This window comes from Equus quagga, chromosome 22 (genome assembly GCF_021613505.1).
Source record: "Equus quagga isolate Etosha38 chromosome 22, UCLA_HA_Equagga_1.0, whole genome shotgun sequence".
In the NCBI taxonomy this organism is placed as follows: Eukaryota; Metazoa; Chordata; class Mammalia; order Perissodactyla; family Equidae; genus Equus; species Equus quagga.
This window is the reverse complement of record NC_060288.1, coordinates 14,261,844-14,406,022: the sequence shown is the minus strand read 5'-3', so window position 1 is coordinate 14,406,022 and position 144,179 is coordinate 14,261,844. Positions and strand designations below refer to the sequence as shown.

Here is a 144,179-nt window from a genome sequence, read left to right as displayed (position 1 = left end):
TCTTTCGAACTTTGAAGTGTCTCTGATGATGTCATCAGGTGTTCAGGAATCTTACACAGCAACAGACATGAATCTCTCTTAAGTTTATATCCAGTTGTCCAGCTTCAGTTTGCAAGGCTTCACGAAAAAGGGCAGGTTCAGTTCTCAGTGATTCCAAACGGAAATGATGGGGAAAAAATTGAAAATGTTATTTTGGACATTTTCAGCCAGCTAGTTCAAGAGACTAGAAGAATTCAGGATCCAGTCCAGTTAATGGATATAAAGTAAAACCCTCAAAGACACTTATTAGAGCTACAACATAAGATCCATGAATGTGTACTATAGTGTTTATTGAAACATAATTTTTCTCTCTAAAATCACCCTCATTTTTACTAAAGATAGCCAAATTAAGACTAATTGGTTTAAAATAAGTTTAGTTTCAATAAACTTGGCCCAATTACTTACATAAGTACAGCAAGAATAGTCATTGATCATATAAGCTCTTTTAAATATGCTTTGCTGGAACTTATTATGAGGAATTTAGGTTGAAGTTTAAAGGCCTCTCTAGGCAAGGAAAGCCAAAGACTTGTCATCAGATTTTGCCTGCAATACCTACAGATTTGGCTGGATTTCTCTCTTTTCGAGGTCCCCCCAAATATTTCGAGGTTCCAGGCATCTGCCATACAAATGACCTTCCTTAATTACCTGTAAGATTGCTAGGAAACAAGGTACCAGGCCAATATTTCCAAGTGGCTTTATTCCACAAAGTCCAATCCTTGTTTCTCAAAAGCCGTCTGGTCATACTCAATCTATGACTGTTTCTCTCAAATATGACATTCCAGTCAAAGCTTTGGTAAGATAACCAGTGTTTCCACTTGTGTCCTGTTATAAAGAGAACAGATTCTTATTGAACTTACGCAAATAACTATATTGCCATGAAAATAACAATACTTACTAAGAGTTTCCAAATTCTGGAGGGATCAGGTAGGGCGAAAAATAAATGTTTCAAATCTGCTTACAAAGGTATAATTTATCAAATTGATATAAGTCATAGTTAGCATGAGAGAAAAAAGAGAAAAAGTTGTTAAATATGGAAAAACAGAACGTCAAAAAAATGAGCAATATCTCAAATGAAAAGTCATATAAATAAAAATCATCCTCATCAGTTCATTCAGTCCTGTGTAATCGATTCTTGATCTTAATCTTCTGTTAGCAGTTTTATGAGATCATTAGTTTCTCTGTTAAAGTTCTGTAATTTCTTACCCACTTCAGTTTTATGATCTGAAAGTTTATCAGAAACCTGTATTCTAGAGTATCAGAGTCCTTTCCATGAATTTCTCTGAAGACAAAACATATTTTGCAAAAGCAACAGAGTAAAACAATAACTGTCTATAAACAACAAGATCCCAAAATGGCAATTGACAAAGAAATGTGGTTAATTTTGTGACATACAATACTTTAAAATAATAACCAGAATTACGGCTGACAACCAGGACTGATCAGAATTTTAGGAATATTATATAATTTTAAAACATTTATATCAATAACATTTACTCACGTAATACCATCCTAGAAAGTTTATTATCACTTATTTGACAATGAATCTCATGAAAGTTAACATACCAAATAAGCCTAATTAGCTTAGTGTCTTCCTCCTTTAGGAAGAGAGGGCAAATCTCTTTGAGAAGTCTCAGGGGTCCTCTGAAAATCCTCAGAGAAATGCTCTTCCTTCTTCCAGGCCAAAAGAAAGCCCCTACTCAGGATTTGAATATTTTGGTTGGGGGGAGCTTGTCAAAAATATCAAAAGGTGTTAAAACACTTGGTCAAATAGGAAACAATGCTCACTCTAGTCAATCAAAGTGACAATAGAAACAGTCAAGGACAAACAGTAAAAATAGTCAGGGGCCGGCCTGGTGGCGCAGCAGTTAAGTGCGCATGTTCCACTTCTTGGCGGCCCTGGGTTCGCCAGTTTGAATCCTGGGTGCGGACATGCCATCACTTGGCATGCCATGCTGTGGTAGGCGTCCCACATACAAAGTGGAGGAAGATGGGCACAGATGTTAGCTCAGGGCCAGGCTTCCTCAGCAAAAAAAAAAAAAGAGGACTGGTAGTAGTTAGCTCAGGGCTAATCTTCCTCAAAAAAAAAAAACAGTCAAAAATCTTAATAGAGAGACCTCAGTCTTTCTGAACATGGGAAACTATTTTAACAGGACAGATTTTCTGTGTTTTAGGTAGACTTACTCAAAGAAAAACCTTTTATAACCTCTTGTATCAAGAGCAGACCAAAAGTTCAAGAAAATTATCCTTTTGAGAGAGAAAACCAAATTTTAATTTTGGTTTATTTACACCAACCATTTTTTTTTTTACATTAAAACTCGTTTACTTAATTGGATTTACTTTAATCTTAGCCAACTTGACCAGGCACAAAACTCCTTTCAGAGTTTCTCTTTCACAAACCTTCTATAACTTTCTTTTTGCATTCAGTATTTGTCCTATGCTTCCTTTTTTTCCTTCTAGTACTTTACAACAAATTTATCTTTCTTAACCCAACAGACAAAAATATTTCCATTCTTTATAACTTCTTTACTGAAAACATAATTTTACTTTCTTTAGATACAAAGATATTTGCCTTATTAATTTTAGTAGCTTTAATTACATATATTAATTAGAATTTTTAGCCCTTACAGACCCTAGTAAAAACTAAGCAATTATGAACTGTCTCATACATTAGCATGCTGTGGCTTGGCAAGTTTATAAATACATTTTATAATTTCTGGAAACGTGCTACTTCGTGGTATAATCTTAATAAAATATAAGACATGTTTATTAATAGAACCAAATACCTTTTAGTTTCTTTGTAACAAGAAGCAAAAAGTAGATAAACCTAGACGTGACTAATGATAATGTTTCAGTATTTTATCTTACTTGAAAAATGACCCAGATATTCAGAGTTTTTTATCATTCAATTCTACCTAACAACTCTTCAAAGTTTCAAGTTACCAGAAAGATTTTGGAAGTTATTTTAAATACACATATCATAAGACATAATTATTTTAAGAAGTTCACCCAACACTTTTGTCTTTTTCACATTTATTTAGTTCCCTCGTTCCCAATAATTATTTAGATTGCCTATAAAACTTCATGAGACATTAGACAAGATTGGCCATCATTTTAACTTATTATTTTTGCTAACCAGTTTTGTAATAGAGATAACATCAGCTTATTTGACCAATAAAAGTAGAATAAAGGCTGCATGTCTGCATCATATCCAGTGCTAACTCTGGAGGACATGTCCATTTTAAGCAAACCAACAAAGTTTAATAAACTTTCAGTTACCAAAGATTAATTTATATCATGTTAACTTCAAAGACATTTGGGTTAGTTTCTAGTATATTTAAATTTTACATAAGTGCTTCCTTTAAGCCAATTAAACAGAGTTCTAATTTTTGGCCATACCATCTGGAGGTAAAAATACCACCACATTTGACACACATACAGACACACATACACAGAGTCTCCACAGCTATCGTTTTAAAAATTACTGCCATGAATCAGGTACAAGGCTCCCTAGTTATGAATCCAAATTTTTGTTCTAAGCCTTTTTTAAGCAGTATTTGTGGAGAAGACACTCAAATGCTAGATTTTTGGTGAGGGTGCTCTTCCGGCCATTTTTTGGCCTTTCTCCCCTTTTTTTCTTCAGTCTTAGGAATTAGTGATGGCTAGATAGTCCCCAGAGGATTTTCAAGCTCTTCAAGGTAAGGGAAATGGGTGGAACTGCCTCTAAAACTGCATTTCCTGTCTTACAAGGGCTTTCCAAGGACAGCTGCTCTTGATTTCTCAGAAATTGGGTTGTAACTCAAATGCTATTGTGGGTTAATCTACCTGTTGAACTAAGTCATAAAGCCACAGAAAAACCACTCAAGTTTTCTCCGAGATGGAGTTTCTGGGGTGTAACCCATCCAAAGTTGAAAGCCTTTCCAATTAATTAAAATGCACCCAAGGGGTGAATCTCCAGGGATGCTTGGGGCATCCCCTAGAGTGGTAAAGCCGGTGTCTGACTGACAGCAGTCAGAGAAGGGTCAATACAGTTAGAAGATTTAGTCAAGTCCTATTCAGCCCAGGCACTTAGTCCCTGCACTAGCACAAGGCAAGCCAGGGAGGCAAGAGGCAAAGGCCTGAAGCTAGCTGGGAGCTGGGGTTCCCAATGCCAGGGTTGAGAGTTAAGTCCCTGGCAGAAAGTTTTTTAAGTTTGGATTTTACAGAAGGTCCAGGTTCTGCTCAGGTCCAGCCTGAACTTAACCCTGACTTAGTTGATGCAGGCTTAGTGAGCCGAAGAGTCAAAAGAAAGATTTCTTGGAAGCTCAAGGTCTGGTAGTAGTGCTCCTTTATTCAGAGAATAGCATGGAGACAGAGCCCATAGGCAGTGAAGATCTGTAAGCATGGGGACAGAACCCATGGGCAGTGAAGAGCTGCAAGCATCGGGACAGGACCCATGGGCAGTGAAGAGCTGCAAGCATCGGGACAGGACCCATGGGCAGTGAAGAGCTGCAAACATGGGTTGAGGGGAGGGCTAAGTTTATAAGGCATAGGTATGTGAGTTATTCCTTTATAAGACAAAGGAAAGATTATGAAAAAAAGTCATTAAAATGGTATCAGTGTGGGTAGGGTCTGGTTATTGGGTGGTCCTATAACTTTAGATAAGAATCAGATCGGATCAGGTAAGGATGTCCTGTGCTTACCGAGGATGATATAGATCAGTATGTAGGGCAGAACGCCTTGGGCTTTTTTCCCTGGGGCAGCCTTGATCCTCATCAGTAGTGACAACAGAAGAGTTGAAGAATGAGACAGACAAAGAAGGCAAAGAGGTGATCAGGCCTAGCCTTCCCAGCATCTTCCCAAGGGTTATCAAGATAAAGGTCACACAAACAACAGTTCCAGGGCAAGACAGATTACAGAATAAATTACGGATCTCCTGTCCCCATAGCTGACTTAGTAGGCACCTAAAATACTCGAAAAGCTCTTCAGAGGAGACCAAACAGTGTTCTAGGCTGTCAGTCAAATGACTGACCAAGGGACCACCCTGGAATCACTCCAGGTGCCCAAAAACCAGAGAAGAGTTCCCGGGGGTGGAATGAGGACTCTTCAAACCAGGCAGAGGAGAGCTCCAGGGGGTGGGGTGGGGCTTGGAGCTTTCATTAGTGTCTGTGAGACCAGGAGTGGAAGCTGAGATTCCAAATTTGATTAAGTTCTTAAGATTAGTCATTGCAAGAGCTCTCTGATGGCTGCCGCATGATGTTACAGAAAAATACCATCTTTTTCTTTTTCATGGACTCATAACCGAAAGTTGCCCAGTTTTGAAGAATGCAGCCTAGGGGGCTGCAGGTGGGAATCAAATTAGCATTACCCATTGTTTCAGAATCTAGACATGGCCGGTCAAAGTATACTTATGTTGCAGCTAGAACCAGATCTCAAAACCAAACCCAACCAAGCCAAGAGGACTTCTGTGAGTGGATGCCCTAATACTTCCTTATTATCGAGCATCCTCAAAACCAAGACCCTCACAACGAAGGCCAGACCAAGGCTTCCTTTGTCGGGAGTCGGGGAGAGTGTCCCCTGCCAAACCAAGGCTTCCTTTTGGAAGTCAGACTTAAAGGAAGAAGAAATAAGAATGTGGTCACTTGTACTGAAGTTACTCACCAAAAAGACGTTTTCCAAACCAAGAAACCGTCTCTCTACTGCGAAGTGAAAATATGCACCAAGGAGTCAACAGCGCCAAGCCAGGAGAGCATCCCGGAACAGTCCCAGGAGAAATGCTCCTGGAGGCTGCTGGGCTCATCCACAGGTCCTCCACACTGGCCAGGGGCTGACGAATCTCGGGCAAAAAGGTCCATCTAGACTTAGCTCTGGCTGGCTCTCCATTTGTTACCGAGCAAGTTCGTTTTTGCCCGCTGCGCAGAAAGACAAACACCGAGACGAGGAGATTGCAGCAGAGAGAGGGTTTAATCACAAGGCAGCCAGGTGAGGAAGCGAGAGCATGAGCCTTAAATCTGCTTTCCTGAAAATAGGGACTCAGGGATATTTATGGGATGGGGGGCAATGTGGTCTGAAATGTGGAGGTAGGTGATTGGAGATGAGGAGAGGTGAGGTAAATTGATGATCTGCACAAGTGCAGTCAGAATTCATGCCTCTTCGTAGGACCCATGTTCACAAAAGGGCAATGTTAGCATGATCTGAGGGGAAAGTTTTTAGCCTCTTGACATCAAAAGGGCGCCTATTGGACATCTCTGCAGGCCCAGTTGATGGGTTGGTGGTCTCAACTGGCCTGAAGTGGACAAGGGGTTCTAATCTCTGAAAAAAACAGCTCACACACCCGTTGCCATGGCGACCAAGGCTCCAGGAAGATGTTATCTATAGGAGCCTAATGGGAGTCAGATAGCATATTGCCTCAGCAGCACAGTTAACAATGGGTGGGTTAAACAGCTAAAAGCTATAATCAGTAATTGCGGAACGGAAAAAAACCTTTAGTTCCTAGCTACTTAATCATCAATGGCTAACTCTTTGACCCTTTTAATTGGAGCAAAGAGTAGACTTTCAGAAATTCAAAATATGATTTACAAATTTAGAAATTCAGTAGAGGACAAGAGAGTACAGAACTCACTGCTGAGAGCTGAACTGAGGCTTGAGGAGAAGAAATGAAAGAAATGGCTGAGAACACTGAACAAAACACAAAGAAACAAAAAATATGAATAAGAGATGGGAACGAACCTAGCCTGGAGTTTTATTATGTGAATAACAGGAGTTTCAAAGGGAGAAAAACCACTGGACAGAGAAAAATTAATGCTTTTATATATATATAAATGTCCCTGAGCTGAAGACAGCCTGCTTTCTAGAAAGTGTTCACCAGTTCCCAGGCAAAATTAATAAAAACAGACACATACCTGGCTGTACATCGTTGAAATTTCTGAACCCCATAAATGGAGGAAACACAACGTTTCTGACAGAGAAAACAGGTCCTCGCATGAAAAGAGAATCTAGGCTAGCAGCAAACTTGTCATTTGCAGACTTCTGAAAGAAAAGGACTGTCATCTAGGAATCTTTGGCAGCAGTGTAATATTCAAGTGTGAGGGCAAAGATTTTAAGATGTTCAAGAATTTAGAAGTTGATGACCCTTGTTCCGTTACCAAGGAAATCACCCAACGCTCCAAAAACAGGAAAAATTAATTCAAATTCAAGACCTAATGACAGGAAAAAAAATTAAGAATTTTGGGGAAAGGTGAGGGCCAGTGAGGTGGGGGAAGAGGTGAAGAAAGGCTTGAACTCTTCTTAGTGGCTGCTTTTTTTAGCAGCATGGACAAAGTAACTCTGAAATTATTTTCAGTGTATTAAAGAATTGAGCAAATGACTAAACATGTTGATATCCTTGGGAGCCAAGTTCTCATTTGGAAAAAGGAACATGCAAATATGACTCCCACTGCCAGATCTGGGACAATTTGAGAACCAAAATAATTAAGTACAGAACTGAATTACAAGCCATGGAAAACACAGGGATTAATGAGCCCATGCCAATAGATTAAATAGATGGATGAGGCACAGACAGGTACATAGACAGATACATACATAGAAGACACATGGATGGATGGATGGATAGATAGATAGATAGAAGCAGATGGCGAAATAGATAAGAAGGGAGATATCTTGTTTACAGAAAATGCCAAAAGCTGACTGGAAAGTGTACAAAGAGTGATAGAGCTGGAACATCACTATTTCGCAATCATCATAAGTAATGATTGGATCAGGCAAGAATCATCAATGGATGATAAATTTAGGGGGGAATTTTGACGAGGAGCGAGACGGTTGCATCACGTTAGGGTCTATCACTATAGACTGCTAATTGGTTGCAAGGGAGAAAAACAAAACCACAAGTATAGCATGGAGAATCAGACAACAGCCCGCGTAGGCGACCAAAATTAACATCAGCAACGGAGGGTAGGTGTACACCGTGTGAGAGAAGAGGAGGTATCCGGAGGAGACAGAACCTCGCTCGATGAGAAGGAGTGGAGAATGCATAACCTCAATCTAATCATGAGGGACTAATCAGAAAAACACAAAATAAACAATTTCCTATTTTTAAAATGTCGGGTGGTGGACCCGTACTCTTAAGAAATGTTAATGTCAGGGGCCGGCCCTGTGGCCAAGTGGTTAAGTTCGTGTGCTCTGCTTCGACGGCCCAGAGTTTCACTGGTTCGAATCCTGGGTGCGGACATTGCGCCACTCATCAAGCCATGCTAAGGCAGCATCCCACATGCCACAACTAGAAGGACCCACAACCAAAAATACACAACTATGTACCAGGGGGCTCTGGGAGAAAAGGGAAAAATAAAATCTTTTTTAAAAAAAAGAAATGTTAATGTCGGGCCAGCCCGATGGCACAGTGGTTAAGTGCACACGTTCCGCTTCGGCAGCCCTGGGTTCACCAGTTTGCATCCCGGGTGCAGACATGGCACCACTTGGCAAGCCATGCTGTGGTAGGTGTCCCACGTATAAAATGGAGGAAGATGAACACAGATGTTAGATCAGGGCCAGTCTTCCTCGGCAAAAAAAAGAGGAGGATTGGCGTCAGACGTTAGCTAGGGCTAATCTTTCTCTAAATAAATAAATAAATAAATAGAAATGTTAATGTCATAAAACACTGGGAAAAGGTGTGAAGAGTTCCAGATTAAAGGAGGCTAATGAAATACAACTAAATCCCATACTTAACCCTAGACTGGATCTCCAACTGGGGAGGCGTGGGGAGTGCTGTATAAGACATTATTAATCAACTGACAGAAGATAAATATGAACTACACATTAAAGAATCATGTCAATACAAATTTATGAAATTCATAACTATATTATGGGTATGTAAGAGAATATCACTCTTTTTAGGAAGTACACACTAAAGTGTTTAGGAATAAAGATATATATAAGGGTACCCTGAAATAGTCAAAAAATAATTACATCTCTGACTGTGTGTGTGTGTGTGGTGTGTACACAGAGAGAAAGCAAATGACAGAGTGAATTGGAGTAAAATGTTAATAATAGGTAAATCTGAGTAAAGGGCATTATGGATGTTCTTTATACTATTTTTATTTTTCTAGTTGTACGATAGTTTTCAAACAAAAGTTTAAAAAAGAATCCATAACCACAAATTCTAATTTTATTAACAGAGGGTTTCGGAATGAGCTAATTTGTAAGTGAGAAGCAGAAGCATTCCAAATGCCTCTATTTGGTGGGAGGGGAGCAGGATGGATGATGCTAAATCTTAAGAAGTGACAAGGTGATCTGAAGATATTGATAGAGACTTTTAACTTTAAATATGAGTTAAAATATAAGAGCTGTATAGTAAAAATGTGTATTGCTTGAGAAGCAGGAGGGCAGGGAGAAGAATTTTAAAAATTAACATCTTGATCTGGAAAATTTGAGAGGGAAAAAGTATGAACAACAATACATATTATGAACAGCAAATATAAAGTGAGATGGCAAGTAGGAAAGCAGACCTACGAGAAGAAATGTGAACTCCACCCAGGCTGAACTCCAGCATCAGAGGATGAGGACTCTCAGACTGGATTCAGAAACAAGATTTGGAGCTGGCCCCATGGCCGAGTGGTTAAGTTTGTGCACTCTGCTTCAGCAGCCTGACGTTCACAGGTTTGGATCCTCAGTGCGGACCCACACACTGCTCCTCAAGCCATGCTGTGGCAGCATCCCACATAGAAGAACTAGAATGACCTACAACTAGGATATACAACTAGGTACTGGGGCTTTGGGGAGAAAAAATAAAAAAGAGGAGATTGGCAACAGATGTTGGGCCAATCTTCCTCACCAAAAACCAAAAACAAAAAAAAAAGCAAAATAAAGAAACAAGATCAAGCTGTATGCTCTCTACAAGAAACATATTTAAAAGTTTTCAAAGAAAATTTGAAAATTAAGGGATAGGTAAAAATAAATATTACCAAATAAAATGAAATTCAAAAGCAGTCATTTGACATCAGCTGTAGGAGAGCCATACAGGTTACAAAAGATGAGGAATCCTTTCATCCCTCCCTACCTCTGTCTCCCCTGAGGAGGGTCTGCACTGTTTCCTTAGCAACCCAGCCAACGGGGAGGATTTGTCTCAGCATAAATAACATGAGTGATGGCTATCACAGGCCATGATTGGAAGCCATCGCTCATTAAACGTCGAACTTGGCCTAATAACACCCTATTGCTGAGAAGGACATTCTGATTTTTCTTTTTTACATAAAGAAACATAAATTATATGATTCTTTGGAGTCCATGCTAGTGATCTCAGATATCTTCATCCACGCTGAAGATCAGATAGGATGGCTTCAAATGGTGTGTTGAATCCACCAACATTATGGCTGCCAAAAGCTTCCGGGTCTTCTTCGTAAGTCACCAAAAGCACATGGAGGACCCCCAGGGACACAGTTCTGCAGAAGGCTTTGTGGACTGGCTTCTTTTCTCATGCCTGAGTTTCTGCTGCCACCTGCAGTCTGAGCCTGGGCACAGCACGTGGCCTTCAATGCTATTTTCCGCTCTTGCCGAAAGGTCCCTTGAATATTGTATATGTTGCATATTGCACAATGAAGACAAACACGAAGCCCCCACGGATACAGTGGGAATCCACACTTGGACCTGCGTCTGTAGGTCCATACATCTGCTAAGGTCAGGCAGGAAAATGACACGATTAATTCATATCAGGAACATCGCTTGCCAGGCCCTGAGACAAGCACAGAGTGTGGAATTCCAGGATCACACAATGTTCCCAGCCTGGAAATTAGGGTTAGTCAAGTCTGCCCCTCCCTCCTGAGTTAGTGAGAGCCTGCGATGCTTGTCCTCACCCCACACTGATGCTCCACGTGGAAATAATAATGGTGATGCTCACAGTAAACACCAGCATTTACTTCCTGCCGTCTCCGTGCCAGGCACCTTGTCTGTGCATTGTCTCATTCGTTCTTCACGATGATACTATGAGATAGTATTTCTCACACAAGGGAACAAACCAAGGTTCAGAGAAATCAAGCAGCTGTCCAAAAATAGAATACAACTGGTAAATGCTAGGTCCCAGGTTTAAACCCAAATCTTGTAGTTCAACCAACAATTCTTTACAGTATCACGTGCTTTATTTCCTCAAAGATGTAGGAAACTCACCCTCACAGCTGAGCCCTGGGACAGCCCCACCCCCCACAAAGGTAAAATATGTCATTTCACCGTGATATTTTGGCATATTTTATTTTCCTGATGGTATACATGCAAAAATCTCTAACTCCCCCCAAATCTAGAGCAACTAAGCACACGAAGCTGGCAAGTTCTTGAGAAGACAAACGAGTGAAACGGCCACATAGATTGACCACGTCAACCTCAGTGAGCTCTCCATCTGGTGGGAGAGACTGCCATGCCTCCTTTTTTCCTGCCTTCCGTCATTCATTCAGGCCAACACGTTCCTGGAGCTTTGTCAGCCACACAACCAAACCACAATACGACACAGGAGCGGCACGAGCAGCGCTGTGAGGCGCGTCCGTGCTCAGTGTGGTCTGTCACCATCGAACACCACTCATCTAGGTCAGCCACTGCTTCCCTTCCTCAGATCCCCTCTTCACCAACACTGCCCGACATCTGCCTCAAACCATAAAGCAGATGTCTGATGACGACGCCAACCTTTCTCTTTATTACTATTTGTTTCAAAGTTTACTTTCTTAATTTTTTCCATTTCAATGATAGACCCTCAAGTGTGTTGATGTGATCACACCGGACATCACTGAGGGGATTTCCAGGCCAGTCTTGCATCTTCTTTGCTTGGGTAACCCTGTTGTCTCCCTGCCCCACGTTCCTCAGCAGAGTCCCCACTTATCAGGGTGACACATATTACAAATACTCCATTTTGTACTCCCTGTTTATGCTCCCTGTTTATATTCATGTAAGGACATATAAATATACACATTTTGGGGGAGAAAAACCAAGAAAAAACGTCTTTATGTGTGTACCTATAACATTTTCAAGGCTATTGTTTGGTTGTTCTCTCTCAGCCGTTCAGGATCTGTAGACTGTCAGCTGGAAGGATCCAGAACTCACTTGCTTCAACTCCTGCCTCATGGCGAGTGACTGAAGCCCCTACATCCACTTGTTCTCCTCTTAAAGGTCTTCCAGGTCAAAGACTTTTAGTAAGGAGCCCGGGCAGGTGAAAAAAGATCTCTGTGTTTTGTCTGCTAGGGCAGATACAAAGATGCTTTCTTATAGCTAAATAGTATCTCCCAGCTTCTATTTAACCCATTTTACAGAGCAAATATTTACTGGATCCTCTGTTCTTAAAATCCTTAGAGTTATTTGAGAAAACAAAATCTACCCAAAGGAAAAAGTGAAGGACAACTCCAGAGGAATTCCAGTGACGGTAAGAGCACAAACTCTGAAGTGTCACCAAGAAATTGCAGCTCCACTCCTGCAGGCTGTGTGGCATTGGGCCAGCCAGTTGGCCCCTTGAGCCTCTGTGTCTATGTCATAGACTTTCTGTTGTAAGATTTGAGATCATATAAGCAAAGCACTTAGCAAAAGCCAAGACTCTGGCATAAATGACAGATTTTAGAAAAACACTGCTGACCCAGTTTTCTACCCCAGAAGAGGTGATTCCTTTGGCTTGACAGAGAGAAGCAGAAAGGAAGCAAACATTAAAATGCAGAGTCATCCAGAGAACGATGCTGTAAGCCCACGTCCCATATCCCATGTCCCTCGTCCCCACGTTGGATGTGGGGCATGGATGACAAAGCTCCAGACAGCCTGAGGATCTGGAAGCAGGAGTAGCCTACATCTTATTTCCTGGGTGGCTCCTGGGAAACAGCAAGACCAGAGATCCCCTCTCCAAAAGTGAGGGGATGCTGCAGGGGACAGTTAGAAATGGCAGCATGGAGCCACTGTGAGGGACCTGAGACGGCCCCCTCAGGTTCTCCAGATTCGGAGCGGGTTGGGAGGGCCTCATGACAGGCGCCGATGTGGGCAGAGGCCACGAGCCCCAGAGGGGCCCCAAGGTGGGCAAAGGTAGAGGTGGTGTTATCTGTAGACCTTTCAGTGGAAACCAGATGAACCGTGGACATCTCCCGGGTGTTCACGGAAGTTCAGAGGCCAGGGAGAACAGGGATTCAGCAGAAGATGCCAGTGTGGACACGCAAAGATGAGGCATCAGATGCCCCCACCCAGTGTCTTGACTCTAAACCCTCTTGGAACTTAGACGCAACCTTGCGGAGGAAAGAGGGAGATGAGAATCCCTGAATTGACAGCTAAAAACGTGGATTGGCTAAGATTACATTCCTATTATCAGTGAACTGCGGTCCCCAAACACAAATCCAGGTATAAAAAATAATTTATAAAGCTAATGTTATATGCTTGTGTTGGAGACCTAAGAAATTTGTTTCACAAATAAAGCACTTAGCCGACTGACTGGTGGTCATAAATGCTCCCTAAATGTTTCGCCACGATCGTTAATAGCACAGCCTTAAATAACAATACAGTGGGGCAGGATGAGAAAGGACCAAATGACAAAGGCTCAGAAGCGTGGCAGTCAAGGAGATGCACAGCCCAGGCCCCCTGTCATAGGAAGTGGGGTGAGTGACAGTGCCTGAGCTCCTCTCTGGGACTGCTCCCCACCAACGCCAGCAGGACTGGGACCCTTCTAACTGCCCTTCGATCGTGAACTCGGCTCCAGCCGGGCCAAAGTGCCCTGTCGCTGTTCCGCTGTCTGTACCCCTCCTCCCCGCCCTCCTCCTCTCCCCACTGGAGACAGGGCAGCATCCCCTCGCCCACGCCTGCTCTCTCCCCTTCATCCTCCACGGCACTACCCCCAGGAAATCTCTTGCACATCAAATCCTATCTTGTTGTCTATTTCTCAGAGGACCCCAATTATTACAAGAGGCCTGATCCCACAGTCATCGTGGGCCAAAAAGGACGGAGATGGCTTTAGTGAAGAAGTCAGACCGGGAAACCAACAGGACGTGGAGGTGGTTGGGCTACGAGCCGGAGAATGGGCCCTGCAGACCCGCGAGAGCTCCGGAGCAGAGCAGGCGTGGGCCTGGGCTCTGGATTGTTCGCTCAAGTGGGGATAAGACTGCAGGGCAGGTTAAAGAGGCCAGGCCTTTGGGAGCAGCCACGGGGAGCCTGTCGAAGGGCTTTTGTCAGGGGATGAAGGACCTGACGGCTGCTTAGGAAGTTCGCTCTTTCAGCTTTATCTTTCATTGTGGAATGCAAGACCGTGTCTTCTGGCAGAGGAATTCTAAGCTTTAGCAAATATGTGAGCAAAGGACTCTCTGCACCGTGGAATCTAAGGCTGATCCTAGACACACGAGAGACTTGGTGTAATTGCTGCACAGTACGCAACTTAAAAAATAATCTATATTGTAAAGAGGATGTAAGGTTTAATTGGGTAGATTAATCAAATTATGCTACCACTCTGAGCCTTAGATTGAGGACTGAATGAAGTAAAACAAAACTGGAAACGAGGACACGAGACCAGGTGGACCCTAAAACCCACTGCAGCTCTACCAGCCTGTGCTTTGAAGAGTTATTGAACCACGTGTGGTGGCATCATTTCAAACTTTCATTTCAATAGCCAGGAGATGCTCGGCTAGTTTTATTTGCCAATGCTTGACATGGTATAACCGAAAAAGATTTCCAAACAAATTTTTCTTTCTTGTGACATGAGACTTTCAATTTCATCAGTTATAAATAATTGCTGTTGACAGTTTATACTGACAAGTGTTTGAGTGGTTGTCAGGAAGATGTTCATTTTAATGATTTTTTTTTCTTACTTGTATATCATGACTCAATTGTAAATAGCTCAGAGTATAAATATTAAGTGAGCGGTAACTCTTAGCTCCCTGATATACGGCCCCGGAATCAGCAGCTTCACCTTTGAGGCTAACATGTACTGGAAGTCACAGGATGCTGAGGGCATGAAGGACAGCAATGGAGACAGGACTGGATTGCCATCTCAGTAAGTCATCAAGATACCTGAGGAACTGCCATGAGTTTCTTCAGAGATGATAATAAAGCGGCTTCCAATGGGTAGACTGAGATGCCAGATCACAAAACAGAAGGAGTAAGTGAAAGACTACATATTGAACCACGAAACTCACCCCATTCAGCCCCTTCCGCTGCCCATCTCCACACATCTAGGAAATGGAAGACGTGGATCCTTCTCTGGGGGTATTAACATTGAGAGGTTGCCCCAGAAAGCAGTCAGATTCCTTCCCAATCTTGCTACAGTAAAGCCCGCCAGACACCAGCCCCATAGGACACACAACTTACAATCAGCTCAGAAACATGCCTCACTCATGAATGACAAGACACAACTTGCTACATATTTGAGGAGAAGATCCCAAGTAAAAGTAAAGTAAAAGAGACCAAAATGAACAAATAGAAACCAGAAATTCAGGGGAAACAGAGATAATGCAGGGGGCAGAAGAACATTTCATAGAAAGGATGAATATGCTCGAGAAATAAGCAAATGTCGTTATCTATGAAACAAGAACGGTCGAGGTCTTTTAAAAGAACAAAGAAAGGAAGAGTTTTGGAAATTAAAAATCGGACAGCCAATATTTCTTAAAAATCAGTAAAAGTGTTGAAAATAATATTGAAAAAAAAATTCCCAAATGGTTTTTTTAAAAAGACAACAGGAGGCAAAAAAGTAAGTAAATTAGGAGAAGATTGCAGGAGATACAACAGCAAAATAAGCAGAGCTCCAAAAGGAAAGAATGGAGAAAAGAGTGCAAAACAATTATCAAAGACAGAGGAAAACTCCCCCAAACTCAAGACACAGTTCTCCAGATTCTGGACCCGTTGAGTGCCAATGACAATGAAGAAGGACTCACAACATGACATGTCCCCATACACTTCAGAACTAGAGACAAAAAGAAAAATCTAGACATTTCTAGAAGAACCAGAACACAGACAATAAAAAACAGGCATCCAAATGGTATCAGCCTTCTGAACAGCAGTTCTGGTGGCAAGAAGACAATGGAACAATGCCTTTAAAATTCTGAACAAAAGCGATTTTTTTCAACCCAGAAATCAAGACGCAGCCCAAAACTATGCATCAGGTGTGAGGCCAGAGTAAAGACATATTCTCTGTTGCCTCAGGCAAGCGTCATAACCTCTGTGTTCTCACCCATCAAAACAATGGAGAAGTAGCATCCGCTTTGCCCTTCTCACGGGGTCCTTGTTAAGGTGAAATCAAACATAACTTCCATCCACAGAGCACTAATTCCCTGGTAAATCATACACTCCGGGGCAGCGTCTAGTCATCTTTCAAGCCTCTGCATTACCCAACCCAGTGACTTACACATAGTAGATGTCAAGGAATAGTTTTGTTTCTGTTTTTGTTTTTGTTTTTGGTGAGGAAGACTGGCCTTGAGCTAACATCTGCTGCCAATCTTCCTCTTTTTGCTTGAGGAAGATTGTCACTGAGCTAACATCTGCGCTGGTTTTCCTCTATTCTGTATGTGGGATGCCACCACAGCATGGCTTGATGGATCGAGCATACATCTGCACCCGGGATCCGAACCTGTGAACCTCAGGCTGCAGAAGTGGAGCATGCAAACTTAACCACTGACATCAGGCTGGCCCCAAGGAGTAGTTTTTGAATGAATAAATAAGATTTGTAGAAGACTTTCTAAATACTGAAATGTGGGGCATTTTATATATAATAATGAAAATTTAGAAACCATGTATATAACACATTAGAGAAAAATAAAGTATGGCATAGCCACGAAATAGAATTTTGTGTGTTCCTTAGACTGAGTGGTGGTGGTTGTTGCTTTCACCTGGGAGAGTGTTCATGATATAATGTTGCAGTGTTTTAAGAGTTATAGTGACATCCTATGCACACTCACACCCATACACCTGCTATATTTCCCAGTTTAATTAACCAAAATGAGAGACATTATAACAGAAATGAGACTTGGGGAAGTTTGTCCCAGCGCCCGACTCCCCTACAGTGCTAAAGGGGTCGTTAGAATTCAGAAAACAGCTAAGTCCTAGCAATGTCACTACCCTCTATACTCAGGTTGGCGTCATCAATCCAGAAAAATATACACTGATAATCTATGTACTTCTGTTTGAAGAAATTCTTACGAACATCCATCTTTCCTTGTTCTTGAACCTCAGTCACCACCCACAAGACCACATCCTCTTCCAGGTGCAAGGCAGAGGCTGTCCCCAGGGGGCCCTGAGTGATACCTCTGCTGGTTGCTCTCCACTGTCCCAGAAAACCCGTCTGCCATCCACTCCTGCTCTGATTTCATCTGTTGTTTCTTGGGTGGTTCTCAGCTGTGTTAGTTTGAGACCTACGATCCCAAATCCATATGTCTATCATCTCAAATATTCAAAAATATGGACAAATAGACTAGAAGAAAATATAATAAAATATTCGTAGCAGCTGCCTTTGAGTGGTGGGATAACATGTACATTTTTATCGTTGTTTCTGCTCCCTTTCTTTTGTGTTGATTTCACCCAAGTGCTTTTCCAGCACCTGTGGAAGGCTCTGCGGTCAGCAGGCAGGAGGCAGAGCAGACACAGCCCTGAGCACCAAGGCTGGCTCACTCTGCCAGCCACCGTCAGGAACCTTGGCCTTTGTTAATACATTTATTGTCGAAAAAGAAAACTAGTTTTTAAATGCCCTATGCACAGATGTCAAGTATTTCACCAAATATCATGAACATAATTGTTTCTATAAAATTTGGGTCATTGACTTAGGACTCTAAGCCCCTATGATAATTGTAACATTGTTATTAAGTTCCAGTAAAATCCAATGTGCCCCACATCTTCTCAGCTTATGGTGAGGCGTCGTGACAAGAACTGGCGTTTCAGAACAACCCCGTCTACCACCAAGCACTGCCCTTTTCAGTCCGTGTTTGATACCAAAAGGAATTTAGTGATTGAAGAAACAAGGATGCGGTCTTCCAAATGCAGGGGAAAGAAGCGATGTGAAGGAGAATCAAAATTCAACAAACTACTTAAAAGCAAACTTTAATATGTATTCCAATTTTCTACTTTGGGGGGAATCTGAAGACCACATGTATGATTTGGGGAACAAAAACATCCAACTATCACTTTTTTGTGCATGAGTCTGAAATCTCCCACCCCGATTTCTCCTTTAAATTCCAATCACACACTTCCAGCACCCTATAGAATTCTCTAGAACCAATCAGCATCAGTCAAATAACTGTTGGGGAGGAAGACATATCCTCTTCCCACTGGGTCCTTCTGGCTGCGCTATGAATTAAATTGACATGAGACAGAATAACAGGAGAAAATCAAACAAAGCTTTACCACCTGTATACATGGGAGATGCTCAGGAAAACTGAGCAACTCGCCAAAATGGCGGGGGTTCTCATCTTAAATACCATCTTCAGCTGAAGACAAAGGAGGATGTTGGGGGGGGTGGTTTGGGACTTCAAAGGGGAGGAGGACAATTTACATGGAGATGGAAATGTAAACAGACCAACTACAGACAATGGGACCTGGGAGACGCATTTTACATTACTAATGTAAAATTACTAATTACAGTCATCTTACGGTATTAGCTCCTTCCTGGAACAGACCCTTCTATTTTAAATTCTTTTAGGCAGTTGGAGGGGAGGTCAAAGTTTCTTTCAGAGTTCTTTTAAAAATAATCAAGCCAAAGAGACACATTTTGAGGTGGCCAATTCTGATCCCCCACATAGCCACATAGAACACTAGCTTGTCCAGCGAGTTAGGGGCATCTTCTGTAGCTAATTCCTCTGATTGGGCAGTTGGAGAGATTCTGCCCCTCCAAATCAGCTGATCCTGCATGTGTTACTGAGGTAATTCTAGGAGGATGGGCAACTGGTTATGGATACGTGAGAAATGTTTCAACAGAAAACTACGTCTGTCACGTTAGAGTGAGAAAGCTGTGAGCTCCATCAAGCATATGTTCGTTTGTTGGAGTAAATCAACAGAAGCATCATGAGAAAAATTCCCGTAGTATTGACAAAATGGTCTTCCAGTCCCCACCAATCTACAATAAAATTATTAATGATATTCTTGGGATAGGAACCATGGATGCTTTTTCAACCCTTTGTAAGATGTGAATAAAAAGAATAAAAGTAGCTATTAGAAAGTTTTACCATTTTTTTTAATGATTCATAACATGCAAAGAATAATAAAGTTCTTACGCAAATATCTTCTATTCCACTCTCTCTGCCTATCCAAGCTCCTCCTATAGAGAAATTCTGGAGCCACCCTGATCATTCAAAGAGTGACCCTCAAACTTTTTTACTTATAGAATAGAATTTGGTATAAACTACATTCTCCTTGCACATAGTTAAGTTGATATCTATTTTTTTTCATCACATTTAAGTAGCTGCAAAAGACGTCATTTCTGACGTATTTGTAAATGTTGACATTTAGAAATAAAACTACTATTGGTCTTTTCATCTGTTCAATGGAATCCAAATACCATAGAGATTTAATAGCCACCATCATCCATTTTAAAGATACATGCCTGAGCTCTTTTTTTACAGTAATAGATTTTACATTCTTTCTTTTCCTCCTTAAACCCATTTCATTTCTGCCAGAATTTTATCCTTTGGCAACATATCTTTTTAAGCTCCAAAGTCTTTTTTCAACCATGCTTCACATTTCTTGGCCACAAAAATATATGTCTCTAAACAGAAATTTCAATTTTTTTGTCTCTTATGATCATAGAACTCGTGTTAAAAAAATTTTTAGGATTGATTACCTTTACAACTAGTAGTACATAATTTTAATCAAAGTAGCATAAATATCTTTCAAATTGTGATAAATATTAAGTGAAATTGCATTGGAAGAGCATCATTTAGTTAAATGAATGTAGCTGTTTCATAGCCAAGTTCATATATTCATAGATTAAAATGAGTTCTAAGAGACAAGTTTCAACATCCAGTCTCTTCCTATTTTTCCTTATTAAAGATTTAAGTGACAGGAAACATTATTCACATAAATAAATGAAAATGAAAGGTACATTGTTACTGCAATATTATTCAAGTCTTCGAATTCCTTTGGAACGATGTGTGAGAACTACGCAGCCATCTTTCATGAGTTATTTCCAATCTTCTATCAGCTGACGCATCAATTAGCTTCTCTTTCATTTTGCACCTGATTTGCAAGAACCTTTGTTACCTAGACTTTGAAGTCCCACTGGACATCAATATATAAACCTGTTCTTTTCTTGGTCACCCCAGAGGTTTTCATGCTCCAGGACAATGAACAGCCTTGGTGGGGAGGGGGCGGTGGGAGGAAGAAAGGGTAGGTGGGGAAAAGCAGCCCCCTTGTGCCTCCACACGTCCACTGCAGAAGGATTTTAGAAAAAAGTACAAACAGAAGCTACAGATCCGTAAACGAATGCCCTGAAACCATCTTGCAAGAGACTCTTGTAAAGCTTCTGTATAACCTCAGGGCTGTACGTCCCCCAGTTTAACAACCGCTGAAGCGAAACTCCAGGACTACAGGTCCTTCCTAAGAGCACGGCCTGCGGAGAGAAGCGCTATTTAGTCAAGATGCCAAGGGACTGGAAACAATCCGCCTCTCCAGGTCAATGTTTCTCTAAAGGAGGTTCCTGGACCACCTGCATCAAATAAGATCTGGGTGTTTATTTAATACGTTTAATATGCAGATTCCTAGACTCTGCTCCAGACCAACCGAACTGGAATCGTTAGCGAGAGGGACCTAGGAAGCTGTTAATTTCACAAGCAACCTATGTGTTTCTTAAGCACCCTCAAGTTTGAGAAATACTCTCTCGGCCATCTAGTTTCTATTTTTTGCATCTAGCTGGAGCATCAGAAGGATACATACTTAGCTACATCTTTTGGTCACAGCTGCCTGTACTGAATTTCACCTTACGTTCTAAGATTTTATAAAAGTCGTTATAAGAAACAGATAAATGCATGGCACTATTGTATCGGTTCATTAAAATGTCATGTTGCATATTGATATTTATATCACTCAGTCTCCCCTCTTGTAAGACCTGCTAAGGAAGTTGTTTTAGAAGGCAATGCTTAGAAATAGAGTTTTTCCCTTGCTGGTCTGATATGAAACCCTGTTAGACATTGCAACAAAAATTGTGCTGATCCTATTTTCCCTTTTGCCCTAACTTCCAGAAGCTCACAAGCTAATTTATTAACAGTGACTATGGTGAACCTTAAAATTAAAAGAGGGATATTCTCGTTTTTATTGATCCTGACTTTTTACTTCATTTTTTAAAATTTCATGATCTATGTTTTTGTGATATGCTATATTCAAATCTAAATCTTTGATGAGACTCCACAAATAACTTAGGCCAGAAGGTTGGGTCACACCCTTTTCATATTTTATTCCATTTATCATTTTTCCCATTTATTAAAATAATATAGGTTAATTAAATAAAATTTTAGAAAGTTTGAAAAAGTATAAAGAAGAATCAATCTTCTTTTCCTCTTTTTCTATACATATGAAATTTCTTTACAAAATTGGAATCATATTATACATTGTGAATCCAATTTTTTATTACTTAACATGATTATATCTATCAAAAGCATTCAACCATGTCATTAAATATTCTTAATAACATAATTCTGTTTATCACTTCTTTTGGTTATATCCAAAATTTGTATATCTCCTCTGGACGTTTCTAGTTATTTTCTGCTATACCAATACTGTGATAAGCATATTATACACACATTTTAGGCTCCTCTGAGATTGTTTTTGGATAAACTCCTAGAAGTAAAATTACTAGATCAAGGGCTGGGAACATTTAAGGCTTTCATGAGTTTTTACCAAGTCACTTTCTAGAAATTATCTCCGAATCTTTTTTAATTCTCCAGTTCCCCAAATTGCACAGCAATAAAACCCATCAATTTTCCTTCTGCAAATCCCTTTTTTCCATTTCTGCTGCCCTAGTTCAAGTCCTGTGGTCTCTCACCGGGGCTGTCAGGGAACTTCCCAGCCACGAGTCCGGCTGCCTCCTCCCTCACCTCCTCCTCTGCTCTGTCTTCTCCTCCTCCCTCACCTCCTCCTCTGCTCTGTCTCCTCCTCCTCCTTCTTCTTTTTAATTGGGATGATTTTTCTTCTCAGTATTTTTATTTTCCCTCTGCTCACATTACCTTTTTTTCCTCTTTTATGAGCATAGTTCTTCATTCCATGAGACAGAACTTTCCAGAGCTGACTAGTGTAGCGAGCAGCAACATTCTTTATCTCTTGTTAAAAATGTCCGTGATCAGGGGCCAGCCCCATGGCCTAGAGGTTAAGTTCAGTGAGCTCTGCTTCAGGGCCCTGGGTCTGGTTCTGAGGTGTGGACCGACACCACTCGTTGGCAGCAGTGCTGCGGCAGTGACCCACATACGAAATAGAGGAAGATTGGCACAGATGTTAGCTCAGGGTGAATCTTCCTTGGGAAAAAAAAAAAAAAGCTGCATTCTTATGATTATTAGGTGAGGCGCTTGAATGGTCCTAGGTCTTTGGCAGAAAATAAGCCACATTTGGGACATGTGCCCAACAAAACTCAGACATGTAAGTTCTTTGATCATGGATCTGCCTCTCTCATTTCTTTGCTTAAAAATGTTGAAAGGTTAATATTTCACTACCAAATAAATGAAGTCCACATTTCCTGCCATGGTAATCAAGACCCTCAAGATCTGTCCCAAGCCTCGTGTCTAGTGCCGTCACTCATTACCTCCGCCTCCTGAACATGCTATACTCTAGCCAAAATGCACCACTAATCCTGCTGAAAATTCTCCCAGTCTACGACTTCATTTCATGCATCTTTCCCTTTCTTTTCCCTCTGTCCAAATTCTGCATAAACTTCAAGATCAACTTCGATGCTCCTCCGAGAAGCCCTCCCCTATCCTTCTGCTAGGAATCAATTGTTCTTCTCATCAGCACCCACAGAATCCCGCTGTGCCTAAGGCCTCCGGATGTATTGCCCTGCCTCTGCCACAACCCTGGCGAGCCCTCAAGCACAGTGACTGGGCGGATGCCGCCATCTTCTTTGTACTCACACGTCCCAGCCAAGTGACTAGCACATACCTGTGCTCAATAGATATCTGTTGTGTGAATGACTTAATACTGAACACGAGATACAAAAATGAAGAAGATGGGAAGCATGGTTGAGGACCATCCTCCGCCAATATAGGGTTAGCACTCAATTACATGCACTAAAGAGATGTGTGATGTGGATTAGCATAACCGGAAGGCACCCTCCAAATCATTTCTAGCTGACAACATATGTTTCCTATTATCTTAAAACTGCATAGTGAGACAGCGTCTGTGGTGGAGAGGGCAGGATTACGGGGTGGAGGATGGGGTTATGCCTTACATTTTTCGGAACTATGGGACATCAAGATGGAGTGCGTGAAGACCCCGTAAGCCTCTTAGGGAACAGGGACAAGACCTTTGGCGTGTTGCCAGGATGTTGGACACTCTGATTGACATGTGTGAGCCAAGCCTGGAGATACTCCCCACCACTCTGGAGTCGAGGTGATGGTCTCAGCGGAGGACCAAAAACCTGCTAATTTGTTTGTAACCTGCTAATTTGATTGTAAACTAAAAGAGTCAAATTACCCATTAGAAGCCTGATTAGCAGCTGAAAATGCTAGTGAGTAAAGAATGCTCCTCATCTCAGGGAGAAGAGCCCGGAAGCCTGAGTCCAAAACGGCAGCAGGGAATACAGCAATTGCTAGTTGTAACCACCAGGTGGCGCAGCAGAACTCAAAACGCAGCCGTACAGGGCAAACCCACACCTTGGCAGTTTCCCCAAAGACGGTTGGGAATGCCAGAAATTTGACTGGAGGAGGGCTCAGAGGCAGACGCCATTGAGAACTTAACTGCACCTTTCTCCCAATTTTACACTAAGAGGTACTTGCAGAAAATGTATTATCTAATAAAAATGGCTCTTGAGAGCCAATTGCTAAATTTTCAGGAATCAAAATAACCTTTTTTAATTACTGTTAGATTATATAAATTTACTGTTAACTAAATTATATTTTTAAATAAATACTTAAAACTCATTATTATCTAATTCTTTTATTACATGTTACTATATTCTGTGCTTTTAGGTCGTATACATCTATCGTATCTATATGACACACTATGTAACGGGGTGCTGCTGCAAGTTCAATGGCATTAACGTGGTAATTTGCAGGCGGCCACTTGGAAATTGACCATGGAAACCGGCAGTGCTACAAATCAGCTTTTTAGAGGGTTGGCTGTTAAATATTTACCAGATACAAATGGGTGAGGAAACAGGGAGACCACCCATAAATTACGCTAGGAGGCAGAGGGAAAGGAGTTTGGCATTACAATTTGCCTCTAAAAATAATTCAGACACAGCCAAATGCATAGCTAAAAACTTGTACTCTGTAGTCAGGATTGAGCCTTTGACTCTATACTCGACCATTTATTAGCTGTGGACCTTGGCGATCGACTCTCGGTTCCTGTCTATTTATCCCAAAAGGATATAACAGTACCTACTTCATAAGGTTATTGTAAGGATTAAATGAGTTAATGTATATAAGTCACCTTGAATAACTGATAATAATAATCATTGACTATTATTATTGCTAAAAGGCGATGGAATTATTAATACCCATGACAGAAGTAATGATGATGCAAACAGCAGAGAGATGCTTCAATTCTAAGATCCGGAAGTCATTTACCCATCTTGTTATATTTTTACAGTTAATTTCACATCATGAGTTAAATTTGTTTTCTGGAAAGAGACTAAACAATGTCAAATTTCAATACAGAATAATGGTTACTACCATAAATTCCATTTTTAATATTTGGGAAGTAAGTTTAAAATTCCCAGGATTTTGTTTTAAAGGCTTTTATTCTGATTTCTTAGATCTTTTGTAAACAGAAAATCGGTTGGGTTTTCCCAAAGAGCGTGTCGTTTAACACAAGAGTCTATCTTGCATTGTCTGAGTCAAAGAGAGAGGTCGATCAGAAATTGGGTTAATAGAAACTCCACATCACATTCCTTTAATGAGGGGTTAAGAATTTTTCTCCATATTTGAATGGTGGCAGCCTTTGAGAAGAAATCCAGGAAATGATCTCTCATGGTGACAGAAGGGGTTGAGAAGAATCCAGAGTAACAAGACATGTGATTCTTGCTCTGAAACCACAAATCAAAGACTCAGCTTTGTGATGTGAAGAGCTTAACCAGTTGGGTCTCGATTTTGAGGGAATCAAAATCTAGGGTGTCCACTGTCACAAGGTTGTGAAAGTCCTTTCTGGAAGTTTTGGAGAATGTTGGGGTACAGCCTACCCTCTGAGACCTTGATGTGTTAACACTTTCCTGCCTGAAGTGAGAGGAAAACTCAGTGATCCATTAAAGTTACTTGCAGCTGGCAGGAACTGGAAAACTGTGAAATAAATTGGTCAGAGACTGTCAAACCCATTGCATAATCCAAACTTTAAAACCCGGGCTGCAGAGATTTCTACCCACACCAGCCATTCACACCTTTTAGATCCAATTTTCAATTAGCTAAGCAGACTAGTATTTATCAGCTCTGTATTATTTATGCCCAACACCCTGAGAAGTGCTGTTGTAAAATTTATTTTAAAATCTATAACTAGAGGGAAAGGAATATTTTTCCAAGGCACCTGAAGATTAAGAGGGCATGTTCTATAAATCTGTAGTAAATAATAGTTTGCTTTAAAAAAAACTAATGACACTTTAACAATACAGACACACTGGAAGTTCATGACCCTGGAACTCTTATGCTGCCAGAAAGTGACAGGGTATTTCTGCACTGAAGAGCAGGCACATTGCCATTTTTAGAATTCCTTCTGTCATATGGTATACTCATCGCCTCAGGGGACAAACATGTGACACTCTAAGTCATTGGAGACCACAGCTGTCTTACTGTCATGATTCCATTCAGAACTATTTTGGCACTGCCACAGCTGCTGGGAGAGCCCAGATGGGTGTAACCACGCATGAGGAGGGTAGTGACATGAACAAGACAACTGACACTCACGAGGTGCATCATGACAGATCAAGGGCCACCGCTCCACTAGTGCTTCTTAAAGAATTAAACGCATATTATCAAAACAAATACATGCTCGTGGCTAGACAGCTGTAAAATATAAAAGCATAAAGATTAATTATTGATGTAATAGTTTCGTTAATATGTAATTCCACTATTGAGATGTAAACACTATTAACAATTTTGCGAAATTTCCTTTAGATGTGTTTCTGTGTGTGTGTACGTGTAAGGACGTGGGGGAACTTTCTTTTCTCACTCTCTCTACCATTTATTTTGAAATAGTTTCAGATTTACAAAAGTTGCAAAAATAGCATAAGGAATTCTAATATGCTCTTCACCCAGATTCCCCAAATATACATTTTATCACATCTGCTCCCTCTCTTGCTCTCCCTCGTATGTGTATATATTTTTTCCTGAGTCATCTGACGGTAAACTGCAAACTGATCCCCCTGGCCTCTCCATACTTCTGCGTCTTCTCTAAAAACAAGACCAGTCTTACACATACCCACGAGAGACCTAACAAAATCAGAAAATTAACAAGGATACTATTGTATTACTTAATCTACAGAAGTTATTTAATTTCACCAACTGTCTCCCCACTCCTCATTTAGCAAAAGAAGTAAAACATCAGGTCCCGGATCTGATCCCACGTCGCTTCCGGCGTTTAGGCGCTTTGAGATCCTTGCATCTGGGCATTTCATAAGGCTTTCTTGTCTGACTTTTTGAAGAGCACAGGCCAGTTATCTTGTAGGAGAGTTGTGAGTCTGTTAATGTTTCTTCAAGGCTGGATGCGTGTTACGCATCTCGGGCAGGAATGCCACGGAAGGGAGGCAGGCAGGGTTTTCTCAGGGCATCGTATCAGGGGCACAGGCCCTGTTTTAGACACATTACTGGTGACGTCAACTTTGATCAGTCCGTTAAGGTGTTGTCTGCCAACGTGCCCCACATAAATGATACAATCTTACTCTTTGTAACTAAAAACTATCTTGTGGGGAGATAACTTGAATATCATGTAAATGTCCTATTAGTCTTCCAATTTTTACCATCCTTGATGATTCTTGCCTGAATTGATGATTATTATGATGGTTACCAAATAGTGATTTTCTGATTCTATCGTTCCTCACTTATTAGTTGGCATTCTACTGTAAGGAAGTGCTTCCCTCCTCCCCATTTATTTATTTATTCGCTTATTTATTTCACTATAGATACTCACGGATTCTCATTTTAGTCTGAGTTATAATCTGTTGCTATCTTTGTTTATTTTGATGCTCAAATTGTCCCAGATGTGGTCAGTGGGAGCCCCTACAATCTGATTCCAATGTCTTTTTGGCATGTCCCCCAGCATCCTTTGAGCATGCCGTTACTTATTTGCATAGTAAGATGATCCAGCCCTGGAATCAGCCAGTTCTCCAAGGAACTCCAGTTCTTCTTAGTGGAAAATGATGCTTGAAAACCAGATCTGGGTGTTGATATATTCATTACTACCGGGATGTCATTGCTTTAGATGCTGTCAGCAAACAGAGCCAGGAAAATACGTTTGTGTCCTGAGATTCATATTGATTTCTATATCTATATATTTAAAAACCATGTGTTTAGGGGCCAGCCCTGTGTCTGAGTGGTTAAAGTTCACGCACTCAGCTTTGGCGGCCTGGGTTGGGGTTTGGATCCCAAGTTCAGACCTCCTCCACTCATCGGCCATGCTGTGGAGGCATCCCACATACAAAATGGAGGAAGATTGGCACAGATGTCAGCTCAGGGCTAATCTTTGGTATGTACAAACATAAGATTATTCTAATGTGCATTTCATTAATAATGCAGTTCAATATTTTCATATGTGTACTTGCTACTTGTATTTTTTTGTGAATTTTCCAAGTTGTTTGACCATTTTGTTAATTTTAATTAGTTTTTAAGGTTTTCTTATCGTATACTATCTCTTCATTTGTTGAGGTTGCAAACATGCTTTAAATTTGGCTTTTACTTTCTTATTTTGTCTGTGGTATTTTCAGATGGACAGAACTTTTATAAGATGCATATAATCAAATGTGATGATTTCCTTCATGGCTTTTGTCAAAAATCCACCCTTATTCTGATATTAAGTAAATATTCACTTTATTTTCCTGGTGTTTTTGTTTAATTCCAGTTTTTACACTTAATCTCCTTATTCCCCTCTGGAATTTATTTAGATGTACACTAAGAAAAAAAAAATTAACAATTTTTTCCCCACAGTTAGAAAAACACATTTTCCATGACCATTTTGGTGGTATTTCTAAAGAGTTAATAGCCGTTAAAAAAACATAGATTTCTATTTATATTGTCCTGATTTTCCTATCTGTAAACTGGGTATGATAATTTCCACCTCATCACTGCATCGCGCAGAAAACCTTAGGTCATATCCTGCTGGACCAGTCGGTTCTTACATGCTAGATAAGCATTTCGAAAAAGAGGACTATGGACCTCTCATGCCCTGAATTAAGGCACCAAGAAGGGCCTAAATTAATTACATCTGTAACTCATCTGGAGCCCAAATGAAGCACTTTCGGGGAAACAGTCTCACTAACAGTATTCTCAGTGTTATTCCTAAGCATCTTTTTTTTTTTTTTTTTTCTAATCCCTGGATGGAGCATTCATCAGACACAGGGGAGGATAAACCAGATCAGCTGTAAGACAAGGACAGCAAACGAAGGAAGGAAGTGGGTGGTAAAATTCACCAGATTAGAAGAGAAATCTACAAATAACTTCAGCTGCATGAATTTGACTCCACATTTTTCCTTCTATGTGCTATTCCCATATTTATTTCTTAAACACACACATTTGTTCAAGAAAAAAAAATGATGTTGTGATGAACCGACTGTTGCCTTTACAGAAGTATTAAATTTTACAGATTCAACTCCTAACATCTAATCAGTAAAACTTCAGGTTTATAGAAAATATAAATTAGAGAATAAGTATGCTACCGCAAAATTATCTACTTTATGGATCCTTTTAAGGACTCAGCTACCCTGCTACATTTAAACTCTGACCCAGTTGACAAAATACAATGTTTGTAGGGACAGAAAATGAAGCTCATGCCATTTCTGTTTGGCTTTTAGTCTATTTATAACTGAACTTCTACCCAGGGAACACTGTAATCATCTCTTTGACCTTCATCCAGAAAGTATTTTATAAATGGTCTTACTAGTTTAATAATATAGGAACCCTTTGTAACATTTTATGATTACAAGCTTGGATAAACCATGGGGTGCATTATACACTTATAAAACAGTCACCAAACAGGGTCACCGCATCCAACTCTGCCCAACACGGTCAGCTTTATTAGCATTTCCGGCCTTGTGGCTCTGGGTCCTGTTCTCCCTCTGATGCCTGCATACACGAGCAGCTGGAAGCGTCTCTGCAGGGCCTCACTGTGCTGACATTATTACTGAAGCCTCCTTGTTGAAGGGCTCGTATTTTGGCGGTCTGTCTCACCAGTGGCGAGGTTACGCTCCTCGTATGTCTAGTGGTGTGCCTTAGACCATTCAGGCTGTGATAACAAAATACCATAGACTGGGGGGCTTATAAACAACAGAAATTTATTTCCCATAGTTGTGGAGGCTTCAAGGTCCAAGATCAGAGTGCTGGTAGATTCCATGTCTGGTGAGGGCCCGCTCCCTAGTTCACAGAGGGCCATCTTCTCAATGTGTCTTCACGTGGCAGAAGGGGCAAGGGAGCTCTCTGGGGTTTTTTCATAAGAGCACTAATCCCATTCATGAGGGCTTCACCCTCGTGCCCTCATAACCACCCTATGGCTTCACCTACTAATAGATTTCAATTTATGAATTTCGGGAGAACACAAACACTCAGCCTAGAGCATGGGTTCAAAACAGTTTTCAGGCTTTGGGAAACTTTGAGGCCAATTCTTAGCCTTCTATATAGTGGGGCTCTGTCCTTTTTGGAGGGAGTAGAACTCCTGATTTCTTTGGATCGTAGAGAGACGTTTGGGAGGAGGTAGGAGAGAAATAAAATTGGTGGAATTCTGTCCCAGAGAGTAGCAGGGAAAGAGTTAGTGGCTGTTGCCAGATCCTGAAAGAGGAGGTCTGGTGGCCTAGAGGTCTACCTAGCAAGGCTTCAATGATTCTATGGACTGACTGCAAATCCTGTGTTGAGGGCCTTTCCTCCCACCACCCCTCATCCCCACTCTCATGGCTTTCTGCAGGAATATACCATCTGATGGAGATGCTCAACTCACTGCTCCCATAACATCCTCTGTACCTCCCTCAAACGTTTACACGGCAGTGGTCCTCCAAGGGCAAGCCCCGGGCCAGCGGCACCAGCCCTGCCTGGGATACCCGGACTGACTGAATCAGAAAGTCTGTGGGTGGGGGTCCAGCAAGCTATGGTTTAAGAAGCCCCCCAGGTGCCTCTGATGCATGCTGAATTTTAAAACCAGAGCTGTACTGTGATTGTTAACTCATCCGCATTCTCAGCAGGACAGAAAGTTTCTTTAGGCCAGAGACAAATGTGTTTATCAACTCCTTTAAAGTATAGACGATCAGAAATCTCTGTTGAATGAAGGAATAAAGCAAATGAACTCCTGCACACTCCTAACTAGTTCATAAATGCTCAGCAAATACTTTCGACGTCATCAGACTTGAGGTAGATCCCTAATGAAGCAGAGCCAGCGAATCACTGAGAAAAAACCCTCCCCCGCCCCTGGAAATAAAAGGATCTCTCTCTGTGAAAACAAACATTTCTCCAGAATCCATTTAGTACCCATTTACGTAAACGTTTTTTGTTTTTTGCTGATGAAAAATGAAATGCAGTTTCATTGCAAAACAATTGGAAAATGCAAAGGATGTATAAAACAGAAAAGAAAAATTTATCTCTTACTCCATCACCTTCTGAATCTCTTCTATGACTTTTATACATGCGCCTCTATTATGATGTTAAAAATAAAAATAACTTTTTTCCCTATAAACATAACACATACTCACTCAGAAAGATTGGAAAATACAGAACAGCATCACAGGAAAATAACACCAATAATTTCACCATTCGGAGATGTTAATACCCCGGAGGATGTCCCTCCAGATTCTGTGTGTGTCTTTGTATGTATTTTAAAATGTCCTATTTAAGTTCTACAACCTCCTCATCTGTGAGTCCATCCCCAGATCCAGCGTTGCATGTGTGATTTCTTCCTGTGTTGTGTAACTTACAAAGCACGCTTGCAGTTATCCCACAAGACGAACTTCCAGGAAAAGCTCCTGCACGGAACATGGCCCAAAGTCCCAAGGCTTGAAGACTATTCCCTGATTTTCCTTACCACCAACTTGACTTATTTCAGGATGAGATAATTTAGGAGACAAAAATGCTGGAATCTTCCTAAAGTTGGGGCTTTCAAAGAGTGAAAAGTCTGGTCCAAAAAAGTGTGAAATCTCCCGGTCTTCCTCTAGGATGGAGCTTTGCTGGGGCCACTCGGCTTTCTTCTATCCCTTGGGTGATGCTTCGGATTCCAGAGCCCAGCAGTTGTCCATGAACGCCCATCTTGCTGGGTTTCTTCATATTGTCTTCAAAATAATCATTCGGAAATAGATAGAATATCGCCCCCATCCACCCATCTCAGAATTTTCCATTAAGCCTGTCTATATGGGCTGTGACATTTGCAATCATCACTAACAAAAGTGAATTCTGTGGCTTTGATTTCCTCATTTTCAGAGTGTCTTCAGGGAGAAAGGAATGGTGGTGATGGACAGGGAGACGGGAAATCTCAGAAAAGGGAGGGGTGATCATCTAAGGAACACTCATCAGGTTTTTGTAATGATTTTGTAATTTCAAGGTAAAGCTTACTGCGGGTAATTTGGAAAGCAGAGTAAAATGTAAAGGAGGAAGGAAAAAATGATCCATTTTCCCAAATCTAAAGCAATCTCTGTTGGCATTATGTCTTCGGCTTTTTGTCTGCATTTATCTAGATGCGTGTTGAAAAAATATCGTATATAAAATTTGCAACCTCATTTTTTCACTTAAAATTGTAGCAGAAACTTTTATACGTTATAAAACATTCTTCAGAAGCATCATTTTATGACATTTCCCATCATATACTTTACTGAATCATTTTCCCCTTGTTGCTTTAAATAGAAACATCTTTGTACATATACCTTTGACCATATCTCTATGATGTTTGGATACAGTTCTGACAGTGGGATTAAATTTGGACACATTGACACCTTTTGATGCTAATCCTAATGTCTTTCCAGAGTGGTCCAGCTCCCACTGTCATGGCCTCAGCATGTGAGCATAAAAGAGGCAAACTTGAAAAGCACATTGTTTGGGAACGTGCTTAGCTCTGGGTGGCACAAGATGCCAAAAATAAGGGCATTTACTGACATTATGCCTCTTAGCATCTTCCTTTTACAATCCTAATAATACAACACAAGTCCATTTTGGATTCCATCTGGAGAATCTGGACTCAGAAATGCTTCACATTATAGTCTAGTCAGTCCACATTTCAAAGACATGGGTACCAAGAACAGTGTTCTAGAGGCACCCCGGGGTGTCAACATTTCTGGTCAAGCCAGATTCACTGTATTCCTTTAGCTGTGTGAAATGTCCTCCTCGTTTTTACGAGGAATCACCAGTGCACAGAAAATGTATCACTCATCCTACCTCTCCACGTAAGAGCTTGAGCATTTAGTTCTTTTCACTTGAGTTTAAAAATAACACTGTGATAAAATCCGTGAAGGCTGGTGATCACATGAATCGGTCATTAACTGTCTCTTAGATTCTGTAGCTAAGGAAACAGCAGTTCTGGAGGTCATTCCCCTAACACCATGTATGAGTAAGAGGAAAAATGTCACAGCTCCAGCCAAATCCCATTACCTTAGGCTGTGGTGTGACTGATGCAGGGTTAGTCACAAAGATAACAAGGTCAGAACACGTGTGTGGATCAGTGCAAGTAGAAAAATGACCCTAATGTTGGAGGGTCCGCTCCAATAATTTTGTAGCTGTGCGACAACAGTGCGATGAACTGGTGTAGATTCAGCTCAAACTGTGGAAGGGACCTTCAGCAATCATTGTATACAGATGAGCAGTCTAAGGCCTAGCAAAGTCCAGTGACATGCCCAAGATCCCATGGCTAGTTAGTGGCTATCTGGGTCTTCAACCAGGTCTTCTGATTGCAACCAAGTATTCTAGTACTGCATTAGCTTCATCTCTGGCTCGTGTCCCTGGAGTCTTGGCAAGGTTAATGGGGCTTGGCAGAACTTGTTGAGAGAGAAGCCTGAACACAAGAGAAGATATCCCTTATCATGCTTTATGTTGCTGCCACCTGCATATAGGTAGTGGAATTCTCTGATGCAGCCCAGACACTGTCATCCACTTGTCTTCATCTGTGTCTCTCAGGAGGAAATAAAATTCACTTAAGAATTCATTTCCCCAGCCCCTTATTTATAATAAGCCCCTTATGCATGAAGGAATAGCTCCAAATCCAGATTCTTTTCTGATGAGATACAAACCAATCTGCAGTGAAACATGTAACCTGGGAGCTGTAATTTCCTGACCCCAACATCATTAAACCTCAGCAATGCCATCACATTAGCTTGTTTTCATGTCATTGTATAAACACAGTTTTGCCGGTTCAGAGCACTTGGAAGTATTTCATTATGCCTTCCTCCTAGCTGGGCAATACTGACCACATGCCAAGGCTCAAAAAATAACTCGCTTGTCTGTGTGCTAGTGATGATTCAGATTTGTAGGAAGGCAGCTGGACCAAAGTCTTTGGGTATGCGTCATCATTTTAACTTTAGTCCAGGAGATGGGGTGACAATGAGCGGCTTGTGACCATGTGCTTGGATGTGGAAGCTGGGAATAAGGGAAGAGGGACATGGTCCTCCTCACTCTCTCCCTTCCTAGCTCCCCCTAGGTTGGACTGAGTTCTGTTTAACCAATATGCATTGAAGGGATCCCATCTGGAAGGTTTGGTGATAGGCCCAACGGAAAGGAGGAATTGGGCCCATTTCCCAATCCCAAGGAGTTTAAGTTCCTGAAGATGAACAGGCACAGAAATAACTTTAACTCTGAGGCAAAATGGCAGAAGTGCCATGTTGGCCGCAGAAGTGCTAAGTGGTACAAGAAAGAGGAAAATTAATTTTGCCTGGGAGATTCTGGAAGGCTACGAGGAAGGGGTGGCGTTTGAGCTGGGCCTGGAAGGAGGGTAGTGTTTAGCAAGTGAAGAGAATTTTAGGAAGAGGAACCATTCTGAACAGTGTGAGCCAAGGGCACACGGCCAGGGGTGTGCAAGCACAGGGCACGGGGATGGGGGCAGTAATACAGCATGAGTAGTGAACGTTACGGTCTCTGACCACAAGATAATCAGCTCTCGGCAGAGACCTGGTCTGCCTTATCTAGTGCTGAAATCTCCAGTGCCCCAGACAGCACTCAGCACAGAATGAGTCCTGAGTAATTGAGAGAAGGCCTTCTGAGGAAGGCCTGTTGCTTCAGCTGGGTATTTTTGGTGCAATGCAGGGATCCATTCATGTTACGTCTAGCAAGGGGTGGGCCTCTGGGGAGGTGGGTCATTTAAAAAATATATTCGGACTGGAACAATTATCTCCAGACCTACCCACAGAACAATGATCTCCAGACCCACTCGCAGAACCCACTCTCCAGACCCACTCATGCCACTCCCAGTTATCTCCAGACTCACATGTTTCTGCATTGTTCAGCTCTCCTCTCTTTCACCCAGCTTCCGTTGCTTCATCCAGGTCTCTGCTCCACTTACCTTTGCTCTGGAAGTGGCCATGATGGCCACTCTGACTGCTCTCTCCTCATCACAACATTCCCCTTGCTCCTACTGTTGGTTGACTCGGTCTTTCTCATTTCTAGTCCTAGGAGCAGGAAACTTGTTGGCCTGGACAATTTTTGCAACCAGGCCACCACATGCCCACACCTACTTCAACCAGCGATGTTGGACTGGTGGAGGGGCAGCAGGAGCTATGGGCAAAGGTGTTTCCCTTAGAGTCAGGTGTGGTTGCACTGATCGTCCCAAGTCACCTGTGGAGGGAATAGAGTTAACCTACATTTACACCAATTGACCAAGGAATTTGAACTGAACTCAGTAGGCACAAGGTTGTGGAAGGTTTCTACTATGTCATAGGTTGCTGGCTTTATGTCCTTCATGTCATCAGACTCCACCATGCCACTAGCCAGCAGCCTGACAACTCATTGCCCCAAAATATTTACCTTTAATTCAGTTTTGTGTCTTCACTTGAAAGACTCATCACTCCATTCTCGTTTTGGCTCACTCACTCTCTTCGTACTCTGAGGCTTTCTCACTGAAGCCTGTACCCTCAGTTTTCGCAATGGCAGATCACCCTCTACAATATGAGTGGGGCTCATCTAATCAATTGAAGGCCTGAATAGAACAAAAGGATCACCCTCCTTCAAGTAAGAGAGAATTCTCCTGCCCGATGGCCTTCAAACTGGGACACAGGATTTCCAGATTTTGGACTCGCCAGCCTCCATAATCATGTGAGCCAGTTTCTTATAATACAGATCTTCCTCCATTTACAATGGGGTTATGCCCCATAAACCCATTGTAAGTTGAAAATATGGTTAAGTTGAAAATGTGTTCAATACGGAATAGCATAGCTTAGCCTACCTTAAAAGTGCTCAGAGCACTTACATTAGCCTACACTTGGGCAAAATCATGTAACACAAAGCCTATTTATAATAAAGTGTTGAATATCTCATGTAATATATTGAACACTGTACTGAAAATGAAAAACAGAATGGTTGTGTGGGTACAGAATGGTTCTAAGTGCAATAGTTGTTTACCCTCACAACTGTGGGGCTGACTGGGAGCCGTGGTTTTCTGCCACAGGCCAACATCACGAGAGACTATTATACCGTCTATCACTAGCCCAGGGAAGGATCAAAACTCAAAGTATGAAGTGTGGTTTCTACTAAATGTGAGTCACTTTTGCACCATGGTAAGCTCAAGAAATTGTAAGTGGAACCATCGTAAGTCGGGGCCCATCTGTAAATCTCTAATATATGCCATTGGCTCTGTTTCTCTGGAGAACCCTGACTAATACACTCCCCTAAAAGAAACTGGACCCATAGCAGTCGTCCTCTATCCCTCCTCCCTCCAGCCCTAAGCAACCACTATAAATTTGCCTGTTATGGATATTTCATATAAATGGAATCATACAATATGTGGTCTTCTGTGACTGCTTCTTTTTACCCAGCATTACGTTTTTAAGGTTCCTCCAAGTGATCGCATATAACGGTACTTCATTTCTTTTTATTGCCAGATTATATTCCATTGTATGGATATACCACAATTTAGTTATCCACTCATCAGGAGATGCACATTTGTGTTGTTTCCACTTCTTGGCTATTATGAATCGGGCTGCCATGAACATTTGTAGATAAATTTTTGGATGCACATGTGCTTTTATTTCTCTTGGGTGTAAACTTGGAGTGGACGAGTAGAATTGCCCAGTCGCAAGTAACTCTGTGTTTGCCATTTTGAAGAACTGCCAAACTGTTCTCCAAAGTATCTGTGCCATTTTACCAACAATGTATGAGAGTTCCAATTTCTCCAAATCCTTGTCAACACTTGTTATTGTCTATATATTTTTATAATAGCCATCACAGCGGGTGCAAAGTGGTATCTCGCTGACGTTTTGACTTACATTTCCCTCATAGCTAATGATGTTGAGTATCTTTCCATGTGCTTATTGGCCATTGATGTATGTTCTTTGAAGAAACGTCTATTCAAATCTGCTGCCCATTTTTTATTGGGTTCTTTATCTTTTTCTTTTCTTTACATATACTGGATATAAGTCCCTTATCACATATATGACTTGGAAATATTTTCTCCCATTTAGTGGGTTGTCTTTTCACTTTATTGATGACACTTTTTGCAGACTAGTGCTCTCCTACTTTTTGGAAGAATTAGTTCTTCTTTAATGTTCGGTATACTTCACAAGTGAAGCTACCTGGTCCTAGTCTTTGTGGGAAGTTTTTAAATTTACCAGTTCAGTCCCTTTTCTTGGTATACATCTATTCAGATTTTTATTTCTTCTTGAGTCAGTTTTGGTAACTTGTGTCTAAAGGAATTGGTCCATTTTCTCTAGGCTATTTAAGTTATTGGCATACAATTGTTCATAGTGTTCTCTTACAATCTTTTTTATTTCTGTGAGGTCAGTAGTGATGTCTTCTCTTTCATTCATGGTTTTAATAATTCTTTTTTTTTTTTTTTTGATAAGTTCTGCTAAAGGTTTTTGAATTTTGTTGGCCTTTTCAGAGACGTCAACTTTTGGTTTGGTTGATTTTATGTTTTTTCTGCTCTTTGTTTCGTCTGTTTCTGCTCTTTATCATTTCCTTCATTCTGCTTGTTTTGGGTTAAGTTTGCTTCTCTTTTTCTAGCTTGATAAGGTGATTAGTTTACTGATTTGAGACCCTTCTTCTTTTTAATATCAGCATTTACAGCTCTAAATTCTCTACGTGCACTGCCTTAGCTACATCCCATATGTTTTGGTGTGTTGTGTTTTCATCCTCATTTATCTCAAAGTATTTTCTAATTTTCCTTGTGTTTTCTTTTTTGACCCATTGGTTATTTAGTTCTTTGTTGTTCATCCTTATATCCTGGTTCATGTCCCCGATTTCCTTTCCTTCCTGATGAATTGACCCTTTTTTGTAATGAAATGTCCCTCTAGCCTTAGTAACATGTTTTGTTTTAGCATCTATTTTGTCTGATATTAGCCACTACAGCTCTCTTATGGTTGTTTTTGCCTGGAATATCTTTGTCCAACCTATTACTTTCCACCTATTTGTATCTTTAAATTAAAATCTGCCTCCTGTAGAAAGCATAATTTTGCTGTTGTTATTAATTAAACTTTTTATTTTGAGATAATTGTAGATTCACATGTAATTGTTAGGAATAAAACATAGAGGGGCTGGCCTGGTGGTGCAGAGGTTAAGTCCACACGTTCCACTTTGGCAGCCCGGGGTTCACCAGTTTGGATCCCAGGTGTAGACATGGCGCCGCTTGGTAAGCCATGCTGTGGTAGGCGTCCCACATGTAAAAAAGTGGAGGAAGGTGGGCATAGATGTTAACTCAGGGCCAGTCTTCCTCAGCAAAAAGAGGAAGATTGGCAGCAGATGTTAGCTCAGGGCTAATCTTCCTCAAAAAGAAAGAAAGAAAGAAAGAAAGAAACATAGAGATGCTGTGTAACTTTTACCTAGTTTCCTCCAAAGGTAGCATTTCGCAATGCTATACTACAATATCACAACCAGAATATTGAGACCTTGGTACAATCAAGAGATTGAAGATTTCCATCACCAGGAGGATACCTAATGTTGCCACACTCACTTCCCTTCTGTTCCCATCCCACCTAACTCCCTGGCAGCCATTAACTGTTCTTCATTTCTATACTTTATTGATTTCAATAATGTTATATAAATGGCAGCATACAGCATGTAACCTTTTGGAATTGGCTTTTTTTCACTCAGCATCGTTATCTGGAGATATTCAGATTGTTGCATGTATTTCTAGCTCATTCCTTTTTATTGCTGAGTGGTAGTGCATGGTGTGGATGCACTTCAGTTTATTTAATCATCCACCAATGGAAGGACATCTGAATTGTTTCCAGTCTTTTACAATTATGAATAAAGTTGCTATAAACATTTGCATACAGGTTTTTAAAAACCTAAGTTTTCATGCTCTGGGATAAATGCCCCAGAATGCAATTGTGGCTAACATGGTAGTTTCATCTTTAAGTTTCGAAGAAACTGGCAAACTGTTTTCCAGAGTGGCTGTACGTTCCCATCAACAATGTACAAGTGATCCAGTTTGTTCATATCTTTTATTTTTATTTTTTAATTTTTACTTATTCATTTGTTTATTTTGAGGAAGATTAGCCCTGAGCTAAGATCTTCTGCCAATCCTCCTCTTTTTGCTGAGGAAGACTGGCCCTGAGCTAACATCCGTGCCCATCTTCCTCTACTTTATATGTGGGACGCCTACCACAGCATGGCTTGCCAAGCGGTGCCGTGTCTGCACCGGGCATCGGAACTGGCGAACCCCAGGCCACTGAAGTGGAACGTGCAAACTTCACTGCTGCGCCACTGGGCCGGCCCCATTCGTAACTTTTAGAAAGCATAATTTTCAGCCAATCAGACAATTTCTGTCTTCTGATTGAGTTGTTTAGTCCATGTACATTTAATGTTAAATTCTGGTATGGTTGGATTTACATCTGCCACATTGATTTTCTTCTCTATATGTTGCATGCCTTTTTTCTTCCTCTATTTCTCCTGTACTGCCTACTTTTGCAATAAGTGGATATTTTCTAGTGTAACATTTTAATTCCTTTAACAATTTCTTAAATATATTTTTGAATTATTTTCTTAAGGGGTGCTCTAAGTCTTACAATATACATCTTAACTTACCAGAATCTGCTTCAGACTTAGACTAGCTTAGTTGCAATGAAATAGAGAAACTTTACTCCTATGTAACTCCATTCCCTCCACCCTTTTTTTGTGCTATTATTGTTATACATATCACATCTACATATGTTACAAAAACAATGCATCGTTATAACTACAGCTTTATATGTCTTTTAAAGAAGCTGAGCAAAGAAAGAAGTGGAAGTATATTCTATAACATTTATTATAATAACTTTCTTATTTACCCTTTTGGCTCATTTCATTTCTTCTGTTGGATTTCAGCTACCATCTGGTGTCATTTCACTACTCCAATGTAGCTTGGATCCACTGCCTCCTTTGTGCTTTGGTTGTCAAGTACGTTACATTTCTATATGTTATAGGACCAACAAAACAATTATATACATATTGCTTTGTGCCATTGTTTTAAATCAGTCAAGAGAAGAAAGGAGAAGACATATGCAATTATACAGTTTTTATCATTACCTACATAATCTCCTTTACTGGGGCTCTTTGAGGCTCAGATCTTTTTCTGCTATTTTTATCTTTTAGCCTAGCCACCTAGGGCTAGCCCCTGGGTCCGCATACCTCACTCATTGGTCAAAGTTGTGCTTAACTCCCTTTGTCAGTTCGATCTTTACCCTTTCCTGTTGGATGTGTGTTTAGCTTGTAGGTCGTTATTGCACTTCAGGGAATTCACATCTTTGGGTTCCACATCCAGCCAAGGACTAGCAGCTTGGAGTTCGCTCTCTGACCACTCCTGAGAGGACCCAGCCCTGGACATGCACAGTCTTCCAGGAATGAGTGTGATTTTAGTTACAAGCCTGGCCTGGCTTCCCAGGAGCAGCCCCTGGGTTGGAGTAGCCTATTGGGTTGGAGTAGCTTAACTCAGAAGTTGTGTTTAGGCCCTTGTGCCAGTGAGGCTCTGCCTTGCGATGATGGGTCTGTGTGTGGCTTGGAGATGCTTTGATTACTTTGTCTGGCTTCCATTACTCCTGAGTGGATGCAGCCTAGAGCACCCCCAGAATTGACTGTGATCCCAAGAGGGCTCCTCTTGGCTCTTTCCCTGGTTCTGTAAAACTTCTGGCTGCTCTGCTGTTTTACTTGCATCCTGAGCTACCATCCTCCTTTATTACTCTCCATCAAGATCTCCACTGTCTTCGAGAACAGCCTTAGGCATGCAGTTCTCCGGGCTCTGTTCCAAATATAGTCAGTCTCCTCAGGCAGAGCTGGGGTGATCTTTTCCCTTATGGCTTGCCTTTCCTCTGGGCAAACCCCCATGCCTGTGCACTGGAACTGAGGGTGGGGACCCTCGTTTTCTGAGAATGACATCCCTGCTCTACAAGTAGGCACTGAGAGAGGAAGAAGAGGTAGCCCCTGGTCTTCTTGGCTTTCCTCTCTTGTGGTGGCATCTCCACTCTATTGTGGCAGGGGCGATTGAGCCCCCAGTATTCTTGGCCTGTCCTGCCTGCCGTGAAGCTTCAGCCTGCAACTGGAAGGATGCCCTACTCCTCTCAGCCACTCCTGCCTGGAATAGAGCTTCTGTTAGCAGCCTGTCTCTCTCATGGTGCAACTGTAGCCCCAGACAGGAGTTGAGGAGAGAGAGAATCTCCATCTTCCTGGCCATGTCTGCCCAGAAAAGAGGACCTAGGATGGCATTTCTGGAACATGGAGCTATGAAGAAAGAGCGGGTGGGGACGTCATGGCTCAAATGTCATAGACTCTGGCTGATCTTATATTTAATAGTATATTTTCTTGAATGAATATTTCTCCATTTGCTGTAGGTCCTTAGGACAATTTCCAGAAATTTCAAATGATTGACTGTGTTTTTGGGTTTTTTAAAAACCATTTTCCCAGTTTAGTTCCCCTGGGGAGAATTCCCACCGAGCTCCTTAGTCTGTCACTCCGTAAGTTCTGCTCATCTGCCATCTTGGCATGCTTTTTGGAGTAGGAGAGAAAATGAGTGAATGCATTGCTAGTGTGCCGGGCATTACATCTACCCTTGACATTCACTGGGCATGTGGCCTGTACCCAACTTAATTTCATGCCATGATTTCTCAAGTACTGAGTGACTATAAAATAAATCCAAGCAATTCGTTCTCTTCTACTCGTGCCGAATCGGTTAGTGGGTTTTCATTTTTATTTTTGATGAGTGAAAACATGAGTTCACTTTTTCAGTCTGGCTTCAGGAAAATATTCAGGAAAAAAAGTGTGCCAGCTAGAAGGGTCTTCTAAAAAGACATTAAAGATTTCACAAGTCAAATCAACTTTCCCATTCACATTTCAGAGTTGAATTTATACGAAAAGTCTTTGGCTGCATGAAAGCAACGTTTAAGAAGCAGTAGAACTTATTTTAAATTTCAAATTTAAGAAATACTAATTTTCTAATAATATAACAATTCTTCTTTAATCTTTCACTGTTTTTCTGGCAGAAATTTTAAAACTGGGGGAAGTATCTTTTAAAGCTTTTGGGCTCTTTAAGACTCACGGGAAAACTGCCTGGTCTCTCTGTGGGTTGCATTAGACTGTGTCCCTCCCTCCTTTACAGTGCACAGTCACATGCCATTTTCATAATTTCTGCCATATACTCACCATTTTTGTCCTCTTTGTACCACCTGCACTTACTTAATATTTTTCTTCCTAATGTATTTTTAGATATTTCTTTCTAAATGCATTCATTTATCACTAATGTAGATAACCAACTAGTAAATATGATGAAAATGAAAATTGTTAAAAATTCTAGCTAGATAATGTTACAGACTCAGAGCTTGAGGCCTGCTTTCTTGGTAAAAAAAAAGAGAACTATGCAAGGAAAGAGAATAAGATTAGCCATGTTTGATTGGTGCTTACTAGTGCTAGGCACGGTCAGAAGCACTTGACACGTGGTATCTCATTTCATATTCGAAACAACTGTAGGAGGTAGATTGTTTCCTCCATTGTACACGTGAGGAAACTGAGGCACAAGGAGGCTAGATGGCAGAGGCAGGATTCAAACCGAGGCAGTCTGGGGGGGGGGCTCTTACCATCATGCCATCCTGCCTGCCAGTAACATAACGTGCCTCCAAAGAGAAGGGGCTCTCATCATTTGATGCTATGCCTGCCTCGCCCCGGGTTGCACTGGCGGAGCACGTCCCATGCTTCGGCAACACTGGTGTCAGAGGATGTCCACAGATGACTCCTGGGACAGCTTCCTTCCACACTCAGATACACGTGTGGAAATGCACATTCTCCTTCCATCTTGGACATTCACAACTGATATCGACACCTAAAAGGTTCGAACTGACTTATCTCCAAACCTTTCACAGAGGAACATGGTGAGCATCTCAGGAGACACGAATGTTTCAGGGGGCAGTTTGGGAAATCCTGAGTTAGTCTCAGTATTTAGAATGAAATTCATGTCATACAAAAATATTTCTTGCATATAAAGATGAAGAAAGTACTTCTTACTGAAGCTTAAATATTCAAATAGGGTTTCTGTTATCAGGTGAATTTTCTCCTGCCATCAGACTCAGATAACTTCAAAGGGTCACCTGTTTTATAAAACTTCTTCCGGTAACTCCCATCCCTTCCCTACATGGTGTCATAGCACCAGGTCCTACTAGGTGTCGTTACCAGTACCACTGGGTGACATAAGCAGTCACGTAAGCACGTAAGTAAGCATGTAAACAGTCACAGGGCAAGGAAACCCTGGGCGTTTGAATTTAGCACTCAAGCAGCCACCACTTGTCAGGCATTGTGTATTCAAAGCAAAACTTGGAATCTACTTCAAAAAGCTCACAATTAAGCAGGAGAAATAGCCTTGGGAGGGAATGATCTATGTGATAAATTATGCACTTCTAATTGTCCCCACTGACACCCGCTTATCTGTGACCTGCTCAGCAAGTTTGAAGAACTTGATTCTTGGTAAAGGAAAACCAGGCCCAAAGCAATGATGTCTGTTCCTTCTGCTCTCTTCCACAGGAGGGAGAGCAGTGGCCCTCTGCTTCCCCGGGCACAGGCGGAAGAGCAAGCCTGTCCACATGGGGCACACCTCGTTCGGCTATTCTTTTGAAAACTCTAGCAGAGCTGGCCGAAGTACGTTTGGGTTCAGGGCACCCAATGGCTTCACCCACCTTCTCAGGAGTCTTACAATGAGGCAGGCCTGGTTGAGGGGGCCTCTTCCTCTCTGCGCCCCCAAAGCCCCAGTGCCTCAGGGCCCGCTCTTCTGCTCTAGGTCCTTTCCTAAAGGCTTGTTGCTCTTAGACAAAGCAGCTACATTCTTTTCCTTCTCAACTGTCGCCTCTGACCCAGCACCTGAGGTCAGCTCTTTCAGCCCGAGAATACGGACCCCGGGGAATATTTACAAGGTGGTGGCCAGGACTTCTGCCAAGAGCCCTGGAAAGAAAGTTCAGAGCAACGGAACTTGCAAACCTCTCTTCAATTCACAGGCTTTGATTTAGGGGTATAGGAGAGCACTGGCAAAAGGATCTGATTTAAGAGAGAGAGCCGATATTCAAGGGTTGAACCCACAGCCTGAAAACAGAGGCAGAGTTTTAAACAGGCACTCTTCAGTTTTCATCTTGGGGACTCAATCCCCAACCACAGCTGCCACCATCCACCTCCCATAGCTCAACAGTGACTTAAGAACTAAAAATAAGTAGTTATTCTTTAACTGATAAAACTAAAAAAAAAAAAAACCCAGAAATAACTAAACTCTGGAAATACAATTGCTTAACCATTCCTTTGTATTTTTATTGAACTTTTTTGATTTTTTTTTTTAAATTTCTGCCCAGTTACGACAATTAAATGGGAAACCACAATTACAATTCACAAACTGTGGCATGAAAAAGAACACACACCCCATCAGGAATTACACCCAACCCTTTCCTTTTTATTCATTCAAAAGAGTCCAAAGCACAAGTGTCAAATATGAGCACTGTCATTTTTTTTCTTGGAAGGAGGAAAAACATTTATTCTGGCAGCACTTTCACAATTCCAGGAAGTGGTTCTGATACCACAAGTTGCAGGAATAGAAACCATAACAAACTTGGAGGGCGTCTGTTTGCGAGGCAGGGGACCACTTGGTTGGAAAAGACCCCGTTGTGCTTAGTGAACTGCCTGTCAGCCTCCGCTGGCTGAGTCTTCCCAGGTGTCGAGAGAGAAGAGTGAGTTTCCTGCATAGACGGCGAAAATTCTCGTAGAGCAGAGTGTTTTCCGGATCTCCAACCCTCCCCCCGACCCTGAAGCAAGTTCTCAAGCTTTTCTGGAGCTTCTTTCAGTCACATGATCCTCTATCGTCATGACCTTTTTGCTAAAACACATGTGACACCAAGATTTCTTCTTACACTGCTTCTCTAGGGTTCAGATGACAGCACAAGACGTCACTTGTCAAAAAAGAGCAGATATTAAGAACATGGGCATTTATGTTCATAGTAACAGCAAATACTTTGCAGGGTATGTCACCCAAAGGACCATTTTTTTTTTTTTTTTCATTTCATATGGTCCTCTGGGGAGTTAGCCCGAAGTCACACACTTCAGAGTCTTTTTTCAAAAGACGGGTCAAAGTCGGTTAATTTGACAGTTTAGGAACTGTCTCATGCCAATTAAAAAATTTTTATGCCCAACAATTCAATGGTCCATAAAGCAATTAAATGTTATCATTCGGTTTACACTTACACACACACACACGCACGCACACGAGAACTGTGACAAAAGGACTAACCAGATTAATCTTGAGAATGGGCTCAAAAAGAAAATGAAATCTCAAATCTGAGGCGTCATATTCAAGTAGTAAAAAACACAGAAATGGTCTGATCTCATTCGATTTTGTGATCATAAGAAATCATACTGGTTTAACTAGAAAAACCGATTTGTGAGTTTTTACAATGCGGCTGCTTGCTTGTTTGTTATTTCTCTTAAAAATAAGCTGAGACTTTGTATACTGTGGCATTCTAAGAGTCAATACTTTATAAAAGAAGTAACAGAATACTACTAGCTGACTCCCTTTTCTTGTCTTACTAACCTGGCGAGAAACAGTTTTACACATTTTCAATCAACACATGAAGGAGGCAGACGTAAAGGGTCTTTTACATTCTTCAGAGAATGCATTACCGTTGCAGCAGACGCTGTTTGGCCCCAATTAAAAGTTGAAGAGACAGCAATTTGTTTGGTTTGCTTTTTAAATTTTACTTTGTGGAGATTTTTAAACACGGCTTTTACTAGCTCTGGGCAGTCAACAGTCCAATCAGAGGCTCTGTATTTATAAATAACCAATGTGGGATTATGCTCTCCAATTAGGCAGCTCACTATCTTAAGGTCTGACAGCCAGATGTGGAGGGCTTTCAAAGTGCTCTGCGAAATTTCACAGACTGTTCTAGAAAAAAAAGGACTTAGGAGCAGAGCTCTTGGCATGCTTTAGCACTGACTCCTGATTAGCTTAAGCTATTGAAAGACTTGCTGACCCATTTACCCCGCTTACTAGAGAATCCTAAGACCAGGCCTCCATCAGCACATCACCTGTGACAACCCACGGTCAACACCAAACCTGCAGGAAAGGACACTGCCCGGCACTAGTGACATGTGGGGTAAAGAAAAGGAATAATCCCATTATCCTGCCCAATGGTGTGCCCTTATAAATAAAGGGACCTTTATTTAAAAGCAGGGGAGGGAAATGCACGTTTGCCTGAAATGCATGTTTAAGGTTCTTGCAGATTATTGACAACCTCTGTGAACCAACGTTTACTCCACGGGCAGACAGATATCTTTTTTTTTTAATCTGAGAAGGATTAAAGAACAAAGAATGAACAAAAAGGTCTTATGCTAAAATAAGAAATCAGCCCCATCTTGGCACAGTTCTCATGCAGAATATTGCACCCAGTGTTAACTAACGCTAGAAGCTTCAAACTGTATAAATTTAAATGTATTTGCATATTATAAAAATAAAGATAAAACATATACATATTTTACACTAGTTATGGAACAGCAATGAATGGTCAGTCGATCCCTCTTTCACATTTAACATAACTGAAATCTGAGTGCTCTAAATACTGCCACCTGCACTGGAACTATGGCTTATATGTGCACGGAAAACAAAATCCCTGAGAAGCCATTCGACTTTTTTTTTTTCTTTTCTTCAAGTAGCGCTCTCCTTGGAGGATCACAGTTCTGAGGTTCAGGTTGTAAAACATTTGCTCCATATCCTCCCACCCTTCCCTCAGCTCTTCCCCCCCACCCCTCGTCCGCAGCCCAGGTGTGCTCCTCCTTTGTGAGCATCCTCAACACTTAGGCACCCAAGTTCACGAACACTCTTGGGAGTGTGGAGGGTTGGCCAGGTCCGAAAGATGGTCCAGGTGGGTTCTGATGCTCTCTTTTCTCCACGGAAATTCCACAGCCATACAAGTCACTGGTTTCTGTGCTTTTCGCCAACGTTCTTCCTACATGGGTAGATGAGAAGAAAGCACAGAAATGACCAAAGGTAATAGAGAATGATATTCTCAATGAGAAGAACAGGAAGCGATAATATAAATCTATTTTTTTGCATAGATTTTCATTGCTATTTCTAGAAATCCTTATAAAAATGTAAATGTCAGGCAATTAATGTTCCTACAAAGGAAAGTGTCTTTTTACTAGAAAGCTAGGCAAACATTTCTGTTTGTGAGTTAAATTCAGCTCAGACAGAAACAGGGGATTGCACTAATTAGCTATAACCACTCATTCCATAGTAATTTCACAGCTTAACTAGATTTCTAATTAAGAACCCCAAACTCTAAACACAGCACCACTTCCTTTCAGGAAACACACCTGGACACACACAGACACACGCTAAGTAACCCTCTAGGAGGAGGAATATTGTACAGATGAGAAAGTGAGAATGGATGTCTATCTGGACTAAAAGGCATGATTTTACTTAAAGTCTTATAAGCAAGGCTGTCAAACTGAAAACTGGAGTCAGACGAACAAAAAATGAAGATAGAGGAAAAAAAATGTCAAATGTCTCCACCCCTTATTTCAGCTTTCCAATAATGACATGCAACATGCTGTTTTTAGAAGTGTTTTAGCAACAGTTCAAAAACATACAAAGACAAAAAAGAGTGGTGATGTTCCCCCCCCACCTCTGCCACCTCTCATCTTCTCATCTCTCTTAATGCTGCCTCATTTTACAGAAACTGATAATTTAGTATCTACCTAAGACATCTCTCCAGCCCAGGTAAGCATTGGTTGAGCATAACTTTAATAACAACAGCACCAAAAAAATGCACCTTCCATTGATTAAGCACTGACTACCCACCAGGCATTGCACCATTCACCATACTGCATTATTTTATTAATCTTCAACTCATAACACTCCTACCAGGAAAGCTGCATCTTACTCTGCATTTTACCAAGAAAGAAACTAAGGTTCCAAAAGGTTAAATAACTTCCCCGAGGGGACACACCAGAGAGTGGCAGAGCCAGCCTTTTACAAGGGTTATTTGACTCCACAGCGCGCTTGACAGCTAAGAGCGGGGCTGAACTATTTGAATCTTGAAGACGTTTCACATTTCTCTGGCACTCAGCCAGGGGGACTTTTCGAAGGCCCATTAATATAGGAAACTTCCCGGTAGAGAAAGTTTTGAAAACTGCCTCAAATTCCAGTACTAACATAATAAATCTAATTGTAAAGAGGAGGGCCGTGTGAAAACGCACATCTCCGAAAGCAGTTAATTCTGGGGGTGCGAGTTTTGGGTTCGCGTGGGAGATGTGCTATGTAAATGTTTTTCTCACTGAATTTACAAACCTTCGGAAATGCAGACAGTGGTGTCTGGCTGGCTGCTCCCCTCAGCCACATGTAAGACTGAGAAACACAAGAATACCTAATCAAGGGCACCTGGAGGGAATATTCCACTCTTTAAGGGAGAAAAAGGAAAACTGGTTTGAACATTTTTCCACACTGATACCACTTTTCACATTTGGGCTCCCAGGGAAAGAAAAGGTCCGCCACATTGCCAGCCTTCGCCACCTCTCACTGCTTGTCCATCTCAATAAATGCATCCTCATCTGTCAAGATCCATCTCAAATGCCACTTCCTGGAGCTTTTCCCGATTCTTCCTGATGGAGTTCCTTCTTCTCTGTGCCTACAGAACTTCGTTGATCCACCGATCGTAGCAGGTATCACATTTTAATTATAATCAGACACTCACAAGGTTGTCTGGTCAGGTCTTTGATCCCCATTCTCTCCAAGGTGACTGTTAGATTCTTGAGGACAGGGTCTATCTTAGTCATTTATGCATTCTCAGCACCTGGCACAATGCCTAGTAAAAGGCAAATACTCAGCAAAGATCTGCTGAATGGATGACGAATAAGATGTGATGAAAAAGTCACAGGTCAAAAATAGCCAAGCTGCTAAGAGCTCACTGCTCTAATGGAGGTGTCTAAGAAGTACAAAGGAGATGTGAAGGAAAGAGTGACTGATTACAGTTAGAAAGGCTGAGGGTGGCTTCTTGGAGGAGCTGACACATGCCCTTGGCCTTAGGGATGACAGGCCTTTATCAAGTAGGAGAGAAGGAGTGGCAGCTAGCCATGGCCTGAGAGCCAGACAGGGGCATGGTGTGGCTGACCTCTCCCACAGGAAGGGAGTGTCACGCATGTCAGCAGGGTGACTGGGGTCTGCTTATGAGTCACGGCCAGGATTTTGAACTTGAACCTATAATCACCAGGAAGCCATTCAAGGTTCTTAAATAGGGAGAGAAGTGACAGGGCTGACACTGAAAGATAATATTTGTTTGAAGGACAAAAAGACGAGAGAGTAGGAGGCCAGCTGAGACTCAATCATGGGAATCTTGGCTGAGACAAGTGGACAGGTGGACCTAGAGGAAAGCACAGGCCAAAGAGAAAGTTGTATGGCCAAATTCACTGACGTCAAGACGCACTGATAAGACGGGGTGACAGGTCTCAGGGGAGACTGCACATGGGGAACAGGGAGAGGGAAGCAGGAAGCTGAGACTCCTAGCTTGACAGATGGGTGCAAAGCTATGCCATGACCTGAGACAGGAAGCAGAGACTGAGGAAGAGCTTTGGGGGGCGGGACGGGGGGCTATGAAACCGCCAACAGGACATTGTAAACAGAGGTCTAGAATGAAGGGAGAGGTCAGCTTGGGGGCTCAGACCCAGAATCCTCTCAGGTTCCTGAACCTGCTCTCCCTGGGATGCACCAAAATTCTTCAAGGGATTTAGAAGCTCAGGTTGAAAATGAAGCCAGACCATGTTGTATTAACCATGCCTTTTATCTTCTGGGTTCTGATGCTTTGATATCTAGAGCCTTGCTGACCCTGGAGACTGCCCCTCCCAGCGCCAGCCAGTTCCCAGAGACAGTAAACAACTCAAATGTGAGTGTGCTTCTCAGATACAAACCAACTAACCCAGAGCCCACACCCAACCACCTCTTTTATTGGGCTGTCACTCTCTGGGCCACCATCCATCTGTCCTATCACTCCAGGGCCAGGTACCAGACAACCAGGGATACGCCCTATGCCCCACAGCCCGCTGAAATGATTCCAAAGGGGCGGTCCTTGGCCTGCTCACTCTGCCTTGCCTGTACCTTCCCGCAGACGCCACACTACAGGCTCTTGCCCACAGTGCTTCCCTTTCTCTCTCTGCCTCAGGACTGATCCCAGTGCTTCGCTATGTAGCCCCTCATGGCACAGCATGCCCCCTCCTCTGGGGAACTGTGAGTAATAAACCATCTTTTCAATGGTAATTGTTTCCTGATCTGTTGGTCTTCCTGGACCTCCAATTTTCCATTATTACGCTGTATTGTAAAACGAGCGTGCAAGCAAGAACGTGCTGTGAAAACAACACTGAACTCAGGAGCCTGATGTGGATTTCAGGCCCAGCTGTGGCACTCAGTAGCTGTCATGGTGGGAGCATACCTTGGTCTGGGACTCAGCACTCCCTGCCCTACGTGACTTACAGGGTTGTTAGGAGGAGCAAATGAGTCAGGGGGTTTCGTTCTGAGAAGTTTATCCAGGCATTGCAGGCATCTGTGACTAGAATATGGAAGAAATGATACCACTCACCGCCTCTTTATCCCAGGAAGATGAGGTTAGGGCATCAACATGACTGAGTAACTGCAGGTGGCCCTATAAACAGATCTTTGTGAATTCTACCTTGACTCCTTCATGGCAGTGGAGGGGAAGGTAAGCCAACGTTCTTACCTACCCATCCAGCACGCACATTTACCTTCCTTGGGTTGTTGTTACCTGCTGTCAAGTCGGCTCCCACTCCTGGTGACCCTAAGAATGAGTGATGTCCACAAGGTCCTGTCCTCAACAGACCTACTCAGCTCCTGTAAACTCAGGCCTGTGGCTTCCTTTATGGAGTCCATCTATCTCATATTTGGTCTTCCTCTTTTCCTGCTGCCTTCCACTTTTCCCAGCATTACTGTCTTTTTGAAAGACTCTTGCCTTCTCATGATGGGCCCAAAGTAGGACAGCCTCATTTTTATCATTTTTGCCTCCAGCAATAGTTCAGGCTTAATTTGCTCTAGGACCCACTTGTTCAACTTTCTGGCAGTCCAGGGTGTCCGTAAAGCTCTCCTCCAACATCTTATTTCAAATGAATTAATTTTTTTCCTGTAAGTCTTCTCCACTGTCCACTGTTCGCACCCGTCCATAGTAATTGGGAATAGGAGGGTGTGGACAATCTTGACCTTGGTCTCTAATGACACTTCCTGGCACTTGATGATGTTTACCAACTCTTTCATTGCTGCCCTTCCAAGTCCCTGTCTTCTCTTGATTTCTTGGCTGCAGTCTCCATTTAAATTGATGACCGAATCAAGGGAAACGAACTCTTTAACAATTGCAATGTCTTCACTGTTTACGTTAAAGTTGTGTAGTTCTTCTGTAGTCACGATTTTTGTCTTCGTGATGTTCAAATGCAGTCCTGCTGTGGCACAGTCTTCTTTCATTTTTGTCAGAAGTCATTTCAAGTCACTGCTGCTCTCTGCCAGCAAGATGGTGTCATCTGCATAGCTTAGACGGTTGTTATTTCCTCCACCAATTTTTCACTCCTCCTTCATGTGAGTCTAGCCCAGTTTTCGTAGGATATGTTCTGCGTGCCTTGGGTAGGCACCTCAATTAATAAGCTAAACACTGCTAGGTAAGTCAGGGGGTAGATTTTACTCTAATATCTATATTTGCATTTGGGATTTTTAAATTATTACTTTTATATGCCATCTACAGTGTACATCACTAATATTCCTAGCAGAAATGACAGTGACTAAATTTACTGAGCACTGTTCACTCAGTGTATGGAATGATGCTAAATGCTTCCCCTGCAATTGTCTAAAAGCTCACAGAGATAAGTGCTTCTGTAATCTGCATCTGACAGATGTCTACAGTCACAGCGCTAACAAATCGTCAAGATTCAACCCAGGAAGCCCAGAGCCCATGGAAATGCCTTGAGAAAATAAATACAAACAGTGCTTTCAAAAAGCTATTTTGCTGTGTTAATCAACTTGAGCTTTTCCTGATGTTATAATCTTGCATAATATTAGAGTGAATTTTTTTAAATGACTTCTTTTTTTCCCACAAGGATCTGAATTACTGATAGATGCAATACTATATAGTAAATTAGGCAAAAGAATCAAGTGGTTTCTATATTTCTAACTCCCAAACGCATCTTGATTCTGGGTAAGTAAAAGATTTGCAATCTTACTATGTCCTGCTCTCTAGAATCTCTTCATCCCAAACCCCAGCCGCCCTTTTTCCCTAAAGTCTCCAAGTCCTTAGGAAGCCCTCATATGTTTAAGAAACCCTCTCTGCTTCCCAGAGACTTACCCTTAAGAATTGGTGCTCCTAAAGTCACAGATTGGGTACAGTAAAAATGATGGCATAAGGGAAAGAAGCACTATCTTTTCCACTTAATTTTCCAAGAAAGTATGGAGATACCTAAGCAGAGAGGGAATAAATTCCAGTATCAATGTGGTTGATGGGAGACGAAGGCATCAGAGCAACACTCTTCCTCCCAGCCCGGAAAAGCTGCAAGGCAACGAGCTGCCTCACTCTTTGCAAAGAACAAAACAAATCAACGCAAATCAATGTGACACACCCCACAGGCAGCCTCCACACTCAGCCTCCTTCTCTTCTGAAATACCACACCATCCCCACCCTCCATGTTTTAAAATTCTGCGGTCAGTGAAAAATTCTCCATTGTGATAAAGCCAAATTCATCTCGCTCCGTTGATTTTTTAAAAAATTGCATCAAGTCCATACTAACTAACCTGAGTGCAGATAAACACATTTTGCCTGTTTATTTGGTGATTTAAGAGCCACAGTCGTCATCCTAGGCTTTTATAAAAGGCTATTTCAATTGGTCTTAAATATTCTTATGTCATAACAATGTAACTGCCAAAATTCCTATGCAAAGTAATCAATATACTTTTGAGAAAACTTAGAAACAGTAAGTAACTGGAATTTTACTGGGATCTTGCTTGAATGAAAATGCTACAGTATAAATGCAATAATCCCAGTTTAAAAGGTAGTTTTGAAATGCAGTGTCTCAGCCTTGCCTTTTATTAGAGGTAGTATTTTCTGGAAAAGGGGAAAGCTTAGCCCAACAATTTTCAAACCTGCCCATTTTTTCTAATCCTGTAACACATGACCTGCCAAAATCAGAATTAACTTCCTTTTTCAGTTCCACCACTCCACATATGATGGAAGGCAGACAGACATGGCACCACTCAAGAGAGATGGCAACTGTCAGGAAATAAAAATGATATCTTTCCATTTCCTGTCTGTTCAGGGGTCAGTCCATTAAGAAACCACATGGAAGAATGTGGGTTGCATTCCAGTATGCCTCAGGGTAAAACATTTTCATAAGCTAACCTGTTGAATTCTGTCTTTTAAATGAAAATCAGTAGATAAATTGGGTTATCTAGCAGTTAATCAAAGTATATACTTTAACTGGGGGAGGTGGGCTGGTCTAAATCTCTTTGGAAATGAGAAAGAAAAACATTCTACAAGATACCTAAAAATGAAATGCAAACAGCAGCCTGTCATTGCCCAGAGAAGTTCACACTTCCCTTCTGAATTGGAATATTAAGTGTCTCAACCTGCAGAGCAACAAGACAGAGACAGAAATCCACAAACAAAATTTTAAAAAATAAATCTAAGAAATTATCCTTCTACTTTCTCCTTACTTTTAACACTGAAAACAAATACATATATATATATTTTTTTGAGGAAGATTAGCCCTGAGCTAGCATCTGCCGCCAATCCTTCTCTTTTTGCTGAGGAAGCCTGGCCCTGAGCTAACATCTGTGCCTATCTTCCTCCATTTTATATGTGGGAAGCCTGCCACAGCACTGCTTGATAAGTGGTGCGTAGGTCCGCACCGAAGATCCGAACCAGCCAAAGCAGAGCGTGTGAACTTAACTGCTACGCCACCCGGCTGGCCCCTGAAAGTACATTTTTGCCCTTTATCACTCCTCATGTCCAAGCCTCAGCATCCCTTTAATGTCTAGGGGTCGGTTAGGCTGTCATTCAGAAGTTCTGAAGGATAAATATGAGAGGTGATGGATGTGTTAATTAATTAGCTGTGGGACTCTTTTAACAATGTATACATACATCAAATCACCACGACGTACATTTTAAATATCTTACAATTTTATTTGTTAATTATATCTCAATAAAGCTGAAAAAAAAGGTCAGTGGGTGCCAAGGGTAAAGGGGGTAGGAGGGATAAATAGGAGGAGCACAGAGGATTTTTAGGGAAGGGAAAATACTGTGTATGATACTGTAATGGTGGATACATGTCATTATACGTTTGTCCAAACCCACAGAATGTACAACACCAAGAGTGGACCCTGAGGTAAACTATAGACCTTGGGTGATTATGATGAGTCAGTGTAGATTTATCAACTGTAATGAATGCACCATTCTGGTGAGGGATGTTGATAGTGGGAGAGGCTGTGCGTGTGTGGGGGCAGGAGATATATGAGATCTCTCTGTACCTTCTGCTTTGTTGTCAACCTAAAACTGCTCTAAAAAATAAAGTTTATGTTTTAAAAAACGCCTACCTTGGGGCTGGCCCGGTGGCATAGCAGTTAAGTTCACGCGCTATGATTTGGTGGCCCAGGGTTCACTGGTTTGGATCCCGGGTGCGGACATGGCACTGCTTATCAAGCCATGCTGTGGCAGCATCCCACATATAAAGTAGAGGAAGATGGGCACGGATGTTAGCTCAGGGCCAGTCTTCCTCAGCAAAAAGAGGATTGTCTGCAGATATTAGCTCAGGGTTAATCTTCATATAAAAAAAAAAAAAGTCATCTACCTATACTAAAAAGAAAGTTCTGAGGAAGACGGATCCCCTCCGAGCAGCTCCACTTCCTCTCTACTGTCCAGTAAACAGGGGGCTGGCAGTACGGGGTGCAAGTCATGCCCCTTTACACTGAACTGGGCCTGGGACAACATGTGTCTATAAGAATTTCTTTAAAATTCACAAACCTGTTTAATAGCAACACACCAGGCAGCCAAACCATTCCTGAAAGGGACACTACAAATCTTCATTTACTAGATGCAAGTCATGGCAAACGGGCGTGAAGTTTCTCTTTGGACTGATGAACATGTTCTAAACCAGATTGTGGTGATGGTTGCACAACTCTGTAAACGTATCAATAACCAGTGAATGGCAGCTTTATGGGATGAACGTATACCTCAATAAAGCTTTTAAAAATGTATCAGATCAATCCGTATCCTTAAGGAGGTCAGAATTTTTCAGAGCAACCCAGCAAATTGTTACCACATAAATTTTCATCTCATCTCAAAAGCAGATTTCCTTGATAATCAGCCCAGGATAGCCCAAGTGCGGAAATGACTCCTATTTCTACCTGATAATTGGCAAAGGGGACAAGAAGCCACTCAGCTCCTGAGTTTCTGCCTGGGGGGTGAGGTGCAGGAGGAGAGCATTTTATCCAGTGCATCTAACCTCCTCCCAATGGGAACCACCAACCACCAAGACAAGTTATGAGAGTAAATCACATTTTTTTAAAAAAATCGCTACCTACTCTTCATTCTCTGTCTTTTTCCACAGGGGAATAAAACACCTAGGAAAGGTGTAAAATGAGAAATGGAAAAGCTTAGAATTCATAAGGAAGATCCAATCCAATGAGCAGTCATTGATGGTGTTTCTTTAGAAAGCTCATTGGAGCACCGTTATTTTATACATGGTCAAAGGCAGGCAGTTACGTGACAAGTCTCTGCTTTGACCTATAAAGGAGAAGACTAAACTAGTCACAGAAGAGCCTGGAATGTCTTTTTAAAAACCACCGTAAGATCTAGATCAGTGACCTGGAAGTGGGATGATTATGGCTGGTTGCTTGGGATGGCTCTGTTGATGCCTGTTGCCCCAGTATAATTATTAACAGCCCTCCTGTCCCTCTCAATCCTTTCTTGATTTGAACAATACATTACATGTTCAGCCATGAGGGTGAATTGAGGGTGGAATGGACTGTGCGGATTCACACAGCATAGATCAGTTTTGCCTTGCTGCTGCCAATTGGTTATTGACCAGAGAGAGGCCCTATGGTGAAAAATAAGGCCCACTGGCTGGGGAGCCCACCCTTGGAACCATGGAGGAAACTGAGATAAGGAAGTCCAGCCTACACACATTAGATTCACCTGGGTGGCTCTTTTTTGTTGTTTTTTAAAGACTTGTGCCTGGCCCGTCCCTTTGGCAATTCTGGTATACCTGGCCTGATTATGAAAACCGGGTTCTTACCATCCACCTGTGTTTTATGGGATGATAGAGAAGAAAAGATCACTCTGCGGTGACATGCTTAAGGTAACTTAGCCAGTGAAATAGCCCCAGTCTCCCAATTTCTAGTGCCTTCTGGGACCCCAAGTGTAAATGTCATGTTCAGATCCAAACTGCGTTGACCTAATGACCACCTCCTGTGACAGCTTTCCTCTTTGATGCCCCAAATCTCCCACTTCTTCATGGATATGAGCTGTGTGTGCTTGGCAGCGGAGGGTTGCATTAAACCAGATGGCGCCAACAGGGGTTTTGAATCCAAGTGGATTTTATACAAATGGCCTCAAGAGAGATATTTCTTCCTTTGCCTCCATACTACAAATTGGTAATTTCCAAGAAAAGTCTTGCCAGAAATATGAAACATTCCTATCTAGAGAATATTCCTCTATTTAGAGTTGAGACACATACTCTACATTTGCCATCCATTTTATGAGAGTTTTTTTTTTTTTTTTTTTTTTTTTTTTACCCATTTGAAAATAAAACGATTTACATAGCTAGGTCAAAAGCAGTTAACCCTAAAGGTATTCCCTCCAGCATCTAGATGTCTGAGTCTATGTGGCTCTGATTATCCAAGACTTTCAAGCTGCTTGTTCATTTAGGTCTAACAAACTGTGAGAGAGAGGGGCTGACAGCACTGTTTCAGGTTGGCATCAATTTCCTTCTGTGGCGACACAACAAGAAGCCCACGGGAAAACACCGATAAAGCTGGCTCCGGGCCACTGGTTTCTTGTGCAAATGGATACAATAATTCCTACCTCTCCCTTGCCTATTAAATGCCTCGTGGTTATGGCAAAACAATAGGTTAATGTCTCTCCTGGCTCAGGAAAATCTATGCCAATGCAAGGTGTATTGAACAAGGGTTCCGTCCGTTCCATATCCTGCTGTTTCTTTAATATCCCTTATCTTTGCCCTACGTGTATCTGAAAGAAAAGGACCAATGTACACGGATTCAAAGAACACTAACATTTCTGTTGTTTGATACAGGATAGGGATGCTCTGGTTAATATGAAGTCACTGTGATCCTAAGAAGCACTTGAAGATTTCACACTGTCTTAGGGTCCTACTGTGATGAAGTCTACCACGGACACTGGCTAAAATAGCATTCTGAATATAACAGCGTCAGATGAGAGTTTCCACTGGGTCTGCGCTGATATTTCCCAGCCAAGAGAGATTAGAGACGTTCTGTCTAATGAGTACCCGGTTTGGAGAAAAGGGTCAGCCCCTTCTACTGCAGTTGCTAACGGATGAGATGCCACTGCAGCCCCTCGCTCTGCAGAGAGCACACCAAAGGAGGCAAAGCTGACCCCTCAGGGCCATGAGCTCCCAGCACACATAGCTCTCTGGAAGGCAGCCTAACAGCAAGTCCCTCAAATGCAAACTTTCCAACCAGCCTATAAAAAGCTTACATACGGAAAAAAAAAAAAATTCTATGTGGCCAACTAGGAAGAAAAATGAAAGTTTCCTGCAGGAATACCTTGCCATCTAACTCATGTTGCTGATACCTCCCAGATAACAAGATCTGTTCCAAGGAGACCTGCGGCCGCCACTTTTCAAGATTTGAGCTAACAAAGTATCCATCTCAGTTTAAGAGTGGACTGTTTGGTTCTTAATACCACAAAAAAATAAACAGGATGAGTTTTACCTATAATACTAAGCTAATATTCTATCCAAAAGTTAGTTCGCATGTGTACCTTTGTCTTAAGTCCATTCTGGGGAAGGTGGGTGCAAACTGCACAGCTGCTGATTATCAAGGACTGATAGAGAATCTGGGCCCCGTGGCAAAAAATCATCAATTACAGATTCTCCATAGGATTTTCCTTTTTAACGGGCCCTCACTGCTCTTTGAAGTGAGCGCCTACTTAATTCTGCAATGACAGAATTAAGACTACCCATCAAAAAACTGCTCTTTGTGGTTGCATACACCTGGCAAATACAGTAAAAACCAATGAATTAGACACTTTGAGTGAACTGTGTGGTATGTGAATGATACCTCCAGAAAGCTGTTAAAAAGTCTTCTGACTTTTATCAGCAAAAGCAAGAAAAAAAGAAAATGACAAATAAAAAAAAGTTTCTAGTTGGCTGCATAAGCCATGGTGTCGATGTCACCGAGATCACCAGGTCTACCCTGGGGTGCTTTTCAAGGTTTGTTGAGAGGTACCTTAACTTGGCTTTTGGTTATCACACCCACCGAGGCAGGATCAGGAGGGGGGGTCTAAGGGCAGTTCAGAACTCACTTGGAACAGGGGCTGATCACAGTTGGTGTGGGTGGGTAGACCAAGGCAACATTCACTCGCTCGCTGCCGTTCTTGGGGCAAATGATCTCTGCCACTCCTTCTGGTCTGGGCTGACTCAGCAACTCCCCTGCAGGAGGAGAGAGAAAAATGCATTAATGAGATCTGCCTTAAGAATGGGACCACTTCACGGAGAAATACAGCGTTCAGGGATGGGGGAGGCGGGGAGAAGGGCAGGTATGAGGAAGCGAAGGGTCTACAGACAATGGAGTCAGGGAACAAATGTGCCAGGAGAACAGCAGAATTGGCTCAGGGCCCCTAGCCCTGCCTAATTTCCCATCTGCATCACCATGGAGAGCGTCCTCACGGTTATGGCAGGAAGGCCATCGTTCCAGACAAAGACAGCATCTGCCACTATTTTCCTCACCTTCCTTTTCACAGACTGACTCCAGAGACATTTATCTAGACGGCGCGGCAAATTGAGCCAGTATCCCCAGAGACTGGCGGAGCAAGGGCTGCCGAGGGGGTGTTCCTAATGAGGATTCGGGGCAGATGGGATTCGGGCGGACGGCAGCGGCCTTTCAACAAAGCCCTGGGTAAACGATCTGGAAATGCAGCCGATTGGAGGGGTTATCAAGGTGAACAGCCCAGCTTCATACCAGCAAGAGGACTTCCTGGGCAGGTAGGTGTGTGGATTTGAAAGAACCAACACAATGCTCTCTTATGAGTAATGGGGTCTAGTAAAAACAGCTAATTAACTTAATGGATTACCACGATACCCAAAGGAAATCTGTGTACTCTGCACGCCCTGGATAGAATTTCTTTCCAACCAGATCTTATATCTCTAAGAGCAATGATGACTTCTGTACCTCGGTTTCCGCCCCATCATTGACTTAGCCAGCGCCACCCTGCCCTCTCTCTGTTCTCATGGCCAGCACAAGTTCCTTATGTCAGAACACATCTTTCCTAGAGGAGCCATCTAAAAATAGTATTTTTAAACAATGTACTAAGCATTGAAACATTCCTACTTTTAGGAAAGACATTTATTTCCTGGTTTAAACATTTTCCTATAGCTTTGCACAATCTGATCTAAATGTAATGAGTTCCTTAACGAAACCACTGTAATCACCGAATTACCACGAAAGTTAATTTAGCATCATTAGCTTGTATCGTGAACACATGGGTATCAGAACTACATGCCAACACCAGCTAGGAAAAGACCTCAAAATATAGAAACGCAAGTTAAAAATGTAAACATTAAATGCTATCAAAGTAATAAAACAAGCAAAGGAATAGCATGTTAGAGCTGGACTTCATGAACCTTTTAAATCATCCAGTCCAAAACCACCTTATAAGTCAGAAGCTCTCTGAGTTTAGCAGATTTGCTCCAAGTCCCACAGAGAGCTGGCATCTTTAAACCAACCAAGCCACCATGTACCACAGGGCTGGAACTGCAACAAGAGAGTGTTCTGAACCCCGTAGGCCTGTTAACACCCCTGATCCTGGACAGCAACCCCCTGCTTCCTCATCTGATATTTTCAGTTTCTACTTTCTGTCCTAAGATTACCCCCCAGGCTTGAACGTCTACTGGGCTTCTCTGGTTTCCTCTGAGAACTTTCTCCTGCTTGGAATTTCACACAGGCCTCGGCTCCCCCTTGGCTTTCGGCCAGGACAATTGCAGAGTCAACACCCATCCCAGGCACCCATCCCTGGCATCAGCCTGGCACAGCTGGCTTCCTTGATGGGTATGTTATAGGTTTTGGTGAGCAGACCAGTTTGCCAGAGAATTTGAAATAATCTGCAGTAGAGTATTAAGCACTGATTATCAATTTCTATGAAACCAACAGCTTTACGGTCCCCCTCCCAGTATCCTACAGGACCATGTGACTGGTTTTGTTTAGGTCCTGTCTCTAGCAACACTGCCAGCCATGGAAACAGAGCACAAAGGCTGAAGGCACGGAGAACTTTCACGCATACGAAAACTTTGCTTGATGCTATAGTATTGAGCGACAAGCACAACAGTTCACAATCTCCGGGACACCACGCACTCCAGCAAGCTACTGCGTGGTGCCAGTATTCCCAGGATTTAAGAAACGTGCCCAGGTGCTGGACTAAGAAAAACAGCTTTTTCCTCAAAAAGACTTTCTTATTACAAATCCGAAGAGTGGTTCAAAACGTGCTATCTACCAAAATAGAAACTAGTGACTTCAAACTTATTTAGCACAAACTTGATCTTCAAACTTAAGTAGTCACTCGTTAAGCATCTAATCAGGGACACTTTGGAGCGTGTGAGGAGCTGTAGGAGATGCAGTGGATACAGGAGTCTAAGGCAAGGCCTCTGACGTGGGGCATCTGCGCATCCGAGAGAAAGGCTAGTGCACACGCGGAACCACAGTCCTGTGACGGCGCCCAGGAAACTCATGAGATGCTAGGGAAGTAATGAGAAGGACAGGCTAACGCTGATTTGCAGGATTGGCAAAGACCTCCATGAGTAGGGAGCACTGACTCAAAAGACCCAGTCACGTTCATTATCAGAATGGAGAACAGTGCATGTGCGCTACCCTATCATCGCACTGTCCTATGTGTCAGACTGAAAAACAAACACAGATTAACCCTAGAAGAAAAAATGACCACAGTAGCAGCTAACATTTATTGAGTAGTCAGTATGTGCATATACTAGAAACATGTTATCTCACTTAGTCCTCACGCCAACCCCACTATGAAGTAGGTACAGTTACAATCCCCATTATATAACAGAGGAAAGTGAGGCTCAGAAGGGTTATGTAATTCATCAACGGTCACGAGGAGGAAGTGGCAGAGCCAGAATCTGGACTCAGGGCTATCTGACTCTGCTCTTAACCGCCGTGTAACAGTGTCCTGTGGCAGGGACCGTGTGATGATTAAATTAGACAATGTATGAAAAGTGCTAAACGTCCTATCTGGCATCTAGTAAGTTCTTGACACTATTACTGTAGTGATAAGACTTTTTTTTAAAGTTTACTTTTCCAGATATATGAAGAATTGATATGAATATATGATCAGTACCTGGCCTCTCTATGGTAAAGCAGCACACAAGGATAGACCATGAATCATCTACATGCAAACACCACCTCTCCAGAAATCTGAAAACTTCAAATGAAAACAATTGAGATTTATCACACATCTGTCATCACTAGCAAAAGCAAATAAAAAGATAAATCGCAAAGTTGGTGGGAGCTGTAAAAAAAAAAAAAGAAAAAATTACATTTACAGAAAATATGTCAGTAATAGAGTAAGAAGAAATATACACGTAACCGGGTGTATTTCCATTTTTAGGAACTTGCTTCAAGGAAGTTGGCCTTTCTTTCTGACAAAAACTATATAATGATTGCTCATAGCAACACCATTTATAGAACAGTGGAAACTTGGTACCCTCTGAAATGTCCAACAATGGGGAAATGATTAAAAACTACAGCACATTCATAAGACGGCATTCTCTGTAGTCTTAAATATTATGCAACTGCCATTTCTACATAGAAATGTAAACTTGAAAGCACATTCTAACTAGAAACATAAACTGATAAAGAACACAAGTGACTTTAGAGTGAAACCGATCATTCGAGATTAAATAGTCCTGAGGTTATTTGTTTATTTTTATATTTGAGTCAATAATAATAATAAAAAAAGACTAAAGTATGTTTCACACCAAAGGGAGATGCCAGCTTTAAATGCTGGTGCTTTTCCCTTTTGCTGGAGAATTTTCATTCCATGAGCAGTTTACACTGCAACCAGTCTTTCTGAAGATGCAGAAATCGGCGTGATGAGCAGAACGCTGCATTTACTGAAGCCGTATTAGCCCACAGCACCGGCTCCTCGTGCCCATTAAACTTATGAAAATCTGCTCCTCATTACTCTGGCTCGGGATTTCTGGCATTAAAATGCTGGCAAATTCTTATCTACTCTTTTTCCCCCGTGGAAGGACAGATCACCAAGTTTATTACGATTTTTTCAAAACCACAGAAGATAAGTGAAATGAGCTCATCTTCTTCGACTGGCCACCAGAATTCTCAAATACTGGGCACATTATATAAAATATTAAAAATTTATCAGCCTGATGACCCAAACCACAATATTAAAAGCCCCAAATATTTCCTTTCAGTGCAAATAAAACCCACTTCCTGAGCTGGGATAAAGATCTAAGGTATGAATATCTCTCAAAACAGCAAAAGTGGTTTAGAAATTAAAACAATTTTAAAATAAACAATTATATACGTTCTATTAAGTAAGGAATTACCTAGATGTCTTTAAGACCTCTCTTAGCTCTAATATTCTAAAATTCATACCCCCTCCCCATTCGCCAAAGTCCACTGGTGTCTTTTCATTAAGAGTGGCTCTGGATGTAGCTGCAATGAGACGCACAAATGCATGCTTCCCACATCTTCTCAGAGCAAAGAAAACATCATCTGAAACCAATGAGCGAGAAGGTTCCCCACTTTGCAAGCCCCCTCAAGCTATCAGAGGCATCAAAGATTGGAGAACTCCATGGTCACTCTCACATGGAAGACGAAAAAGCCAGAGAGAGATAAAATGAGATCCTGTCTTAAATAAAACTCAGACAGTATATACACAGTGGAAGTAAACACTGAACGTTAAAATGTTCAATTTAAGATCACGCCACTGCGTGTACTTGGAGTGTGAAAAAAGGCAGCAGAAGAGTTCTCTCAACTCTGTTGGTTCCAACATAACCCACCATTTGCAGATTGCATGGCTTCTTCCCGTTTCAGGGGAGGGACCCCACGCCTGCACAGCATCCCACCACTGTGCCGCCCTCAGGACCATGGCTGGCGGCTCCTGCCCAGCCGCTGCTCAGAGGAAATAAAGTGAATAGACTAGATTGTACTTTTTGGTAGTCCTGATGATAAAACAAAAAAAAATCCATTTTGTGATGTGACGTTGGTCTCGGCCCTTTGATTATGAATTATAACTGTTTTCAGAAGAGAAAAGGCATGCAGGAAGTCATGCACCAAGTCTGGGCGAAGAGCAGAAACAGAGCTGGGTCTTCTGTCTCCAACCCAGGACTGTGCCCGTCTCTGGCGTCATCTTTCTCACAGAAGTGAAAATTAAGCATAACTATGGAAATATGTCCTTCCCAACCTATGAAAGTTGTCTTAAAGTGCCATTTTATAATAGCCAGTGGGAATAAACATAAAATTTTAAAATTAAATTTAAAAACCAAAGGATGTAGGTCATAAAATGTCTTTTAAAGGTATTTCCTATCATATTTAAACTAAAGGTGAAGTTTAAACGTAAATTTGAAATGAAAATGATTAAGGGTAATGCAGTTTTGGGAACTGATTTTGGAAATGTTACCATAACGTTTAAGTAAACAGAAGACGTCAATAACTGGGGGCCAGGAATTACTTTGCTGGTACAAGACATCCTGGTATAAATTAGATGAGAAATGAAAGAGGAAACTCCTAGGTCCTGGGCCTGGCCCTGCCACTGAGTTCACTCAGTCATTCAACGGATGCAACCCAATCCCCAGCTGCAGACTCAGGGAGGACGCAGGGAATAAAGCATTTAACCATCCCTGAGTTCATGGAGCTTATAGTTTAGAAGGAAGACTAATAAGCAACAACTACATAACTAATAAAAACTTGTTAGCCAGATAATTAAAACAGGCTGATGTGATGGAGAGCGACTGGGTGGCTGCTTACACGGGGTTGTCCAGGACACCTCGCTGAGGAGGTGACATTTAAGCCAAAATCTGAAGGATAAGAAGTGAGCCATAGGAAGAACATTCCAGGCAGAGGGAACCACTAATGCAAAGTCCTGAAGAGTCTGGCTGCCCAGAGAAGAGCCCAGCATGTCTGGATCATGGGGTTAAGGGGAAACGGGGCGAGAGGAGGAAGCGAGGCAGTGAGGGCCAGATGGCGAGGACTTGGCAGGCCAGGGAGAACATGTGGTTTTCATTGTAAGTGGCAAGGAGCCACATGCAACGCTTTAAACAGAGTAATGACATCGGATCTGGCTGCTGCGTCGGGTGGCAAGACGAAGACCATCAGGAGGCTCATGCAGGAAACCCCGCAAGAGACAGTGGAGGACTGGTCTGGGGCGGTGCTGGTGGAGACGCAGAGACTGGGGTATGTTTTGCAGACAGGCGACAGGACTTGCCAATGCACTGGATGTGGAGGTAAGAGGCAGAGAAGAACCAAGGATCATTCCAAACCTTTGGTTTGAGAAACTGGTGGATGTGGTACTACTTGCAAGACTAAGAGAGAAGGAAGTTTATGCAAAGGGGAGAAATTCACAGTTCCGTTCTGGCCAAGCTGGATTTGACTGTTAAACATGGTGATAGATATTAAGTGAGCAATGACATATACAATTCTGGCTTTGCTGGAAAGATTAAGGCTGGAGGGAGAGATTTGGGAGTAATCAGTAAACATAAAAGCGGATGATGTCACCCAGGAAAGTGAGTAGATAAAGAAGAGACAGGAACAGAGACAAAGCCCCAGGGTGCTCCAAATTCAGAGGGCGAAGAGAAGAGGAAAGGCCAGCCAGGAGGTGCGAGAAGGGAGAAGAACAAGAACTGGGCTTCACAAAGCCAGACAAACTCCCTCAAGAAAAGGGAGGGGTAGGGGCTGGCCAGGTGGCGGCAGCAGTTAAGTGCGCACGTTCCGCTTCAGCAGCCCAGGGTTCGCCGGTTCAGATCCCGGGTGCGGACACGGCACCACTTGGCAAGCCATGCTGTGGCAGGTGTCCCACATAGAAAGTAGAGGAAGATGGGCAGGGATGTTAGCTCAGGGCCAGCCTTCCTCAGCAAAAAGAGGAGAATTGGCAGCAGGTGTTAGCTCAGGGCTAATCTTCCTCAAAAGAAAAAAAAGAAAAGGGAGGGATAGCTGTGCCAAATTCTGTTGAGTGGACGACCAAAATAACACCAAAATAACAAGAGAAGGGGCCACCGGGTTTGGAGGTCACGGGAGGCGTCGATAAAAGCAGCCTTAGCAGAAGGGTGGGGATGGATGTGTGACTGAAGAGGCCTGAATAAAGGGTGGGAGGTGAAGAAGTGGAGAGCAAAGCCAGAGACGACTTTTCAAAAAGTTGTGTTGGGGCCAGCCTGGTGGTGCAGCGGTTAAGTTCACATGTTCCACTTTGGCAGCCCGGGGTTCGACCGTTCAGATCCTGGGTGCTGACCTGTGTACTGCTTGTCAAGCCATGCTGTGGTAGGCGTCCCACATATAAAGTAGAGAAGATGGGCATGGATTTTAGCTCAGGGCCAGTCTTCCTCAGCAAAAAGAGGAGGATTGGTGGCAGATGTCACCTTAGGGCTAATCTTCCTCAAAAAAAAAAAAAGGAGAAGTTGTGTCTTGTCACTTGTACTCTACCTATGAGCTGGTTATACCACATCTGAGAAAAACAATGAGGGAAGTGGACTTGATCATCTGAGTTTTCTCCAGCTCTAAGGCTCCATGTCTCAACCACCAAAATGAATGAGTGGGTAGAAGGAGGAGTGAGCAAGAGAATGAATGGGAGAATGAATGAAAGAGCACAAGGCTCAGAAGACAAAGGACAGAAATGCGTCCTGGACAAATCCCCTGAAGGGCAATGCAATGAACTGTTTTGTTTGTTTGTTTGTTTTGGTGAGGAAGATTGGCCCTGAGCTAACATCTGTTGTGAATCTTCCTCTTTTTGCTTGAGGAGGATTGTCGCTGAGCTAATATCTGTGCCAATCTTCCTCTATTTTTGTGGGATGCCGCCACAGTGTCACTGGATGAGCAGGGCTAGGTCCATGCCCAGGATCCGAACCTGCAAACCCTGGGCCACAGAAGGAGAGTGCAGGAACCTAACCACTGCACCACTGGGCCGGCCCCATGAACTGCTATTTTGAAAAGATAATCGGGAGTGTCCAAGTCCCCTCCACATTGGGTTAAATGATAAGAAAGCCATTTGCGTGGCAGACATCGCCATTAAAAGAAAATAACAATGGTGAAATAACATTTGCTTTCTATTTAAAATAGATTTTTATCAAAAATATAAAAACAGTCTAAAACACTTGAATCGCACAAATCAGTTTAATGGATATGAAACTGCTAGTCATAGAGAAACAATAACAGTCGGGCTCTGGAGTCAGACAGCTTTAGTTCCAGTCCTGGCTAAGATTTACAGATCAGTCAGGGTCTAGGCAGGAGACAGAGCCATAGACTAAGGTTGAATATAAATAATAATTAACTTTTTACAGGGAATTTACCACTAAGAGGAAAGAGAAGTCTAAAGAACACCCTAAGGCTGAAGGACATTATCTACGGAAGAACCCCTTGGACGTGGGGGGAGCCTCCCCAAGGCTGAGATCAGACCTCGTTGGATAGGGTATGTTGCAGCCCCCTGGATGGTGGAGAGGCTTGCTAGGCTGCCCCGGGCCACACCAGTCCGTGGTCAGCTGGCCAAAGCTACCAGGGAACTGTCCTCTGGGGGCCAACAAAATTCCCCGGGAAGCAGTTGGAGGCATGGGGAGCATGCTGTTGAACTTACTAGGAAGCTGGATGGGGTACCCGCGGATGCAGTAGGAAGCTCCCTGCTGGGCCTATGGAGGTCAGCTGCGGTGCCCACAGGTCTCATCCAGCGCTTGGCCACATATACTCCTAGGGAGTTCTGGGATTCAGAGAGCGGTCCCCGAACTTCAGGGATGCTGCTATCGTCCTGTAAGCAGAGTTGGCTTTGGGCTCAACTAGTTTCTCTCCGAAACGAGTCAAACGGATGGGGCCACTTAATAATTGGCCACATCCTAAGGTGTGAACTCCAAAGGCGGCTGAGAAACTTACACCATCAGAAATCGCACACCTTTTCCAGAATTGTGTCTTCATTCTCACCAGAGAGCCCTGCAGTTGTTCAAGATGTAGGAATCCACTGGGTTCTAGGCAGTTTAAAAAGGTAAAGACATCTTCGTCTCCAGCCATTTGTTGAATTCCCAAGTCCAGTTTTGATTCCGAATGCTGGGACTTCTTTTTTAAAAGAACACTGAGAAATGTCCTTCTGTGCCTTGAAGCTTTGGGGACTGTGTGTAAAGTCTTATCAGTGAGAGAGGACAATCTACAAGCCAAACAGAAGCAGGCCAACTGGCGTACTTAGAGATGTCCTTGAACGAGGGGCGCAGCTCAGGACCTACTGTCAGAGAGTTTTCCTGGCCTGGTCATCAGGCTGCACTCAACAGATCACATGTCAACACTTCAACTTCTTCCCAACATCCTCCATGGTGGGGACAGTTACAGGCAGAAGAAAAAAAAAGGTCGCACTGTGGATCCTTCTGTGACTCACACAACGATCCTAACCTGTGAGGTGCTCCGACTCTCCTGACGATTAATGCAACGGATGCCAGGCCGGCCCCACACCGGACACATGCGACTGACACCTTAGATTTTTTCTTTTATGGCAGGTGCTCCATCTGGAGCAAACAAGCTGGGCTTTTCCTCGTTTAGCCCAATTCTTGACAGAAGATGATTGTCCTAATGGTAATGTTTGCTTATAATTAAATAAAGCTTCTGTTTGTTGGTTCGAGGGACAGAAGGGGGTGACTGAGTATCTTAGGTACGCTATGGCAAGAAGAGCTCATTTGGCCCAGGGGACCCCTCCCTGATGGCTAATCACTCAGGTCTCTTCCACATCAAAAATGTCATGACCTCAGCTTCCCTCCAAAGCACTGGGCAAAAGTTCAACCAAAGGAAGAAAAAAAAACGCTAACAATTCCTTTTCAAATCTCCACTTGAGTTTTGTCACTTTCCTCGAATTACAAGCTAATACTTCCCTTTAAACGTCTTTTCTTTTTTGTTTTTTTATTCACACACATCCAATCCTCTGTGCCATTCTTTCCGACCCCTTCCCTCATGCTTGGCTACTGAAATTCCCTTGCCTACAGCCTCCTGTCTCCAGCACCTGCTGTGACCCACAGCCCCATCCCCTCCCCTCGGGGCTGCTGTTCTTCAGAGACTCTTCCACCTGCTGAAAAGCCTCAGGGCCTCGGAATCTCCAGAGTCCAGAGGCATTTCCTTCCCGAGTGTTCATCACAGCACTGGGACGAGATGCCAGGTAGAAACTTCAGGAAGATTCCACTTTGAAGTGTAAGGCCCCAATAGACACAAAATAAATATTCCTGGGGGCCGGAATAAACATCCCGGGACAGCAGGTGAACCTGGCTCATGTGATATTTATTAAAAGGGAGGCGAAATTACTCCAGGGAGGTTGCAGGAAGCTGAGGCGCCTACTGGGAAGGGCTTTGCTTTGGGTTCTAAAAGAGCAAACAATAGCAAAATAAAAGATTGTTCTACATCAAAGTTCTTTACACTTGCTGTCCTCAGCATCTTCATCAGTCCCAGATGAGCCCAGGTAATATTCATGTTGCGATAACACAAGAACAAGCGATCCAGTCTTTAGATTCTGTATGAGATTTCTCTAGAATGTCTAAAAGTGAACGACCCTTTATCCTAGAAACATAGAACCACGAGGACCACTTGAAGCTTAAATATGGTGGTTTTATGAGAAGAAAGCATTCATATTGATGGCAAGCACACTTTAAAAACTCACTACCCAGGAGAAGTGGGGTGGATGGGTCCAAAAATGTGTAGACAAATTCATGCAAGTAAACCAATGATGGGACACACTGAGAAGGCAACGCTTCCAAGGTTGAGGTGACAGAGGACAGCCCCAAGACCTTCTACAACACTGTTCTCTTAGCAACGACAAAAGAAGTGAACGAATCAATCATTCACATTCAGCCCTCCATCTCTCTGCAGTTAATTGATCGGCTGCTCGCTCAGCCTAAGCTGCTCCATAATGGCCTTCTGTATAAGCACGTCCTTCAGAAAATGCACGTGAGGACTTACACCACCCTCTCCTCACTGACACCGTCTGACCCAAGTCACAGGGCCAGCCCGCCCAGTCTCTTCCCGCCATTCACTCCTTCCAGCTCGCCTCTCCTCAGACACGTGCGCCTGCCACTTGGCTCCATTTTCACGGCTAAGGGTTTATATAAATACAAATCGACCCAAGAAAGGAAAAATATTTCCCTTTTTCCTGCTCTGGATCCAGTTCCAGCAGACTTGGCAGAGGATTAGACATGCTTCACAGATCAAAGTGTGCTGGGGGAGGAGGCCAGGGGAGCAGAGCCACGGGCCTTCCCTCCCTCCCAGAGCAAGTCAGGATTATAAAAAGCCCACACGGCCGGCCGCCAGCCGGACTGAAGTGCTTTCAAAAGGTTCCTCTTTATTTGGATAGCCTGTCACCTACTTCTTACTGGAAACGGTTCCAGGTTCAGAGAAGTTGAGGCAGACAGCATAAAAGCATTCCGACTAGAACTGTCTCCCTCCCACATTCGTTTTCCTTTCAACTGAAAATGGGAGGGACTTTTATGACCTGAACAGAAATTTGAAACACTGGCCCAGCAGCCTTGTCAAAATCTACCTGGTTGTGAAGTACAGAGGGAGCCCTTTGAAGTCCTTAAGAATGATCAGAAACCAGATATTTGCTTCTCCTCTCCTAACAAGGAAGATGACAAGGATTTCTGCAAATTCGTTCTTCTCTGAGCAAGGGAGAAAGGCAGAGGAGTGAATGTGGGTTGGGACGGGGTGGGGGGAACCGAGGAGCCCCTGCAGGGGCCTGGGAGACAGAGAAATCCCACAGACTTAGAGTCAGACCCACGGAGCCTTCCGGCTGGAAGGAACCTTGAGCCAGTTCCACTTCCTTATTTTGCACACGAATAATATCTCCCACATGCATAAACAAACACTACAGGGGAACTCTTTCCAGCTCGGATCCTCTCCCAACATGAGCTTTCCTTTATCTACTTCCCCTCCCCAAGTTCCATTTCCAGAAGGTCCAGCCTGGACTTGAGGCCACTCTAAACAAACAAAAAGCACCTATGATGACCTGAAAAACCTTAAATTGCACGAACCATCGAAACCAAGCACTCCATAGCCATGCCAACGTCTTAAAAAGTTGTAACTGAGGACAAGAAGGAATTCTCTATATTTCATTGCCCCTCCTCCTGCAGGCAGATGCAGCTGGCTTCCAAAATGGAGCCCCAATGCAGACAAAGAAAAGACCGTAATCAGAACAGCATTAAAGCCAGTATAGGATCGCCAAAGAGGACTGGCATTGTCAGAGGAGAGGGCAGCGCCATGGAGAAGCCACTTCTAGGGGCAGCTCGGTCTACAGGGAAAGCCCCACTCAACTGGGCCACTTGCCTTGCCATGGCCTCAGTTTACCTCCAGTCCTGAGCTCTTGCTTGAATATCAGACCAAGATCCAACTACCATTACTACTTGGATACTGATTGTCCAAAATCAAACTCTTGATTCCCACTAGTCCCACCTCCTGAAAGTTACTCCTTTCCCAGGCTCCCCTGTATGCATAAATTTCCACTCTGTTCTTCTAGTTACTTTGGACAAAAAACAGAGTGATTTTTCCCTTGCTTTTTCTCGCACGCTGCACACTGAATGCATCAGCACCTTCTTTTCCTCTACTTTCAAACCCATCCAGCATCTGACCGCTTCACCAGCTCCCCAGTCCAGCCACCATGAACCTGGACGTCCGCGGTGGTACCTAGCTGGTCTCCTTGCCCTTCCAGTCTGTCTCCCCCGGAAGCCAGATGGATTGTTTTAGAATGCAGATCAGATCATGTTACTCCTCTGCTCAGCAACCTCCATGGCCTCCTTTGTCACTCAGAACAAAACCCTAAGTCCTCACAAGGGTCTAGGGGCCCTATGTGATCTGTTCCCATCGACCTCCTACCCCTCAGCACTCCCTCATTCTGCTCGAGCCTCACTGGCCTCCTTGCAGAGCACACTCCTACTCCAGGACCCTGTCCTAACCACTCAGCCTCCCAGCCCCACCACCGTCCCCCATACACATTTCACTCAGGTCTCTGCTCAGCCATCACCGCCTCAAACAAAACTTCCCTGACCACCTTGTACAACACGGCATCCTCACCTCCCGGTCATTCCACATCCCCCTGCCCGCTCTACTGCTCTTCATACTTATGTCTGTCTGACATATATGGGTTCATGGTGTGTCGCCTCTACTAGAACGTCAGCTCCACAAACATGGGGATTTCCCCTATTCACTGTTGGATCCCAAGCATCCAGCACAATGCCTGGCACACAGCACGCCCTAGATATATGGTGAATAACTGAATCAATGAACTGATGAATCCGTAAATTAAGGGCATATACGAGGCAGCCGTTTAAGTTTCCTCAAGTCTGGGGTTCCAAATCTTACACTGGTGTGGAGCAGGCAGGCCATTAGGGCCGAAGTCTACACTCTCTTCTTCCAAAGGGGACACATGTCCAGCTAGGGTAGGTTTCCAAACTTCCCTGCACAGCGCTGCCTCCTCCACACCCCAGGCCAGGCACAAAAGCCAGAAGTGCTCCAGGAAGCCACCTGCTTTTCTGTCTTACTTGATTTTTGCATCTTTTACAAACTAGAGAGAAAGTACACCAAAGTCAAGATCCATTTGGGGAGGTTCTAAAGCCAACATCTTGAAATGTTTTCGAAACTTTGAGGATTACGTGACTCCAAGACTCCTTAGGGAAACCCCTAAGTGTAGCTAAAAATGCTATTTTCTGAACTGTAGCTGAAAACGGCTTATTTTGAGAGTGGTGGAGGTGGGGGAAGTGGAGGTACCATAAATTCTTCAGTGCTGGGTGTGGGGTAGGAGGAGAGCACAGCTGAAACAAGAGCTTAGCCCCTGTCCTTCTTTTCCCGTCTCAGATAGTCGGCTCCCACTCACGAGCTGATCAGCACCCCGCTCGGCTGCCCAGGGAGCCCTCTGCAGTTCTCTCTCCTTTCCAGTCCTCAGTCCTGCAAACTCTCGTCACCCTGGTCTCCTTAATTCAGAGCGTCTGCTGGGCTCTGCCTCAGTTTCCCCTCTCTGCACCACAGCCTGGACTCTCACGGCACTAAGCTGGGGCAATTATGGGGCTCACCTCATTCATTTCCTATAGCCCAGGATCATTGTTGCCTGATGCACAGGGTCTTGAAAAAATCATTATTTTGTATATTTTCCTTGTCTTTTTTTTTTCAGGTGCAAGAGGAAATACAGTGTCTGGTACTCTATTTTAGCTGAAAGTGGAAGTATGGATAAAAATTTTGAAGTACCTTTGATACTGTGAATAAAATAGTTTCTTTCTAAACGGTAAGCCCTTCATCAAAGTTAAAAATTTATGCTTTTCCAAAGACACTGAATGAAAAGACAAGACACAAACTGGGAGGAAATATTTGCAAGGCATATATCTGATAAAGGACTTGTATCCAGAATATATAAAGAACTCCCAAAATTCAATAAGAAGAAAATAAACAACCCAATTTAAAAAATGGGCAAAAGTCTGGACAGACATTTCAGCAAAGAAGGTAAATAAGCACACGAAAAGATGCTCAATGTCATCAGGCATTAGGGAAATGCAAACAAAATCAAAATGAGACATCACTTCACACCTGTTAGGCTGTCTAAATGAAAAAGGTTGACCACACCAAGTGTTAGTGAGGATGTGGAGGAACTGGAACTCTCATACACCACTGGTGGCATTTCCTGAGAAGTTGAAACATACATCTACCATGTGATCCAGCTATTTAGTCCTAGAAATTTACCCCCCCAAAAAGAAAGCGTAAATCCATGCAAAGACTTATGAATGTTCACAGCAGCTTTGTGTGACGTAGCCAAAAACTAGAAGCAACCCACATGTCCACTAAAAGGTGAGCAGGTAACAAATTGTGGTATATCCATACAATGGAATACTACTCAGCAATAAAAGAGGAATGAACCATGGGTATATACAACATAGATGAATCTGAAAATAACCATGCTGAGTAAATGAAGTCAGACCAAAAAAGAGTACATACTGTATGATTCCATTGTATGATTCCAATGAAAATGCAGAATAATTTATAGTGACAGAAAGCAGATCAGTGGCTGCCTGGGGTGGGAGGTGGGGGACAGGAAGGGACAGGTATGAATAAGAAGAAACTCCTGAGGGAGATGGATTTGTTCATTATCTTGACTGTGGTGATGGTTTTATGGGTATTACATAAGTTACAACTTATTAAATTGTACACTTTTAAATTGCACATTTTACTGTATGCCAATTATACCTCAACTGTATCTCAATTATATATCAATTAAAAACAAAACCCTATAGTTAATCAAAAACCTGAACTAAGAAACACCCATTGGTGTTACAACATCACCACCCTCCCCAAGAAAATGAAATGCTTGACAGATCTCGGGAAGAACAAATTTCATTTACCACATCCCATGAGTTTCAAGCTAAAAAATCAGGGAATCTCATTGAGCAAATCCATAGAAAGCGGAAATGCCGTAGAAGCATCTATCTTTTTGCTGAGATTCCTTTTCCAGCTTATATTTATGATTATTTCATTTGTGCCTCACTGTGATATCTGTAAAAGGAAAAGTATATTCTATTAGAAATGAAACTCAAGCTGAAGCTATACTCAATCATGTAGAAAGTTCTCATAGTAATAGTGGTGGATACTATCTAATACCTAATAATAATTGGTAGGTGACACTACCTACCAATGGCTATTAAATTAGTAGGTCAAAGTAGTCAAAGACAACTGATGGTTATAAACTTTCTTTTTTTTTTTCTTTTTTAAACTTTTTGCTTTTGTTTCAAATTTTTTTTCCTTTTTTTTTTTCCCTCCCCAAAGCCCCCTAGTACATAGTTGTATATTCTTCGTTGTGGGTCCTTCTAGTTATGGCATGTGGGATGCTGCCTCAGCATGGCTTGATGAGCAGTGCCGTGTCCGCACCCAGGATTCGAACCAACGAAACACTGGGCCGCCTGCAGCAGAGCGCATGAACTTAACCACTGGGCCACGGGGCCAGCCCCGGTTATAAACTTTCAAGGAGTAGCAATGATATGGAAACACACCAAGGACTGCTGCTGAAGGACCAGACACGCAAGAACTGACACGTATGGTAACACACGTCAAGAGAAACACACTCCCACCGACTTCTCATCAACTAGAGATGTGTACCCTGGCTTCATTCCCCTCTTCCTCTTCCACCACAGAGAATTACTCTCTGCCTATCTCAAGGTTAAGAATATTATAACTTAGAAGTGAGACATAAGTTTTAGTTCACCCAACATTATCCCACCAGACCTCCAGGAGAAGACAAGGCTAAAGGTAAGAAGAGATGAGGACACACTCCTTTCAGTCTTGAAGCACAGAGTTATTTGGTGGCCAAATCACAGAATTAGCTCCAAAGAATGCCATTTTCTCTCCACCTAGACTGGAAACAACACCAATTTTGATAAAATGAACAGAAAAGGGAATAGCTACCATCATAATCTCTATCAGTTATGAGGAAATTTACCCTGGTTTTTATGGGAGGAAAAATCTCCTTATTTCTTGAGCTGAGAAATTACACCAAATTATATCCAAGCTTTTTAACTGAAGCCCATTTGCATCAGAGGTCATTAGTCAAATAAGGCCATTTGAAACAAAAATTAGAGGCAGCTGACAACCTATAAACATTTGACTCAAAAATAATAAATGGCCCCATCAGTCTTAGCAACGATGCTCTTAACAATTCCGCCTAAGCAAGGCCTCTATAGCCCTGTATCCTTGGTCCCAGCCCCCAGCCCTGCTGCAGCCACACTCCTGAACCCTGTTCCCAGCTCACAGATGTGGGCACTCTTGCCTCTCCTATCTTCTTCCCCGCAGTGGCTCCAGCCTTCATCCAGCCATACACCCTTATCTATGCATTCCACTATGGGCTGAGAGCACCCAGACATGATGGCCACCAGTACTCTTTTCAGAACACTGTAGGTTATGTGGGCTTTGTGGTTTGGCCTGGAAGCCAAATCAGCATTCAGAGCATCATTGCTTCAGGCCTGTGTCTTCTTTAGAATTAGTAGAAAAAAAAAAAATTTGGAACACAGCCCTTTGTGGGTTAAGGACAATCCATATAATCCAACAGCAAACCTTCTCTTTACATCCCACAAACATATTATAAGAGACTTTGGAGGCACAAGCAATGTCACACTCATAGGCCAATGCTAGGTGACATCAGTCTCCTGTAACTCATTGCTCAATGCATCCCCAGATTTGCCACAATGCAAGAGCTACAGAGACTTCTAATTTTCTGAAAGAGAGAGAAGGATCAAACTTTCTGACCAAGTCTGAAAGCTGGCCCTGCCACTTATCCACTATGTGACCTTAGGGAAGTTACATAGCCTCTCTGAGCCTCTTTTTTTTCTCATCTGTGAACTGTGGATAATAAATGCCAAATATATACCTCTGAGGAGTGCTGCAAGAATTAAATGTTGGGGCCAGCCCCATGGCCAAGTGGTTAAGTTCGTGTGCTTCACTCTGGCAGCCCAGGGTTTCGCGAGTTTGGATCCTGGGTGCAGACACAGCACCGCTCATCAGGCCACGCAGAGGGGGTGTCCCAAACAGCGCAACCAGAGGCACTCACAACTAAAATATACAACTATGTACTGGGGGGCTTTAGGAAAGAGAGAAAAAAAAAAGGAAGATTGGCAACAGTTGTTAGCTCAGGTGCCAATCTTTAAAAAAAGAATTAAATGATGATATTTGCAATTGATCTATGCCTACAGCTGGCCCACAAGAGCAGCCCAATGAATGTTTATTTCTTACTCACATGCTTATTAATCTGAAACCTAAGGTTTCAACAAAAATAACTTCTGGAAAGAGAAGTGCCTATGAGAAGAGCGATCAAAAAGGCATGGACTTTGCTATGGCCTCCTCAACAAGCCGCATCGCCACTGCTGTGCTCTATTCCACCTCCCCGCCAGCACCTGCTCTGTAAAGGAGAGCTGGCTCTTGCATCCATTTCTGAAGGAGGAGTAAATTTGTTCCTGCACTTTGGAGAGAAATTTGGCAACGCCACTCCAAGATATTTATTCTATGGAAAAACCTACAAATGTCAAAGGCAAGTATTTACTTCACTATTGTTTCTAAGGTCAAAGACCGAAAACAACTCCAATCCCCATTGCTAGAAGCCAGCTTACACAATGGAATATCATACGGCCAACAGAAAAAGAACCAGGCAGCTCTATGTGGATCAACATGTCCAGTAGATATTTTTAACTTAAAAGAAAAAAGACACAAAGCAGTGTTTATATTATGCTATGGTTTTTTTCCAGGGGAACTCTCTCCTCCCCTATTTATACATTCAAACGTATATTTGTAAAACATAGAGCAATGCTGCCAGGACACCCAGGAATCCCCTCCAGGAGACGAAATGGATGGCGGACAGGAGAGAAGATCTTCTCTTACCCATAGAGCCTTTTGTACCATTTACATACACAACGTATTAAACACAAAACTTAAAATAACCTACCCCAGTGTCAATTTAATTTTTCTTCCTTTTCTCTCCCTAGAAAAATCTCTTGCGTTTTTAATCTTACTTTAATTTTTTAAATTCTAAAAATAACACGTGCTGGTTTTAAATAAGTTACTATGAATATAAAATGCATGAAGAAGAAGGTATAGTCATTTTCCCCCCTCCCCCAAGTCCTCCTGGGTTGGACTGCTGTGTGCGCTTTCCGACCTGTCCCCTTGCTCAGATGCACTGACAAAGCATACATACACACCAGGGGGGTTTTGGGGCTGATTTCTTTTCTACCAGGCAGGACCATCCCATAAGCATAAGTGCAATGTTCTTTTCTTTCATCTGACAGCATATTATCTCACAGTTACGTTAGAGGGAGAGATGTATTTGTTCCCACTTTCTTTTTTATTTTTTAAATGTATGTTTTTGTTTTTGTTTTGGTGAGGAAGATTGGCCCTGACCTAATATCTGTTTCCAATCTTCCTCTTTTTTTTTTTCTCTCTTTTCTTCTCCCCAAAGCCCCAGTATACAGTTGTATCTCCTAGTTATTAGTCCTTCTAGTTCTTCTATGTGGGATGCCGCCACAGCCTGGCTTGATGAGCAGTGTGTAGGTTCGCCCCCAGGATCCAAACTGGGGAACCCTGAGCCACCAAGTCAGAGCAAGTGAACTTAACCACTTGGTCACAGGGCCAGCCCCTATTCTCAGTTTCTTTATTCATCTAATCTCAATGTCTTTCTCTTCCCTGCCCCTGCCCCGCCCACCGTCATGCAATTTTACATAAATGGACTCAGAGCACATATTCACTTTTTAAATGGGATCCTTCTGTTTGTTTGGTTTTGCTGCCTGCCCCCCACCCCACTTCCTAAACAATCTCAGTCCCCCCGGAGGGTGGGTCCAGTGCCCACATCCCTACCCTGCGTTCCTCCCTGAGCCGTCCTGCTGGGGCTGCTGCTCTCAGGGCATCTCCGAGTCAAGTGCCCTGGGGCCAACTGCAGGCAGCTGGCCAGTCAGTGAATCAATCGTGGGCCCTGGCCAAGTGTGAAGTGTGATTCCAGACTCAAGCCGAGGTGCCATTTGCATCATGGGATTAAATGATCTAAAAGGAGAAGCCACTCGAAGCTTTTCACAAACCCAAATCACGTACCTGATTAAGAAAAAATAGCATAAGTGCCAGGAAAAAGCTGTTCAGCAAGTAAAGGTCTCTAGCTGGGGCATCCTTCCCCACCCCTCTTCCTTTAAAAGCCAACATACAGGAGGAGAGCACTGAGTCCCAAGGGCATGTGGGTCTCAGTTACACAGACATCCCCGCTGGCTGCCCACAGGGTCCCAGGCCACTCCCCGCCTGGCCTTGGGTGTGACAGGGAGCAGCTGCCAGATGGAGCTGGAATGAACTGCGGTGGATTAGCGGCTTGTACAAAGCTTACGGATGCCTCCGAGGCCCGTGGCAGGAGGTCACAGAACGGGGAGGAGGGAGTGGAAATGGAAGGGCACTTGCCACTGAGCCTTCCTCCAGCCTGCACTGCTTGGTTCCCAGACTTCATCACGGCCGATTGCACGGAAGGCGAGGAAGATTTACAACCTCTGTTCACAAGGAGGCGAGGGCAGAAACGATCACCTCCCTCCCAGAGACGCCTACAATTCTATGTCCACGCAAAGTCTTTACGGACGCCGGGGGTTATGGAAACACGAGTCAGTCACCACTGATTAGTCCAAATTTGATTTATGCCAGAGCTCCACATTTTCTCTCAAAGGGATGGAGGGGCCTTTAGAAATCCCAAAAACCGGCTAGCCGTGTTTAAACCTTACCTTGGTGCTTCCACAAGGACTTGACCTAGATCAAAGAAATCCTCCTCAGGCCCCAAGCGGAGCTGTTAGTAGATACCTCGCGCGAGGTTTTCATAAAATCCTACTGAGATCAAGCCCAGACTGACAGCCCAGGTGCCTTAATATGCTCTCATCTTTTTCCAAACACGTGCAGAAGAGAGATGGGTCTACTCAGCAGTAGAGCATTTTGGCATATTAGGAATGCAGTGATCACCTTCAGAAAAGCTCAGAATGAGAAGGAAGATGGTGAGGATGGCCTTCGGAGGCTGGCTCCTAGCTGGACCAACTCCTTGCCGTGGGTCCCTGGGCAAATGGCTTTAAGGGCGCTAAGCCTGAGTTCCCGCATCCCTATGAGGATACTGCCTACCCCACAGGGTTGTTGTGAGCCCTGAATGAGACGACACACACAAGTTTGGCTAACCCAGACCTCCTGAGGCCCCCAGGACCCTGGCCTCAGGACTAGATCAGGGCCGGTCACCTGGCCACGGGCACCCAATTCCAAAGTGTGGCTGCAACACGCATGCAGCCTGGTGAGAAAACTGCAGTAGGCGGATCAGAGGGCTCCCTGGGGAAGTGGAAATTGGGATGAGGGACAGAATTAGTCTGTGGGGGTGACCGAAGCAGAGAGAGGCTGGGGCGGTCATGTGGATCACGCACGAGCTGCAGAGCAAGCTGGTCTGAGGGGACAGAGAAAAATGGAGCAAGTCCTTAGGGAGAGACAGAGATGGCACTGAGAGGTGACCACACCTGAAGCGGAGGAAGACAAGACGTAAGGGGGACCAAAATGGCACTGAAGTGGGGACATGGGACCAGGAGGCAGGGGATGGGGGACCAAGTCAGGGGAACGGAGATGGAAGGCAGGTGGACTGACAAATAGAATGACAGACAGGACAGGAGGTACCAACAGACTTGGCGGGGAGGTGGGGGGGGAGGGAGGAGAGGTGACATCAGACAGGGGACCTGGAACAGGGGACACAGAGAGAGACCGGGACCGAGCGACAGAGAGACACAGACTGTCCCAAGTTCCAATCCACATGCAGAAGGCCTGGCCTTGTTTCCTTTCCTCAGATTCTGGGGATCGCTCTACTCTTGCCACAATCCTGCTTTTCCCCCTTAATTTAGCTCAGGAGCTTTAACTAGGACATAATAACTAATAAACCACTTTTATTGAGAGTATCCATTTTTTTTCATTAAGTCAAAGTTATTATTTGCAACTTATTATGCAGCTCTAATAAGTTATTATAAAAGTACCTTTTAAAACTTTGGCTTTAAAATTAACGGTATATTTCTCTGTATCTAGAAAAATGTTCCACAAGGGCTCCAGTGAGCATTCCTGCCAGAAGGACAAGGGCAAGGAGCTAGACAGAGGCCTGGGTTCAGACCCTGGCGCTGCACTGACCCTGTGTAAGTGCCCCCCAAACCCTGACTCCTCTGGGCCCCAAGCCCTCAGCTGCAAAAGGAAGAAGCCGACCTGGTTTATCTCCAGGGTCTGTTCAGCTTAAAACAGACTGTTCCGGCTTAAAATACTGTGGAAATGTATTTTCTACTGAATTCTCTAGGCTTCTCAAGTTAAACTGCTCGCAAATTTAGCATGAAGTGGAACAATCTCTTAAATAGGCCAACAAACGTGTCCTGGGCTCTCCCCAGCCACCCTCCCACTGCTTCCCCTATTCCCCATCCTCGTGTCGTGATACAAGGTACCGAACCCCACTGGCACCAAGGAGAGTTACCTGCGAGCTGAGTCCCACACTTAGCCCAGAGAACAGTCGAGGCGGAAAAAAGACAAGATACGGCCAATGAAGCCCTCCACTTAGAGACACGTGTCTCCCTGTGCTTCGAAGAACTCAGCCGCATGGAGCACAACGTGCCTGTTACTCTGTTCTCTATCATGGCAAATTTCCCTAAAGTGAAAAAACAATGGTAGGGGCCGGCCTGGTGGGGCAGCAGTTAAGTGCACACGTCCCACTTCACAGCCCGGGGTTTGCAGGTTCGGATCCCAGGTGGGGACATGGCACTGCTTGGCAAGCCAGGCTATGGTAGGCATCCTACATATAAAGTAGAGGAAGATGGGCACGGATGTTAGCTCAGGGCCAGTCTTCCTCAGCAAAAAAAGAAAAACAAAAAAAAGAGGAGCATTGGCGGCAGATGTTAGCTCAGGGCTAATCTTCCTCAAAAAAACCAAAAAAAAAAAAAAACAATGGTAAATCATACAAAAAGAGGTGAGAGTTACTTTTCCATATAAATAAAAGTGCCTTCCAGGAGCTCACAGCTACATGCCCTTTAGCCAGACCTAAATATTTCCATCTCTGTGGCTCTCGGCTCTGCCACCAGTCTGTCCGCAAGGTGGACATGTGGACCAGCAAGGCAGCCCCACCCCACCCATGCTCAGTGCTTCCGTGAGAAGAAACTGGTAAACCTCACAAATGAGGCCTCCCTCTTAGGGGCTCAGCAGGGAGCAGAAAGCCCCGAGGCCAACCTCTGACCTTCAGTCAAGTGAACACCTGCTGGAAAAGCAGGCCTGGGTCCCTACCCCCACCCCCCAGCACACAGGGGTCCCTGCAGTCCTTAACCACTGCAGCACAGAAAATGGGCCCTGGTTGGCCCCAGAAAAGATGGAGTGTCCCTTAAAATGGAACATGGCAGGTCATTTCAGAGTCCTCTGACCCTGGCCAAGGCCCGGCTCAGAGACAGTGCAGGGCTGGAGAAGGTGTGCAGACCCCAGGGGCTGGGGCTGAGCGCCTGGAGGGCAAAGGCAGTTTCTCTCTCTCTCTCTCTCACAAGCACGTGTGCACCCCTCCCCTCCTCCATCAGAAGTGGAATATAATTCTTGCCAAATACATATAATAAGGTAAAACTCTTATAAGAGGATGCTGCTCTCAACTCTCCCCAGGTGCACAGGGGCAAACCATCTCCAAAAGGCAAAATCCTTTGTGGTGAAGATGGATTTAGCAGTCAGAGGCCAGGCGAGCAAGGGAGAGCATCCATAGGTCCTGAAGTTCAAAGAAAGAAAAGGGATGAGAGAAGAGGTGAGCAAGCTGGAGTCAGGGCTCCAAGGAACGTGGGAATGAGGCGGGCGCGGAGTGAGGTGCTGGCCACACAGTAACAGACATTCGCTTCTTCCTGCCAGAGATCCAGATCTCCCCCACAAACGTTTACAGGGTCAGAGGACCGCACTAGTTTGCTAGGGTTGGCGTAACGAAGTCCCACAGACTGGGCAGCTTAAAGAACGGAAACTGATTTCCTCACACACTGGAGGCTAGACCTCTGAGATCAAGTGTGAACAGGATAGTTTCTTCAGAGGCCTCTGCTTGGCTTGTGGACGGCCGTCTGCTCCCCGTGTCGTCACGTGGTCCTCCCTCTGTGCACGTCAGTGTCCAAACCTCCTCTTCTTATAAGGACGCCAGTCATATTGCATTAGGGCCCACCCTAACGACCTCAGTTAAGCATCTCTTTAAAGACCCTCTCTCCAAATACAGTCACATTCTGAGGTACTAGGGGTCAGGACCTCAACATACGAATTTTGGGGAGACACAGTTCAGCCTATAACAAAGACTTAACTAAGAGTCTCTCCAAAATGCAAGCTTTCGTTTGTGACTGAGGGAGCTGACTCAATCCTCCTCTTTGGTTCCTGGAGACTGCGCAATTAACCAGAGGAGGCTCAGACCTAGAGGGAGTCCAAGATATTAGCTAATCTAACCTCTCATCTCACAGCTGAGGCTGCAGCCACAGGCTCTGAATAACTGGCTGGACAGCGGTACCCAAGGGGTTCCAATAATGGATGGATGTCAACTTCTCTCCTTTAAAGTTAGCACATATTCACTGTTAAAAAAAAATCTCAGCAGGAAAGAATAATATAAAGTGAAAAATAAATGTCCCTCTTCCTCCTGACTGCCAGTCCATTCCAGAGTGGGATACTGTTATCCATTCCTCCGGCATCTTCCAGAAATACTGTATGAAACACAAATGTATGTATGTATGTGTATATGTGTGTGTGTGTGTGGCACAGACATCTAGTCTTCTACTCAATATTCCCCCTCCTTTTGGTCCATACTCACAGAACCCTGGATCGTGTGTGAGGGAAGAATGTGTACCAAACTAAAATCCCTTCCTTCACTGATGCTGTTGAAGGTCTAGTGAGCCAAGGGACAGTTCTCGCCAATGAAATGTAAACAGAAGTCTGCTGGGGATTTCCGGAAATGTTTTGCCTTTCATGACACAGGAGCCATCCCATCTTCCTACTTTTCTCCTAATATCCTTCTCTACCTGGAAATGCAGACGTGAGGTCCGGTAGAGTGCAGCCATCTTGCAGCAACAAAGGAAAACATATGAGGACAGGGGTGCACAGAATAAGGAATGCAGAGCAGAATGATGGAGCGTGCCCAAGGCACAGATGGCACAGACAGGACCCAGGAGCAATCCTGCCCTGCCCACCTGTGCAGACTTCTCATCACATAAGGTAAATACATCTGTTCAGGCTTTTTGTTATTTGTAGCCAATACCTTCCTGACTGATACACTGTATCTTTTTTATAAAACACAGATATCATCAGACTATACATACTGATTTGTTTTTTCATTTAATATCTTGAATCTCTCACAATCAAGAATTGTGACATTTTTAATCACTGCATAGTGTTCCACTGCATGTCTAGTAATGAATATACAGTTTGCTTTCATTTTTTCCTATTACAAACACTGCTACAACAAATATCGGTGTAGCAGATTTTTGTGCACTTGCTGGAAAATATTTATAGGGTCAGTGGCAGAATTACTCAGTCTAAGGATAGGTACCTTCTAAATTTGGATAATGTACAAATATTCTTCAAAAACACTCATCAACTACATATGTGTGCCTACTTCCTCAAACTTTCACTAATAATGGGTACTATCAAACTTCATCATGGTCAATATATAGGTAAAAAAATGGTATCTTGTTGTTTTAATTTGAATTTTTAAATGGAGTGAAGTTTAATATGTTTTAATATGCTTATTTCTATCAATGAATATTGGTTCAACTACCCAGCTGTCCTTTTTCTTACTGACTTTTAAGAATTCTTTCTATATGAAAGGAATTAGCCCTCTGATACACACACCACAAATATTTTTCCCAGTACATTATTTGTCATTTGACTTCATTTATGGAATTTTTGCCAAACAGAACATCTTAATTTTCACATGAAATTTTCCTTCTTGGAAAGTTAGTCTTTCCCTTTATAACTTCTAACTTTTGTGACGTGCTTAAGGAAAAAAAAAAGTCTTCTATCTCCACTCCAAGATATATTTAAAATTTACTCATGTTTCTTCTAATAATCTTTACAATTTCATTATTAAGTTTAAATCGTTGAGCCATCTGTAATTTACTTCTATCTATTTTATTTAAAGAATGAAGAGGGATTTCAGCTGTCTTTTTTTCCAACAGGTATCCAGTTGTCCTAAACACCATTTAGCGACGAGTTTATTTCCCCCACTGACTCGTAATGCCACCTTTTCACATCTGCAGGCCGAGTGTGAAGCAGCCCGCAGCTGACAGGACCCTGACTCAGGTCCTAGCCTCATGGACGTCTCAGTCAACGATGTGGATGAAAATAAACAAGAGAGCTGATAAATCATTTGGTTGGCTTACAACCAAGAGAATGAATTAAGAGGATGAAACCAGAGATTTAAAAAAAAAAAATCTCAAAAGGCTGGAGCAACAGGAAATGGGTAACAAGATGTCTAATAGGAAAGCAGTTACGACATAGAGGCAGATGCAGTGAAATCAAAGCATCGAATACAGAATGGGAAACGAGACAGAAGCACAGGCATGTCAAATCGTCTTTGGAATTTCATGAGCGGCTTTGATTTAAGGCTGTCAAAAAGCTGAAGTGACCTTAGACTGCCTTCAAAGAAGCAAGCCCATATCTTACGCTAGACCACTTCAACAGACAGGAGAGACGAGCCCACGGCCCTGTGGCTCAGGTATCCCACAGTCCCTGGAACATTTACTTCTGTTCTGGACACTGTCCTTTCAGGAGAATATTGACTACATCATTTCCGTGAGGAAGAGAGCAAAAAGATAAAGGCATTTAAAACAATGTCACATGGAGAAGGAACGACTTGAGACGTCCATTGTTCACTGCCCCAGTAGACAGTGAAACTCTGGGAGGGGCGAGGCCCAGGCCGCCTTTAGCTGTGTATCTCCCAAACCCGGCACAGTCTCTGGAAGTAACTGGCCCCTAATAAGCAGCGGTTGAACAAAAGTGAAGAATGTGGGGGAAAGAACTTGTTTTTAGCTTTCTGACGCAGGTCCCTTACGGCCCCAGGGGAAAGCTCTAGCTGCTCACCCCTAGTTCAGTCCTTCATCATCTCTCCTTCAGACTGTCAGCAAGGACAGCGCTACCTGCTCCATCTCACCGCCCTCCCGTCCACCTTCCATTGTGCAGCCAGCAGTTATCTTCCTAAAATGCAAATCTCCTTGCCCCAACCTCCCAGATTCAAGTCAACTCCTTGGACACTGCCCGGGCCCTTTGTGATCTGGCCTCTGCCCACTTCTCTAGCCCCTGCCCCTTTAACATAAGCTTCATCATCAAACTTCTCAGTGTCCCGAGCACATGCCATCTCTCCACGGCCTCTGCAAAGCTCCCCTCTCTGTCTGAGACGGCCCCGCCTCTGTCCCTCTCCCAGAACCCCTCCTCTGCCCCCATGTCCAGCAGACTCCAATTCACCCTGTGCAACTGGCTGCCCCTCAGCCCGGAGACCTTGCCCAACACCCTGATCCTGAGAGAACCAACTACCCCTCCTCCATGCTGCCTCAGCGCCCTGTGCGTCATCTTCACGGAGTTATCACACTGCACTACAGCCCACTCGTGGGCATTTCCAGTTCTATATCAGATGTGAGTTCTTTGAAAAATAAGACTGTGTCTTATCTATTTCTCTATTCTCAGTGCCTGGCACACTGGCAGAACCGCTGGATGACTGCGAGTTCAACTAGAGGGGACAGGAAAATATATTCCAGGTCAACATCAGAAAGAAACTTGAACAGAACTATACAAAAATGGAACAGGTTGTCTCTAACGGCGTTGTCCTCAGAGGTGTCCAGAGGCCAGGTGGGAAGGCCAGAGAGGATTCTCAGTGTCCAGCTTGACCAGTGCTCCTCAATCTCTAATGCACAGACCTGGGCACACCTGATTCAGGAGGTTTGGAGTGCGGCCTGAGGTTCTCATTTCTAACAAGTTCCAAGGTGATGCCAAAGCTGGGGTCCAAGGACCACACTTTGAAGATCAGGCAGCTAGATGACCCCAGGGTCCCTCCAACCCTGAGATTTATCCGTGGACACTGATACAAGAGGTGGCCCCACAGCCTTTGCCCTGTGGAACCATTAACTAAGAGTTAATACTTGGGGTTCTTTGATGAGAAATGCCAAGCTGAAAGGCCCAAGGAAGGAAGGACTGGAAAAGCTCCTAAAATAAACTGAAAAGTCCGGCTCCGCAACAAGATTTTCCTGAAGCACTTCCACTAAAAGGGCACTAAGTTATTATTAGGTGTCAGCCACCGTTTGCAGTAAGCTATTTGGTTTTCAGTATGGTTTTTGTTTGACTATTTTAAAACCCGAATCATAGCATAGTGTACAAGTAAAAGAGGAAATCGTCTGGGATCCATCTAAAATTATAGGTTATTAGAGTTAAACGGGATATTGGTGGGGACTATTCTGAGTCCTCTAGACCAATCTTCCCATTTCGCAGGCAAGAAAACTGAGGCCCAAGGTCATCAAAGCTGGCACTGAAGCCAGGTCACCTGGCCTATAGTCTCAGTATACTCTCCTCACCTTTAAGTCAGCTTAACGTGCAAGTCTAAAGAGAGATACACTTACTTCAGTTTTCAGAAGTAACTCGAATAAAGCATTTAAGAAAACAGTTGATAAAAGAAATCAAACTTAAAAATACATCCTCTCCATAACACTGCTTGATTTCAAAACTTATAAAGCTACAATAATCAAGGTAATGTGAATAGACATATAGATCAATGGGACAGAGCAGAGTTCAGAAACAAACACATCCATGGTCAATTGATTTTTGACAAGAGTCGAGTTAACTCAAAAGGGAAAAGGTAATTTTTTTCAACAGATGGTGCTGAAACAACTGGATATCTGTATGGAAAAAAACAAACCTCAACCCTTATCTCATGGCATACACCAAAAAAACTTGAAATGAATCCTAGACCTAAATGTAAAAGTCAAAATTATAAAACTACAAAAGAAAATTTAGGTGAAAATCTTACTACTATTGAGATAGCCAATAAATAAATAAATAAATAAATAGCACTAACTAGAAAAAATAAATAAATAGAACTGATACACTGAAATTTTAAACTATTGCTCTTCAAAAGTCACTGTTTTAAGAAAATGAAAAGGCAAGCCATCAATTGGGGCAAAATCTTTATAATACATACATATCTGGCAAAAGATTTGTATCCAGAATATATAAAAAGTCTTACAACTCAATAATAAGAAGGAAAGCAACCCAATTAAAAAATGGGCAAAAGATTTGAACAGACAGTCTACACACACAAAAACATATATAGGAATGGTAAATAAGCACACACACAAAGATGCTCCTCATTAGTTATCAGGCAAATGCAAACCGAAACTATACTAAGAGAATACAACACAGCCAGTAGAAGGGCTAAAATTTAAAGAAATGACAAGGCCAAGTATTAGAACAACAAGAATTTTCGTACATTATTGGTAGGAATGTAATGGCATGACCGCTTTGGAAAAGTCTGGCAGTTCTATAAAGTTAGACATGTACTTATCATATAACCCAATAATTCTAATCTTAGAGAAACGACAATACATGCCTACACAGAGACTTACACGTGAATGCTTACAGTGGCTGTATTCACAATAGCTAAAAAGTGGCAATGATCCAAATGTCCCCCATGAAGGGACTGAATATAGCGTGTTATTCCATAAAATGGAATAGTACTCAGCAATAAAAAGGAACAAACTACTAACACAGGTAACAACACGAATAAATCTCAAAAGCATTGTGCTGAGTAAAAGAAGCTAGACCTGTGGTCCCCAAACTGTGCACAAAGTCACCCCAGGGTACCACAGTGACCTCACAGGCATACTCCAGGATGTCTTAAATTTTTGATGGAAACATAGCAACAACTACAGGACACCAGGCCAAGTACTTCTACTGAGTTCTCAGGACCGAATGGAACTGTTAGGTATTTCTTTTGACTTATGGCCCCAGAAAAAAAAATTACTGATTCTCTAAAGGTGTTATAAGCTGAGAAAGTTTGGTAACCTCTGAGCCAGACTCAAGGGGTACATACTATATGATTTCATTTATGTGAATTCCAGAACAGGCAAACCTAATCTACAGTGACAGAAAGCAGATCAATGGTTGTTTGGGAAGGTGAGGATTGAGGCACCTTTTGGGAAGATGGAAAAGTTCCATATCTTGATGGGGATGGTGGTTGCATGTCAAAACTCATGGAATTTATCATACACTTAAAATAGGTACATTTTGACTGTATGTAAATTAGACCTCAATAAAGTTTATTTTAAAATAAACTACCCCTAAAATTTTAAAACATACATTTAAAAATATATCTTCTTGGGGCCGGCCCTATGGCTTGTGGTTGAGTTTAGTGAGCTACACTTTGGCGGCCCAGGTTCAGTTCCTGGGCGTGGACATACACCACTTATTGGTGGCCACACTGTGGTGGCAACTCATATACAAAACAGAAGATGACTGGCACAGATGTTAGCTCAGGGAAAATCTTCCTCAACAAAAAGAGGAAGATTGGCAACAGGTGTTAGCTCAGGGCCAATCTTCCTCAGCAAAAAGAAAAATATACATATATATATACATATATCTTCTCTCATGGGCCGTGAGCACCTTTCCAAGATGGCAAGCACCTCATAGCAGGAACTGTGCAACAGCCATCCCAGTAGCTGCCCTCATAGGGCCTTGTAAAGCCACACTGCTCACACTTGGGAAACATTTGCCCATTAATTCTCCAATTTTCCTCACAATGAAGATGTTTCCACAAGGAAATGAAAGCTAAAACTGAATTTCAACCATAATTATCTTTTTATGAGAACAAATTTTTATTTCAGGAATTTAATTTTTGCATTTATAAATATTTATAAAGCTTTTATCTCTTACTCCCTCATGATTCTAATCACTGAATAAGGTTTCAAATTAAAATTTTAAAAGATCATTTAGCCCTCTAAGAATATTTGAGACCCGAATAATACCATGTAGAAGAGGCAACATTCAGAGCCAGCTCTCAGTAACCACGTGTGGAGAGTAAACTTTTCATGGCCCCCTGCAATTATTTAGAACAGCGATCAGTAAAATAGGGCCCACTGCCTGCTCTTGTAAATAAAGTTTTATTGAAATACGACAGCCACGGCCAATCCTTACACAGTATCCACAGCTACTTTCCAGGCTGGCAGGTTGCTTTCCAACTCTACCACAATGGCAGAGTTGGGTAGTTGCCAGAGAAACTCTATGATCTGCAAAGGTAAAAATATTTACTATCTAGCCCTTTACAGAAAAAGTTTGCTTCAGAAAAATGAAGGATTTCTTTTTAAACATAACTAAACAATTACATGCAAGCTGTGATTCAGGAGGACATTTTATCATTTCAAATGCAAATTTCAGGCTACTCTGTTGTTTCCAACAAAATATGTAGCTTGAGTAGTGCCAGGGTCTGGATTGTGTCCTACTCAAAAAATCTACTTCTGTGGGTTGTTTCAAGTTGTAATTACCAGTGGCTCTAAACTTCTTCAACAAAGTACCCAGTTTTCCATTTTAAACACTTCCTAGATGGATGGATCCATATACACATGAATTCAAGGTCTTTATGCACAGTACTAATTCAGTAGAGAACAAATGAAGTGGAGATGACTTCTTTGGTCTCCCTTCTTCTTACACGGGTCTGGAAAATCTGATTCCTTTCCATCTCTGAATCTTATTACTTTTCTGTAAGTGAACCAACCTTTCTTCTTTTCTCTTTTTTCTCCACAGTAATAGTCATCTTGTTGTTTATTTAAACTAGCTCTTTGCATATGTATGAGTCTCATCCTCTTCTTCTAATGTAGAAACTAAAGCATAGTTCCACACAAAAAATTTTTAGGTATTTTTGTACAAGTTGAACTGGGTTAGAGAGAGCAATGAGAGAACAGTGGCTTTCCGGTTTGGCAAAATATAACTAAGCTCTGTGTCTACAAATACTCATTTAGCATTTTGAAATAGGAACTGTGATCAATTTGTAATCAGCAACTAGATGTTCTTATTACTGCAGTTCTTAAATGATGGTACAAATGCTCTGCTACGTTGAGCAAGCTCTTTATATATTCTTGAAACAGATGACCAAATAAGATATCCTGCCAGGCTTTCATGACAAAAGATTTTAAAAAGGAATGAAGCAAAAGACTTGATTTTCTCTAAAGAAGACATACAAATGGCTATTAACCTCATAGAATGACGCTCAACAGCACTAATCATGAAGGAAATGCAAATCAAAATCACAATAGGATACCACTTCTTACCCATTAGGGTAGCTATTATCAAAAAAACCCCCCCAGAAAACAAGGGTTGGCAAAGATGTGGAGAAATTGGAACCCTTGTGCCCTGCTGGTGGGAATGCAAAATGTTGCAGCCGCTGTGGGAAACAGTATGGCAGCTCCTTAAAAAATTAAAAATAGAATTACTGTATAACCCAGCAATTTCACCTCTGTCTATATTCTAAAAAGGATGAAAAGCAGGGTCTCAAATAATTATTTCTACATCCATGTTCATAGCAGCATTAATCCCAATAGCTAAAATGTGGAAGAAACTCAAGTGTCCATTGACAGATGAATGGATAAGCAAAATGTGGTATATACATACAAAGAATATTACTCAGCTCTAAAAAGGAAGGAAATTCTGACATATGCTACAACATGGATGAACCTTGAGGATATTATTGCGAAGTGAAATAAGGCAGAAAAATACTGTATGATTCCACTAACAGGAAGTAACCAGAGTAGTCAAATTCATAGGGACAGAAAGTAGAATGGCGGTTGCCAGGACGTGGGGTGGGGAGAATGAGTTATTGTTTACTGGTACAGAGTTTCAGTTTTGCAAGATAAGAGTTCTAGAAATGAATGGTGGTGATGGTTGCACAACAATATGAATGTACTTAATACCACTGAAATGTACGCTTAAAAATGGTTAAAACGATAAACATTATGTATATTTTATGACAATTTTAAAAATGAAAAAAAAGTAACACAGCAAAGGATTCACATCCAGAATACACGCAGAACTCTTAGAATTCAATAATAAGAACACAAATGACCTAATAGAAAATGTACAAAAGGTCTGAATGGACATTGTACAAAAAAGATGTGAATAGCCAATAAACACACGAAAAGATGCTCAACGTCACTAGTCACCAAGAAACTGCAAATTATAATCATACATGCACCGGCGCCAACCCTGTGGCCGAGGGGTTAAGTTCACTCACTCCACTTTGGTGGCCTGGGGTCACGGGACCTACACATCGCTCATCAAGCCATGCTGTGGCGGCATCCCACACGAAAGAACCAGAATGACCTACAACTAGGATATACAACTATGTACTGGGGCTTTGGAGAGGGGAAAAAAAGAGGAAGATTGGCAACACATGTTAGCTCAGGGCCACTCTTCCTCCAAAATCAAAACCCAAAAAAACCGTACATCTACCAAAATGGCTAAAAATAAAAAGATAATACTCCAATGTAGCTGGAACTCTCATACATTGCTAGTGTGAATATAAAACTGTGCAACCACTTTGGAAAACAGCTTGATAGTTTCTTATAATCAGTTAAACATATTCTTTCTATAGAACCCAGCAATTCCACTCCCGGACATTTACCTGAGAGAAATAAAAACATATGTCCAACACACAAAGCTTTGCACATGACTGTTCATAACAACTTTATTTACAATATAAACTGAAAACAACCTAAATGTCTATCAGCAGGTGAATGGATAAGCAAAATATAGTACAGTCATATAATAGAAGGTACTCAGCAATAAAAAGGACCACCTACCACATGCAATAACATGGATGAATCTCAAAGAGGTCACACTGAGGGAACAGGCCAGACAAGAGACGATCCTTCATGATTCCATTTATATGAAACTCCAGAAAATGCAAATGTAATGTATGGGGACAAAAGGCACAGCAGTGGTTGCAGAGACTGGCATGAGAAGGACTGACTGAGAAGGAAGGGGCAGAAAGGAACTTTGGGGAGTCTCGACTGTAGTGGTGATTAGACACATGTATGAATTCGTCACAACTCATCGAACAGTACATTTAAAACAGTATGCTTTATTTTATGTAAATTGTGTACATCAATAATTTTCTTTTAATTATCCTGCTGGGCTTTCAAATCAAAAAATTTAAAAAGCAAAGCAGGAAGCCTGTCCCTTTCCCCCTCCACACCCTACCCTTTCTAACAAATCTCACACTAAAATCCCACTTAGCATCTCCAGCTTTCTCTTTCCCCTTCCGGAGCACCAGTCATTTTCATATTTAGAGGACGTGCTCTCTCTGGTCTAACACAAGGCAAATTAAGCAAATGAATGTATTATATTATATAGACACAGGGTTGTCTGATGCTTAACTCTATGCACGTGAAAGAGACTTTAACTCAATTGTCAGTCGCTACTTTACAAAGACAAAGGCTATTAAGAAATGAGAATAATATCGACAAACTAGAGCACTAAACTTTATGAGATCAATAAGTCCATTTCCTACAGGAACTATCTATCCTGGGTACTAATTACTGTTACAATTTCTCGTTTTGAGAAAATCAAACCCGGGGAAAAGACAGAATAAAAAGTAATAAGGATTTTAAGATTGCAAGATTTGATGCAAAAATTAACTGTGAATGGGAAAATAAATAAAGCTGTTTCTTCTCAAGTCTCGTTTAGTAATTTAAAGATAACATTTTTGCTTCAATTGCGAAGAAAATGTGATATCTATGCAGAAGCCCTGTCAAGCTGTAAAGTGCTGTACTCTTGAAAGCTGTCATTATCAATGAGCCACACTGTCCCTTTAACATGGAGTATTAGTCAGGATTCTCCAGAGAAACAGAACTAACAGGAGAGAGAGCGAGAGAGAGCGATTATATACGTAAAATATATTATTTACATATATATAAAATGAGATTTACTATAAGGAATTGACTCACACAATTATGGAAGCTGAGAATTCCCATGATCTGCCATCTACCAGATGGAGCCCCAGGACAGCTGGTGGTGTGGTCCACAGGCCTGAGAGCCAAGAGCCAAGGGTATAGATTCCAGTCCAAGACTGAAGGCCTGGGGATCAGGAGCACAGGAGGCAGAAGCTCAAGGTCCCAGCTGAGCAGTAGAGAGAGTAAATTCCCCCTTCGTCTGCTTTTTGTTCTATTCAGACCCTCAAGGGACTGGATGATGCCCATCCACATTGGGGAGGGCCACCTGCTTCAGTCCATTCACCAATTCAAAGGCTAATCTCTTCCAGAAACACCCTCACAGACACACCCAGAAATAATGCTTCATCTGCTCTCTGGGCATCCCTTGGCCCAGTCAAGCTGACACATAAAATTAACCATCACACATGGCATCGGAGAGAGAACACTGACCCAGAAATCAGATATCCTAGTTCTGGTCCCAACTCTACAGATTATGAGCTAAGTGACCCTGGGCAAATAACCACTTGTCCTGAGCCTCCGTCTTCTTGTAGGCCAGCAATCCACACCCTCCTCATCTCAGAAGTGTACTGTGTCTGGATGTCTGGATGCACTCTAGTGTACGATTAGTTCTAGCAGACAGGCAAAAGAACATATATACTTGTTCAGGGTAACTCAGTGTGTTTAAAGGATTATTAACCACCACAACATATATCCAAACCCCAACTGTCCCAACTCTCCCGTGAACAGAGACCCCAGGGATGTAACAAGGTGGTTCAGGCGCCCCTGCCTTGCCCTGTCCAAACCTCCAGGACTCAGCAGCTGTGACACTGCCAGTCACAACACCACCAAACACGTCACACTACTCATGAGAGCAAAGTGTCCTCCCAAGGTTTTAAGGCACAATCCTTTTTAATGGACGATCATTTCTTAAACATTCCTTTAGGGACAATTCCATTAGCTAGATGCTCCCTTAGACTCCCTGACCCCCAAGGCCCTCTCACTGCTCTTCAAAGATACTGTACTTCTGTCCGCTCAGAAGTCCGATTGAGTGGCAGGCCTTGCCTTGTGTTATAAGCATACTCCTAACAAAGATGGTGTTTTCAAGGTAACACTTTTAAAAGTCCTAAAGGAAATTGTTGTTCTATTATAAATCCTTTTGTAAAACGATCCACTTCTTTTTTCTTTTTTGAGGAAGATTAGCCCTGAGCCAATCCTCCTCTTTTTGCTGAGGAAGATTGGCCCTGAGCTAACATCCATGCCCATCTTGCTCTACTTTATACGTGGGACGCCTACCACAGCATGGCTTTTGTCAAGTGGTGCCATGTCCGCACCCAGGATCTGAACTGATGAACCCCAGGCCACCGAGAAGTGGAATGTGTGAACTTAACCCCTGGGCCACCAGCGGGCCCCAATCCACTTCTTATACAAAAGTGTATTTTCCTACTGGGTTTTAATTAAGCAAGGCATAAAAACTTCAGTAAAAAATAATCAGGGCCTGATCCTACAGCAAAAGAATGAAGTGAAGGGCAAAGCAATCTGAGAGGCTGCATGTAAATAGGCTTTTCCTTTTGAATGAGCTGATCTAAGTAATCAGTAAACCTGCCTGACGTAGGTTTTAAAGGGAAGCCTTGGAAGAAGATGACCCACCCCTCCATACTTTTTGAGAGGCTATCATTTTAGAGACCTAATTTTTGATGTTAACACTTCCTCAGACCACAATAAATCATTCAACTTCAAAATGACTTGGGAGACACATGTAAATCCTACTAGAAGTCCATCTCTTAGAGCCTTGCTACCAAGTGTGGTCTGGACCAGCAGCGCCAGCAGCACCTGGGAGCTTGTGAGGAATGCAGAAGCTCAGGGCTGGCCCTAGACCTCCTGGATGAGCATCACGCATTTGAACAAGATGCGCAGGTGGTTGTGTGCACGTTCAAGTTGAGAAGCACTGCTTTAATCCTGGTTACTACGTGCACTGTCTCAAAGAAATCCCAGGATGCTGCCTTGTATTTCTTCCCAACTGTGATTCAGGACATACGGATACTCATATTCCATATTCTCTCTCAATTTCTCTCTTGTGTTTTGGCAATTTTGATTTGCAAATTAGCATGATTTGAACCAATATGAGAACAAGAAAGTAGGCATCTGTTTCGCATGTAAGAATGTGAGGGGGTGGCCCTTTGTGTGAGAGAAAGACAAACAAAAAGAAAGGTGGATAGGTACAGGATGGACAAGCAAGGCAGGGGAGAGGAGGAGACAGAAAGGACTGTAGAGGTGGGGTCACTCTCCCTTGTACCTCACCTTGTGCGCCCTCCCCATAAACACTAGTAAATTCATCCATATATTACAGGCTGTAAATCAAAGACTAGCATTTCTCTTAAATTTAGCTCTTAGACTAAGGTCAGTGATGATAAACCAAAAATGGAAAAAGTTGGAAACTGAAGAATTCTCTGGCATATCATTATCTGGGGCAGGATTACCTGCCTAAACAGGACAAAATATAAATAGAAGAAATCTATTTTATAAATGATTATAGGATCAATTTAATATGATTACAAATCTGCTCTTCTCGGGGACTCTAACTGTATGGATGTCATGCTGAAAGACATGGAGATACAGACTCTCATCATCTGGAAAAGCCTGATAGGTGGAGAGGAAAAGAACTCCGGACTGCAGTGTCAGCCCTTCCCCTGACTGGCAAGGAAACCCTGGGCAGAGTCAGTCAGTCTCACCTCTGTCATTCAAACAAATAAGAGAAATCAGACTAGAGAGTTTGCAAAGGTTCCTCCACTCCAGCTGAGGAAAATGATATGACTTTAAGTTCCAATATTGTCCCAATATTACTACTTCTTTTAAAAATGGGGAAAATAGGGGGCTGGTCCAGTGGCATAGTGGTTAAGTTTGCATGCTCCACTTTGGTGGCCCAGGCTTCACAGGTTTGGATCCCAGGTGTGGACCTACATACCGCTTATCAAGCCATGCTGTCATGGTGTCCCACATAGAAAATAGAGGAAGATGGGCACGGACGTTAGCTCAGGGCCAATCTTCCTCACCAACAATAAGGGTGGGTGGAAGGAATAACACACAAATGTTCTCACCAGATGCAGGATTCAAATGCGTTACTTGTTCAGTTTAGGAAACAGGACAGCCGTCTTCAAAATATGATTCCATTTATACTTAACCAGGTTTCTTTACAAAAATACACATAAAATATGCATGGGCACATACATAACTCCTGTCTTTGTTTAAAATTAGCATGACTCTTGCACCAGCTTCTTATCTGAAAAGATCTAAAACTATACAATTAAGATGCTATAATTCTGCAGAGGCATGCTGGCTCCCATTCACTTTCTCTGTCATAAACCAGGAGGCTGGTGCAAGGTCAGAGCTTGGCTTCAGATGCCTCCTTCTCAGATAATCCCACGCACTACCCATTGCTCCCATTGCCCTGACTCTCCTTATACTTACTCAAAGCTAAAATTACATATTTGCATACTGGATTACTGACCACCAGCACCCCACAGACATACCCAACTTAATTTTCAACCCCTGGACAGCAGGGGTGTTGCCTGTCACTGCTGCATCCCCAGCCCCTCAAACGGTGCCTGAAACATCAGGGTGTTCCATAAACACTGCTACATACGTAAATTTAAGTTCTAATACCGGTCACTTGGGTTTTTGCTTTATTTTTAAAAGACGGCCCAAATACTATTAGCATAACAAAGAACTCTTGGGTAAGTTATGAACAACAAAAGATGAAGATGGAAGAAAAAAAGAACTCATTTAGAATAAGAGGAGGACCATGAGGACATTCAAAACAGACTAAGCTATAACCTCCCTCGGTATTTTGAATGCAGATATGTTCCCTTCCCCTTAGATTTAAACTGGCCTGCTTTCATCCATATGCAAAGAAAATAAAGTGGATTTTTTTTTTTTTTTTTTTTTTTTACATTCTGCTTCAGTTGCCATTTTCTCTCAGCTGAACAAATAATGGAGTTTTCCAGGTTAATTCATATAAAAGTCAGAAACAATTCTATAAAAAAAGGAAAAAGCTACTTTCACAGTGAATCCCAATATTAGCAAGATTATAGTTGATCTGTCTGTGACGCACCAGAAAATCCATATTCCTTTTTAGTAATATTAGCCCCATCACACAGCATGTCAGGTAGCAAAGTCCAACCTGGGTGCACACCCAGTTACAGCCAGACGCTGGAACAAAGGGTCGTAAACGGCATCTGTGAGGCTGTCTGGAAAAGGCTGTCAATTAGAAGGCTACAGTTTAATTAAACTGCCTTTTATCAGGCCCTCCTGCTGGGGCCCATATCATGCTCCTGGGGATGCTTTTTCCTAACCAGCCTTTTCTGGTCTTTATCCTGAATTTTCCTTTCCTTGACTTAATGATTCCATATCTTAAGCTTAGTGTTGTCCTGAGATTTATTAATAAAAGCATACTTATCCCTATGGAAAAGCATGGGGAAGATGGAATGAGACAATAACAGCTTTTAATAACTACCATAATAAAAATCTAAACAGTTCCCATACTCAGCCTTTGATTTTCCTCCCAAAATCTCCTCCTCTCCCTGTCTTTTCCAGCTCAATAAACGGCAAGCCCATCATTCTGGATGCTCAGGCCAAAAACCTTTAGGTCACTCTATTTATTTCTCTCTCTTATAACCCAGAGCTAGTCCATGAACCCTCTAGCTTTATCTTCCCAACAGACCTAGAATATGACCACTTCTCACCAGCTCCACTGCTCGTACGCTCGTCCATGGTACCATCATTTCTTGCCTAGACTACTGCACAAGTACTACCTCACCACCCTGCTTTCTTCGTTCCCTATTCACTACATACCCTCCGGAGTCTTTTAAAAGTATTTAATTTAGGGCTGGTCCGGTGGTGCAGTGGTTAAGTTCCCACGTTCTGCTTTGGTGGCCAGGGGTTCCTGGGTGCGGACCTAGCAGGCTTGTCAAGCCATGCTGTGGCAGGTATCCCACATATAAAGTAGAGGAAGATAGGCACGGATGTTAACTCAGGGCCAGTCTTCCTCAGCAAAAAGAGGAGGATTGGCGGCAGATGTTAGCTCAGGGCTACGCTTCCTCAAAAAAAAAAAAATTAATTTAAAATTTTCTGAGCTCAAAAATCTCATTGGCTTTCCAATTCTCATAGAGTTAGTGAGATTACAAGTGATAATTTTCTTCTTTCATGTATTGACAATAAACATATTTTACTGTCCCTAGAAGCGACAACTACAAGGTTTTTGGTTTTTGTTTCCAATAAACTCGTTAGAAACATCTTGAGAGATGAAGATTCTCAGAAGTAGATAGAATTTACTTCAATTGTAGGAAAAAAAGATGAAATAGAATAGGAATTGATTACTGATAAGACAGCTGGTGGTTATATGCTAAGAAATAAGAATAACCTATATTTAAAATTTTCATGTATTAACTACCTGAATGAGGACACTTCATTGCATATGTATAAACCAATTTTGCAGTAAATTCCCTGCACATTCCAGACCTTCAGAAAATGCGTGCTGACTAAAATTCTGCCTTATCATAAATGGTGAAAGGACTATTTTCATCCCCAACCACTGCAAACAGCAGGCATCTACACTCAAACTGCCTTTGATGGCACAGCCCACTTAGTATAACCAATATTCGGCGTGTAGCTGAATAACCTCAACTTCCTGCCACATTTGTGCTTAAAATATCTGCAGACACTGAGACGGATGTATACTTGGCATGGCAAAAACAGGTAAGATATAAAGCAGTCTACAAACATCCCCTCCAATTTGGGGATATTTCCTCCCATCCTATAACAAAAGGTGAGAAAAAACAAAGCACAACCTAGACCCCAATATAACAGGATTGCTGGGAAATTCATCCGGGCAGGGGCCACTGTTTTCTGTATCGATGGGAAGGGCTGCACTAGCCAATCCCTCTGCTTTCATCCCTGTTAGCTGGGCCCAGAGGGTGTCCCACCTGACCCCAAGAGGCTTGAAATGGCTACTTGTGCCCTTCTGTAGTCTTATCTTTAATCATTTCCAGCACATTTATCATAACAGCACTCCTCCTATTCTTCAAAGAAAGGATTACGACCCCAATTTACACACGGCGGAACACGTGTTAGTCATTTTGAAGGAAGGACTCTATGCTCCATGTTATAAAGAACCAGCCGGGCTTCAAAATGAAGAAAAGGCATCTAATTTCATTTCCTTCTCCATCTCAAGCAAAGGACTAAAAGGAAAAACCATTCAGATAAAGGGACACAAATATAAGAGCAAACGGAATTCCTGGGGAGTCAAGCCTCCTCCTCACGAACCCTGAAACTGAAATATTAAAACGCTTCATGAGATGAAGACAAGCCCTCTGACTAATAACAGAGCTGGATAATTATTTTTAAACAATGAGTAAAATATTCAACAGAGAACTGAGAAAGCTTTTTGTCCTTACATTAGGACTTTTTTTTAAAAAAAGCAAACAAAATGAAAAATGCAGGCTACTGTAGTGAGCTACAGCCCACAGGCTTCTTGACGCAGAACTAAATGTCCACAGAACCACTTTTAGCAAACACAGTGCAATGTGGGCTCCACACGCAGAAGTGGTTTGGAAAAAAGATGTTCAATCAAACAATCTTTTTTTTTTCTTTTTTTCTCTAAAAGTGACAGGGAGATTTACTTCTGATTTCAAGCCACTGTTATACTTACTTTTCTCTTAAATTGCTACCTGGCTGAATTTATCATTTCCCCCAGATAGCATGGTAAAGATACACAGCTGAAAGTATGGTATAGCACTCTGAAACAACTCTGAAAATCAACGGTTCGCTGATTTTTATTCCTTCATCTACCGGCATATGGATGTGAGTATGTGGGTATATATACACACAGATGTATACACATATTCTACGTCAGTAATATTCATTATTAGAATGATACAGTAATATAATACATAGTAATACATATTACTATACAGTAATATATAGTATACATATTACTATATAGTAATATTTTAGATATCTATGTCTGTTACTATACAGTAATATTTTATATATCTATGTCTGTAAGGAGAATGTGGGGTTATTACAGAAATATTTACCCAGCCGCATATTCATACCTTCACGGTTCTCTCTGAATTCAGTCCAAGTCTGGCACCAACAGAGCCTCCAGTGGGCTGAAAATGCATCTGTGTCTCCTAGACACGATGTGAGCAGCCTAAGTGGCGCTTTATTGTGGTCAAGGGAAGCATGCTTTTGTATAAATCTACGATTTCTTTCTCTAAACGACAGACAGGTAGGAGTAGATCAGCTTTACTATCCAGCAAGGGCAGAAGTTATCTGCTTTCCTCTTCTCGCAAAGAAAACCAAACCCTGGGGGAAAGTTTTAGCCAAAGCCCTGATTGCCTGATGCGACCCGGAGAAAATTCCATTTTGAGAAAGTGTACTTTCCTTAAATACTCTGAGACAGAAAGCACCAGGTTTCTGAAGAAGCCACTAGACTTTCTCAGGATGGTAGAAACTTTTAGAAAAGCAAAAGAAATTAAATTACTTAAACCTAACAGTTTGAAATCCATACCTGGAGCAACACTGATAACTAACACTAAGTCTATTCTGTTGCAGATAATTTTATATGATTCGTCTATTCTTGACCAGTTTTGAGGCTACCAGAACTAAAAATCAGATTGTAAACTTTTAGATCCAGTGGCAACTGCCAGCTATTCGACTAGTTAGCACTTATAAACTATTAATGCTCAACTATACCCCTGGGTAAATATTAATAGTCACTTAAATTCTCTTTGCTTACATGAAACACAAATAGCTTAACATGAATGCAACAACAGATACTAATAATTTCTTACTCTGTAAAATGTTAATAGCAAGAGTAGCTCTTGCTGATACTCAGCCTGAAAATACTTCCCATATTAGAGAGGTAGACAGTGACGCTGATATTTTGCTAATAGTGTATTTCCAAATGACAGCAGAATTTTTTAACTGGAAGAGACTTTAGAAATCACTTAATCCAGGCCCTCATTTTAAAGATTAGGAGACAGGGGGCCGGCCCGGTGGCGCAGCGGTTAAGTTCGCACGTTCTGCTTCTCAGCGGCCCGGGGTTCGCCGGTTCGGATCCTGGTGCGGACAACGCACCACTTGGCAAAAGCCACGCTGTGGAAGGCGTCCCACGTATAAAACAGAGGAAGATGGGCATGGATGTTAGCTCAGGGCTGGTCTTCCTCAGCAAAAAGAGGAGGATTGGCAGTAGTTAGCTCAGGGCTAATCTTCCTCAAAAAAAAACAAGATTAGGAGACAGGACCAGAGAGTTGAGATGCCCAAAGTCACAGAGTTTCTTAGTAGAAATATCAGAAGACCCTGAATACCCAGACTACCACCCTACACACCAACCCAGCTAACCCTCCACCACTCATGTAATCCCAACAGAACTCTCCTCTTTCCTCGTCTGTCTCCAAACTAGCCACTCTCTCCTCCAGCGGGGGCCATCTACACCCCAAAAGCCCCATCAATGGTTTTACAACCCCTGGAACTAATCACCTACAGCCCATCAGCTTTTCCTTAGAGAAAACCTCTTCTACTTCATAAGCCAGAAGGCTGACCCAAGGTTATGTATGTAAGTTTCCCCCAAGGGCTTAGGAGAAAATTCCAGAGCCAGGTGAATTACAGAAAATTAAAAGTACGAAGTTTGCTTTCCCTTTTTATGACACTTTGGTTGTTTTCAGGAAGACCAACTCTACCAACGAGAATCGACGCTTTTCATTTGTGCTAAGATTTCGTCTTGGGTGTCTGATTCATAGGAACTAGATTTTGTTGTCTGATCCCAAATATTGCTATTTAGTATTCTTCCGGTGCTTGATATTTGCAAAGTTTCTGTCATTTAAATAAGTACCACACTGGCGAGTGAGGAGGGCACTGGGCCTCCTGCGGACGTGATGAATGGTCCGTAAACAACAGCTGCACAAATGCATGAATAAGTGTGGGAGAACACTCTTAAAGTGAGGTATAGACACCACAGAGCAGCCTCCGCACACTCTCTGTACAGACATGCTATCTCAACAAGATGACTAACTCGCTTGGCAGTTTAACCAAATTTGTCGTATCATGTCGCGCTATAAAATGGAGTTTCAATGAGTTGTTCAATAACCAGGGAACAGAACATTTCAAGTACTTTTCTACTATTGCAAAACAGAATTGGAAACGAGACTCTATTATTTAATATTACACCCCTTCCTCTTGCCTTATTTTTCTCTTTCCATTCACTAAGTAACACATTAACCAAAGAATGCCCTCAGAATAAAAACAAATACAGGAAATTAATCTCAGCAAAACACTAGCAGTAATGTTAAACCAAGGTAAATGGAAAATAGGAAGTTTCGATGCTTCCCATAAAAAGAGGTTTTCTGGAACATGAGACTTCAAGAACAATCATCATGGCCTCCATTCTCAGTAGGTCCTCAGGGAGAGAGAGAAAATCATTTCTCTGGGCGCAGCTGAAGTGTAAGTGTAAATTCCGGGTCCCCAGGCACATCCCTGCCGAGGACTGAATGCTCCTCAGAAACACCTCCACAGAGCCCGGTTTCAGAGGTGCAGGGAGTCGGGTGGGACACCAGCTTCCTCCACGGAGAGCTGGCTCCAGCACCAGGCCAGCCACCCCCACACCAGTCTGCCTTCCTCAGGGAGCTGAGGTTTCGGCAGCACCTGGCATGTTACACGTGTCCTTAGCACGACCACTGAAACCTACCAGACAAGGTCTTACAGCTATCGCCTGCTGGTTTCAAAACCAATGAGAGCGTTTTATTTCTTTGCTAATTCTGTGTTCTCAGGACACCATCGCCCTTCATTAAGGCTGAGGTTTCAACTTCTGTGGCCATTTGGCACCGATGCTTTTAATAACCGTCCGGTGATTGGGTTCTCAAGTCTAGAGAAAAAGCATGCTATTTTTGCTTTTCCTAATAGGGTACAGCCAGCAGAGCACAGCCCGCCCCGGAGAGCTCTAATTTGGCTGACATCAGAACAAAGTCTGTTCAACTGTTTCTTTATATTAGGCTATCATTGTTTTTAGCCCTAATGAGTCAACTTTACATTCTGGGAGAAGGACATGAGTCCTCACTTCCAAATACTTCAGGTCAGAACTGTTTACATTTCCACAAAAATATTTATGCCCAGACCTATTTCAGAATCTTACTTTGTGGATGGGAAGATGGCCTAAAAAAACCGGTAGAATCCAAAGGAGGCGGGAGGTCCTGATTCTATTCTGAGCAGCAGCAACTGCCTGCCCCAGCCGGTGTCTCTGCCCTGGAGTCCCCCGGCTTCAGCCCTGCCTGCTCCACTCTCTCCCACCAGAAAAACGCGGATTTACCATCCACTCACGCTCATGTAGTTATACTGTGTATATACACCCCCCCACACGTACACACCCACGCACTCCACAAAAAACCAAAGACATAATACCGCACGTCGTCAGAGCTTGCTCTGACGCTCTCTCCCTCTAGCTCAACATATGACAGCTCCCTGCCCTGCCCGCCCCGGCCCAGCTGTCAGGAAGGAAGGGGAGCACAGGAGAGCTGTACTGAGAGGAAGAGAAAGGGTGGGAAGCGAGAAGGGGGCCAGTACCTGACAACCACAGTTCCATAATCGCAGACAACTAGTTTATTAGGTAAAATGCACCATCTCCCAAGAAGGCTGCTTATTAACACAGAATGCTTGGATTCAGAGTACCTGGCTCAGAGAAGGCAAGAAGCACTAGCAAACCCATTAATTCCCATCCTCGCTACACGTTCCTATTGTAAAGGCTATCTTGCTGTGGGTGAGACAGTCCGTCTTAACTAATACAGTGGGTGAGAAAGGGCACTTACTCCTGCTTGCAGTTCCCATCCTACATTTCACAGAAGAGCCCAAGTCCACTGAATGCCTCGATTTGCCTTAGTTGGGGTCACATTATAGAATTATATCTATTTTGGTTCAAAAAAATATGTTTCTAAGTAATGGACATATAGGGTTGGCAGATTTAGCAAATAAAAATACAAGATTACCAATTAAATCTGAATATTGCATGGGATGTGTTTATACTAAAAAATTGTTGCTTACCTAAAATTCAAATTTAGCAATATATGTATACATGGGACATACTTAAAATAAAACTTAGTTGTTGTTCATCTGAAATTCAAATGTAACTGAGCATCCTGTATTTTACCTGGCAACCCTAACACTGTACCAGGACCTGGGAGAACAAAGATGAGTAAGACATGGCCTCTGACCCCAGGAGCTCCCTGGTGAGACCCAGACCTGAACAGGAACAGTACGGGTTACAGAAGAGGACTAGAGATCCTTATCAAGTGCTTTCAGAAACACAGGCAAAGGAGCCCTTATATCCTAATTTAGCACACCAACATCCCTATGCTTCATAATGAAGATAAACATTATAGATTTTTTAATTCCAGAATTCTCTATATTCTACAGAGTCAAAACCCTGATTCGTGAACTTGCTAAGTGTTCTAAATGTTCTTCCTTGACAGGACATCATCCATCATTCTCTCTTCAGGAGCAACATCCACAGCTTAAGAGGTAAACCCCAAGCTAGGCTGAAGTTCCCGAAACTTCCAGGAGTTGCCTTAACCGGGACCTATGATGGTAACCTCACGAGAGCCCACGTGAAAGCAGGGAGCACGTGGCTTATGTGCAGGGGATGCTCAGTCGGGGTCATCTGGATAAGAAAAGTGAACTTTACTAACGTCACACACCTTCACCTGTAAACCAAACACCTGAACGATTGCGGAGAACACTCAGTACACTTTCTGCCGTTTCTGCATCGGAAGCAAGTTACTGTCAAGATAATCTGGGGGGAGTCGGAGAAGGCCGACCACAAAACAGATTCAAAGAGACAAAATAGAAAACACGCCGAATCGTTTACAACGTCAAATAATCTTCGTCACTTGCGATCTGAGAGCTGGCACAGTCTGAGAGTTCGCCTCGTCAGACACTTCGAGTGCAGCCTTTACCAATTCTGCTGAGATGAGGGACTCCCCTCACACTGCTCATGGGCCAGCTCTGAAAGTAAGATTTTGGGCCCATATTTGGAAAACTAACCCTCCTTTTATATCTCGAGCTCTTTTTTGCATCAGCGGCCAAGGGAGCTGGGCAGGGCACCCAGAGACTGGCCAGGTGGGGTCAGGCAAGGACAGTGCCAGACAGAGCTGCCCAGGCTCACATTATTCTTTTCGTGGTGCTAGGGCAGGCGTGATCTGCACAGCCTGGCACAGAAGTCACCTGAACCTTCTCATGAAGAGCTGCCTCATTTCCCCTTGATTTCGAGATCACAGGAGAGAAAGCAAAAGGGAGGCAGGGAGAAAAGGAAGCTAAGAAATGGGTGGTGTGTAACTATTTCCTGCTGGAATTGCCTCAGACCACAGGAAAGAGGGCATGATGATTAGGTGGGAAATCTAGAACATAATTTATATCAAAGACAATAATTCAAAGACTTAAAATTGCATAATTAGCTTAATATTATTTTACTTACAAGGTCTCATATTTCAGTATTAAAAATGCTAACGCTTTAAAAAATAAAATTGGCCTTTTATTCCTAGCCTATTATTCTTTGCATCCCCGGCACTGAGCATTGTCACGGCACTTAGCACACACCCCACTATGTTTGATAAACTGATGAGTTAACGGATGAGGTTTCAACCCTCTGGGCCAGATTCCCTATGACAGCCACTTGTTCGTTTATTACCGCGCACGGGAAACTGTCAGCCACAGGGTTTTGTTTATACATTTTCCTAACAGCCAACATGATTCTCCAAGTGATAAAGAGAAATAAGTCAACTCAAGTTCTCATCTTTCAGGGCCCAACATTAAAACTTACTCAAAACAGCCACTTTTACAAGTCAGGAAAGTAAAAACACTATTTCATAATATGTCAAAAAAAAAAGTCAACCTGTTTATAATTTTGTTTTGGAAGCAGTGCAGAATGAAACATTTTGGAAAGCACTGCCAAATTCTAAAAAAAAATCTCATAAAGCCAAAACCAAATTCAGCTCATTAAACAAAGTGGGGGGAAAAAACTGTATCGATTCAAGGCAATAAAAGTTTAAACAGAAAGTTCATGAAAGATTAATAAATTCCAGATGTGGCCCCGCTTTTTAACTATTAAGCAGTCAATCCAACTTCCATTGGTTAACCAACACAGGACAGGTTTGCTTCTAATTTATACTCCTTTCACATCCCTGACTCCTTAAGAAGGTATCTTCCAAGCCAAAATATGCTAACTTTTTCTGCCTTGAAATAAACGTGTGAACTTTCTGGGCTTAGGTACTTTCTTCTTCCTCTTATCCAGCCACAAATGGTCTAGTTAACTCCACCGCATTGAATAATATATGAGTAATTACAAATTAAAACATATATATGTTTATATAGTATATACATCAAGTACTATATATATATAAGTAGTATGTATATAAAATTAAAAACAAGTAAGATAATGGCCAAGTGAAATGAATTAAAATAATGAAATTAATTCTAAGAAGAATTTTAATCAAAAATGAATTCAAAATTAATCAGTCTTCTGTTTTGTGAATTCAACAGATGTAAGTGACTTTTAACTGGTAATCTAACCAAAAACGACTTTCACAAACTAATTTTAAAAGTACCTAAAGCCTAAAGCAAGTTTTCCTCTACAGTTAGGCAAGTTCGGTCTGCTGATCTGCCCCACTTGTTGATACATACACACTGCTGTCAATAATCCACAAACACCAACTTTTGATAAAACATTTTCTAAACACATTGAGAAAAATCAAGATGATTCAAATATCTGAGCTGCACCTAAAAAAATGCTATAAGACAATGACCAATGTTTACCGACCTGGCTCATTTCCCTGCCTCCAAGCCTGCCAGCCCTTGACCCAAACCAAGCAACAGCCATCCGTCTAGTATCTGAACTCAGACTGGCAGAGGGTGAAGGGATGGTTCAGGAACCAGGAAAGGAATTGTTCAGAAGTGCCTACTATGTGCCAGGCATTGTTATGCAATTTTACACACATTATCTTATTTAATCCTTACAACAGCTCTATGAAGTAGAGTTAGGTTTTTTACAGCAAAGGAAACAGATGTCCCCATGTCATCTAAATATAAATATTATCAAAGTATTCTTTTTCACACACTCTTTTTATTACTTTTTGGTTTATAAGAAAATTCTATTAAACGGCCCATCCAATTTTGGAGGCTAAGATGGGTTGGATATTGAGTTATTTATTTTACGAGGGCCTAGAGCTATAGTCTATGCTACATAAAATAATTATGTGATACTATGATTACAACTAGACTTAAAATGCTTGTGCCTTTCAGGGTGACGGATATGTTCATTTTCTTGGTGGTGGTGATGGTCTCACAGGTATACACATACATCAAAAGTGATCAAACTATACAACTGAAATGTGCAGTTTATTGTATGTCAATTGTACTTCAATAAAACTGTACAAAAAACTATGTTCGTGGATCAGATCTAAATAGAAATTTAAAAAGTGAAATATCCATAGTTGATAGAGCATTCTGAATCAAATGAGCTATACAGTGATTGCAAACAAGATTTCTCTATCGGCATTGCTCAATGTATAGTGTATATAACACCAGCTCTAGGGGATGTTACAAGTGTTACACACACACACACACACACAACAATGGAGGGGTGTTAGTGGAGACCCACTAGTCAAGCTATGCTGCAGAAATCCTCCTGACTATATAGTCCTTCTGTATCACTGCCCTAGGGTACAAAGTACAAGTTGAGCGGCTTAAACAGCCGAAATGTATTGTCTCACATTCGGGAAGCTGAAGTCCAAAATCAATGTGTCGGCAGCTGAAAGCTGCGAGGGAAAATCTATCTCAGGCCCCTCTCCTTGGCTTGTGGATGGCCATGTTCTCCCTGTGTGCTTGTCTGTCTCCAAATTCCCCCATTTTATGAGGACACCAGCCGTACTGGATCAGGACCCATCTAATGAATTCATTTGAACTTGATTACCTCTATAAAGACTGTCTCCAAGTACGGTCACCTTCTGAGGTACTAGAACTTAGGGCTCCAACATATAAATTTGAGGGGGACACAGTTCAACCTGTAACTGTGTCCAATAGTGCTAACCTGGCAAGAGATTCCTGAGAAGTCCGGTTTACAGATTTACCCTCCCTGTGGAAGTCGGAATCTGACAGAGTCTTACCCACCTGAGTGTCCTTCTTTAATGTTCTAATTTATACTCTGGTTTGGTAAGGTATCCTTATTCCATTATGTAAACAGACTATCAAAAAATTTTTCCTTCATCTGATATCTACATATGGATGCCTTTTTACTATGGTTTCTGTTAATGATCTACCCATTCTATGTCAGGCACAATATTCATCATCCTCACATGCCTTTAGAGCAGGTATTTTTCATATTTAGAGGGTGGGAGGGGTCAGGGTACCCTCCCAAGGTCACACAGCTAGCAAGGAGCAGAATGTGGGGATTTAAACCCAAGTCTGACCCCAGAGTCCCCACCCCTCCTCTCTAGCACACCGGGTTCTAAACAGGGGCCGGCTGCACCATCCTTGTACTTTCACTGAGGTTGAATTCACCCAGCGAGGAGAGAAGCAGCTTTGAAAGGGGAAAAAGAAATCAAGAGTTCTATTTTGGACATGAGATGCCATTAGATATTCAAGTGGAGATATAAAATAGGAAGCTGAATATGTTAGTCTGAAATGCAAGAGACAGTTGGAGCTGGAAGAATAAACTTTTCATTCATCCGCATATGTGTGGTATACTAAGACCAAGGATTGGACGGCATCGCTTCATGATGCAGAACAGATACCAGCAAACTGGCCACAGGCCACTGCCTGTTTTTTTTATGAACTGTGAACTAAGAATGGTTTTTACATTTTGAAACAGTTAATTAAAATATTAGAGTCCATCAGTAGTTTTACTGGAGCACAGCCACACTCACTCACTTGTATAACGTCAATGGCTGCCTTTGTGCTACATCAGAGTTGAACGGCTGCGGCAGACTGTATGGCCCACAAAGCCTGAAAGATTTAGTATCAGACCCTTTACAGGAAGTTTGCCAATCCTGCCTAGAGAGAGGAGAGAAGCCTGAGGATGGACCCATTCCTGGTGGTGACACTGAGACACCGGGATGAGGAAACACATACAGCGAAGGCGACTGAGCAGAGCATCCGGCGAGGTAAGACGACAACTGGGCATAGGATGTCCCCAAGGCAGCGAAGAAACCGGAAGCCAGGGGAAAGCAGTGTTTCCAGAAGGAAGGAGGGAACAACAGTAGGGTCATGTAGGGGGAGGACTGAGAACTGACCACTGACCACATGGGCATCACTGAAGACCAAGCATAAGCAGCTCTGGAGAAATGGGACAGAGTCTGACTGAAAGAGGTTCAAAGAAGGAACAGAAAGCAAGGAAGTAAATATGGAGGCTAAACAAGGTTTTCAAGAACCTTTACTATTACTGGGGTGGAGACAGCAGCCAGAGTGGACCACAAGGTAAAACACACGCTTTGGTTGTTCACTTTAAGAAAGGAGATCTTACCGTCTGATGAGATGCTGACAGGAATGATCAAGCAGGGGAAAAATGATGAAGCAGGAGAGAGGGGGAGCAGTCACCGTAAGAACGAAGGGCTTCAGAGAGCACAAGGGTGGATGGTGCCTGTGAGTCACTGGCCAGGAGCAGAGGTGGTCATCTGTCGTAACAGGGAAGGGGAGGGAGGGATATGGGTATGGATACAGGTCTGCCGGGACAGGCAGTGGTGGGAAGATGAGAAAGTTCTCTTCCTACTCCTTTTTTCTCAGTAAAATAAGAAATAAAGACATTAGCTGACAGGGGACATGGGAAGGTTGCTGAGCATGAAAGGAGAGGACAAGGCAGGAATCTGTCACCCCAGAGAGTGAGAAAGTAAACTGACAAGGGTGGTGTGCCAGGATCGTCTCACAGCTCTCTGGGAGCACTGAGAGATGTGATGTCATACATCTAAGGAGAAACCATTCAGCGGGGTCGTGGTAGTTTCTCTCCAGCTACGTTCAGACACTTGAACACCAAGATGCTTATGCAGCAAGGAAACTGGACTAAGGGAATTGAGGGTGTACATATGCAAAGAGTGGCCATTCAATAATGGACCATGGAACCTAAGTTGGGTGAGGATGTGAGGACATGAGCAGGGGTTGAAAGACAGTATAAAAGTGATAAGGTCAACAAACCCTGGAGGTCCCAGTGGGATCAAAGAATTTTTAAGTGGATTATATAAACAATTACCCAAATATGTACTACGAATTTAGGTCTTCAAATATCACATTTTTTAAAACCCTAAAGCAGAGTCTTGCCTAGAATTCTAGCTGGTATCTGATGGGATTACAAAAATGTAATAGCTTAAGCAGCAGTCGCCCCTCACCACCTATCAATCATTCATTTCCTCCTGTCAAGGGAGAGAACTTGATGAAGGTCATTATCATTCCACTCATGTCTTCTCTGTGCAGCCATGAGGGATAAGACATCTGAGGATAGCACAAGGGGAAGAGGGAAGCAGGCTTTCGGGGGAAGCAGGCTTTGGGGGCACTCATGAGAGAGAAAAAGAAGCGGGAAGAGAAAGGGAGTGAGAGGAGGTTGAGAGAAAGAAGGAAGAGAGGTGATAGCGACAGTAAGGATGAAAATCACTTTAACAAAGGGTAAAGAAAGTAATGAGTTCTCCACATGATGGTCATCAGCAGGAGGAAACATCCAGATGTCATATACTGAGCAGTCATTAGCACCGAGACTCCAAATTTATCAAACACCAGGTGTCCTTTCTTCCAATACAGAAAGGAATTGTCATTTTAAAAAATCATTTGTATTAGGACAGTATCTTAGTGTCCTAGGGCTGCCCTAGAAAATACCACAAACTGGTGGCTTAAACCACAGAAATGTACTGTCCCACAGCTCTGGAGGCTGGAAGTCTGAGATCAAGGTGCCAGCAGGGTGGTACCACTCAGAGTTGAGAAAGAGAATGTTCCACGCCTCCCCTCTCACTTCTGGTGGTTTGCTGGGAGTCTTTAGCATTCCTCAGCTTCTGCTGCACCACCCTGATCTCTGCCTTCATCTTCACGTGGCTCTCCCTGTGAGCACGTCTGAGTCCACATTTCCCCTTTTTATAAAGACATCTAGTCATATCAGATTAGGGCTCACTCTACAGATCTCATTTAACAGAGGTAAGGAACAGAGCTAAGTACTCTGTAATGACCCTATCTCCAAGGAAGGTCACATTCTGAGGTACAGAGACTAAGACTCCAAGATTTCTTTTTGTGACAGGAGCACAATTCAAGCCACAACAGACAGGAAGGCTTGTCTCCGTTTTCTCTCTTAAATTAGAATGCACGTAACGGAGGCCGGCCAGTAGCACAGCGGTTAAGTTTGCATGTTCCGCTTCGGCGGCCCGGGGTTTGCCAGCTTCGATCCTGGGTGTGGACACGGCACCACTTGGCAAGCCATGCTGTCACAGGCATCCCACATATAGAGGAAGATGGGCACAGATGTTAGCTCAGGGCCAGTCTTCCTCAGCAAAAAGAGGAGGACTGGCAGCAGATGCTAGCTCAGGGCTAATCTTCCTCAAAAAAAAAAAAAAAAAAAGAATGCAAGTAACCTAGGGGCAGATACCATTTTTCAAAGAACTCTGATTGCCTCAAAATCAGAGGATTTTACAGAAAAAGTGCATATTTTACAATCTTGGTTGGAGTTGATGTTAAAGGTGGTACAAAACAGTTTTGTTAAATTTCCTATCAATGTATGATTTCATCAGAAAGAACCTCAAAGCCGAGGAAGTGGTTTTGAAATTAGATTTTCTGGAGTTTAGTTTTTCCAATGTGCAGGATTATGCATTTCCTGAGAAAGAGGTGAAGGCAGAAGAAAAAAATTACATAGTGCCCTCCCATACACTTCTGCCACAACATAGAAAAGGAATTCCTAACATATATATTTTTTTTATCATAAGCTAAAGATTTTCCTTAGTTTGGGGTGACATGATATATAAATTAAGCATAATCTACATCCCAAGACCCTTTTCAAGAATAAGTCTTTGCGATGGAAGGAGGAAGTGATTATAAAAGGGCAGCAGGGGGAGTTTTTGGGGGGTAATAGAATTTTTCTGTGCCCTGATTGTGGTAGCAATTATAGGAATTTACATATGAGTTAAAATTCATAGAACTGTACACTCAAAACAGTCAATTTTACTATATGATAATTTAAAAAAGAATATTAGAACTTAGCATTTATTTTTTAACAGTTTTAAGTGACATCTGGTATTAATCCCATTTTTCAGGTAAGGAAAGTGGTGGCTTGAAATTAAATAACTTGCCCAGGATCTAACACCTTAGGTGGAGGATTTAGGATTTGAAACCACATCTGGCTGGCTCCAAAGCCAGTATTCTCTTCTACTGGCCCACAATGCCACCAAGAGAACTACGAAAGTACTTAACCTGGCTATGCCTGCTCCCGCTCAGAGCTGCAAATCCTTGATCAAGAACAAAGGCTATTGTCAGAGGGAACACACACAGACCTAGGATTCCAAAGAGAGAGCACAGAACAAAACATGGAAACCCATCCCACGCACATAACATCATTTCTTGGGTACACTTGCTTCTGTGGCAGATGTCCAAAGACAACAGCCTATGTGCTGTGTGTCAACAGTCTCAGCTCTGATTGCTAGGATAAGCTCTATTCCACATGCAAAGAATAATCACCTGCCGACTCAGGCCTCTGTACTTAACTACTAGAAAAAGAGAGGGAGAAAATATGCCAGTCAGGAAACGGAAAGCATGCATTCTGTTCTTTTCCATTTTGCTTGGATGGGTCTCCACTTAGAAACATAAGAAAACAGGGCATCAAGTTGACCAGCCTGGGCACACTGTTGTATTGAATTCTCTAGAATAGGTCTTTAGAAGTTTCCAGGCATTCTTCATTTGATGCTGAGTGTGGCCCCTGTCGGCGTCTCAGCAAACAAGGAAGTTTAATCTTAGGATGAAATGACAGCACTTTCCCAACATCTTCTGCACTCCAAATAAGGCCATGAAGACACCCAGAAGCAAGCCTCCTTAAGTACCGATCATCTCACTTATGACTAATGGCCCAATGCATTCAGCAAATACCTAAGGGAAGAGTCAGTGCGAGGTCATCCACTAAGTAAGGGCAAACTATACAGGCTCTTCTTGAAAAAGGTTAAGAGAGGCTTGCTCTTGACAGACTGTTCTGATTTTCAGGCAAACTGCCGGTCTTGTTTTCTTCAGTCTCACATGCATACGTGTCTGTGTATACAAGTCCACTTCTTTCTTCAGCAAGAAAACCCAAATACGTTCTTATAACTACTGCAATGGAGACAAGAACAACTGAGAGTCAAGTTTCACAGTGCCGATTATTATGACAAAGTCTGTACATGTCTTTTAATTTCATCACCTAAATTCCTTCCGGCAGGGACAACTCATCTTCATATCCATCCACCGGAATTCTAACTAGAATGCCCTGAATGCAGTAGAGATATAGGAAGCATCTACTGAACTGAATTAAAGTGAAATGAGGGAAAATGAAATACCTAATTTAGAACAAAAGATTTAGGCTTTTTGTCTTACAAAACTGTTGAAACCTAACCACTGCCACATAATCTTGAGCTGGAACCACTGCCAAAAGTCTTTCCAATGAACTAGAAAGCAAACAAAATTTTTTCTATTAGTTGAACCATATGAAATTGCCAATTTTGTAGGTCAAAATTTACTGGATATCAACAATTTGACACAGTTCATTCTAATAGAAAATAACCAATCATACAAACTAAGCTGGAAAATCTAGATTTATCTTCATCGTACGTTTCACTTACAAAATACTCATATACAAAGGATAGCTCACAAGGCATAAACTACGTTAATGTAAAAAAACGTGTTTCAGGATACATAAGGAAATCACTTTAATCAGAACTTATTTTTAAATTAGCTTTAATAACATGTAATTTACATATAATAAAACTCACTAATTTTAAGTGTAGAATTTGATGTGTTTTGACAAATGTATCCAGTCTTGTCACCTCCACCACTATCACGCCCCTAATTTGCTTTCTGTCGCTATAGCAGTTTCGCCTTTTCTAGAATTTCTCATAAATGGATTCACACAAGACGTACTCTTTTCTGTCTGGCTTCCTTCACTTAAGCACAAGGCTTTTGAGATTCATCTACACTGTTTCATCAGTAATTCATTTCTTTTTATTGCTAACTAAAACCACAAGTGTTGATCCATTCACCAGGTAGGTTGTTTCCAGAATTTGGCCATTATGAATAAAGCTGTTATGAACATTTGTGTATACATCTTTTTCATGTGTGTGTGTGAGGAAGATTGGCCCTGAGCTAATATCTGTGCCAATCTTCCTCTATTTTGTATGTGGGATGCTGCCACAGCATGGCTTGACAAATGGTGCATAGGTCTGTGCTCAAGACCTGAACCCACAACCCCTAGGCGCATGAACTTAACCACTATGCCACCAGGCCAGCCCCTATACTTCTTTTTTTATACATAGATTTTCATTTCCCTTGGGCCAACACCAAGGAGTGAAGTTCCTGAGTTGTATGGTAAATGTATGTTTAACTTTATAAGAAACTATCAAACTGTTTCCAAAAGTGGTTATCTCATTCTACATTCCCAGCAGCAATGCAGGAGAGCCTCAGCTGTTACAAATCCGCACCAACACTTGGGATGGTCAGTCTTTGTAATCTTAGCCATTCTAGGGGCTATGGAGCATATCCCTTAGTGGTTTTAATTTGCATTTCTTTAGCGACTAAGGACACTGCTATCTTTTCACAGGCTTATTTGTCATTCATATATCCTATGTGGGGAAGTGTCTATTCAAATCTTTTGCCCAGTTTTTAATTGGGTTTTACTATTATTATTGAGTTATAAAAGTTCTGTTTTGTTTTTTTATCAGAAATATATTTTGAAAATATGTCTCCTGAACTATGGATTGCCTCTTCATTTTCTTAAGAGGTCTTTCGAAGAACAAAAGTTTTCTGGGTTTTTTTTTGAGGAAGATTAGCCCTGAGCTAACATCCACTGCCAATCCTCCTCTATTTTGCTGAGGAAGACTGGCCCTGAGCTAACATCCCATCTTCCTCTACTTTATATGTAGGACGCCTACCACAGCATGGCTTGCCAAGTAGTGCCATCTCCGCACCCGGGATCTGAACCAGCGAACCCCGGGCCACCGAATCAGAATGTGTACACTTATCCCCTGTGCCACTGGGCTGGCCCAGAACAAAAGTTTCTAATGTTAAGTCCTATATGTCAAAATTTTTCTTATATAGTTTCTATGCTAAAAAAAAAAATCCTTACTTATCCAAAGGTTACAATGAGTTTCTCCTATGCTTTCTTTGTAAGATTTTATAGTTTTAGCTCCTACATTTAGATCTGTGATTCATTTCAAGTTAATTTGTGTGTACAGTACGAGGTATGGGTTGAGGTTTGTTTTTATGAATATAGAGATCTAATTGTTTCAGCACCATTGGTTGAAAAAGATTTCCTTCTCTCATTGAATTACTTTTCTACCTTTGTCAAAAATCAATTAAACATATACATATGGGTCTACTCTGTTCCACTGATCTATTTGTCTGTCCTTATACAAATACCACACTATCTTAATTACTGTAGCTTCAAAAGAAGCCTTGAAATGAGGCAAATTCTTCAACTCAGAACAACTATTTTTAAGTAATTTAATAACTGGTGACTGATTCCCCACGGAACAATTCACTTCCAATGGATACATCAGAAGACCACCAACTGATGCTACTGCTCACTCTATCCCCCACCGTTTTGTTGTTGTTGTTTTGGGTCTTTGTGGTGAGGAAGATTGGCCCTGAGCTAACATCTATGCCAATCTTCCTCCATTTTGTATGTGGGACACCACCACAGCATGGCTTGATGAGCAGCATGTAGGTCTGTGCCCGGGATCCCAACCCACAATCCCTGGGCTGCCGAAGTGGAGCGCAGGAACTTAAACACTACACCACTGGGCTGGCCTCATATCAGCCCCCTCCCTTTAAAATTAAGAGTGGCTGCTTCCACACATACCAGTGGGGCTCCAAAGCCCCTCATCTACTTCTTGCTTAGATAGGGCATAAAGAATTCATTCCCAGTTGACCTCACCAAGGATAGCCTGTCACTTTATTGTTACCACTACTGCTCTTTTCTTGTTCCACCAGCCATGACCCCCTGGACTCTTGGTCTCTACTCCTTAGATTTTTCCAGACCACATTACCAAAAAGTTCCCAACCTCAGTTTTGGTTACTGGATTCCAACACCTTTGGCCTGCCTCAGAGACTGATATTCCTGGGGTGCTGGTCCTAAATACACACTGTGACCTGGTTCACTCTGAGCTTGGACTTTCCCCCTCAACAGCCATAACCACGGATGAAGAAATGAATGAACAAAGATAGTTCCACTTCACCCCCAACCAGACCTGCTACTAATGGCCCAGAGGGCTGTTCATGGCACTGCTCCAGGGCCACTGCTCACACTGCCAGCAATGGAATTGTGCAACAAAATGGCGCTGCCCCCACTCTTCCACCTCTTCTCCCCATCCCCCACTCACACGTCTTCATATGAAAAATTACCAAGCAAAAATAAATTTAATGTTCCTTGAACCAAATTCATATTCTAAATACTCTCAAGTTGACCTTGATGTGTTTCAGATAGGTCAAAATTCAGAACAGTACAAAAACTGGTTTGGTGAAATCACTTTTCAAATTCCTTTTTCCTAAATTACTCAAACATATATTTACATCATCTATTGAACCATAATAAGTCTGAAATTAGCTATCCCTTTCCTGTAATTTGTACCAGCTATCTACCAGATGATTTTGAAATTTATTTTATCACATAACATGAATTTTCCCACTTGCATCCCAGGAAAAAGCCCTAGGACTTGGCGTCATTTGGCAGTCATTTTACCTTTCAACTCACCTAAAGGCTCTAGGTTCTATTGAAAAAAAGAAAGAAAGAAGGAAAGAGAAAGAAGGAGGGATGGAGGGAGAGAAGGAGGAAAGGAAGGAGAAAGAAAACAGGGACTAAGATAAGATGTTATAAGGTTCTACAACACAGCAGCGAAATTTTCTCATCAAAAAGATTACCTGAGATTTCTTTTGGTTTTACGAATGAATCGCATATTAGCTATTAAAAAGGATATCTAGTTTCTGAATAAATCAACTAGGCATCCACCTAGATTAGAAAAAAAGAGTTTCACGCTCAAAATGAGAAGCTTAATGCCACAACTAGAAGGATCCACAACTAAAAATATACAACTATGTACTGGGGGGATTTGGGGAGAAAAAGCAGAAAAAAAAAGAGACGCTTAGAAACTGCTTCCTCATAAAAACCTAGCTCCATTTAGTTTAAGAAACAGAACTCAAAGGGCAAAAATTGGAAACCCCTGGATACAACGATGAAAAATGGGTAGAGAGATGAATGGGGTAGAAGGTGGAGACGGAGGAGCTAGGAGTCCATCTAACTCAGATGCACCACTAATCCAACCAGGGACACCGTCCAGGAAAGCCCTACAGAAGGGGACTCACGCTGAAAAGCAGCAAAGGACACGTGATATTCATTACTCTCTGGACAACTTCTCTTCACTGTAGAAAGGGACTGTTGAGGACAATTTTACATCACTCAACCGTCAAATCTTAGGCTGTCAAAGGTGAGCAGTCTACAACTTCTCTAAAATTCCTAGCAATTATTATAAAAATCGGGTTACCAATATTAAACCAGACAGCCCCTTAGACCAACTAGTTTTTGTTCTCAAATCCGACGTTCAGTATCTCAGACAAATTTAATTTTCACAGTCCAGAAAGGCCAGAAGCCCGGTTTAGATAAAACAATTGGTGTCCTATTATTTCCCTGGGGAAGACAGAACAATTAGGACAAGGATTACTCCTACAACAGAAGAGATGTCCTCCACACCCCTCCTCGCACACGTGGCACAGAAAAGCACCAAATGGTGCCGACCTCAAAGGAGGTGATGACGAAGATGCTAAAATGCTGGGTCCCCTGGGACTTGGCTGGGCAGTTTGGGGAAAGCTTTACTGTGGGCTGACATGGCTTTGTTATTCTCTTTCTCGATGCAGGAAGAAGACAGAAAAAGAGCCAGGGAAGCTGGGAGGCTCCTCTTTACCCATTTGAGTAGCAGCCCCTCGACGGGCACCTTATCTGCAGCAAGCGCTCTCCCTAACTGATCACGGTTTTTCCAGAAGATAAATTCAGGTATTTAAATAGGGACTTAGAAGAGGGAGCTATGGTTACCTAGTAAAGATTAGAGCTGGTAAAAAGGGTCAGTGATACTAAATGGCCACTGATTCTCTTCTCTTTCTCCAATCTCCGCCATATTCTCTGGGTGACTGCTTCCTTTATTTTCTGCGTGAGATAGAAGAGCATGAATATGATGGAAAATGTTCATATTACTACTGGATCTCTCTGGTCTTGCGAGCTACCCTAATAAGCAATCACCTTGTGGAATCCTAAAATAAAATCATGATATGAATTCATGAGTCAAGGAAGCGCAGTTTACTTGTATAATTAGCCTTGTATAATTGAGAAGAGGGAAATGCATATCAGATACAAGACAATTTTAAAAGTAGAATCCCATCATTTGCAAATAACTAACTATAAACTTAGAAGGTGACACTGGGCCAAAAAAAAAAAAAGAAAGGAAGAGAAAGAGAGAGAGAGAGATGGCTTGATATGATCTACTCTCAGCATTCCGGTAGTGCAACGACACAATATATTCACAGTATTTCCTGTACTACTAAGATGCATTAGTGTAATAGAGGAGGGGAAACAAACCAGGCCTTCAGACTAAAGGAAAGAAGATAATAAAGCAGATGGATTGAGCTCCTCAAGTTTGTGCTGGCAGAGAACGCAATTAAATATGGGCTATGGTTTAATCAAAATTACAGTGGTTAACAGTGTAGAGAGACCCACTAAATTCTTCACCATATCAACTTTCTGTCACATTTTTATGGCACAGGCTAAAAGTATCATCTCACACGATTAAAAGTATGCTTTTAACTGTTCCCAAGAAAGCAAAAAAATAAATGTTTCTAAAATAGCGTAAAAATAAAAGGAGATTCGTATGTGCCTCCTTATATGTGTCACATGGAAAATGTTTTTAAACAATCAATGTTTCTACTCTATGATCATTAATTCAACCCCAGGATTTTAAAGGCAATGCAAAGCGTCATTACATGATAACGAGCTAATGGTAATTCAAAAATTGTGAATTACGATACTTTTTTAGTTAACAGGTTAAAGGCCCACAGATTTGATGATTTCTCTTGAATTAAAAAAACCACCATTTTAACTCTGTCCTTTAGGCAGGACGCCCTTCCCACCTCTACCAAGTGGAATTCAAATTCCTCCATTACCCACCCAGGTGGAAGGAGCATCTTTCTCCTCTGAACTCTCATGGCACTTTGTCTAGAATCATCGTACAATGTCCTGCAGGTGTCACCAGCCCGACCTCCCCTTCTGGACCAAGGCCCCTGAGGACAGGCTCCAAGGGCTATTCCTGCTGGCTCTCCCATGGCGTCTGTACCTTGCCAGAAGGCCTCAGTAAAGTCCTGCTGTCTGAATACAGGATTAAGGGAACAAATATCCTGACAAACATCTACCTATGTGTTAACTCTGGATGTTATCCCATTTCTCTATATTGCATGAGTCAGGGTCATGTCTTTTAGTTAACATAGACAAACAAAGGTAAATGATTTTTCTGCAAATTTTTTTTCAATCTAGTATGAGCTAAAAACCATAATGAACCACTGAGAAGGATGGCCCCAACGTTCTTCAACTGACTATTAATCGGAAGGAACTCTGACTACCACATGCGAACGGGTCCTCGGGAGATGCGTACTTCAGAGGGGGCCAGGAAGCCCGGAGCTCGCCTCGATCTGGAGCTTTCTCAACTATTTAGATGTTTCCTTGGCTCAGGCCACAGACGATCACCTCAGTTCCTGGAAGATGAGACAGCTCCCCAACCCATGATAAAATACATGGGTAAGCCCTTTCTAATTAACTCCAGATGAGCCAGACATGACACCTGCGTCTGGGAGGCTCCGCCTTCAGGAAGTTGATGGCCGCTTCCACTCCAGGAAGCAGTGATGAATGACTAAAATAAGCACTGTTCCCATTGGCTTCCACTTAGAGTCATCATGACTTCACGTGTGAAATTTAAACAGTACCTTTGATCTCTTACTCAGATCCTAAAGGAATCTTTGCTAGGGGTGGGGGGGAAGGACAGAAAAAGCACAAACTAATTCTCTGCTGCGTTTCCTGTTTTTAAGCCTCTCTAATTGCATCTAGAGTCTAGAGAAAATTAGTGGGAGAAAAGATCATAGGCACGTTCTTAATAGTTTATTCCAATTTATTTTATTATTATTATTAGGTTAAAAGGTAGGTAAGGCCTAACCCGCTCTTACACAGAGCATTTAATGAGGGTGCAGTGAGGAGCGGGGGGGTGGGGCAAGAAGAGAACTGCTTTAGAGGTGCAGTGAACCCAGAGGAGGTGCCCGCGCCATGCTCTGTCCCTAGCCCGCCCCGCAGCTGTCAACACCCCAGGGGCTTCTCCTCCCACTGTCCCTAAATCCCATCCTACTGTGGACCAATTTGATAATGAACAAACAAAGCACAGCGTTTGCAACTAACAGAGCAGGACAGCAAAAAACGAGCATCCCGCACAGAACAGATCTCTTTAATGCATTTGCTCTGACCTCCTCTTTGACAGCACCACCAGTGAAAATCAGCTAGAACAAAAGATGATTCGTTATGCACGGCCATAAAGAAGAGCAGGGCGTGCTGCATGCATAATTCATGATGCAAAGCAAGCCCCCACCCGCATCATTTACCCTTTCAATATTTTAAAGTGGTGAAAGCTTACTGGATATTTATAAAGTCTCTTATTTCTACGCAACCCTTCCAAATTTAAGAACGAATGGGGAACTTTATTCTGCTGCAAATGACATTACTTACAAATGTAAGACTATAAATCTTCTAGAATTCACTTGGTACCCATCATAGGAGGGCGCCTACACGACTCTAGTAAACCAATTAAATCAGCAGCCAATATATATCAGTTCTGTGGAAATTAATCTTCACAAATCATTTCTGTTTTAAAAATAAATGCCCCAGTTTTCTTCCCAGTGTGGCTGAAAGTCATCCCATCCCTTACGCCCAAATCAAAGAGACATACCTTCTGCCTCATACAGGAGGAAACTGAAGCCCAGAGAGGTTACTGGGCATGCTGAAGATGTCACAGCCATCTCCTCTGCTCCCCTACTTCACTTCAATGGCCTGGGGGTTTGCAGAAAGTCCTTGACCATTGCCTCCTGCTCCCAACCTTCCAACCCCGCCCACCTGGCTCCAGAAAGGCCCCTCCTCAGGCCTCTCCTGGCCTCTCGAGATCTTTTCATTCTTTTCATCGTGGCATTTATTACACAGCAGGACAATTGTAGGTTTACTGCTTGCTCCACTTCCCCGCAGTTTCCTGAGATCAGGGCCTTGTTCAAGCCCGACTCCCCATGACTGCCTAACGCCTCGTCACTGCAGATTCCCAGTCAGTGTTTATGGTCCAGCACTCCAGAGTTTCACACACACTATCCTGTTTTCCATTCAAACAACCCTCATTTTTGACAGGTGGAAAGTCATCCATTTCCTGAGAGGCAGTAAAGGGTGGTGACAAAGAGCATCAGTTCTGGAGGAGGGGAGCCTGGGGGCCTACCACCTACCGTGTGCACCTGGCCATGTCACTCAGCCCTCCTGTCTTAGTGTTCCTTACCTGTAAACAAAGATCACGGGGCCCACGCGGTGGCTTAGTGATTAAGTTTGCACGCTCCACTTTGGCGGCCCCGGGTTCAAGAGTTTGGATCCTGGGCTCGGACCTACATGCCACTCATCAAGCCATTCTGTGGCAGCATCCCACATACAAAATAGAGGAAGACTGGCACAGATGTTAGCTCAGGGCTGATCTTCCTCACCAAAAAAAAAAAAAAAAAAAAGATCATGAGCTAACATTTATTGAGCACTTACTATATGGTAACAACTACTCTGGACCCTTGGCATCTATTAATTCATTTAATCCTCACAACAGCTAAGGAGGCTGTGACAGCAGGAGCAAATGCTTAGGACCTGTTTGTGAGAATTATTTCTCCTCATCTACAGATGAAGAAACTGAGGCTCGGGTTGGCTTCTCAGAGGTCCAGGCTTCTCTACTCGATAATCCACTGGCTTTGAAAAATAAAAGATGTCCGGCCTCTTTCTCTGATGCTGGTTTAACACAAAACAAGAAAGCTGCATGGCAGTATTCATTTCCAGCTATAGCTAAAGGACACTTGTCCTATGCCACCCTCCACAGGAAACTGTGTAGTCTCCCTGAGGTGAAGATCTGTCCCACTACAGAAAGGAGCTAAGTCAGAGGAGGAGGAAGACGAAGAGGAAAATTATTCATACTTTAAGTCCCAGCACACACTCAGATTCCAAGCATTATACAATTATCGCGTAACGCGTGCACGTGCATCCTTAGAAGGCAAGAGAGCGTGCGTTTGTGTATGGATGTGAACAAAGTCACCGACACACCACCAGATTCTTCAAAAGCAAATATATGTCTACAAGCAAAGGACCAGGATTCTTTTCCAACAAAGAACACTGACCACCATTCTCATTCCCGACTCTCCCTCCTGGTTTACACCGCGTTCTCATTTCAGTGGAAATCCTCTCACGAAGGAACGTGTCTCGAATCACAAATGGCACAATAAATCAGAAGATTTATGAACTGTAAAAAGGCATGACATGCGCATTCCAACCTTCGTGTGGAACACCTGGGGCCGGGAGCGCAGCAGTTGATCCGTTCCTGGAAACAGTCACCTGTTTTTTGGCTCAGCAAGAGAGAATTTTTAAGAGCCCTGGTAATCAACAAGATACAATCATCCTTGCTATTTGGGTAAGCTTTCGATACTGCACTATGTCAAGCAGGCAAGTTCAGATGCATCAACAGTTTTCGAGAAGTGCCTGAGAGGCTAAACAGACCTGGAAAGTTCTGTCTAGGTGCATCAAGACCTGGCCCAACAGCCTCAAAGGCAAATTCCTGAAATGACCAAACAGAAAACAAGTGAATTTTCCTTCTCCCTACACCAAGGAGAGAAGATGGAAATAATGTAGCAACCAGGAAGAATGCACATTACATGGTAACCAGAGGGCTTACATGTGCGTTTTTCTAGGAGAGAGGGAAAAGGCATACTAGTCACAGAGGCTTAATAAAAGAAAGAAATCAAAAGAACACCTGCCCAATCTAGATGGGGAAACAACCAGGGCCGTGCCACTCAGGAGCCATCTGGGGGTGAGCGGTGACAGCCAAGTGGACAGATGCATCCTACAGGGACTTTGCATCCCATTTTTTGTTACTGTACCCCACACACAAAACAGCCCAGCTCTCAGCAGACCAGTGAGCTGTTCTTGGCATCACAGTGTTCTTCTGGAAAATTCACATCTCTCTTTAGTGCTTCCCCATGCGATTCATGAGCAACAAGACCGCTGAATGAAAGGCACCACAGCTATGCCATGCTGATGTATGGCGAAGGGAAGTCAAGAGCACCCCAGAGAATATATATTTTTAATAACATGTTCAGAAAATGTGGCATGCTCTTTTCTTCCATAGTGTCTGCACTGATTAGGACATTAAATATGAGATGGAGGATTTTAAAGACCAAATACTTCAACGAGCCCTGTGAAAAATCCCTTTCTTCAAGAACCTGACTGGTGATTTTGTATCTTTAAACACAAAAGCAACTCTAACAGGATTTAATTGTTTACTGTTTACAGGTCAAACACATTTTGGAGTCCTAGGTTAGACCCATTCTTTATTCATTACACACACACAAGAGCAAATAGTGTAAATAATCTCTTAAATTTTAACCCCCTGCTGGTACCAGGATGAAAAGTATAATGGTGTGGAACTCTGGGGCTGGTTATAGGACAGAAATGAAAACTGCCGCACTGGCAAAGTGGATTTTCTTTTAGATGACAGTTGAGGCAGACAGGCAGAAGCAATGTTTTCAGTCAATGAGATACAGTTCATTATCAATTATTTTTCATTAATATCTCACATGGACACAGCATTATTCTTTCTGCCACTGTCTTATTTTGATCAGTGGTATATTTATTTGTAGACATGTAAGATTTGTAATTATTGCCGTCTAAATATTGTATCACAGTAGAATGGATGAATTAAGCTGTGAAATGCATAATTACGCTGAAAACAATGGTATTCCAATAGACATCACAAAAGTCAATTAAAAAGATTATCCATCTTTTAAATCACAAAGTTAAGCTCTTATAATTCCCAAGCTCCTTTTTAAATCCCATCATTTTGACTCAGAGATTTGCTTCTTTCTAACTGCATCTCAACAGTGTTCTGAGCACAGAAAGGGATAACCAACCCTGAAGGAAATAAAATTCATTATTTCTCAAAATTCTGGAAGGTGGAAAACTTAGCTTAAAGTCTATAAAACAATCTGGAAAGGATCAAAAGCCTGTCAGTAGAGAGCTAACTAAACAGAACATCCACGGGTAGAATATTATGCTGTGTGTGTATAAGTTTGTAGGTTTGCAACTGCTCATATAGAAGCATCTCCCAAAACATATTTTAAGTGACCAAAAGCAAGGTACAGAACAATGAATATAGCCTGATCTCTTTCAGTTCAAATATATGCAAACACATGTTTTCTTTTCCTTGAAAGAAATCACATGAAATATTTTACAGAGAAGAAAGAGACCTGGGGAGGGGGCTATGAGAGAGGAGCTTTTGCTTTTCAACAGACCATCCACATACAGATATTACTTTTTTATTGTCAGTAGAGGTTATACGGGTAGAAAAATTATGGTTCACTATGTGATTCTTTCTGTTACTTCTCTGCACCTAGAAAATAATGATATTTCGTTTAACCATAAAGTAAGCCATCAATACATCGCATCGAATGAAATTTAAAACTTCAAAACAACATAAGCTTTTAAACATCAAAAAGGCAAACAAGGGGCCAGCCCAGTGGCACAGTGGTTAAGCGCGCACGTTCTGCTTCAGAGGCCTGGGGATCGCCAGTTTGGATCCTGGATGCGGACACGGCACTGCTTGGCAAGCCATGCTGTGGTAGGCATCCCACATATAAAGTAGAGGAAGATGGGCACGGACGTTAGCTCAGGGCCAGTCTTCCTCAGCAAAAAGAGGAGGATTGGCAGTAGATGTTAGCTCAGGGCTAACCTTCCTCAAGAAAAAGGCAAACAAGCTAGAAAATAAACGACCTAAGTATGATAGACAAAAGGTTATCTTTAGTATATAAAGTGTTAATATAAACTGAGCCCTGTGATTATAAGAAATCACTGTGATTAAAAAAAAAAAGCCATTAATGGGCTGGCCCTGTGGCTGAGTGGTTAAAGTTCCATGCACTCTGCTTCAGCAGCCTAGGTTTGCAGGTTCAGATCCCAGGCACAGACCTACTCCACACTGTGGAGGCATCACACATACGAAATAGAGGAAAACTGGCACAGATGTTAGCTCAGGGCAAATCTTCCTCAAGCGAAAAAAAAAAGACAAAAGAAAAAAAGAGGAAGATTGGCAACAGATGTTAGCTCAGGGCAAATCCTCGTCACCAAAAAAAAAAAAAAAAAAATTAAATGATGCCAAAAGACATGATCAGATAATTCACAAAAGAAGCAACATAATTAGGCAACATTCATAGAGGAAAACATTCACGTTCACTAATTAAAATTTTGAAACATCAGTGAGATATTGTTTTGCATTAATTGTCAGTGCATTTTTAAGATGATACCCCATGCTGAGGAAGTAGTGAAACCAATGCTGCATCCTCTGCAGGTGGGAGCATGACCTGTGTCCCCCTCAGGAACAGCAACATAAACATGTATTGGCTCTTAGATATTCTTTGCCTTTGACTCAGTGATTCCACTTTGGAAAATATTGCCCAAATAAGAAAGAGCTTTTATAAAGAAATACAGTCATCACAGAATTACTCATAACAACAAAAACTTGAAACAACTTAAGTGTCTAATGGTTAAACAAACAAAGGTAAAAATCCCCTTGATGTCCTCTTATGCAAGCATTTATAATTACTGTGTACATACTAATACCATGAAATCATATTCATGACACTTAGGTTAAAAAAAACAATATTTAAATTATTTATACAATATGATTATGACTATATATTTGAATAAACCTAAGCTTAAGGGGGAAAAATTGAAAAGACAGAGAGAGAAATGTATTATTGTGTTAGATATCAGCTATGAGTGGTTTTTTCTTTTTTCCTTTACCTTCCAAAATTTCTATATGTTTTAATAAGGGGGAAAAAGCATTTTTAAAAGAGCATAAGATGTTTATGAATAGAGATCACACTAGATTACTCTCCTTCTATGAAAAAAGAAGAGTTTTATCCATAAGCTTATCAGACTTCCAAATATTTGTTTAGACTTACGCTTTCTGGAATAACTGGTAACAGCAGCAGCAGCTGACATTGGGTTTTTGCCATGTGTCAGGCATTGTTCTAGCATTTTACATGTACTTACTCCACCCTCAGGACCACCCTCTGAGATAGAAACTATTATGACGCCCAAAGTCACACAGCTAACAAGTGGTGGAAAAGGGATTCGAACCCACGGGTCCACCGCAAGAGGCCTGGCATCTAACCACTACGTTAACGCTTCCATTGCAAAATGCCGCGAAAAAGTCTAAGTGTTTCAGGTCAAAATATATAGTAAATAGAAACAAACTATAAAGTAAAATTTTAAAATATCGTGCACCTCCTTGGATTCCAGTCAAAATGTAACCAAGTAGATTTTGATGAATTGAGAGGCAAGCGAAGACAAACTCGAGTGATGATATGACGAAAGATGCAAGGAAATGCTGTCAAAGTGGGGTAGGTGTCCAAACAAATGAAAAGCATACAATGTGGCATCCTATTAGTGCAAAATTAATAAAAATCAGTATTTTCAATCAGTCTGTGATGTCACAAAAAAAGCACAAAGTAAGGAGAGTGAAACAGTGCACAACAAAATGCTAATTGTGTTGCAGCCAAGTTTGCCTTTATTGCCAGATGTGTTATGGTAAGATTTAGGGGAAGGAAAATCGATGTTCTCGGGTACATTCCTGGGGCTTACAGAGGCATGCGGCCATCTGGCTGTTAGAATAACCAACACTCCTTTTCTGTCAGTTCTCAGACATGGAGAAAGTGACCAGCGGCACGCTTAGACAGGGATCTACGGGACAGGCGTCTGTCAGCCCAACAAGGACTTGATTACGGGTCTCAGAAAACCATCTGAAACTTCCCTTCCGTTCTACGAGTCATAAATCTCCTCCACAGTCTCAACAGAGCCCTGCCAGGTGGAAAAGCAACAGACTAGGACAATGCTTCCAAAACTCCAGTTTACGGGCCAGCAGCGGTCACCAGCAAACTTGTACCAGTCCATAAATGTAACAAACACAGAAGCCTCTTCCTTACTACGTTGCTAAATGCTTTTGTGCACCCACGCCCACCCCAGGCACGGCATGCTGAACTCTCTGTGTCCTCGTCCTTTTTAAATGCCATTCTAATTTGAAATACTCTTCCCCACTTCTCCATGCCGTTAACTGGAAATCGCCCTTTACCACTCAGCTGCAGGGTAGCCCTTACAGGCACCCCTCTCTGAGACCCCCACCTCTCCCTGCACCCGACAGTGACCTCCGCTGCTCTCCGTGCGGGCGGGTCCCATGCATTTTCAGAGCCCATATGCCAGCACTGACCACAGTGCCCAGCACTTAGTGACATGGGATGGACACTCGGAAAGAGGGAGGAAGAAGTGAGTTTGTGCGTGTTGGAAAGCAGTGGGCTACTTCACCTTGAGAGGCAGGGCAGGACAGTGGGGAGAGCAGAGGGTCAGGCTGAAATCCCAGAGCGCTCTAACCCTGGGGAATTCGCTAAACTGTCTGAACCTCAGTTTCTCCCCCTGACAATGAGGACAATGACAATACCCACCCCTAGGGTTGCTGGGAGTATTAAATGAGATCTCCCACAAGCAGCACTTAGCACCGTCCCTAGTACATGATGACAACTCAACAGTATCACTGATTCTCCTATTTTTCCCCAACCCTATGCCCTTAGAAAGACTGATGTGAGGATTAATTCAATAACCTTTATGGCATGAAAAATACGAATCTTACTGAAACAATAAGAAAGTTGATAGGTCAAACAACAGCCTCTAGGAGAAATATCGTTTTGCTAATTTTATATTTTCTCTCTCCATTACTTTTTTAAACTCCCTCTTTTAAAAAACAAAAAAGAAAGAAGGGCCAGCCTGGTGCACAATGGTTAAGTTCCCACATTCCACTTTGGCGGCCCAGGGTTCACTGGTTCGGATCCCAGGTGTGGACCTACACAGTGCTCATAAAGCCATGCTGTGGCAGGCGTCCCACATATAAAGTGGAGGAAGATGGGCACGGATGTTAGCTCAGGGCCAGTTTTCCTTAGCAAAAAGAGGAGGATTGGCGGCAGATGTTAGCTCAGGGCTAATCTGCCTCAAAAAAACACCAAAAAACAAAAAGCTGATTCATTCTGGAAGTTTTTAGGAATCCTCAGATACAAGGCATTTTCCTGTTTCAGCATCCTCTCAAGATCTGCCTGAGATTTCTTGCAAACAAATGATCCAAACTGAAAATCGACGGAAAAGAATGACTTGGGCTTGACGCATCTATGTCAAGCAAATTCAAAGCTGTAGCTCGTTTTTCTCAGCACAATCATATTTTTTCCTGGGAAAATCAAAAGCCAGTTCTTTTTCCAATAATTCCTCAAACATGCAAATGAAATTTCTCCATTTGTGGTCTGAATCCACATACACAGGAATCAAGGATTATGTCAACCAAAAGCCCAACTCAGCTCCTTGTGGCCACGGCTATGTATTTCATTTTATTCTCTTAAAACTCCCAGCTCAGTGCAGACTTCTGTGTACAGCAGGTATTCAACAGTGATCGATGATAGAATCCAGCCAATAAACTTATGGTACACTTGTCTGTGTAATCTGCTAATGACCTAATTTTGCATCAGCGCAACCCCATCCCCGTAACCCTCACATGTGTCCATGAACTTGCCAATCATTCTAGAGTTCTACCCAAAATTTATGCGGAAAAAAAGCATTAAACAGAAGATAGTAATTACACAGTACTTATTTGCGCTTCTCTTCTAATGTGTTCTTTATGTGTCACTCCCCCCATTAAATCACATATGTCACAGAACAGACCAGAAGGCCCCATGGTCCTACTTTCTGCTCTCCCATCAACACTAAGTAAGAGGACTCTCCTGGCAGCCATGGTACAAGATGTTCATCAACGTGGCATCTTTAGGTCCAGCCTAAAAAGCCCTCTCTCCTTACATCATGCTTTAGAAGAAGAGTTGCCACAAAGAGCCTGGCAAAAGAATCCCCAGTCCATTCACCCCAGGAAGGAAGCCATCCACCTCACCTGCTCCTTGCCTCAAGGAGCACTTGGCTTGAAGGTGTGACTGTGCAACCTTGTGAATGTGCCATGGAACTGTTCACTTAAAAATGGTCAATTTCACGTTCCGTGAATTTCACCTCCATAAAAAGGAGAAGAAAGCAAAGGCGAAGACACCAGTGCTGCAGCCAGTGAGCCAAACCATCCGAAAAGCAGAAAGGCCCACACAAAACAGGAACCTCCAAAGAGTAGTCTTGACACAACTTCCTTTCCTCCTGCCTTCTCCCGAGTGCCCTTGAGCACAGATCTGCAAAAGCAAAGGAAACAGCTGGAACAGCCTGGGTGCCTAGGGCTGCCTGTCTAGCAGGAAGTTCCTTCCTGAGGCCAGTGAACCGGCCTCCAGGCTCACAATGCCCATGCGAACCCAGCACCAGTACCCGGAGCCTCCATCCGACTCCCATTCTCCCCCGTCCGATTCTTTCTCTGTTTGTATTCTTTGCCTTCTGCAAATCTACAGCTAAAGAAAAAAAAATTGCCGGTGGTTTTTCACTAATTTACTCTTTAAGAAACATAGCATCAGTATTTTCTGCTTAGAGATTATGTTGAGGAAAGGAAAATGTTTTCAAGCATTCAGTGCCCAAAATAAAAATAACTGAAAATTTTTCCTCCTCCCTCTCCACAAATAAGTCAGCCCCACTGGCAATGGTGTCTGGGAGTTGTTATCCATAGTATACAGTATATATGGAACCAACTCTGCCTGCAGGACAGTCAGCCAACTCTTCCATGGTCTTCCATGGATTCAAACCAGCAACTTCACCCCGTATGGAGTTTCTGGAAAGTAACTGCACTTGGAAGAAGGTGAAACAGCTGGTACGAACTGTGGAAAAAGTCTTCTTTCCTGCCGCCGCCAACACACCTTCACTTCCCTCACCGTCCACACTTCCCCTGTCTAGAGGCCAGTGTAAGGGAGGGTTGGGGTTAGTTAGAAAGGCGAGCTATGAAACAGCAGGCTTTGGGGAGGGGGTGCTCACCGTCTCCGGGAGAGCCAGGGTAAGGTCGAGGGGAGCAGGCTTTCTGCTGCAGGTCCTGCACGTCACTCACCTTGGCATCCTGATGAGCTGCCCTTTGCCCACGCCTCCCCCACTTCTCTAAGACTGAGGAGATGTCTACAGAGGGCAGGAACGTATGTTCCAGAAAAATCGCATGGGAAAATTATACACACTTATCTTAAAGTATGCACTTTAAGATACAGAACAACATAAACAACCCAAAAAAGCACTTTGCCAAGGAACCAATTAAGAAACACTAGCATTTCTTGAGTTCTTAAAAATAACCAATGCACTTTGAGCCCCTTCTGCCCACTCAGCCCTGTGCCAGGCACTGAACCGGGAGTGCTGTGCCAGCACAGGAAACCTGAGAACTCAGAGATGCGAGTACAATGCTGCAGAGGGAGACTGGCATGCCTCACAGAGGAGAGGGTCTTTACGGTTCAACAAAGACACAGCATCCTACGTATTCTGTGGTTGTCTGAGATGCCTGTCAATCACTCTGGGTTCCACAGGCTGTGCAGACAGGAGGAGCCAAATGGAGATCAGAGCGTCAGCTGCGCTAAGGCTAGAGCAGGACTGGGGAATGCAGGCCAACCTGGGGCCTCCTCCTCCCTCCCTGCCAAAGTGAAGGTGGCCAGCCCCCGGAGAGGGTAAACCTGACAAGCATCCAGCAACTGGTTTTGCAATCAGAGCCGCTGAACCAGAAAGAACAGAGAGCTGGCTGGGCCTGCCCCAAGCAGACCCTACCTGGAACACTTTCCATAGAGCATGAAAACACAAAGCAACTCTCCTCTCCACCCCTGGGCACAGGAGTGCCAAGGCTGCAGGAGACAAGAGAGGGCAGGAGATGATGCCAGCGCCTGCCCCATGGTTTAAAAAAAGAGCATCCTAATAGATGGATGGCCAGGTCCATAAAGAAAACAGGCTCCCATGGAGAAAAGCAAGTTAGTGGGTGCACGGAGAAAGTAGCCAGAAACGTTCACCCCAATAACAGCCCCCACGCCCATTCTGTACAATGGAGCAGAAGCCCCCGACTTCTTTACAGAGACAGGAGGAATCATCGTTTTCCTCAACACATCCTCTCACCTAATTCCCAAAACAACTCTGTGAAGCATGCCCTATAAATGTTTCAGGTGTTAAGATGAAGCAAATGCCTAAACTAAAATAATCAGGTAAGGTTTCCTGGGGACTAAGATGAGCAGGCGGCAGAGCATGACATATAACATTTGTTAACAAATAAAAAATACTTTCTCTAGGAAACTCTAAACTACTTGTGCAGAGATGGACTTGAGATTCTTTTCTAGAGTTTAAAGAAGAGACACCTAACACTTAGAATAATTTGAACACTCCAAAGGCCTTTCAAGTCTTTGAATTCTATCATGCACGGTATTTCTTTCTCCCACTGCGTGATTAAGGTTTTGATTTTTATATGAAACGAAGCCCAAGAGAGTTCAAAGAGGACTGTTCACAAAAATAAAAGCCCAGAGGCATCAATATTAATAAAGTTAAACTAAAAAGATATTTAATAAGCTTTGTGAAATTAAAAACAATGACTAATTCAATCCAAACAACTAGGTCATGCTAAAACTGCAGAACTCTCAAACTGAGACATAACAAGGCAAGAATTCTGCCTTGCTTCAGTGGTCAAAATGAAGGGCCCATTCAAGGGAAAGACCAGTAATCCGGTCACAATGGGGACACCAGAGGGACATTCGGGGGGCGAGGGAGGGAAGTTCGGACACAGGACAAAGCAAGATGATCACTACGGTACCACCTGGGAATTTGACAGAATACGTAACAAAGAAAAAAAGATGTTTCTCACAAAAAAACAAACAATCAGTCAGCAAACATCTGAGAGAGTCAGAGAAGCTACAAAGCTTGGGGCGTGTCTCCTGCCCAGGGGAAGCAAGCGGGGAACGTCATCAAAGAGATATGAGGACAGACACGAACACCAACAGAACAAGGCAAAATACACTGAGCGCCTCAGAAACACACGCAGTGTGCATGCACTGAACAAGGGCAGAAGGCAGTGGCCTTGGAACACGTGGAAAGGCATCCAGCAACTGAGGGAATGAAAGAGATGGAAAACAAAGAGGACCACATATGAATTCCCTGTCCACTGCTTTGCGGTGCTTCCTAATTATTCTTTAAAACGATCTTTAACAATTTGGAGAGTAGGATATTTAGTGAAAAATCACACTCAACCCGAGTTCAACTCTCTAAGGCACAATCTTCCAATTTGAAAACACACAGCATTCGCTCGACCACTTAAATAGAGCATCAGAGCACTAGAATCTTGCAGCATATCTGTGTCCCAGCCTCCACGTCTTACTCAATACACCACTCATCATCCGGCCTCAGGAGTATTCAGCTTTTCTGGTCTAGAGGTCATATTGGTAGAAAAGAACAAAAGCATAAATAAAATATCCCACAAGAAGAAACTTACTCTAGGATGAGACTATCCGATCAAGTGATGAGGAGAGAGGCTGGCTGGCGGATGCTGGCAGTGTGGTCAGTCCTGCAGAAAGCAGGCCAACTCACACACCTGACATTTAGGCTCCCTCACAGGCCTCCTTAGAGTTTCCAGAAGCATCGCCTGTCACTCACCCATTCACCTTAAATATGATAAACAGGTAATCTCTCTGACAACGTGAGTACATCTGTTTTTACAAGAACTTTTCAAATCAAGAGGTTGTTGGCTGAGAGTTTTCTAAAACACTGCATTTCTTTTGTACACCAAAATCAGAAAAGAGAAATCTAGGATTACACAGCCTAGGCCAACTACCTGGGCACAGCTCAGGCCAGAAAATTCAACGTCCTATTGACAGAGACAAGGCCAAAAAAGGCTTTTCGCAAAAAAACATTTTAACAGGTATTAATGCAAGTCTATGTTTCTTCTGTATAAGAGCAAAGGAGACACTAATTTTCTATTTAATGTTAATGTCCCAAAGTTGAAACAATTAGAAATCCAGGAGTTTATTACTGTATATAAAATTATCAGTTTACAGGAGAACTTGACACTTTAATAACATGTAAAACTAAGTAACCAACTTTTCTAATGTTTCTAAAGAACAAAATGACTTCTTAAAAAAGACAAAGGCTACCAATAGATTCAAAGGTTTCTGCTGAATTAAAATATATTTTAATAATCTAGAGACTCGATGAATGTACTTTTAAATGGATGCCCTAATTGAACACCCAACATTAAAATTCTGTTCTTACATCACTTTCCATCTTTTTATTATTTTAGCTCTTCCCAAATCTTCCAGCATTGTGACAATTATTAACAAATGACAGCTATCAGAAAAATATGAAAGAGGAATATGTGTTCTTTTCCCCTGACTTCTTTCTTTATTTTTAAATTGTTTTATTGAGATATGTAACATTATATTAGTTTCAGGTGTACAACATAATGATTCGATATTTGTGAATATTGTGAAATGATCACCACCATAAGTCTAGTTAACATCCATCACCAAACATAGTTACTTCCTTGTCGTCTTAATGTAACAAATGTGCTATTATCATCTTTTCCCCCTACTTTGTGCCCTTTGCTACTTTTGGAAGAAATACAATCCTAAACCAATGAAAAAAAGGTAACATTTCTTTGACCATAACTAAGACAGAAATGTAGAGTCTATATTATAAAAACAACTGATGGTTTATTCCTACTTAAGATATAAGATAATTTGACCATTTTCAACCATTTATTTGTTTTTTATGTTGAAAAGCATCATCTCTTCCTCAGAGTCTGGACTGCACACCAGGTGTGCCTCCTTTGAAAGACAAACACACAAAACAATAGCAAGAGAACAGGCTCATTTCTGCATCTGGGGACAAGCTTGTTTGTGGAATTTATGACTGTCAAAAAAAAAAATAAAGACATTAGGAAAAAAATTCCAACCTCACTGTTTGCTCTTCAAAGTTCTTGGAACTCCTCTGCACAAATCTTTACCTGTTCAATAACCTATGTCCTTCCCTGTGTTGTTAGTAACATCAGTTTTACTGACGCTCCATCTTTGGATTAAGAATTGGCTTTAGGCAGCCCCTTCAATAAGCTACTCGGTGAATATGTAACTCTCAACCACTTTATTCAATTGAGCAACACAATAAAGAAGTATCTGCTTTCATGAATAAAATACAATGGCAAATATATAACAAACTGAACAGTCTATCAAGTCGCCGACTGTGACAAGACACCACACAATCACACAGAACGGATGGCTCAGGGGACTGGTAACTGAATACGGGAGCTTCTTTCAAACTGAAGAATTAAACTTGGCCTAAATCCACGGCAACGGAAAGATGTTACCTTTGGAAATACTGGTGTCCAATTCCTTCCTGATACCATTATGAGCTCCATTCAGACCAGGACAAAGATCGGAGTGGCATGCAGGCTTCCATTTCATCACTGCTCAATGTACTCTGGGGGTGGGGGACCGAGGGGACAAACTGGCAAAGATGCTATCACTGTGTTTGTCCTTAGGACACTTAGAATGTTGTTAACAAAAATCAGCACTGTTTAGAGACTTGCTCCAAAGAGTGAAGAAATGAACACAATCCCAACTAAAGACTCAGGATACCAATTAACCAGGATCCAAAAATCCCACTAATCTTGGAATTCTCTCTCTCATCTATAATGGTTCAAAAATGCGCAGGGGTGGGAAAGTGTGCTGGAAAACATTCCCCAAAACAGAAAAAAACTCTCATCGCTTTTTGTTCCTTTCATCTCTTATAGAGTACTTCCAAAAAGCTCCACTCCCTAACACTTACCAAAAACCAAACCTTGAGATGTCTGTAAAACACAAAACCACCAGGAAATACCCGAGGAAACTCCCCTCAGAGACTTCAGTAACCTCTCTCATGCCCTGGAGCGTGCCGGGTGAGACAGCGACCCCGGGATCCAGCCGTGTGTTACAGACTAAAGTTTCTGTCTTAACCAGCACATGATTCACCCTGATTACGAAACATTCTTCTATGGAATTTTTTAAGAAAAAGGAGCAATAATTTTTACTTTCTGTTCACACTCTGAATTTAAACAAAGAATATGACAACAGACATCTCAAACTCAGAGCACTCATTCCAGATGTGTCTAACACGCATTATAACCCAGACTGAGCAAGAGGCCAGTGTCAGACACGCTCCATCTTCTGTCCAACCACTTGACGTTTCCTTCCATGAATGGTGGGCTAAACTGGGAAGAGGGAAGGGAGGTCGAAAATGTTCTGTCTGGAACCCGCTTTGAAAGTCTGACCCTTGAGACTGCATCTCATATTGCTTACGTACTTCTGCCTTTGATTTGTCCCCAAAGCCCCCTGTATTTACCTTGAAAAGCCTTCCTGGGGAGCCTGTGAGGTTAAGCAAATAATCTGCCACACGGGAAACAAATACCTTCAAAAAACACATCTTAAAACATACCACAGAAGAGCCACGGCCCTCTCTCCACTTACCTGGGAAAGCGTGTGGATTGGGTGACCCTCTCTTAAGGCACTTAGAACAGAGAATGTGCACGGTGTAGTGCAGTCCAGGCCACTCCTGAAGTAGGACATTCAGTTCCTCTACCAAAGGGGTTATGGCTTGCCATGCCGTCCATATATTTGGTAATGATGCATGGCTGGCAATGGACAGAGTGTCTGGGTGCAGGACCCCCTTCGCAGGTCTGTAACTCACCACCACTGGAACTTTCCCCCGATAGGCAAAGATCTGAAGTTTCCCATCGGACCTGTGCACCACATGGCTGTTGATTTGGACGCTGTAGCGTGCAAACAACCCAGGTGGGAAGGTAAAGGGAAAACTATATTCAATCTGCAGTTGCTCAGCCACGAAAGACTGCCCCGCCAGGTTGGTCCCGTTAATCCAGGCCTCCGCGTGGGGCACTTCGTTCTGCACATAGCATGGGAACTTGTACCAGGCCGTGGACCCATTCAAAGGCTTGCCCTTGGGTTTATTGAGGCAGTAACAGAGTCCCATCTTCTCCAGCAGCTCCAGCAGCAGCTGCAAGTCCTGCTGGGCCTGGACATGAGGCTTAAGCAGCAACCGAATGACATGGGCTGGCAAGAGCCCATGAAGCAGAAAGCCCTCTACATAATGATGGAGCTGGGTGGCCCGCAGCAGGTCCTGGCTCGGGTTGGGCAGCGCCACCACGGGGGAGCTTTCCCCCTCGCCTTCGCCCTCTCCGCTGGTCCCTAGGAGCAGCTTATGCAGCAGCAAGGAAGGATCCCTCTGGAAAAAGACATTGAGAATGTCGATGAGGCGGGTGAGGTTGTGGAAGACGTGCTCCTTGAGCGCCGGGCTGTCCTCAAAGTAGAGCAGCTTGCCGCTCTCGTGCAGGTAGGAGAGAGCGCTCTGCAGCCGGTCCTCGGTCAGACCCGCCTGCAAGCCCAGGCGCGCCGAGTCCCACCAGCTTAGCCAAAGCCGCTGCGCCTGAGGGGGCTGGAAATGCAGTTCCTCCAGCACCTGCCAGGATCGAGGCAGTACTCTGTGTAAGTTGGGGAAGATTTCCCGGTGCTCGGCCACGGAGAGCAGTTTGTCCCGAAGGCGCTGTAATTGGCGGGGGTCCCTGCAGCTAACAGGCAACACCGGGGAGAGGATCTGCAGCCGGTGGTTGAGCAGGTACTGAAAATGGGCCTTGCGCCGCCGAAGGTTCTTGTCCGAAACCCCATAGTAGGCTGCGTGGGGGCTGGCGGAACGCAGCTCGAAGTCCCGGGCCAGGGCCTCGTCCACCACCTGCGCCAGACGGCTCAGCCCCTCCGCGTCGTGCTTCTCCTGCAGGGCGATCTGGCGGTGGATGTCCAGACACTTCTCCTCTAGCTCCCGCTCCCCACACAGGTCTGCGTGCGTGCCCACGATGCACACCACGGCGTGAGGCACCCGGGCCCCTACCCGATGCAAGAAGGAGCCCACGGTGGTGGGAAAGCCGGGTGGCTCATAGGTGGCCAAGTTCACCACCAGCACATAAAGGGCTCCTGGGGAGAGGAAGAAGGGCTGGATCACCTCGTAACTTTCATCGCCAGCTAAGTCATACACGATGAACCGCAGGCCCCGGGAAGCATCGGCCGTCCAGCTGGTCACCTCAATGCCCTTACTCACGGGAGGAGGTGAAGGTGGGTAGCTCTTCTCCTTGTCCCCTCCTCCTTGGTTTCCCTCCACTCTCTCCTCGGTGAGGCAGTGGCGGAGTAAGGTCTTTCCTGCAGCCTTATGGCCCATCAGAAGCAGCTTGAGGCGCGGCTGCACCGCCGGCTGGGAATGAGCCAGCTCCTTCTGGTAGGCTGCGATGTAGGGGATCCCCTTCATACAGACCTCGTAGGGGGGCTGGATCAGTGGGTTGTCCTTGATCTTCCACAGGCCCACCCGGGAGAGCTGGCCAAAGTTGTCCGGCAGCACAGCGATCTGGTTCCCCTGCAGCACCAGCTCCTCCAGGCCGGTCAGTTCCACGATGGAGTCCGGCAGGTAGCGGATCCGGTTATTATCCAGCCACAGGGTGAGAAGCCGACTGAGGCCCGAGATGAGGGATGGCACTGAGGTGAGCTGGTTGCGGCTAAGGTAGAGCTCCTCCAGACCAGCCAGGGGCAGCAGCGCGGCAGGGAACTCCTCAAAAAGGTTGGAGGAGAGGTTGAGCATTTTGAGCCGCTGCAGACGGCTGAACTGGGCGGGCAGAGCCTGCAGCCCGTTGTTGTCTAGCATGAGGCTCTCCAGGCTGGCCAGCTCACAGAAGCCGCTGGGCAGGGTGCCAAGCTCAGCCCCACTGAGCCAGAGGATCTTGAGGGCACGCAGGGCACTGATATCCTCAGGTAGGCCCCGCAGCCGGTTGCTGGACACGTCCAGCTCCTCCAGGGCCGCCAGCTGCAGCAGCTGCCGGGGAAAAGCAGTGAGCTGGTTGTGGTCCACGTCGAGGGTGCGCAGGCGGTAGAGGCAGGAGAGGGAGTCGGGCAGGTGCGCCAGCCGGTTAAAGCTAACATCCAGCTCCTCCAGGTGGGCAAGGGCGCCCAGCTGGGCGGGCAGGGCGGGCAGCTGGTTGTGGCTGAGGTTGAGCTTGCGCAGCTCCCGCAGAGCACTCACCACCTCTGCGCCCAGGGCGGTCAGCCGGTTGTGGCTCACGTCCAGCTCAGTGAGGTGGTGGCCCAACTCGGCCACCGCCGGGGGCAGGCGGGCGAAGCGGTTCCTGCGCAGGACCAGGACACGCAGGCTGCCCAGCGCCGAGCCCAGCCCGTCGGGCACCTCCTCCAGGCCGTTGTTGCCCAGGTTCAGCACCTCAATGTCCCCGATGTTGGCCGGCAGCACGAGCTGGGGCGCGTCGGGGGAGTCGATGGGGTCGGCCCCGGCCGCGCTGAGCGTGAGCTGGCGCAGGTTGCTCCGCAGCTTCCTGGCGCGCAGGGCGGCGTCCCGCCACAGCCTCACCGTCTTCAGGTTCCCACTGTCCTTTCCAGCCATGGCGGGGCCCCAGGCCGACACCCTCACGCGGGCGCGGGAGCCCGCAGCTACATGCCGCGCTGCGCCCGGGCGGGCGCCACTCTCCGGGGCGCTGTCGATCCCGCTCCCCACTTCCCACCGCCCCTCGGCGACCGGCGGCTGGGGGTCCTAGCGCAGCCAGCGGCCGGGCGCCCGCAGCTGGGGCGCGGCGGCGAAGCGAGCAGCTCCGGGGGGCGCCGAGCACGCGGCGCGGGGGCAGGCGGCGGCGGCCGGCGGGGAGCGCCGCGCGCATTATCCTTCCTCACGGGCCATGGGCGCGCCGGGCCGGCAGGGCCGCCGCCCGCCCGCCGCGCCGCGGAGGATGCCTGCTGCTCCTCCTCCCGCTCCGCCCGCCTCGCGCCGCCTGGGTGCCGATCCGGTCCCGCTACCCTCGCAGCCGCGGCCCCGCGGCCCGCAGCGTCGTGGCCTCCGCGAGCGGCTGCAGGAGGGCGGCGCTCGGCTCGGCGGCGGGCATGGTGCGGGCGCAGGGCCGGGGCGCCTCCTTGTCTCCGCTTCCCCGGGCCCGGGCGGGAGCGCGAGCGCCGCGTCCCCGGTGCTGCGAGGGCGCGATCGGGAAGCGGCAGCGCCGCCCGGCGGAGCGGCCCCCACGTGACCGGCGGAGGCGCCGCGTGTTCCCGGCACCGCCCCGGGGGCGGGAGCCGCGGAGGAGCGCCGGCTGCGGGGCTGGGGCGCTGGCCCGGTGCGGTCCCGCGATGCGGACCGCGCTCGGCGGGAGGCGCGCTGGGAGCCCGTCCTGGCTGCGGCTCCGGGGCGCCCGCGCTCTCCTGCCTGCGGTCGCCGGCGTCTGGCTCTTTGTCGGCCCTGAGCTCCTAAGGATTTCTTTTTTCTTCCCTCACGTGTCGGATCCGCTGGCTTCCCCTGCTCGTTCTTTACCCCCTTCCCCTTCCACTCACTCTACATCCATACTGTAATGGAACTGGCAGAACTCAGAGGCCTGGGTTTCCTTGTAGGAGCTTAGAACCAGAGTGCGACTAAACAAAAGAGAGAAAAGCAGGCAACCAGTCATTCATTTGGTAAATATTTATTGAGGCCCTATTTTGTGCTCGACCAACTGAAACAGACGTTCTCACTCCCCGGGGAAAGGCTCTGAGCAGGCTCCTCGCCGGCCTAATGGGGGGCGGGGGACGGAGGGTATGCACCGTGTTTTATCTGGGGTATCCCATTCATCCTCGCCCCGTGCAACAAACACCTTATCCCCAACTGTACAGTACTTGTAATGCTGTAGGTTCAAGAAAATGACAGCGGGGGCCTGCCCAGTGGTGCAGCGATTAAGTGCGCACGTTCAGCTTCGGTGGCCCGGGTTGGCCGGTTGGCATTCTGGGTCGGACATGGCACCGCTTGACAAGCCATGCTGTGGCAGGTGTCCCACGTATAAAGTAGAGGAAGATGGGCACGGATGTTAGCTCAGGGCCCGTCTTCCTCAGCAAAAAGAGGAGGATTGGCAGCAGATGTTAGCTCAGGGCTAATCTTCCTCAAAAATAAAAAGAGCTGTTTCAAGCAAAATTCACAGCCCGCTGCTCAACTCGGAAGTTTATTTTGTGTGTGTGAGGAAGTTTCTTTGAGATCATATCTACACTAATAACTTCTTCAGAATTTACCAAAACCTTGAAACCTATCAAGTCTCCAGATGCCACCTCCATCACTGCCTCCAGATTGGCTGCTAATGAAGCAAAGAGTTTTCAGAGACACAAAATCGAATGTAATTGGTTAAATGCACCGCTTTACACGTTGTGGCTCTCTCCCACACATGCCATTGCTATCATTGGGGGACCCAAATTCGGTGCAAGTATTTGAGTTGTAATAGTTTGTCTCTTCAAAGAGAGCGCCTGAACGTCCCAGGCTGGAAAGCTGCCCCAGTGATGGTTATCAAGCCTGGGTCGTACATCCTGCAACTGGACGATGCTCCCAGGGTCCAGGTGGGTTCCATGGGCTGGGACACCATGGGTGAAATGTGAGTACATTAAACAGGGCAAGCTGTGTTCACCCTAAAGGACTTCTTGGGAGACCTAATTGCCCAAGGGTTCCCCTGGCCCCCTACCCCAAGAAAAATTCTAAATCATCTAGGCTGACCCTTTGTTTTGCAGAGGAGGAAACAGGCCCAAGATAAGTAACTTCCCAGTCAGCCAGCCAGGTAAAGGGTAGAGCCAGGTGTGCTAATTCCCTTTGTGGGGGTAATCTGCTGAGCACATCCCTTCATGGGATTCTTGAGTCAGACCCCAAATCCTCCACCCTTTAGCTCCTTCCCACCAAACTCGAACCTCAGCCTGGGGAAGAAGACAAAAAAGGCCTCAGCTCCCTAACCTACCCTATTTATTTATTTATTTTTAAAGATTGGCACCTGAGCTAACATCTGTTGCCAATCTTTTTTTTTTTCTTCTTCTCCCCAAAGCCCCCCAGGACATAGTTGTATATTCTAGTTGTAGTCCTTCTGGTTGTGCCATGTGGGACGCTGCCTCAGCTTGGCTTGGTGAGCAGTACCATGTCCACGCCCAGGATCCAAACGGGAGAAACCCTGGCCCACCGAAGCAGAACGCGTGAACTTCACCACTCGGCCACCTGGCTGACCCCCTCCGTACCCCACTTTGAGTGCTTAAACTGAAGTCTTAAAGTGGTTTGTATTGGATCTAAATAACCTATGCTAAACAGTTCTTCAGAACTAAAAACTAAACAGTTTCCATCAGAAAATTATACTTCCAGCTTTAAGATCTTTGAAAACTCTGCTCTTCCTTCGTCAGGAGATAGTCTGTAATTTGCTTCGTCTGATAAAGATTGCTGGGTAGGATCAGAGAACACCCCGTCTGGGGCGTCTTGCTGCTCCCTGGAGCACGAAAGCCTGGTGTAAATGAGTTTGCTCAGCAGGAACGTTCTTTTTGAGCCCCTCAGCTTGCTGTGGACTGTTGCAGTCAATATTGTGGGAAGCCTTGTAGTAAAAAGCCTTGTCCAAGCGTTCTTTGGAAGTCAGATCAAGAGAATGCCAGGATAAAATATAACACCAGGAAAAGAAATTGTGTCCAGCATGGCTCTTCAACTCAGAAAGAAGGATCCCACCCTGGGCACCCAACCTGGTACTCCTCTTGCCACACCCCACCCCTTATGGTAAAGTTTCTGATGGGCCAAGGGGTATGAGGGACGAGCCCCCTGGACCTTCTAGGACACGCTTGGTATGAGTCCCTGAATTCTGGTACAAACAGCCTCAAGCCTGCTTGGGAAGGTGGGGCAGTCTTTCAGAGTCATTCAGGGGTTGCTGATGGGAACATTCCAGACCTCTGGGCGTGGGTGGAGCTTGATGTGCCCACAGGCTCCTCACTGTGCTGGATGGAGCCCAGGTTAGGATGAGAGGGAGCATGGGTATTGCCACATTTGTTAGCCCGATGTAGCACATTTCAATATTTAAGCATAGAGTATATGGGCCTCCACTTGTGCTCTTGCTCCTGGCCCTGCACATGTTAGAGGTGGCCTTGCACATGTTGGGGTTTTCCTAAAAGCAAAACCCAATCATTTCAGTTTGGAAAAGAGGGACTCTGATTATTGGAAGTTCTCTTGCCCTGGATGTTTATCCGACATCATGGACCTAATCTATACACTTTCTAAACTTTTCCATTTATCCTGTTTTTCTTACTCTGAGACTGTTTTCATTTTGGCTGCTGCCATATAATTGCAATTGGCTTTCTCCCAGAGTCCAGACCCTCTGCTAAGGCATGATTCATTTAGGGCAATGAAAGCTAGGTCTTGAGCAAGGCCAAGATGTGGCTAGCCAGAGGTTAGGATCCCTGGGCACTTGGGCCAGAGTCTTCCATTCCATGACCTGTCAGTGTCGCAGTCTGAGTGGCCCAGCAGCAGGGGTCCTTCACTCCCAGCCTTCTGAGACTAGCAATAAGCTCCGTGTAAGCTTTCATCCCCAGTTTCTTTTGCTCTGTCTTCAACATGCTCAACTTTCCTCTATCCTGGCAGATTTTTCTCTTGACCTTGCTACTGCCTCATTGCTTGATTCTTTCCCTGTCAGATATGTTGCATAAGTGGTCTGGGGCTGGTCTGATTCCTCTTCACTGGTTCCCTCCTTGGGCCCAGTAATCTGGCTTCTATCCCCACCCACCCACAAGGTTGCTCTCTAAAAGATTCACTCACCCTTTCTCCTTCCTTGACCTCCTTCCCATCGCTGAAAATGTTAAGCAACTTCCTTTGGAAACTTTCTACTTTCTTGGCCCATAGAATATTTGGTGTCGTGTTAAGGTCCGGTTTTTCAAAAAGAGCCCTATGAAGGCTAATTAGTTCCTTGTAGGAATCAAGTTTGCAATTAGAATAAATGCTATGAAATGAATCGCTATAACTACATAGACAAACTGGCCAGGAATTGCCTAGTTATGGATCCTTTTATGAGAGTAGTTAGTCATTATGCTTTTTCGACTTATTCTATTTATGTTAAAGATGGTTGATTTGGAAAATCGTGTTAGTACCCTTTTCCACTGAATTTTAATTTTATCAACCGCAATGTAATCAAGTTTTTATTTTAGGGTGACCAAATGTTCAGTGTGCACAGACTGAGGGGTTTCCCAGGATAGGAGACATTCTGAGCTTAAAACCAGAGCAATCCTAGGAAACCAGTACGGTTAGTTAACCTCCTTGGTCCTTCAAAAGATCACTTTATCTTGCTCTCCCTTTCCCCTTCAGCAGTTCAGAGGGCATAGCTTCCCAGAAATGCAGGCTTTGACTTCCTCCAGCTGCTTTAGATTTTCAAGAATTCTGATTTCATTTACTCAGTAAATGCTTACTGAGTTATCAGAGATGACGTTCTTGGGCTTGACATTCTAACTAACTTTGGAGTATGGAAACTCCCTGTCTAGTTTTAAGAGGAAATTGGGCCAGCCCTTAAGCCTTCAATGCAAACGAAACCCAAAGCTAGGATACAACCTTTCATGGCGAAATTTACTCAGTTCTCGCCTTGAAGTCTGGAGGGGCCGGGTACATGCTGCCTGTATCGTGAAAAGATAAAAGAGAAAGGGCTTCCCACATGTTTCCTTTTTTGTGATTTTAGATCCAGCTAATAGTTTGCTTTGAATAAACATTAACAAAAATCCCCACTCCTATCTGGCTAAAGGTAAGTAAGAGAAACTCTCACCTCCAGGATTTTAATCAGGCCACTCCATTCTTTGGTTTTCTTGGAGATAGAAGTAGAGGAAATCAAGGGAAAAATAGAAAAAGGAAAAAGGAGGGACGCCCCTCTAACAGGTTTTAGGCTTGCTCCAAAGAAGAGGATTAGAAATAAAGCCTTAAGAATTGACATAAGGCAGTTTAGCCACAGGAGATCTTCGAGG

General features: G+C 43.3%; 1 protein-coding gene and 1 long non-coding RNA gene across 3 annotated transcripts; one reads left to right on the top strand and one right to left on the bottom strand.

Moving 5' to 3' along the window:
- Window positions 1-44,144: 44,144 nt before the first annotated feature.
- MFHAS1 (multifunctional ROCO family signaling regulator 1) lies at window positions 44,145-138,828 on the bottom strand. 2 transcript variants are annotated; one of them, XR_006886644.1, is made up of 4 exons: window positions 135,849-138,828; window positions 58,448-58,574; window positions 52,241-52,351; window positions 44,145-46,858 (listed from the first exon to the last, which is right to left on the bottom strand). XR_006886644.1 is itself a non-coding variant. In XM_046648522.1 (3 exons), the coding sequence occupies exons 1-3, from the start codon at window positions 138,826-138,828 to the stop codon at window positions 46,825-46,827; spliced, it is 3,141 nt and encodes a 1,046-aa protein (XP_046504478.1). In that variant the 3' UTR covers window positions 44,145-46,824. The 2 variants fall into 2 exon arrangements, 1 of the variants encoding a protein (XP_046504478.1); XM_046648522.1 differs by lacking the exon at window positions 52,241-52,351.
- LOC124231686 (uncharacterized) lies at window positions 64,324-68,229 on the top strand. The gene is made up of 2 exons (XR_006886645.1): window positions 64,324-64,616; window positions 66,663-68,229. It is a non-coding gene; the product is annotated as an uncharacterized LOC124231686 (long non-coding RNA).
- Window positions 138,829-144,179: the final 5,351 nt, after the last annotated feature.

Coding starts and splice junctions, on each gene's coding strand:
- MFHAS1 (XM_046648522.1), bottom strand. CDS start 138,828: ATGGCTGGAAAGGACAGTGGGAACCTGAAGACGGTGAGGCTGTGGCGG. Junction 58,575..135,848: donor CAATCCACACGCTTTCCCAG/GTAAGTGGAGAG, acceptor CTCCTCCTGCAG/GGGAGTTGCTGAGTCAGCCC. Junction 46,859..58,447: donor GTGATCAGCCCCTGTTCCAA/GTGAGTTCTGAA, acceptor CTACCCATGTAG/GAAGAACGTTGGCGAAAAGC.